The sequence below is a fragment of the Rosa chinensis genome, chromosome 7 (assembly GCF_002994745.2).
Source record: "Rosa chinensis cultivar Old Blush chromosome 7, RchiOBHm-V2, whole genome shotgun sequence".
NCBI classification, from domain to species: Eukaryota; Viridiplantae; Streptophyta; class Magnoliopsida; order Rosales; family Rosaceae; genus Rosa; species Rosa chinensis.
The window spans coordinates 33,571,466-33,706,621 of NC_037094.1; the positions used below are offsets into that span (position 1 = coordinate 33,571,466).

The following is a 135,156-nucleotide window of genomic DNA, read 5'->3' on the forward strand; positions in this document are numbered from 1 at the left end:
TACAGTAGTACACAATAGTTATAGTATGTTGTAGTACGATTGTAATATGTTTATATACACCACAGAATGGGTGTAATAAGATATCTGAAAATTCATTCTCTCAATCTCATTATATTTGACTTGGTATCAGAGCAAAGATCCGAGAGGACTTTGTCTCCTATTTTCTACTTTTAATTTTCTCTAGTTTGAGGAATTAATTCAAAAACCCCATTGTTAGGGTTATTGTTTTTCCTTAGCGATGTTACTCTCTTGTCGTTATCTCTCTTGCATCGACATCCATCCAAGAACGACCAGATCGTCTTCTTCTTGGACTTCGACGTCATCAGACCAGCCACCTCCTTTGCTCAGACCAGCTTCGTCTCCAGAACAGACCTCCTTCGTCTTCCCTGTTCAGACCCAAAGTTTTGCTTTGGGCGCCGGAGATCAACTTGTTCCTCGTTCTCCAGATCGGGTTCCTCAGCGTCTGGCCATTTGTTCCGTCCGGTGTCGTTAGCATCAGATTCGGTTCACATCAGACCCGTCGATCTAGACCCGCGACTTCTTGTTCGTCGGGTTCCTCAGCCCTGTCGCATGCACTTTGTCAGCCCAGATTCGTTCCTGTCACGCGCACTCCGCTAAACTAGACCCGTCGACCTCTGTTCACATCAGTCGGCCGTCGCTCAGCCTCATTTGGTCCTTCTTCAGGCCATCAGTTTCTCCCTGTTTGGGAGAACCCAGATCAGTTTCAGGCCTGCAGTTCTCAAGTCACCACTTTCGAATTTGTTTCTCTTCAGTGTGTCGTTGAATCACCTCCATCTCGTTCAACTGGGTCAGCCTAGTTAACTCGCCTCAACTCAGTCAGCCTTACTCGATCTACCCATTCAACCCAGTCAACTCCAACAGGTTCAAAAAAAAAATAAAAAAAATTGAGTCGCATGTTCTTCTTATTTCCGCTGCATACCTTGAGATTTGTGTGTTTTTTCTCTATTGTATTACTGCAATAGGTGGTGATGACAGTAAAGGTCAGAGTTCCAAGGTCAATGATGTCCATAAGGTTGAGGTGTCTATGCGAAGTTCAGATGGAGGTTCTTTTGGGGATTGTGGTAAGGTTGGTATGGCTTTAAAGGTTTTTAACTTTGTTGATTCTGATACATGGATTATTGATTCTGGTGCCTCCGATCATATGACTAATGATAAATCGTATTTTACTGACTTGTCTTCCCCATCAGTGTCCTATGTCACCAATGCCAATGGTGAGGCTTTTCTTGTGTTAGGGTCTGGGTCAATGCGTATTACTCCCACTTTAGAGCTTCATAATGTGTTATATGTACCTGACTTGTCTCATCACTTGATATTTGTTCCACAGTTGAATACTGAGTCTAAATGCTCCGTAACCTTTTATCATATGTATGTGATTTTTCTGGATCTTCTCACCAGGGAGATAGTCGGTCGGGGGTATCTGAGGGGCAGGTTGTTCCATCTGGATCAGACATACGCGGGAGAGAAACCAGGAGCACAGTCCTGAGTCACTTTGACTTCAAATTCTGATAAGATAAGTGAAATTTGGTTGTGGCATCGCCGTTTAGGGCATCCTTCTTTTAGTCTTATGAAAACAACCATGCCTACTCTGTTTATGGGTGTGAATGAGTTTGCTTTACGTTGTGAAACATGTGTTTTGGCCAAGAGTCATCGTGCTACTTATTCTCCTAGAGTGTCTAATAAAAGTGTTATTCCTTTTGAGTTGATTCATTCTGATGTTTGGGGACCTTCTAGAGAGCCTATTGTATCAGTTATGAGATATTTTGTGTTGTTTATTGATGATTGTACGAGATTGTCATGGGTTTCCCTTCTTAAAACCAAAGATGAAGTCTTTCCAGCTTTCCAAACTTTTCGTACTCTTGTTCAAACACAATACCATAGCACCACTAAAGTCCTTCGTTCTGACAATTGGGGGGGGGGGAATATGTTAATCATGTTTTCCAAGAGTTTTTTTAACACCTATGGGATTGTTCACCAAACCACATGTCCACAAACACCTGAACAAAATGGAGTGTCTGAAAGGAAAAACCGTCATTTACTTGATATGGCTCGTGCCCTTCTCTTTAGTGCCCATATGCCTAAGTATCTTTGGGGCAATGCTGTATATGCTTCCTCCCATCTTATCAATCATCTTCCCTCTAGTGTCCTTCAGGGAAAAATTCCATTTGAGGTTCTTGCATCTCATGTCTCCTTACCTTCATTTCATAATCTTCCAGCTCGTGTCTTTGGTTGTGTTGCTTTTGTCCATGTTCCTAAGAACTAGAGGTCTAAATTGGATGCCCGGGCACTTAAGTGTGTGTTTGTTGGCTATGGAGGGTATCAGAAAGGGTACAAGTGCTTTCATCCACCTACCAGGAAGTACTATGTCACTATGGATGTTACTTTCTTTGAGGACATGAGTTTTTTTACCTCTTCAGATACAGCTCTTCAGGGGGAGAATTCATTTTTTGAAGAGTTGTATCATGGAGAGGGGGAGGAATAAGAAGGAGGAGAAGAAGCATGTAGTATTTTGATGGATCCAGTTGAGACCATTAGTTCGCCGCCAGAAGCAGAAGTTCCAAACATCCAAGCACCAGTTTCTATGGCCGAAAATGATGTTGAAGATGCAACTCCAAACATCCAAGCACCAGTCTCTGTGGCCGAAAATGATGTTGAAGACACAACTGTCCCTCCTACCATTGCTTCTACCCCTGACCCACAGCTTCCTGGTACTGAAGATTACTCATTTAAGGTATGTCCACCCACTAGTACTAGTAGTAATGAGTCTAATGTTGGGCAATATGTGTTACCAAATAGGACAACTTGGGGTCAATCAGCCAAAAGATATGAACCTACCCTTACTGCAAAATCAAAATACCCAGTAGCCAATTATATGTCCACTAGAAGGTTGTCTAAGTCATATAATCTTTTGTGAATCAAATATCTGCTGTATCAGTACCTAACAAAGTGCAGGATGCATTGAGGGATTCAAAGTGGAGGAAGGCAATGGAGGAAGAGATGGAGGCGTTGGAGAAGAGCAATACTTGGTAACTTGTGCCTCCACCACAAGGCAAGAAGGCTGTAGGTTGTCGTTGGGTGTTTACCGTGAAGCATAATGCAGATGGATCAGTGAATCGGTACAAAGCACGCCTTGTAGCAAATGGGTTTACTCAGACGTATGGTATAGACTACGATGAAACTTTGCTCCTGTTGCCAAGATGAACACACTATTGGGGTTCTGCTCTCATTTGCTGCTAGTTTAAACTGGCCACTCCGACAGTTTGATGTCAAGAATGCATTTCTTCATGGAGAGTTAGCCGAGGAAGTGTACATGAGCCTTCCACCTGGGTATGTAGTTGCTTCTCCTGGTGATTTTGTATGCAGATTGAGAAATCTCTGTATGGTCTTAAACAGTCACCTCGTGCTTGGTTTGGAAGATTTTCACAGTTCATGCGGAAGGTTGGTTACAGACAGAGCAACTCAGACCATACCTTGTTCCTTAAGCATCAACAAGGGAAGGTAACAGCTCTAATTATTTATGTGGATGATATGGTAATCACTGGCAATGATATTGTTGAGATAGATAGACTGCAGAGACAGCTAGCCTCTGAGTTTGAGATGAAGGACTTGGGTGAACTTAAGTACTTCTTAGGAATTGAGGTAGCCAGAGGGAGAGAAGGAATCTATCTGTGCCAGAGGAAGTACGTTCTTGACTTGCTGACAGAGACAAGTTTGTTGGATTGCAGACCTGTTGATACTCCTATTGAGCAGAACCATTGTTTAGCTGAGTATCCAGATCAGGTACCTACTGATCAAGCTCGCTATCAGAGGTTGGTTGGAAGCTTGATTTATTTGGCTCTTACTAGACCAGATGTTGCATATGCAGTGAGTGTGGTGAGTCAGTTTATGCATAACCCGAGTGAGAGTCATATGGATGCTGTTATGCGAATTTTAAGGTACTTAAAGTCAGCTCCAGGAAGGGGAGTACTGTTTTCTAAACACAACAACATTCTTGAGGTTTGTGGCTTCACAAATGCAGATTGGGCTGGAAACATTACAGATAGGAGGTCAACATCGGGTTACTTTACCTTTATGGGAGGAAATTTGGTTACATGGAAGAGTAAGAAATAGAAAGTTGTGGCACGATCTAGTGCTGAGGCTGAGTATAGAGGTATGGCTCACGGAGTGTGTGAATTGTTGTGGCTGAGAAATTTGTTACGTGATTTGGGTTTCAAACTCAAGAGTACCATGCATTTGTATTGTGACAACAAGGCAGCCATTGACATATCACAGAATCCAGTACAGCATGATCATACTAAGCATGTGGAGGTTGATCGTCATTTTATAAAGGAGAAGCTAGATGCCAAAATTATTAGTTTTCCTTTTGTTCCAACTGAAGAGCAACTTGCAGATGTACTTATCAAACGAGTTTCCGGGAAGGCGTTTTTTGACTCACTAAGCAAGTTGGGAATGGTTGATGTATATGCGCCAACTTGAGGGGGAGTGTTAGTGTGAGTCATAGTTCCCTATTAGGAATAGACTAACAAGGGAATATATTGTTGTAACTACTTACCTTGTATATGTTGTGTAGTACAGTAGTACACAATAGTTGTAGTATGTTGTAGTACGATTGTAATCTGTTTATATATACCATAGAATGGGTGTAATAAGATATCTGAAAATTCATTCTCTCAATCTCATTATATTTGACTTACAAAATATATGTATTCAAACAAGCACCAATTAACAAAGAGTGCACTACTGGCTACTCCATTTTCTTTGACATAGCGGTGACATGCCGAAAAAATAACTCGATTACAACGAAACATGATTACCAAAAGAACAGCTTTGCCACTATGTTGCCGTTGGAGAAGAAATCATGCGGCACTCAGTTGCATCCTGCCACTAGGAGGATGCGACCATTGTTAGATCGCCGCATAGCTAGGCCAGGCAAGGCACTTAATTAGAGTGTGCACACAAGCATTCAGCCCTACAAAATACATGTAGGGACTATTACACGCCAAAGGCGAGACATAACTAACCAACTAAAATAGATAGATATAAAAACAGAAAATAAATAGACATTACCTGTTTATTTGAATTCACAACTTCTTGTGCCATTTTGATCATTAATTAACTAACCTGGAGTCTTTATGAAGCTTGATCGACTTGGTTTGATAAAAACACAAAATAATCAGTGTATGTGCTATGACCTGTTGGTAAGTTATAATTCCAAAATTGTAATGGTCATGGTTCGATTCTCACTAGGTATGTAAGGGTGGTGGGCTAATTTTTTAATTTTTTATTTTCAATAGTCAGTGTATAAGTTGTGTTGCAAGAGATGAAAAAAGTAGAGAAAATAGATCTTGTGCATGGAAAGTTATAATCAGTGTATGAGCTGTGACATGTTGGTAAGTTATAATTCTAACATTGTAATGGTCATGATTCGATTCTCACTAGCTAGGTAGGGTGGTGGGCTAATATTTTTTTTTAATTTTTTTTTAAATAGTCAGTGTATGAGCTGTGTTGCAAGAGATGAAAAAAGTAGAGAAAATAGATTTTGTGCATGGAAAACATAACGAGAAAATAGATTTTGTGCATGGAAAGTTATAATCAGTGTATGAGCTATGACATGTTGGTAAGTTATAATTTCAACATTGTAACGGTCATGGTTCGATTTTGACTAGGTATGTAAGGATGGTGGGCTAATTTTTTTTTTGTTTTAAATAGGGCTGTCAATGGGTCGTGTCGGGTCAAGGTATTTATCGTGTTACAAGATACAAACCCAAACCCAACCCATTTAATAATCGTGTCAAAAATTTAAACCCAAACCCAACCCATTTATTAAACGGGTTACCCGTTTCCAACCCGCTTAACCCATTTAATAAATAGGTTGTGTTGTGTTTGACAAAATGACTCATTTAAGGGTTAACAATGCGACCCATTTAACTAAAAAAATGCATAAATTGATTAAATTTGCTAAAAACTCCACAAGACGAAGAATATAAATAATTATATATAATTCATAAATAATTAAATCCAATAATTATAAAGAAAAATATTTCAAATTGTCTAATCTTATGATCAAATACTCCCAACGTCTAAAATTTCAGGATAAAATATAGCATAATCGGGTTATACGGGTTCACTTCGTGTTGGCGGGCCCGTGGCCGACCCAATTATTAAATGGGTCATGGCGGGTTGACCCGTGGCTGACCCGCTTTTTAATCGTGCGGGTTCAACCCGCTTTATTTCGTGCGGGTTTCTAGTCGTGTTATCGGGTCGTGTCGGAATTGACAGCCCTAGTTTTAAATAGTTAGTGTATGAGCTATGTTGCAAGAGATGAAAAAAGTAGAGAAAATAGATTTTGTGCATGGAAAACATAACCCCACGTCTCATTGAATATTATTTCCAATCAATACCACTTAACGAAAAATTATAAAATAAAATAAAATAAAATAGAGATTAACCTGCATGAGCTTAGGCTTATCGCATGGGTTATCACCTGGATTTCGAAGATATGTCTTTTAACAAAAATGAGCTCATATGTTTTGTTTACAAAAGTATGTATGTTTTGGTAATTTACTATTAAAAAGACTACTTTGTACTTGAAAGACACGTCAAAAACAAAATACATTAAGTCTAGTAATGATAAATTAAGAGCTCATAAATTAATAACAAAATAGAAGAAGAATGTGAAGAATATGCTAAACATAGATGATGTACTTTAAAAGTTAGAAATAGGCAAAATAGCCAAATTATCTATTCTTTTCCCATAGCTGCTGATCTACATTAACTTTTAGATTTTCCATCCAATTTCTCCTTTAACTTGACCTCAAGTGCTGAGCGTTTTCGTCTTTTCAATTGTCACCTAAGAAAAAAAAATTCATTCAAAAAAAAAAAATTGTGCATCAAAGGAAACCTCAAGCAACTAGGGAAGGTTTGTAAAGCAGAATTGGAGAAGGAAACTAGGATTGCGCGTCCCCTATATATAGAGCCTCTGCAACACGTTGAAAACCACCACACCCTGCACCTTCTCTTCTATCTCTCTTTTCTTTCTTCTTTTTCCTTTTTTTTCTTTCTTTATTATTCTAAATTTTACTTTGGTTTTTAAAACTATGTGTAGCTAAATCCTTTTTGTTAGGGACAAGGTTAGAAGCCCCAATTATGTGATAACAATTACTATGTTAATCTAGTTTCGAGAATATTTGTGTGAGATTGGTTGTTTATTTCATTTTGATTGAGAATTTTTGCATGTGTATGTTTTATGGTTGCAAACATAGGATTTATGCATGTAATTGGAGCTAGGTTTAAGAAAATAATTCACCTAATTTTTTTATTTTCTAAATCCACAAGTACACTAGACTTTGGATAAAAGCTAATGTCTTAAACAACTAGAAGAGCATGCTAGGGTAGGCGTTCCTCACTAGGATGCAACTCTATAACCAATTGCTTCCACAAAATCTTAATACTTCAAACATGTTGACACTAATTGTGTTGTAGATAGGATAACGTTCTATACCTTGATTGTATGTTGATAGGTTTAATTATTGTGCGTTCACATAAACTAAATGCTTAGGGACGTAATAATAAGGTACATGATCTCTGCTCCGACTTGTTTCTTGATTGGTTTCTATCTCACGCTTTAGTAATTGAAACTATGTTACATGACTTTGTTTGATCGTAATTGGTGGTGAAAAACTGAGTCTCTAACATCTTCTTTGTTATCTTTTCAAAAACTAAAATTGTTTCTCTTATTTATTTCTTTTAATTTTCGTTAACTTCAAAAACCCCCAAACTTTGTTTTCTTTTATTTTTGTTTTGTATTTAGTTAGTTTATTTTTCGTGATTAATTGTGCACCCTAAATCTCCGGCCTTGAATGATTTCTACTTATCATATACTACAATTTGACACTTTTGCAGGGTTAAATTGTGCGTTTGTTTTTAGTGCATCAATTTATGGCGTCGTTGCCAACTAGGTTTATAAATAATAGATAAGATGGAAGAATGTTGGAAAATAGATTTTTCAAATACCTACAATCTCGTCGTTCCACTCCAAAAACCTCTCGGCTCTGAAACCTAATGGCTTGTCGCAAAATCTTCCACATTAGAAAAATCCTGAGGATCCTCCAAAATCATCACTATCCCAAAGATAGTCACCGTAGAGAGGATTATCCCAGATTTTTCAAAGCCTTCTGGCACCGAAAACCAATTGTCTTATGCTACTACAATTTCTTCAATAGTCGTTGCCTATGCCAGTTTACTTTCCTTGGAAAACCAGAATAGCCTTGTGGCCTTAGAATCAGAGCAGTTAGTCTTCAAAGAAGAGGATTGTATTAGGGCTATCAGTCACGAGGAGGCCGAGGATGCAGATAGCTGCCGGTGGTTCGCTAAGTTGCAAAGGCCCTCCAAGCCCCCCAAGGTGGTTGTGTAAGCCAAGGCGGTAAATGAGTCAGATTTGGAGCTTTGTGATTGCTTTGGTGGAGCTGAAGATCAGGAGATTGAGCTGCAAAAGTGATTATACCTTTGGCAATGAGTCTGTTGTGACGCAAGTCTCTGACAATAAGGAATGAAGTCTGTTGCGGCTCCTGCAAAGTGGACTCTAATGGAACAAGCTTTTGGAAGGATTAAGGTTGCTGTTGGAACAAGCTTTTCCTGTTTCTTCAATCTTCAGAGGAGTCTAAATAGAGTAGTGTGATTTACTGTCCAGATGGCTGTGAAGTGTTGTGATAAGTGTGCTGAGAAGTGTGATTCTTCCACGGATCTGGCTAAACATGTGAGGGTAAAACATGGCAGCTTCAAATGCACCTTTAATGGTTGCCAGAAAGTCAGTTTTGAGACCTTCAATGCCTTGGTCGCAAATCAGGCAGTGCACAAGCCGAAGTTCCAGTGTGTGAAGAACAAATGCAAGATGATATTTGCGTCAGCTGGTCAACTAAAGTCATACAAGTGTAAATGACTGCTTATGTTCAGTACTTCAGTTGTATTGATTTAAAGCTTTAACTTGTTAGATTGACTGGTTTTTAATTTCAAACAAGATGTATTGATTTTTTTTTTTTAAAAAAAAAAAAAAGCTTTTCCTGTTTTCAATTTTTTTTTCCCGATTTCATTCAAGTATGAACTCCATTTAAATTTCTTGTTTGGAAACAATTTAACTTTGGTTTGTTATAACTTTAATATTGGGTTTGGAACTTTAAATTCCAGTTTGGTAAAAAAAAAATTAAATAAAAAAAATAAACAAATGAAGAATGTCAGATTTGATATGCTGAGATAAAACCACATTTTCAGAACGAGTTCCTTAGCAGCAAAATAAACGCTTCGATACATTTTTTTTTTGGGTACTTGCTGACTATTAAGTCTTGGTTGCTTAATTTTTATTTTTAGGTAGTAGTTAAAAAGATGAAAATGTTTGTCACATGCTAGACACGTGAGGTCAAGTTAACGGAGAAATTTGATGAAAAGTCTAAAAGTTAATGGTAGGGTGCAAATCGGCAACAATTAGAGAAGTGAGGGTGTAAATGTTCAAAATTGAAACGTTAGGGGGTAAATCGACAATTATGGGAAAAGACATGGGGTAATCTGGCTATTTTTCCTTAGAAATATTATAAATTCATAATAGTAACGTGTAATTGGCCTTCACGTAAGAAACTTTTAGATATTCGTTTTTAGTTTTCAAACAAACTTCATAGTTTTAGAAGCAAAATCTCAGTTTGTACAATCCTAATTAGAGGCTCTCAAAATTGCAAAGGCAAGATAGATCCCTTCATTTTCATGGCTTTAAGGAGTTGGGCATAGTAAAAATTATCCATGTATAATCAAAACAACGTGGACATGTTTTATTTTTTATTTTTGTGTTTTAGTATATACACTAAAAATAACATATAATCAACAACTAACATGCTAAAACCAGGTTTCATTCAATTTTTTGTAAGGATGATTTTTTTAAAGAAGATAGACTAAAAGATAAACGGTTCACATGCTAATGTAACATTGTGACACGATGGATCCAAAATGGTGGTTTGAAGCTTTTTCAAGTGCTAGTAAATCCTTAGTACGTATATGCGTATCTCCTACGAAGGAGATATACAGGACAAAGCAGATATTTAATCAAGCTATGTATGGAAGCAAGGTAGTAACCGCTAACCATAGTTAGAAAGCATGTTGTTGCTGAGCATCATATGATACAGAAGGACAAGCAGGTTGAAAGCCTGTTGGTTTCCTAGGTTTGTGTCAGACAAGTTATTGTAAAAGATATCGTTGTTGTTGTGAATCTCATTCAGGAATCAATCAAGGTCTGATGATGATGATGATGATGATGATGATATATATATATATATATATATATATATATAATATGATGTGTGAGTCATGTTCACCTACTCAACAAATTTCTTGCTTAGTTATGCATCATATGATACATAAGGACAAATAGTTTGAGAATGTGTTGGGTTCCTAGGTTTGTGCCGCACAGGTTACTGTGAGAGATATCATTGTTGCTGCAAATCTTATTCAGGAATCAATCAATGCCCTGATGATGATGATGATGATATATATATATATATATATATATATATATGGGAAAAATGCACAGACAGTATCTGGACACTCGGAGGACTGTCAAAATGATACCTGAACTTTCAAACGTATCAAATTGATATATGGACTTCTAATTTGTTGTCAACGTAGTACCTATGGGGACTTTCAGTCACGGCTCCGTCAGTTCGAGTCACGTGTGACGCTCGTGACCCCCAAAAAAAGGGCTAAATGGACTTTTTACTCGCATCAATCCCAAAACTCGATGAAAACTTCGATTTCCCCCAAACCAAGTACACTTACACAGAGAACTCGACCTAAATCATACCTGAACTCCCACTCCTCCCAAACCCAAAAGTCGACAAACGTGAATCAACCAGGCTGGAAAGGATTCGATTCCATTGGATTCCTGACAAGAAGTGATTGATGGCGAAGATGTGGAGGTTTTTCAGAGAATCTAGACCGAGATGCAAAGATAGTAAGTCTCACTTTCATCTCCTTCCTTGTGAGAACAGTGTCGGACATGGTAAAAAACGTGTTTTACAGAGAATCTGAGACCAGATTAGGGTAAACAAAGATTAGGGTTTTGATTTAGATGAAATGGTTGTTTAGGGTTTCGGGATTTGGGGGTGAATTTTTAAACTTCAAATTGGGAGTGGTCCATGTATTCTATTCCCTCTATTTGTCGTTTTGCATTGGAATCTTGAAGTTTGAATTTCCAGAATAGTTTTTTAATCTTCTAATTACATGAACTGCGAAATTATAGGCATTTATAGATGAGCTATTTCTGGGTTTTCTGCCAATATGCAAGGGTTAGGCTTTAAGTATGCATTTTCAATTCGATTAGAAGAGGATTTTTAAGCTTTCTGCTTTTTTATTTGGTTTTCAGTTCCAGAGGATTTATACACCATGGTGGTTATTTTGACAAGATGCCTGATGGTAGGAAGAAGTACAAAGTAGCTAGGTTCATAAAGGATGGTGGGAGAATTTGGCTAGATGGTCTAGACCCAGATAAGATTGCATGGACAAAGTTTGGGAACATAGCATGGGATCTAGGATACAGGGAGAAGCCTATAGCATACTACTTCAAGCTGCCTAGGACACTCTACAATGAGGGTTGGATGCCGATTAGGAATGATACTGATGCACTTGAAATGGTGAAGCTTATTCTGCTGAAGACAAGGCAGATTAGTGTCTTCAGAACTGGTGGTAGTAGGAGGAGAAAAAGGAGGTTGAAGAGGATGATTTGAGACCTGTTGATCCAGATTGGGAGAATCCTCTGAATAGGATGACAACAGCAGAGAAAGCAAAGGCAAAACAAGATGCCAACATTTTTGGAAGTAAGCTAAATAGGCCAAGTGTGAGGGGTTCTAGTTCTAGTAGAGTTAATGTGGTTGGTGAAGGAAGCAGGCCGATGGAAGGGGTAGATGGTGTCATCAATTTAGACTCAGATAGTGATGTGGATGGTAGGGTGGAGGAGCAGCAGGCAAGTCAAAGTACCTTTAATGGTCTTAGTGACTTGGTGCCCAATTTGTTTGCTAGTCAAGGAGATGGAAGTCACATGGGGCAGGGGCAGAATGGTAACAATGGGCAAGGAGGAGGGTCTGAAGGGGTATTCGGGGTATTTAGTGGATTTTACAACACATTCATTAGGAGCCCTAGAGAGAAACATGTAGTGAAGAGGCCGTGGGAGGGTAAGAAACTTAAGTTTTCTGAAGGGCCAGCTGAAGAAACAGATCTAGCAAAGGAGTGAAGTGTGGAAGCTGCTCAAGCATCTCAATTTGAACCAACTGAGGTTGAAGCTACAGAAGTGGTCCAAGATCAGGGAGAGCAAAGGATAATTGAAGTTGAAGCTTACCCAACTGAACAAGCAGCTGAAGCAAGGCCTGCAGTTGAAGAACCAGCTGAAGCAAGGCCTGAACCAGTTGAAGAACCAGCTGAACCAAGGCCTGAACCAATTCAAGAAGCAGTTGAACCAAGGCCTGAACCAGTTCAACAAGCAGCTGAACCAAGAAGAGAAGTAGGTGGCAAACAGGGGAGCAAGAATAGGAGGTTTAGTGAGGTTGAGAAGGGTAAGAAGGTTGCTGAACCAGCTGCATCCAAAAAGAAGGGCAAGAAGGTTGCTAAACCAGTTGCATCCGAAAAGAAAGGCAAGAAGGTTGCTGGAGGAGCTACATCCAAAAAGAAGGGGAGACAAATAAATGAGGCAAGGTATAAGACCAGAAGCAAAGGGGTGAAGGTCTATGAGTTTGAAGAGGACAATGACTCAAGTTCAGGAGGTTCTGATTTTTACATTGACTCAGACTACGATCCTGTTGATTCTGAAGATGATGTCCAGTTTGAAGAAAATGTGTCCAATCCGAGAGTTGTGGAAGAGTTTGAAGAAATGGGCTTCGGAGGAGAATGCAGTGATGATGGTGGAGGGACAGATGAGCTTGAGAGTTTGAATGGTTCTAGAAGTGAAGAAGATGAAGAAGGTAATCCACTTCCCTTCCCCACTTGGAGAGGAATTAAGTTGAAGTCTTGGAATAGAAGGGTAGATTTGAAGAACCCAAAGTTTGTGGTTGGCCATGTTTTTGCAAACTCTGAGGTACTTAAGGAAGCAGTTAGAGAGTGTGGGTTGGTGACCAGAAGAGGATTGTGGTTTCAAAAGAATAGCAGAAACAAGATTGAGGTTAAATGTCAGTTGGGCTGCCCATTTTGGTTGTATGCTAGCAACATTGCAGAACTTGGTCCAAGCACTCTTGTCATCAAGACATTGAAACCTGAGCATAAGTGTGCTCATCTTACATAGAGTCATCATCTAACATACCACAGAATAGAGGAGGAAGTACAAGAAGACTTGTTGGTGGATGAGGAGTGGTCCAGGAAGGGGATGCAGAACCATATCCAAAAGAAATTCAATCTTGATGTAAGCATGTAAAAAATTGCAAGAGAGAGAGCAAAGGCCAAAAGGATGAATGATGGGCATTACATACAACAGTACAATATGTTGGCAAGTTACAAGAAGGAGTTGCTGAGGAGCAACCTAGGGTCTACAGTTCAGATCAAGACAGAGATGGTAGGTGAGGTGAGGAGGTTTCATAGGCTCTATATCTGCTTGGCAGCTTGCAAGAAAGGGTGGATTGAGGGTTGTAGACCTTTGATTGGATTAGATGGCTGCCATATTAAAGATCAGCACCCTGGTCAACTACTTAGTGCTGTTGGTGTTGATGGGAACAATGGTATGTTCCCCATTGCTTGGGCAATTACTGAAGTTGAAAACAGAGTCACTTGGAGATGGTTTTTGGAGTACTTGGCTTGGGATCTGAAGATGGAAAGGCCTTCATCTTACACATTTATCACAGACAAGCAAAAAGGTTTGGGGATGGCCATAGCTGAATTATTTCCTGGGGCAGAACATAAACATTGTGTCCAACACCTATACAACAACTTTAAGGCCAAGCATCTGGGTGAAGGGCTGAAGCAACTAGTGTGGGATGCAGCTAGATTAAGCACCAAGGTTTGGCTCGTGCCGACCCATTTACTTAAACATTAAGCCCGGTCCGGCCCATGGCCCGAGTCCATATAGTGTCGGGCCGTGCTAGTGCCGGGCCAATAAACGGGCCTTGCTCGTGCCTACCCACTATAAAGCACGATTTTAAATTTTTAATTTGAATAAATAAAAATTAATTTTGTTTAACTATTTAGAAAATTAAAATAAATTAAGTTCTACAATATTTTTCTTAATCTTAGCTTTTTAAGATTAGTTTTCTAATATTTTTTATATTCCACTACAAGAAAGAAAGAAAGAAAGAAAAAAATAAGTCAAAATATATTGCTTGTAGTATATTATTGTGAGATTAATCTTTATTAATATAATGAAGATATAATATCATATTATTCTTTCCTTCATTCTATAGTTGTATTATTATGAGATTAAAAAAAATATTTTATGTCAAAACAAGGATATAATGTTTTATTTCACTATTTTGACAATATAAAGAAATAACATTGGTGGAAATGTTATGAGATTTTAAATAAAGAGGTCTAATATTCAAACCTTATCGTTGTGGTTTTTAAATATTTTTAAAAACAAAATGAAATTTTGTGTTTATAACGGGCCGGCCCATAATATGTCGTGCTCGGGCCGTGCCGGGCCCATTACGGGCTCGGGCCGGGCCGGGCCAATGGGCCAATATTCCTAGGCCCAACCCGGCCCATTATTCTAACGTGCTCGGGTCGTGCCGGGCCACTAACGGGCTTGGGCAGTGCCGGGCCCGTGCCGTGCTCGTGCTTAGCGGCCCGTTTGCCACCTCTAGTCCAAGGATTAGGAAGATATTAGAGAAGGTGGCAGAAAGGAGCAGCTGTTATAGAGCTTATCACTCTGGTGAATTTGAGTTCCAAATAACTGGAGGGGAAGAAAATGGCAACAAGCATGCAGTGGACCTAAGGCTTCACATTTGCACATGTAGGAGATGGCAGATAAGTGGAATACCTTGTGTCCATGCCATTTGTGCCATCAGAAGCAAAAAGGCAGACCCTGCTCTCTTTGGTGATGATTACTTGATGCCAAGTACTTATATAGAATCCTATAATCCCATTATTCATCCTATTGCTGGTCAGGATGATTGGGACCAAGTTGACTACCTTATAGCACTTCCCCCATATAAGAAGCAAGTCGGCAGACCTAAAATGAAGAGAACCAAGGAGCCCGATGAGAAGAAGCAGCCACCACCAACCCCAATTGATAAATCAAAGATGCCAAGAACCCACACAAAGATGACATGCCAAGTCTGCTTCAAAAAAGGCCATAACATGTTGGGTTGCCCAATCAAGCACAAAGGCCAAAAAAGCAGCAGCTGCACAACAAGGAGTAAGTCCCTACTGTACTTGTTTTGTTTTTGGTCTTAAGTGTGCAAAGAGTGTTTCAGAAAGTTAACATTAACTTATTTTTTTTCATTTCAGGGGGAAGGAAGTTGTATTGCACCCCAGCAAACTAAGAAGAGACAAAGGCAGCAGGTTGGTTGATTTTTCCATTGTAATATGCAAGCCTATGTTTGTTACATGATGTTTGTTTTGATTTGATCTGATCTGTGCATTTTTGGTTTTTGGTAAAAGTTAAGGGATGGTTAATGCTTTACGTTTGTGATATGTATGAGTTGGTTTGTTCGGTGGCTTGTTTTGGTTATGTTGTTTATGGTTGCATAAGTGTCTTAATTGGTTATGGTTATGGTTATGTATTGTTGGATATGTAGGCAGCAAAAGTTCAAGGTTCAAATGGCAATGGCACCTTGAAGGAACAAATCATCAAGTCTAGGAAGGCTTGGAAGAAGATGAAGACCATGGAGGGAAACCAAGCTGCCAATACAAGGGCTTCTAGTTCACAAACCATCCATGAACCTCCAACTCAAACCAGCCAAAACCCTGCAGCAAGAAAGGCGCAGCAGAAAAGCCAACCTGAATCGGAATTTGCAGCATTTTAAGGCAAGTTGTGAAGTTGCCCCCAAGTTTTTGTTACATGTTTGTAGGCATATGATGTATTGAACATTGGCATTGTTTTGGAATGATTGTAGGCCTTATAAGAAAGGGTTGTTAAATTGGTCTCTTTTCTGGAAATTTTGGATTGTTTGTTGAACAAAATATGTTGGTTTATGGAGCAATGTCTATTATGGTTATTGGCCCTTCTTGTTTTAATTTTCTTTTTTAATTGGATGGAGTTATAAACCCAGATTTGCAGGACTTCATATGGTATTGTTTTGGTTGGTTGAGCATATGTGAAACATGTGATGGTCAACTAGGTCGGCATATTTTGGAGGGAAGCAACGTAGATTAGTCAAAACTGGAGGGAATATATCAAGGGAAAAATGGTCAAGAAAGTGTTTTCGCGGGAAAAACATGTTGGTCTGGTCTTAAAAAGCAATTGGAGGGCACATAAGTCATTTAGCCCTCTTTTTGGGGGGTCACGAGCGTCACACGTGACTCGAACTGACGGAGTTGTGACGGAAAGTCCCCGTAGGTACTACGTTGACAACAAATTAGAAGTCCAGATATCACTTTGATACGTTTGAAAGTTCAGGTATCATTTTGATAGTCCTCTGAGTGTCCAGACACTGTCTGTGCATTATATATATATATATACACACACACACACACACACACACACACACACATACATATATATCAATAAATTCGCTGATCAATAAGTTTTTTGCTTAGTTATGCTCAACTGCCATTGGATCTAGATTCAACAATACAGCTAGATCTGGAAGATCGGATATTGATCCCATGAATGGTGTATCCATCATCCTAGGATAGTATTCGTTATTCAAAATATATTGGATTAAATACTGCTTACTGCCTATACTTATAGGGTTTTATCGTTTCAGTCCCTGACTTCCGAATTTCACCTAAAAAGTCCATGAACTCCCAATTTCCTCCAAATTGGTCCCTACCATCAAGCATCCATCAAAGACTCCATTATCTTGCTGACGTGGCGGTGGTTTCCCCCCTAAAAAGTCTATTATACCCTCACTCACACTTTTTTTAAAAAAAATTAATTAAATTTTTTTTCTTTCTGTTTTTTCTTTTTACCTCTTCTTCTTTCAGGTTTTCTCTCCTCTGTTCATCTCCATCATCTTCTTCCAAAAACAAATCCAGCTCTCTCTCTCTCTCTCTCTCTCTCTCTATCTTCTTCTTCCCGACGGTCTTAGATGGCGAGACGAGGGGGAATTGGGCGGTGAGAGTGGTGGCGACGTCATTCCAGTTGTTTCAATCCAGATACATAATCTACTTCAGCATTAAATTGAGAATCTCTAGCGATGAATAACAAGATTATCACAGCAAAACAGAATTAGGCAAACAAAAAAAGATGTTCAAACTCATGTTCCTATAATATTCATCAACACGTAGCCCATGAAAATTGAGGCACAATATATAGTGCAACATTCACATAACTAACCATTAAGGAATCCAATTCAACCAACAAATATAGCAATGAGAGAAAGCAAAAATACCTTTCATATTGGGGGCTGCTACTAGCTCCAAACCTAGTTAACAAATCATCGAAAGCCGCCGGCACACCCTTGCTAAAGCTTTTCAACGACGCCGGCTCAACCTTGCCAAACCTACCGAGATGGTCATCAAACCCACTACTATCACTTACCCGAGGCGGCGGCGACATCACTGTCAAGGAGAAAATATCGTTTGCAGTAGAGCTCTTCAGCCTAGCAAAGCCAGGCCAGAATCGGCGACCTTGGAGGAGGAATCAGTGGGCCCACCACCACCGTACATGAAATCCAAGTTCAAAGCTTCGAAATTGATGGAGAACCTGGCCGAGCTGCCGAAGATCTTTTCAAAGTCTTGGGCTTTTAGGGCTTTGAAGATCGGGTCACGATCGTCGGAAAAGGACCCGTCGAAGGAATTGGAGGTGCGAGTTGATCTGGAGGAGGGTCCAGTAGAGCAGGAAGACGACGACCTAGTCGCTGGCGAGTTCGTGGCCGAGTTCAGGCAAGTTGGAGGAGAGGGACGGATGGGTAAGTGGGGTGGTGGGAGCGGAGAGGATTCCACTGGGCGTCGAGGGCAATGATGGCAGAGCGAGTCAAGGAGGTGGTTAGGTGAGTGAACTCGGGAGAATCGGTGGAGGAGACGAAGTGGGTTTTCAGGGGCATTGGGTCTTGCGGATCCATGGAAGAAGAAGAGGTCAAAAGGAAAAAGAAAAAAAAAAGAAAAAGAGAGAAAGACAAAAATTAAAAATTAAAAGAAAAAAAGTAATTGTGTTAAAGGAAAAGCACATTATGTGCCTTCGTCAAAGAAACAGACGAAGATGGAATCAAGCAATTACAAATCACAGCTCAATCAGCATTTAGTATCATCAATGTAATTGATATTTCCGTTGTAATCATATCCCTATATAAAGGGGTTATGAACGAAATGAGTAGACCAATTCCAATTGTCATTTTACTTTAACACGTTATTAGCACGCTCAGAGCCAATAGCCAATAAACAATAAAAAATATTAAAAAAAAAGAAAAAAAAAAAAGAGGAAGCGGCTCAGTTTTTCTCAAACCCAAAAACATCGCTACGCACGCCTGCATCAACACGCGCGTGTGCTAGGATTGTTTTATTTTCTCCAAACCAAGTATGTTCTCTTTTATTTATTTAATTTCATACTATGATATATTTGATTATTTATAATTAGAACTTTTGAGCATGTTTAGTTAGATAATTTTGATTCTTTTAAGCATGACTTGTTATTTATGTTTTACATAATTATATTTAAGCATGTTATGCTATTGTTTATACTTTATTTTGAACATGCCATATATATTTTATTATATATTATTTATGCAATTGTGAGCATGTTTTGTGAATTTTATTTACGCTCATATAATTATTCCTAAGCATGCCTTCATATTATGCTATTGTTTTTATTTTATTTTATGTATGATACATTATTGCTAATTATTATGTATAGTATATAATTTATTGTATATGTGTGAAATTTGAGCATGCCATGTAGTTTATTTATGCTATGTTTAAATGTGTTATGCTTATTTTTAGAATGCTATACAACATATAAACTCCATTTTGCCATGATAATGAAAATTCATGCGCATTATACACACACTTACTGTGATAAAGTATTTTCACATAGCATCGAAAAAAAAAATGTGACCATTATGAATTTTGGTCTTGAAATATAATTCATATTTTTGGAAAATAATTCACGTGGATGTCTTTATGACTGCGTAATTTATATCTTCCCTCTTGTTTTGTGTAGATGGCTGATCCAACTCAACCTGAGTTTGACATTTTGGACTCAGAAGGACTTGAGTACCATCGTTGGGTTTCCGATATGGAAACTGCCTTTGTGGTAAAAGATTACACTGCCACCATTACTGACCCCAAAGATGATGAACTATCTAATAAGGTGAAAGCAGATGCCTTAATGTTGTTGAGGCGACATATTGATCCCAGCCTACGCTGGGAGTACCTTCAGTTGAAGACACCCAAAGAATTGTGGGATGCCCTTAAAGGACGTTTTGGGAACATTCATGACACTTTACTCCCAGAACTAACTATTCAGTGGAATGGAATCCGCTTGCTTGACTATAAAAAGGTCAATGACTTCAACAAGGACATGTTGCGCTTAAAAGCACGTCTCAATTTTTGTGGAAGGGAAATCACAAAAGATGATATGATCTACAAGACTCTTACCACCTTTCCTAATTCAGCTTTTATACTAGCGAACCAGTATCAGTTGGATTATGACAACAAAAGAATCACAACCTTCAATAAATTGATAAGCCTACTGCAAGTGGCTGAGAGACAAAATAAGATTCTCTTGAATAACAATGCCAGGCTCACTGGGACAAAGAAAATTCCGGAGGCTAATTATGGAAAAATGAAGGGTGGAAATAACTCTAATGCAAAGGGATTTAGAAGTGCTGATCCCTACCCACGTGGCAACCATGCACCACGTGGAAAGGGACATGGGGATCATGGAAACAAGATGCAAAAGGAAAGAGTTGACAATGAACCATGCTATAGGTGTGGATTCATTGGGCATTGGTACAAGAACTGCCAAGCAAACAACAGAGTAGCAGCCAATTACAAGAGGTATAGAGAGTCTAAAGAACAAGAGGCTCACTACATGGAAGAAGAAGGTCATGACCTAAACATCAACCTTACAATTGCAGACTTCAATGGCAAAGAGGAACTTGCTAAGTCAATGGATGCTCTCAATCTTGACTGATCTGCTTTATTCATTTTATTTTCCAAAGATAGTTATGAAGGCAGAATGCCTTATTTTTAATTAGACTATTATTTGGTCTTAAAGAATGGTTTGATGAATTAGATTTCTGAACAAAGACCTTGATTTGCTTATCGTTGGCTTATTAATAAATTTCGAATTTTATTCTGAAGCACTGAATTTATTCAAATTTATTTTCTATACACATATTTACATGGTTTGAAATTGCAATATAAAGATGTCAAGCAATACATCTAGAGGAAAAATTATTATTAGAATGAAAAGATTATCATTCTACTAAAATAAAATTACTCTAAAGAATCTGAGATATATTTAAAGTCAAAAACGCTCTGTATGCACCAAGAGCTAATCGAATCTTGTTAATGTTTCAATGCAATTTGTGTCAACGGTTATCATGTAAAAACACACCGTGAGAATGGAACTGAATACCTTGATATTACATCTAATGACTGTGGAAGGAAACACATCTTGGAGAAACTTATGAGTCAATTTAGTGGACTGTACCTCACTACGATTCGGATCATTGAATCCTATACTGTCACCAACAATGAAATGTGGGACACTAACTCATACAGGCTTTTGCATGACCGCCTATGGCACCGAGGTCATGACATGATGATCCGTATTTTTCAAGAACTCACACGGACATCCCTTCTTTCGAGTGAAAAATGGGAGAAAAATCCGCCACATTGCAAGGTGTCGGTTCTAGTATTGCTCAAATACAGTCATTGCCTTCTGAAGTACCAGAAGCACTACCTCCCTCCCATTATGCCTCATTGACTATTTCAAAGGCACATCACTCGTTTTGCAAAGCCTGCTCTTTAGCAAAAACATGATCGAGACCTTCCTATGCTAAAGATACAAAAAAAAAACATTCCATTCTTACAAAAGATACAAAGAGATGTCTGTGGACCTATCCATCCAGAATGCGGACCATTCAAGTACTTTATGGTTCTGGTGGATGCTTCGACAATCTGGTCACATGTCGTTTTATTGTCCACAAGAAATGCTGCAATACTCCTAGCACAGATCATACGTTTAAGGGCCCACCACCCTGATCACCCTATCAAGTCTATAAGGCTTGATAATGTTGGAGAGTTTACATCAAAAGCATTTGATGATTATTGCATATCTATTTGGATCGTTGTAGAGCATCCTGTATCCCATGTGCATACACAAAATGGTCTCGCAGAAGCCACCATCAAAAGGCTACATATGGTGGCTAGGGCATTGGTTATGCGCACCAACCTGCCTATATCTGCATGGGGTTATGCAATATTGCATGCAGCTTTACTTATTCGTTTCAGACCCACTGCTAGCAAACCATTTTCTGCGTACCAGTTGGTAACTGGATATGAGCCTGACATTTCACACTTACGCATATCTGGTTGCGTAGTATATGTGCCTATTGCGCCCCCACATCGCACTACACTGGGTCCTCAGAAACGATTAAGTATTTATGTTGGATACGAATCCCCAACAATTATCCACTATTTGGAAACCTTGACAGGCGATCTCTTTACCGCTAGATTTGCGGACTGTCACTTTGATGAGATAGTCTTCCCGTCGTTAGGGGGAGATAGGAAAAAGGATTTTCCAAGGGAACGACAGGAATTGTTGTGGTTTGTCCCCACTCTGTCTCATTTTGATCCCCGCACTTCACAAAGTGAAAGTGAAGTGAAAAGAATAATCGATCTTCAGAACGTAGCAGATTCGATGCCTGATGCGTTTACTGATATCGAAAAAGTGAAGAGATCACATATACCAGCTGCAAATGTGCCTGCAAGGTTAGAAGTCCCCAACAAGGGGCACGGTGCTGCAGATAGAGGCACTGCAACCGCACTTAGTGGAGGTGTGGTTGAGGCCGTGGCTCCCCAAGGAAGAGGGGGAGGTCACTTGGTTCGATTGACACTCACCCAAGGAAGAAGAGGGTGAGTAAGGCACAAACCAATCATTAATGTATAGAATCCCTCTCCTGAGATTATCTATGATTATAGTTATGTCCATGAATCAATACTGGAGGACGCTCCGATGTTTGAAATGATTCCAGAGAACAAAGAAATCTCAAAGGATTACGAGAGTGTGTATGAGTTGATAGAAAGATCTTCCATACACATTGATGATATATACTGTTGCTCAAGGAATCATAGAGCACGATGATATCGAACCACGCTCTGTTGCAAAATGTCAACAAAGAGCAGATTGGCCTAAATGGAATGAATCAATCCAGGTAGAATTAGATTCTCTGACAAAGAGACAGGTATTTGGTCAGGTAGTGCTAACCCCACCAAGTGTAAAGCCTGTAGGACATAAATGGACCTTTGTCAGAAAGTGTAATGAGAAGAATGAAGTCCTAAGGTACAAGGCTCGCCTTGTGGCGCAAGGTTTCTCACAACGCCCTGGAATTGACCACGAGGAGACATTCTCTCCCAAAATGGACGTTATAACGTTCCGATACTTAGTTAGCTTAGTAGTTTCCAAAGGACTGGAAATGCAGTCCATAGATGTGGTTACTGCATATCTCCATGGGGATCTAGATTCAGAGATATATAAGAAAGTGCCTGATGGCCTTACATTATCCAAGTCAAGTGACTCTAAACCACGGAGTGCGTTTGCAACTAGGTTGAAACGCTCACTTTATGGATTAAAACAATCCAGGCGGATGTGGTATACCCGTCTAAGTGACTACTTGATTGGGAAGGGATATAAGAATGATGAATTATGCCCCTGCGTATTCATAAAGAAAACAAGTTCTGGATTTGCAATTGTAGCAGTATATGTCGATGATATGAACATAATAGGTACTCTTGATGAAATAAGAGAAACCGCGAGCTACTTGAAATCTGAATTTGAGATGAAGGATCTTGGGAAAACTTGATTCTATCTAGGTCTTGAACTAGAACACCGAGTTTGTGGAATACTAATCCACCAGTCTGCATATGTCCAAAAGTCAGGCGATATAACATGGACAAAGCACATCCTGCTAGCACTCCCATGATCGGTCGAAGTTTGGATGCAAGGAAAGATCCATTTCGTCCAAAGGAAGATGACGAAAAGGTGTTGGGAGCTGAAATTCCTTATCTAAGTGCAATAGGCGCATTATTGTACTTAGCCCAATTTACTCGACCAGACATTGCATTCTCAGTGAACTTGTTAGCTAGATTTAGCTTAGCGCCAACGCAACGTCATTGGAATGGTATCAAGAACATTTTCCGATACCTAAAAGGAACCATTGACTTGGGACTGTTCTTTCCCTACAGAGAGACAAGAGGGACCGCATATGGAACTGCAATCCCTAAAGGAAATGTTGATGGCGAAAGCGCCAATCACTACTCTGAAACACCAAATGACGTTTTGGTTGGTTTTGCTGATACTGGGTACCTCTCTGACCCACATAAAGGTCGTTCCCAAAATGGTTATGTATTCACCATTTGGAACATGGCGATATCTTGGAGGTCAACCAAGCAAACCCTTGTGGCTACCTCCTCGAACCACTCAGAGATCATCGCTCTACATGAGGCGGTCCGTGAGTGTGTATGGTTAAGGGCTATCATCACACATATTCGAGGGACTAGTGGTTTGAGTTCTACCACTGAAGAGCCTACTTGCATTTATGAAGATAATGCAGCTTGCATCGAACAGATGAAGCTAGGATATATCAAGGGTGATAATACAAAACACATATCGCCAAAGTTTTTCTAAAATCAGCAACAACAGGCCCTCCTCAAGATTCAAGTGAATCAAGTAAGGTATGAGGAGAATGTGGCAGATTTGTTCACCAAATCATTGCCTAAGGCCATATTTGGGAAACATGTGAAAAGCATAGGAATGCGAAGACTTTCCAAGCTCCTCTGATTAATGTAAGTATCAAGGGGAGGTGTAGACGTCAGGGGGAGTCTAACATACACATGTCATACTCAAATGTAAAAGGTGCGTTGTGCTCTTTTCCTTCGACCAAGGTGTATTTTTGTCCTACAGGGTTTTTATTGTTACTTGGCAAGGTTTTTAGTGAGGCAACAACTCATGCACCATTTCGTCTTTGACTTGGCACAAGGGGGAGTGTTAAAGGAAAAGCACATTATGTGCCTTCGTCAAAGAAACAGACGAAGAGGGAATCAAGCAATTACAAATCACAGCTCAATCAGCATTTAGTATCATCAATGTAATTGATATTTCCGTTGTAATCATATCCCTATATAAAGGGGTTATGAATGAAATGAGTAGACCAATTCTAATTGTCATTTTACTTTAACAAATTGAGGGTAATAGACATTTCAGCGTAAAATGGATGCCATGTCAACAATTTAACAATCAATTTGGACGGAGCTTGACGGCATGGACCAATTGAGAGGAAATTGAGAGTTCAGGGACTTTTTAGGTGAAATTCGAGGGTTAGAGACTGAGACGATGAAACCCTATAAGTATAGAGAGTAAACAGTAATTAACTCAAATATATTTCACTAAAGAGAAGCACTGTGAATTTAGAGTTGGTTCTAATGGATGAATGTGAATTGATGATGACATTCTTAAGTAAAGTTAGACATTTCATCCGAAGCAATGACCGTCCAATACCCCAAAATCATCTTCACATATGATATATAATCTTTCAACTCATACAGAAGTAGACTCATTAATAACTACAACAACACTACAAGTACTAAGAACCTAATTCAGGAAGGAAAAAGGGAACAATCCAAATTTTGCCAGAATTATTCTTATCTGGGTCAATCCAAAGACAAAAAAACTAAAAATTACTACTACTATAACAAATCTGAATTTCAAATTTTAAAGAAAATGAATCTAGAATTTGGAGGAGCATACAATTGGGAAATCGAGGGAGTTGTGACGAGTGATGTCAATGAGATTTGAACCCATGACTTCCACGGTATTTGTTAGGCTAGATAACTAACAGGCCACAACTCACCGACAGTGTTAAATTCAATTGTTGTAGTTTGAAAAAGAGAAAACATTTCATCATGTGTTACATTTAATACTTGAAGTATTAGCACGTACTTCTCTTTTAACCAAATCGACTTATCTCTTAAAAATCTTTATGCACTTACTACTTCTATCATCTTACAAAAAGTATATAAATAACTCATAAGTCACTCATTTGAATCGATCACTTCTAGATGCCAATAACTTTTTTGTTTACTACATATCTAAAATCTTTGCAGTCTATCATCTTCTTATTTTCTACTTTTCTGAGATAGAACCAAGTATACAATGAGTAAGTTGTTAATACAAAGTAATTTCAAATTTATTTAAATTTCTTGTTTTGGTCTTAAATGTTGCATTCTTCACTTAAACCTCAATGAAGAAGTCGACATTTATTTTATATATAGTCTTCAAAAACTTAAATATTGAAGCATGCTATTTTGTTGGTACATCAATAGCATTTAAATGATCTCACTCAAAATACAATCAAAGCTTATCATCTAAATTTTGTTTGGTTTATGATAACTCACGAGGTAAGGTTCTTATTTTGTAAAATGATATATTGCTCTTATCCACATTCTTAACAGCATTAAAAGGCTTGTAAAAGATTGTCATTGTGGAATATTAAGATTACTTCGATCTAATGCCTCTTGGAGATCTATAACACACAACACATTTGCGGGTGTGTAACAAGTTAAAATTTATGTAAGAGGCAATCAAGACATAATATAAAGGGACAAACATTATCATAACATTTACCCAAATTTTATTGCAGTTACTTCATTAAAATTCTACTACACAGAAACGACCATGATTTTCCAAAGCTAATAGTAAAAAAAAACTAAATAAAAACTTTAATTGAGCAATGGAGGACTGAGAAGACAATAATAAACGTACACACTCAAAAATGGCATAACGTGTATCTGGGACCATTTTATACAATTCTGAAGAGGTAGACAAGACTTTTAAGAACAAAACATAGAAACGAAAGAAGAAAAATGTATTGAGAATATTTTTGCTACTAATAAATGTTATTCACCTTCTATCTCTTTGAAAAAAGAGGTACCACAACAACACATTGAAAGTGGATGACCAAAAACATCTCGTTAATTAGTAGGGGAAGAACACTTCTGGACTTCTGGTAAATGAAGTTGAAAAAAAAAAAAATTAATTAATTAGAATTTTTTTTTTTTTGAAAGGAAATTAGATTTTATAAAGAGGGGACTCAAGTTTAAAAGTATTTAAAGCAGAGCGAGCGAGTTTGAAGTTTTGTAGGAGGGAGGTGAGGGAAGGGGAGGAACTTCGCTAACCAAGCGGGTGAGGGTAGGCTGACCACAGCCACTCACAAATCGACATCTGTCCATTTATAAAAAAAAAAAAAAAAAAAAAACCCCGGACGGAGAAGATACAAATCCAAGCCCCTCTTCTCTTCCAAAAGAAAAAACTGGGTTTCCTTGTGCCATCCGTTTCAGGTCAAGGCCTTGGATTTTGTTCAACGGCTCCTCGCCAATTGGGCCGTCAGCTCCTCGACTCCGGCCACCGCGCAAAGTTTCTTCGCCGGAGCAAGAGTGTTCGATCTTGGCCTTCTTTCTTCCTTTCTGGTTCGGATTTGGGGGTCGGGTTGAAGGAGACGAGAGGGAGGGAGGGAGCCGAAAAATTGTAAAAAAAAAAACGTGTTGGGCTCTCAGAGCAGGGCTGGTTAGCGAAGTTTCTTCCGGAGGTGAGTTGAGGATGGAGGCGATGGTGAAGAAATACCAGCAGAGGTTCAGGAAGGTTAGGGAGGAGATGGAGACCTGGGCCCACCTTCAATCTCTCTTGATTTCCCAGTTCAGAATGGCCTCCTCCACCATCCTCAGGTTGCAGGTCGGTCCTCCTATATATATACGTAACAACCCCAACTCTCTTCTCTTCTCTTCTCTTCTCTTGTTTTTGTTTTTTTTATTCTCTCTCTTAAATTTGGGAGTTTATTGTTGGGGTTTGATCAGGTGCTTCAAGATTCCACCAACTACGGTGGTGGCTTGAATGGAGTTGCCCATATTCAAGAGGCCGTGCTGCTCAAGCAGATGGAGTCATTGCAAAAACGCTTGCTTTCCATCAACAACACCATGTAACTTGTCTCTTTCTCATGCATTTTTATTATTGAATTATTTGCATTGTAATTTTGTAACAGTAGTAATAGTCTTGTTTTATTGAATATCAGGGAACAGTTTCATGGTACTGTATTGTCTCTTGGGAGGATTCATCGTGATGGTAGGCAGATGGTAAAAGGTGGTTCTAGTCAGCTGACTGTCAAACAACTGCAGCAACGAGTTGGTGTGAAACCCAGTCTCGCCGACTGCGTAGATGGGCTCATGCTTCTTCAGGACATGCACTGCTCTGAGTATGTGACCTCTCTCTGTTTTGATTTCTGCATTGTTAAGTTTACCAAGGAATAAACTTTAGCATTAGTGAGGGTGGCGACTGGGGAGGTGATTGACTTGAACAAACAACCGGGCTGGGTTACCTCTCTATACCATAGATTACTTTTCCGAAAATCAGTGTGTTAATTCTATGTTGCAAGTGAGACCTTAGCTCTTGGAACTACTCAGAACAGGCGGGTCTTAAGAGATTATTATTGTTAGCAACTTGGAGGTCGAGGCCTCTCATGAGTTCCTTGCTGAGCTCTAACCAGGTTAGTAGAGGTGGGCAAATCTCCGACAGCAATGTCATTGCTCATAGAAGAGCAAAAGGTGGGTTGAGAGTATGCGTGGAAAGTTAGACTTATCAAAAGCCTACGGTAGACTAAGATGGGATTTCAGTGAGGAACCTGTTAAGGTAGTTGGCATTTTTGGTATCCCTTTACTGTTGCTCATGAACTGTGTGAGATCTGGTAAATATAAGATTATGGTAAATCAGAGCTTACTGAGGACTTAAGCCCTGGTAGAGGAGTGAAGCATGGGGCATCTCCTTATTTATATGTGTGGTGCATGGAGAAATTGAGCCTAAATCACTCAGTTATCAGAAAGAATGGAAGGAAGTGAGACAGCAAGGTTGGACCCTCTAATTTCTCACCTTCCTTTGCAGATAACCTAATTTGTTATGGTGTGGCTCTGTTGATCTTCTGCCATACCAATAGTATTTCATATGGAAACTTCGAGACCCTCCTAAGATAAAGAAATCTCTGCACCACTTATTTTTTAATGCGCAAAGTTCATATTGAGTTGTATATCTCTATCTATATTCAAATGCCCTTCTCTTCCAACTTGTGCCAGTGGCAAATTGAAATCTGGTTTTGAGTATTCTAATTCTTTTACTTGCAAATTATCTTTGTTGTTGCTTGTTGGGTTTTCTGGAAGTGGAGATGTAGCAGATGTTTTGGAAAACAGTTCCAAATTCCTTACTCCCCTAGATCAGTTACTGAGAGTTTCATTGAAAATGGGTTAAGGCCAATACGATTAATAATATTGGATCTCCTTGTGTTTATAATATTTATTTGCTTGGTCTCTCTGTACCTGAAGAATCTGTAAAGATCAGTGCCTATGGCCATGTGGTTTTAGAACCAATAAGACTGGAGGTATTGGAGCTGGTGGTGGCTTGATTTGAAGTAGTTGTGGCGACTGCAACCTCAACATTGATCATTAAATTGTGGAATATGATTCCCTCCATGTTGCAAGTTTGATCAAGGGTCAATGGGATGAACCCTACCCTTACATGTGCTGCTCAGGAGTGTAGAAGATTGTGACTAAGGCATTTGGAAATGCTCCAGTCTCCATCAATCTCTTTTGTTGCAAATGTAGTATCTTAGGTGATGGATCCGCTCACTTGAGGCACTCTCGTCTTGGGATGGCACCTGTGAGAGAGACCTGTGGAATGTATTTTAGGGCAAACTTCAGGATGATAAAGATGGGTATTTAGGGCCCAGAATGGTAGTGTTAGTTTGTCTTGGTTTGGCCTTAAGCACCCCTTCAAAACCTAGAAAACAATATATATCTGAAGCATTCATGCTTTGCTGTCAATAGAGTTATCGGCATACATACATATAAGCACACAAAACAAATCTTCTTCATGCTCTCTCACACCCACACACTGTATCTAATGTAACTGAACTTTGTTTTTCTTCTGGTCATGTATGATCAAGATGCCCCCAACTTAGTTGGTCACTATTTTACTCTTTTTTTCCTATTCTTATCAGGTACCTTTTAAAGTCATCATTGGTTTCAGCGCTATCAGAACTTACTTTGAAACCCAGGTATGTGAAGTCTTATCTTCTATAAGAATTGCTGGTTACCTTATGATTTTTCTGAGGACATTGATCCTCTCAAATATGAGGGCATTTTATGGTACATTAGATCAGTAATTGGAATATGTTCTCCATTTAGCTTACTGTCATTCTTTTTTAACATGTCAACACAACCAATACCAATAGCTCTCAACATAGGAATCTCACACCCCTCCGCCCCACCACAAAAAAAAAAAAAAAAAAAAAAAACACAGCCCACCATTTGCTTTATTCCCAATTCTCCTTTTTGGACTTCCAGCGGCATAGTCTGCAGATGTGTATGTCCTCTTGTTACATGGCTATATCGTCCTTTTCTCTCTTTTTTGTTCTTTTTTTTTTTTTTTTTCCGGTTGTTGTTGTTGATGATGTTTATGCAATTAGTGTGTCTTATATCATACTGTTTGTATGCTTATCCCGGATTATCACCTTTCCAGTGCCAGTGATCTGGGTTCCCTCCAGCAGATCTTGATTGATCAGCCCAACATCCCCAAGGAGGAAGGTAAGAAAAGCTGTTTAGCTTCAGTGTCATAAACTTTTTCTGCTATGTTATGTACTCAGTTGAGCCAATTCAATTTGTAAAATGTGTTGATATGCTTGTCTATGAAGAGTTCTTATTTTTGTTTGAAAATAAGAAACCTTTATCTTATTCATTTGATATTTGGTGCCAATTTATCTAAGTGAGACATCTAATTTGATTTGGTGAATCAACCAACAGTAATGTCTACGTGGTTAAATCTTCTATAGTAATTGCTTAGCTAGTATAACATAATAGAACTAATTCTCTGACTGATAAGCCTTTGTTTTTCTTCTTTTGCAGTTCAATTCATCTTTGATATCATATTTGCTGAAGAAATTTGTTGATCCTTTTCGTGACATGAGCTGCAAATTTTCCTAGCTCCGGAAAGGGGGACTATTTTGAAAGCAGGAACCTTTAGATTTTCAAAGAGCAATGAGGAAAGGAATGACGGTTGGGTTCCAAGGTGCTAGCAACATTCATTTCTGGAAGTGCATAAGACGAAGATGAGCAATCATGAAAAATCAAATTTACCTGTAATCTCTATGCAAGTGATTTGATCGAGCAGAATGTTAGAATCTTTTAGTTATTCTGTTGTTCGCTCCCCTTGAAGAAGATTTTGTTTCAATGCATTTTGCTGAAGAAAGGGGGTTTTGCACTATTCTTGTTTTCACTCACGTGAGAAGAGAATTTTGATGAGGTCAAGATACCTTACCATTCTTGATCCAGTCCAAGTCACTTTGACCAATAGAGCTTTCCATTCAATGACATTTGCCTTCTACTATTCTTTATACTCGAGGCCAAAAGCTTCTGAACTGGATCTGACCTTGTGGTCCTGCCGTCCGAAGTACACGGTTTTAGATTTTAGCTTTTACTTTACAAGATCTTATTCTTATTAGAGAATAAGATTCAACTATTAGACTTGGAGGAGATCTTGTTTCCTACCCAGTCGTAGCAACATATTTAGACTTGGAAATAGACAAGGGACATCTTGTTTCCTACCCAGTCGTAGCAACATATGAGTTCTATATGTACTTATTGTGCTTGTGAAAATGGAAATATGATCAAATTTCATGGTAATAATTTATAGATCTTCAAGAATTCACCATCATTTACTTGGATCATCCTAGTGTGGTAAAAAGTCTTGCACGAGTTATATAAGAAGATTATAAAGTTCTGAAAAAATCAATCGAATCTGAAATTTGTCGTCGCGTATACCTACTAGATGTTAATATAGCTTTTTGTTCATATGTAGTTGAAAAGTCAAATCACACAGAAAATAAATGGAAACCAAAAACAAAAAGTTTCAATTCAATTCAAAAGAGAAAAAAAAAAGTAAATACACAAATGTCTCTATTTAGTGTTCAAAGATAAATCTAAATGTACGCAATGTTCTCTCTCTTTTTGAACTTTCTCAGACTAAGTGTGAAGTCTATTGAATATATAAATGTATAACCTCAGAAGATTCGACCAACCACCCTATCAATGTGCGCAAATTTTTTATTTTGTCTTTTTAACCGTTTCGTTTTTCATTTGACACCTTTACCGGGTAGAGTGGAGAAAGGTGCGCCATTTGAGAGTCCTAGAGAAAATCACCAATGATTGGGAAGGAGAAAAGAAAAAGGAACGAAAAAAAAAAGGAAAAAGGAAAGCGAAGGAGGCGACGTCGTTTTTGAGGTCTTTTTTTAACCGGTAGTTAAAAAAAAACAGTTGGGTACGCGCGCGGGCGAAGTGGGGTCGGCGGCTGGTGAAACTGTGCTTGAGCTTCACTTGTGTTGTGTTTTAGAGAGAGAGAGAGAGAGAGAGAGAATAGTCTCTCATTCTTCAGTCAACAAACTTTCTCTCTCCACTCTCATTTTCATTTCATTTATACATACATACATACAAACAAAAACCATCAAATGATTTCTTCTTCTTCTTCTTCTTCTCTCTCCTTCCTTCCTTCTCATTCTCATTCTCATTCTTGTTGCCAACAAGGCCTCTCACCCACAATCCTCCCCTTTTTGGGTCTTTGCCTTTTGCTCTCTCTCTCTCTCTCTCCCCCCCCTCAATTATTAACCCAACTTCTCCACAACATTATCATCAACTCACAACACCAAGTGTTTCAAAATCAAACAAAACCCTAATTTTGTTTTCCTCTTCCCAAATCGAAATTCGGCTTTTCAATGGAACAACATGGGCTTTATGTGCTCTTCTGCTTTCATCTGTGCAGTTATTCTCAGACCTGAATTGGGGTCTCTCTTCCCTATACCAACTTTGACTACAAGTCTATAAACGGGGTATATATGCTTCTTGTTACATTTCCTCTTTGGTTTTTTTTATTTTCTTTTTTTTCTTTTTCCCTTCAAAATAAGAAATGCGTAGCTCTACTTGATGAGGCGTCTGTTATATTAGCAGCTTTTAAGGTGTAATTAGATTACCTGAATGGAAGATAAACTAACTTGAGATTACTCAAATCGAAACCCGCTTTGATGAATCTGTATCCACCCTCTGTTATAAGATTTAGTTTTGCAGTGTCCAATTATTCCATTCATCTTTCTTATACCACTTGTTATTCAGTGGGAATCAAATAAATGCTACGAGGTCATATCAAGCGGTTGGTTGATTACTCATTATATTTCATGGTCTGCTAGAAATAAGAATATGGAATATTTGGTTATGCCTTCAAACTCATGGGTCTCATAGGGTATTGGTTGAAACATGACATTTTCAAGTTGCATCCCTTCATAGTTTAATATCTGTAATGTCCATGTAAGGATCACACACTTCATTCCTCCTTGGATGAAAATGGAATCGCCCCAAACACCTTTCATTCATTTTGTTATGATTGTCTCTTAGTTTCAAATTGGTTTAGTTGTATCAATAGATTTACAATTACTGGAAATTTGGTTAATCTTTCTGCGAAATTGCTATGTTGCAGTTGGTGATTAGCTGAGATGGCTGAAAGCTGGCAGGGGAGTTATGACGCCGGCAGCCAGTCAGATGACAGCTATAGATTTGAGAGGCTGCACATTGAGCCTATTTATGATTCATTCTTTTGCCCCTTAACGAAGCAAGTTATGCGGGACCCCGTTACCTTAGAAAATGGGCAAACATTTGAACGCGAAGCAATTGAAAAGTGGTTCAGGGAGTGCAGGGAGAGTGGAAGGAATTTACAGTGCCCACTCACACTAAGAGAATTAAAAAGCGCTGAATTGAAGCCGAGCATAGCTTTGCGAAACACCATTGAAGAGTGGAGTGCTAGGAATGAAGCTGCTCAGCTTGATATGGCTCGTAAATCATTGAATTCGAGCAGTTCAGAAGATGATATTCTTTTGGCCTTGGAGTATGTCCAGCAAATCTGCAAGAAAAGCAGATCCAATAAGCACATTGCACGAAATGCAGGATTGTTGCCCATGATCATTGACATGTTGAAGAGCAGCAGTCGTAGAGTTAGGTGTAAATCTTTGGACACCCTAAGAATTGTTGTAGAGGACGATTCTGAAAATAAGGTAGTTCTATATGTTTCGCTTTCTTTTTTTCCAAATAAATTTTTCTGGTTTCCCCGTATATTTGCTATGATAGACCCTGTTATTAAATTTTCTTTGGTTGTAGGAAATATTGGCAGAGGGGGACACTGTACGCTCAATAGTAAAGTTCTTGTCTCATGAGCAATCTAAAGAGAGAGAGGAAGCTGTCTCTTTGCTATATGAACTATCCAAATCCGAAGCCTTATGTGAGAAGATTGGTTCAATTCCCGGAGCAATTCTTATGTTGGTTGGAATGACAAGCAGCAAATCAGATAACGTTTTGACTGTTGAGAACGCTGAGAGAACATTAGAGAATCTGGAGAAGTGTGAGAGCAATGTGCTTCAGATGGCTGAAAATGGTAGACTGCAGGCTCTTCTGACACAAATTCTTGAAGGTACTTGCACTTCTCTTAAACTTGATGCTTTTCTCTATGACAGCAAAATGCAGGACAGCAAAACAGGCAAAATACTCCTTGGCTAATTTCTCTCATATTAAACAGGCCATAGCTGTATAGAGGGTGAATAAGCATCTCCCATTGTATTTGTTTCTGAAGAAGTCTAAAAAGTCCTCTTGATTTGAATAACATCCTTCTTACGGGACAACTTTTTATTAGTTTTAACCATAATACTTTTGTTGCTGTCCATCCCCTAACTTCATGATGTAAACTCTTGTTGCTGTCCTCTTGATTTGAATAACATCCTTCTTACGGGACAACTTTTTATTAGTTTTAACCATAATACTTTTGTTGCTGTCCATCCCCTAACTTCATGATGTAAACTCTTGTGCAAATTATTACATCTCTGTCATGTCTGACCAAGTACTTTGGTGTTATATCTATTGAGGGGATAATTGGGAAATTCCTCATGGACTTCTGGTTTAAGTTTGAGCTGTACTTGTCTGTTCATTTTTCTAGGTAATTTAAACCGGGATATTTCTGTTTTATCTTTCTCATACTATGTTTCTCTGGTTAATATATGAAGCATCAACCTTTTTCCTTGATTGTGATTGCAGGCCCCCCAGAAACTAAACTATCGATGGCTAATTTCCTTGGCAACCTGGTTTTGGACAATGATGTAAAGGTCCTAGTGGCTAAAAGTCTGGGTTCATCTTTGATCAATATCATGAGAAGTGGTAATATGCAGTCAAGAGAAGCTGCTTTGAAAGCTCTAAACCAAATTTCATCTTGTGAGGCAAGTGCCAAGGTGCTGATAGAGGCAGGAATACTTCCATCTCTGGTCAAAGACCTCTTTACTGTTGGCCCTCATCAGCTTCCTATGCGACTCAAAGAGGTTGCTGCAACAATTCTTGCTAATATTGTTTACTCAGACTATGACTTTGATTCCATATTAGTTGGACCTGATCACCAGACTCTAGTCTCAGAAGACATAGTCCATAATCTACTACATTTAATTAGCAACACAGGCCCAGCAATCGAGTGCAAGCTTCTCCAGGTTCTTGTTGGACTCACTGGCTCTCCTTCTACTGTTTTGAGTGTTGTTGCCGCCATTAAAAGCTCTGGCGCCATTATTAGTTTGGTGCAGTTTATTGAAGCTCCACAAAAGGAGTTGCGTGTGGCTTGCATTAAACTTCTCCAAAACCTCTCCCCACACGTGGGTCAGGAACTAGCTGACGCTCTACGTGGCACAGTGGGCCAACTTGGCAGCCTAATCAAAGTAATATCAGAAAATATTTCAATCACTGACGAGCAAGCAGCAGCCATTGGCCTCTTAGCTGAACTTCCGGAGAGGGATCTGGGCCTCGCCCGACAAATGCTAGATGAAGGTGCCTTCCAACTGGTGTATTCCAGAGTAGTTAAGATACGACAAGGAGGGACTAAGGGGGGCCGCTTTGTCACACCATTTCTAGAAGGGCTTGTACGGGTTCTAGAAAGGGTTACTCTTGTGTTGGCTGATGAGCAAGATGCAATTACACTCTGCCGTGAGCTTAATGTTGCAGCCCTTTTCATTGAGCTTCTTCAATCCAATGGACTGGACAATGTACAGATGAGTTCTGCCGCAGCATTGGAGAACTTATCACAAGAATCCAAAAATTTGACAAGATTTCCCGAGTTGCCTACCCCTGGTGTTTGTGCCTCAATTTTCCCATGCTTTAGCAAGCAACCTACCATAAATGGACTGTGTCGGCTTCACCGTGGCACATGCTCACTTAGAGAAAGTTTTTGTCTCTTGGAAGGACAGGCTGTGGACAAATTGGTAGCTCTTCTTGACCACACAAATGAGAAGGTGGTTGAAGCAGCCCTTGCAGCATTGTCTACTTTGTTGGATGATGGGGTTGATATTGAACAAGGGGTTTTGGTATTGTGTGAAGCAGAGGGAGTCAGACCCATTCTAGATGTGTTACTAGAGAAACGGACAGAGAATCTGAGGAGGAGGGCAGTTTGGGTAGTTGAGAGACTATTGCGGAGCGATGAGATAGCCTATGAAGTGTCTGGAGATCCAAATGTGAGTACCGCACTTGTTGATGCATTCCAGCATGGTGACTATCGAACCCGACAGATTGCCGAACGTGCTTTGAAGCATGTCGACAGGTTACCAAACTTCTCTGGAGTGTTTCCAAGTGCAGGATAGCAAGCTTCTAGTGGTTTGTTGTGTGGTTTGCGAAGCTGCAAATGGGACGGTATATATTGCTGTATACAGATTTTTCATTTGTTTTCAAAGTGTTGATTTGTTCTTAAGAATGATATGACAATCAACTTTGGTTTCTGTTTATGAACTTCATCTTGTGTAGCACTGGGGGTACTCATCTCTCATTGATTTAATAGTTTTGTACTTTTTGAGAGAATTATTTTAGTAAAACTGAATAATATTGGTATACCATGTTTTGAACTCCCGTTCAAGTTCTCCCCATGTCAACAGTACATGTTTCCTGACATTAAAATTTGCATTGGATGCCAAAAAAATACAACCTAAAATTGCCAATTGAGATTAACAGTGTTTTAAACTGATGCTCTTTGAAATTGACCAACCTAGTACCAGATACCCAAGATCGGAAGATCCTACTGTGAAAAGGCAAGTGCCCGAAAATATTGATAATTTATTGCAAGAAAGCCACCAATAAAATTCAATACAATAACAAGAGCACACAAATTCAATTTGGTTTCAACATATGAGGTGGAAAAATTAACAAAGCGTCGGAACTTAAATTACAGAATCAATATTTGCATGTTGGTGAAGAAATTACATCCAAGAGCACATGAGGATGAGCATGGGCATACCAGATTGCTGTCTTCAGTGTTTTCTTAAGAAACTCATTGAAATCCATCACCAAGATACACATCAACTGTACCCAAAGAATAAAGGATACACAAAGGTACGCCCCAAAATGGTGTCCTCTTGGATTTGCCAGCAGCAGGTACGCCCCAAAATGGTCTTGTGAGAAAGAGGTCATGATCATGCGTGTAATTTCCTGTTTCTGTGAATTACAACATACAGAGGATACAGCCACCTGTAATTTACAGATGTAGCACAGCCATCGATTTTGTCATGCATGAAGAAGCATCCAGTTCACGAGTAACATGGTTCCTTGAGATATGACTCCATTTCATCTCCATGTCAGACACATCGCATACAGTGAAAAAATCCAATACTTGACCAAATATTTTGAACATCTCAATGCCAAATATCAGATTTCCATTTGCAACAAACCCAGCATTCCAGTCCATTGGAGCATCAGGATGCACAGAGACCTCGTACCAGTTGAGATACATGAGATCTAGCTCCCATAATTTTCTAACAGCCTTGTTTCTCCGGCCTATTTGACCATCCCCTTCACACCACAAGACAGAGAGCATGAAAACCCGGCCATTACAAGATACCAGTTTTGGGTAATATTCATGAACACGGGGTGGGAAGGGAGTGGTTTGGATCCCAACCCAGAAATCCCGTTCTATGTCATATCCTGCGAGCTTGTCAGTTTCAGAATAGACATAAAACATCCCATTACAAACTACCCCAGAAGAAATGACCCCAAAGTCCAAAGGCAGCCTTTGAATTTCTGTCCATTTATTTGATATAGAATCATATATTTCTCCAGAATCCAAAGGCTCATCCCATGGTCCAAGACCACCTACAGCAATAAGCACAAATCTTCTATAACCCTTCATGCCTGAGGTATCATTTTTATGTTTGATAAACTTGTATGACTTTCTACTGGTCAAGATTGAAGATTCATTTCCATCAACTGCATATCTACTTTGACGCCTCAGGGACAGCCTGTGAGGATCTTCATAAACATCTGACACCCCACCAACCCGGGACCTGGGGATACGTCTATCTTGTCGATTGTGGTGGCTTTGAATGATTGAAAAATCAAAACTGACCTCAGAAACTCCTAAAATAGGCATTGATCTTGCATGCTTCATAGATGCAACTTTACGCCAAGACTTAGTTAAGGGACTAAACATCATCACCCCTTTGTGCGTCTTAAATGAGCTCCTATCCAGCCTCCCAGAGTTGTTCAAGCTAGAACAGCCTCCAACAATATAAATATCATCCTGGATGCTAGCAACAGAAAACATGAATCTTCCCCTTAGAATATCAGCATCTATCCCATGCCATTGGTTTTGAGACACATCCAATGCATGTATCACACCAGAGCAATAACCATCTTTAACAGCACCAAACAGAAACAACCACGGATTCAGATGTGAACCTTCCCGTCTCATATGAAGGAATCGAGGAGTAGTGGTCAACCGTTTCCATTTCTTACACACAAGGCGTGCGGTCATGAGACTAGTTAGTGGGAGCCTCACCAAGCACAGTTCAAGGATATCATCTGGAAGAAATATGTGCATTCTGCTATGTCTTACTGATTCTTCAAGCTCAAATTCCTTTCTGTTATGCTTCTTCCAAAATCGCTCCCTCATCCCATACGAGAAGCAATCCACTCCAGATTCCTCAGTGCCACATATAGGTCGGTATCCCTTTCCTTCATCACTGGCACTCGACCTCCTCCTGGTACTTGGATCCCCAAACTCATCACCTGTGTCAGCGCCTACTTTGCAACCCCCACCTCTACCATACAAGGTAAGACATCTCAACGATATCCCCTTCAAATCATCCTCCTCTTCTCCTCCAGATTTCTGACCCTTCTTCCTCAACTTCTGGCTAACAGTTCTCATCAGACGCCTTGATACCCTCAAAGCTGCAAAATCTTGATGAAGAGATTCTTCATCAGATAGTCTCTCTGAATACATTCTGTTCTTTAGTCATTGAAAGGAAAAGCATACACGGTCTTGCAAATGTCATGAGCCCTGGTGGAAGATAAAGCATATGCATAAGATTCTCATCAAGAACGCTAGCCCAGACAAGGAAAGTAAAGACACATTTCTACATATACTCGTGGCTTTCCAAATCTTAGTCATAATATAAGCAATGAAGCCATGTACCACATACTCAACATCAGTCGAACAATATCATTGAAAAACGAGCAACAAGCATGATAAGTCAAGACATTTCTACTTTCAGTAAATTAAAACTCAACAAACACTGTGACTCTAATTTGAGACCAACATCCGATCCAATCACAAAGGCCAGAAATTTAAAACCTTAGCAATTTCAGCATTCAAAAATACTTTCACAGAAGGAAAAAAAGAAAAGAAAATTGAAACACAATCACAAGTGCATTACTCTCATCCATTCCGGTTTTCTCAGCAACCAAACAAAGAGCAAAAGATTACCAATTTCCAAATAAAACGAGACTACAATACAAACATAGAAAAGAAGAGCGAACAAGACGAAATCGATGACAAATCAATAATACCTACTGTACCTAATCCTCCACTAACACAAAAATCAAAATCAAAATTGAAACAAAAGAACGAAACTTTATGCATTGGGTTGCCTAATAAAGGTTGCAGCTTACTGAAATCAACACCCTAGTGAGATTCAGCCCCATTTTTGCAGATACATATGCAGAGAGCTCTGTAGTGGTTGCGGAGAAATTAAGGAGGTGAAGATGCAATTAGGAAAGAAGCAGGTTGGATTGAATTGAAAGGCAAAAGAAGGAAAAGCAGAACTTACATGAGCATTAGGGGCATTGGCCATGGAGAACAGCGATCTGGGCGATAATGGAAAAGAAGGTAAAGGAAGGAGGAGAAAGATAAAGAAGCTCAATCAATGTGAGAAAGCGAAAGATAGATTCTTTAGATGGGAATGAATTTTTGGAGTTTTTTAATGGAAAGAGGAGCCTTAAATAAAGAATGAAGTGACCCAAAAAGAAGGAAACAATTATATAATTGTCTATTTTAGAGAGGTTGGTCGGGGTTGTGGTCATTGGAGTCCTGGTCTCAACTCTCAATTACTCCATTTATGTTCAAAATTTGTATCAATTGTTCTTTATCTTTTTTTAAACTAAAGAGAATTTGAATTTGATTTCATATAGAAAAAAAAAAAAAAAAAACTTTGTATCAATAGTCAAACATTTAACAGGTTGAAAGTTTAATTTTTGTTAAAATTTTTTTTTTTGTTGATCGGATTTCTGGTGGAGATTATGTGCTCTGAGCAATCACTCTCAGTGTTTGGCTCGACCTAAAAATGACACGATTTTCACTATTACGCATTAGATTTGGTCAGGATTGTCAATTATGGTTCAAAACTTCAAATGTGGCAGCTGCCCCTAGTTGAGGCAATTGAAGATCATATGCTTTGGCTCTCATTGGCAGGTTGCTTGGTAGTTTTTTTTATCTTAACTTGGGAATTTACGATTACATAGATGTACTATAATTGAGACTTTTATAATTGGTGGCATTGTCTACGTAACGACACTTTATAATGTTTCTTATTAGGATTTAAGCTTGGTAATCTCATTTTAGTTCATTAACCCTACTAAAGAATCAAATTTGACTCCATCCTAAACCACATTGACCCTCTAAGACCTGACAACTTTTATGTTACATTATTGTAAATCAACTCCTGTTTAAAATATATGTATCTCTCCCTCAAGGTAAGGAAATGCTATGGACTAGTCTAAGTATTTTGTAAATATAGCAACTAGCAAACCATGTATCCGCACAAGCTCGCACCAAAGTAAATAACCCAAAAAATCATAACCCCTAGATGACATTCATAAATGATTATAGTTGTCGTAGTCACAAACAACAATGTCATCGCCGCCATGTGCAGGCAAAAATCTTTGCCTATAGCTATTGGCAAATGTACGGTACATCCCACCACAATAGGTTACCCACACCAAAATATATAACCCGAAGTACGCCATCATCCACCATAAATAGGCATTTGATAATCACACTTGCCATCATTAGTAATGGTGTCTAAGCCATCACACATCCTCTAATTGAAACAACCAGCATCTTGTTCCTCCATGTTAGAACCCTTGTCATATAGTCATCACCAAAGGCACAATCATTACTCTTAAATGTATTGAAATAACATCACACATCTCTATCAATAACACTACAATAAGTTGTCCAAGTCAAAACATCAGACCCTAAGTGCGCCCTCGTCCATCGTGATTGCATACTTAATAACCGGGCTTGCCATTATTAGTAATGGTGTCCAAGTCACCACTTCCACTAGTCAAAACAATCAACATATCATCTCCGAAGAGTTTAGGGCATCTATTGTTGACAATTATTAGTGTATAGAAATTTTTTGTTATAATTTGTTTCATATAAAAAAATAGGAGAAAATAAGAGCATAAATACTGAAATCGCTTCGAAAATAGGGTTGTTAATAGGGGAGGAGATCGCAAATTGAGAGGTTTGAATAGACTCACTCTTTCGACACAATTCGAAATCCACATGAAATAAAGCAGGTCACTTGCATGTCCACCCACCAACACAAACTGAATCCGTCTAATCTATTTTGTTAAAAGGGTCTCATCAGGTTGTAGATAACTCAAATACAGGCATGACACATTTAAAATAAGTAACTTTAAATGTATTTAAGGATTCGAAGTCTGGGATGGGTCAATGTGGAAGTTATCTACTATTTCTTTAAGATTTCACTCACTTTTTGTAGCAAAATGTTTAGGAAAAGAAATCACGTACCAATCAGTGGTCATTTAGTTAGAACACGTTTCAATATTTAACTCACTATGTTTTAAAAGATATCACTTAACTCACTCACTTTAAAATCCGTTATTCACATAACTTATTGTAGTCAAATCTCCCATTAAAAGTGGTTAAAGTTTAGGGTATATTTGTCTAAATACTAATAAAATACATTTCCAACTTGAAAAAAATTACAGATTTTCTGTTTTGTTTTCAAATTAAAGTTTTTTTTTTTATGAGATTCATATTTTATTAGAAATTTTCAAAAAACTATAAATGTTTCTTTTTTTGGGGAGTGATTAGACTAGGCCTGGCAAACGAGTTACTAACTCGTTAACAACGTTAAACTTTTAAACAGGCCACTCATCCGTTTATGTCTATTAAGATTTCAGGTTGAAAATATACCAACCCGTAAGGACATCCATCGTTGACAATATTGATGCAATATGTGTATAAGAATTTTTTGCTATAATTTCACATAAAAATATGTGAAAATAAGAGTATAAATATTGAAATCACTTCAAAAATAAGGTTGTCAATAAACAACAAACTTCTCTTCTATAAACAACAATTTGTTGTTTGCATTCCAATAAACAACAATCTTCTCTTCTTCTGTTTTTTTTTTTTTTTGTCAACTCTTCCTTGTTCAACAAATCATCTATCATTCCAGAAGCTCGGGAATTTGCAGAATGTCTTTGCCTTAAGGTGGAGGTCAAAATATTATCCTAAGTTCTCTAATTATCTATTCAATATTTTGGCATCCAACTTATCAAACAAATTGTCTTCAAAAGATTTTCCGAGCTGGAATTCTTTAATTACATCATGCACAAGGATTTCAACTTCAATCACATTCTCATATTCCACCGATGCTTTCCCAGTAAATTTAAACTCCGAACATGAGAACTCATGTATAATTATATTTTTTACCATTAGCGTGCAACATCCAACAGTAGGTGCAGTGATTTCATCATCCCTAACATGCCCAGGTTTTAAAGCCAATGTATAGATAAGATATGTAGCAATTGATCATTGCTTAATCATAAGATTTAGACTGGTAAAATCGATTGTGAATTGTTACTTGATAGTGCTTTACTCTCCTCGCGGTGTCAAATTATGAAATGTTATAACTGCTGCAATCTTTCAGGGTCATGTATTTTCTTTTTATGGTAATCGAATCTTTCTAATATGCGAGTTATTTAACATGAGAATTACGTTCTAACATCCAGGAATGGAGCAGTGTAGAGTCTGACTTGTATCTCCAATGTTGATGACAACGTCACTTGGGTAGATTCGATTTTTGAACATTCCATTCTTTGTGTTCTTGCCACGGCCTATAAATTATCCAGTGGTTCAATGCAATAGCGTGATAATCTCTACATTTTTACCATTCACATATGCGTATTTATTTTTTATTATCTCATCCGCTTCTCGCAACTTCTCTTTTGCCCTTCATGTTTTTTTTCCTCTTATACTCGTCATCGAGCCATGTATTTATATATCGAAAGTTGTAATTTTTTAAGTTCTTGATTGCATGCTCACTTCGAAACTCTTCTTGCCATTCTTTCCAAAAAAAATTGTAAGTGTTGTCTCACGATGAATGAAATGAAGATACACATGCTATGCGTACATTGTTGCAAACTCCTCTTGTTCGGGATTCAAATTTACTGCTATCTCATCATAAATTACTTTTACCCCATGAGGTTTGTATGGAGGTGGAAAAATGAGACGCTAATGAGATCAAGTAATTCATAGCACAGATTTATCAATAATGTTTGGCCTTTTAACTTTAGTTTTACATTCATCTTCATCTGGGAATGCATAAGCATCCCCAGTATCTGAAGTCAACCCTAAATCTTGAACTTTCACTGAAACTTATAAGGGAAAAATACATGTATAAGGCTATCAAAAAAAAAAGTGTGAATAGAAGGAAAAAAAAATTAAAAGAACCGAAAAGCAAAATTTCCTTGGATTCGATATATTTTATGTTGTAATTGTTGAGGGTTAGAATAAAGTAAAATGCCCAAAAAGATGACATCTGCCTTGAAAAAGAAAATATTACTTCCTTCATGTGTTCAGTTGATTACCTTGAAGAAATATCAAGATTCTCACATATCTTATACCATTTATTATGCTCTGCTAAATTTCTTTAGAATCACTGTGATTTCTCTTTCTTTAAACCTTAACCCTTGGCCCCATTATGACTTTGAAATTAAAGACCTTTTTGATTATAGGGGTATGTCAGTTGGTCTTTGGAGATTTGTGTATTAGGATGAGCCTATGGCTTAATTTTATGGGTCATATCCTAATATCGTTCGTGAAATCTAAATGAAAACAAAAATATATATTCAAAAAGAATTTTTTTGTCATACTTTCTACGTGAGTTGTTTGTTTTACATATATATCCATATGAGAAATTAAGTTGAAGCTTGTTTGAACCATGTGGATGTTGAGTTTTCTTTTGTTGCATTTGTTCTGATTGTCTTTGCATGATATTTTAAGCATGATGTTTATCAAAATAAATTATTTTTTAAGTGAGATTGTGGATTTTATAATATGAATGCTTAAATAGCTTGTTGACTATATGTGTGCGCGTTAATGAGATGTTTGGATGACATTAGGTCTCTCTGTCTTGCGTAGTTAGTTTTCTTCGTTTGCTAGGAACTAGCAAAGCTTAAGTATGGGGGTATTTAATAGGAGTATTTTATGCGACGTTCATAATGATAATGATAATCCCTATGTTAATTTTTGTTAGTTTATTCTATCTTCTTTTATTTATTTACTTTTATGCTTATTAGGCTTTTTGGACCAAGTATGAGAAAATAAGATAAAAAGGAGAAAATATGCGCGAATAAGGGAAAGCTAGAAGTCATAACCCAAGAAGGAATCCTTGATGGATCAAGGAGAGCACAAGGATGAAACTAACATAGCAAATATAAAAGAATATTCAGTAATTGAAGATGACATGATGCATTTTTATTGGACAAGTGATGTGAAAAATCTTAAATCAACTAGAGGATTAAGAATTTGGCTTCTCTTCTACGTCAAGGAATCTCAAGCCCAAACTCAAGGAGCAATAGAAAAGCCTAGAAAAACATCCAAATAAACTCTTGCGCACGAGAATCATGTAAGAAATCCGAACATAAGAAGCAATTCAGAGCCATTTCAACTAGTCAATCACACTTTTTCAACCAATCGATTTCCAACGATTTTCAATTCAGGTTTTAGGATTTTTTTTGTTTTTGTTTTATTTCTTTGCTATGAACGTCTTTGAGCTTTCGCTCCAAACTGTGAGTAACTAACTTCTTAAGAGTTGGGGCTGTTGAAGCCCTGATCATGATTGTATAACTAGTTTATGACTTTTGATTTGTTTTATTTATCAAATGGATGAGAAGCTAATTTATGTTTTTACATCGATAGATTCTTTATATATTTTCTTCAGTGACCAACTTAGAATGTATATATAGGGTTTAACTGCTATGAATGATTGATGTCTGCTCGTTAAATAAGGTCCCTTCAAGATTTCTAGAGACTAGAGTAGCAAATCTCCATAACATCTTATTAGATTTCTAGATTAATTGTGACACGTCGACTCTTGATGTCTTATGGTATCTAATTTTTTTAATTCTGAATGATTTCTTGTTGTTAAATCTAGAGATGCATCATCCTTGGTTGCATATTAGAAAATAGGTTAGGTGTAGAGCATGACTAGTGTACATGATTGATTGGTGGTGGATGCATTCCCTGACTTCTATTTCTTTATTGATCTCTCACAGCTTAAGTAATTGTTATTTCATCTATTTACTTTTATTTGTTTCACAATCAAACCAACCTTTAAAACCGAAAGTTCTGCAATCACTATGCCAATAATGCCTTCAGACGACAGAATTCTTGTTTTTTGTCGTCTGAATTTTTTAAACTTCTTCAGACAACATATAAATTAATTCTGTTGTCTGAATAGCATGAGAATTCATACTATTTCAGTTTTTTTCATCTTTTTTGTAAGTTGAAAAAGTAGGACGACAGATAACTGTCGTTTGAGAAAACTGATAAATTCTCATTAAAGGTTGAAAATTAGGACAACATTTATATGTTATCTGAGTAAATGGAGGAATAGTATGACCTAGTCTGACCAAAATAGTTTTTTACCACAATCAAACCTATTCACCCTTTTGCCCGCTAAGACCCCGTGTTTTTCCCACACTTGGTTAAAATTTTTGAAAACTAGCTATATCCTTTCTTTCCATGGCGCCTCTCTCGACCTGCTAGGTTGTTTTTTCTCCACACAAACTCATAAATTCTTTCCTGTTAGCTAAGAGAGGGTCTTCTCCCCTAGAAGAGACAGAAGCTACAAGCACTTCCCAACTTGGATTTTGGACAGAGAAGATATGTTAGCTAAGTGACAAGGATAGTTGAATCTGTTGACACTGTTCTTTGATTTGAAGAAGGAACGGGTCGAAGAATTCATTCACTGTTGTTCATTGGTAAGCCTCTTTCAATTGTTCTCTCCTGACCTAGTGTAGCAAGAGCTGGCTATCAGCTCGATCGATTCATCTCCCCCAGCTAGCTTAAGCTTTCATTAGTTTCCTCTTTGATTCAATTGGGAGAAATCTAATCAAAGAAGCCTCAAATCCCCAAATTGAGATTCCCATACCCTAAAATTTCAATTTTTATCTATCTAACAATTTTCTGTGTAGCAGCGGCTTCACTTCCTTCGTGAGCGAAGGAATGGGAAGTAATGGACAACCTCCAATTCAATTACATGGAAGAAGATGAACAGTCAAAAACCACCACCGTCCAATCAGCAAGCTCGTTGATCCCACGACGATGAAGGAGCCCGCAAAAGATGACGACCCAATATGGAGGCCATTAATCTAGCAGCCATCGACCTGCATAACGGTAACAAAATCGAGACCAAAGCCTCCGAAGATCTCTTCAAGTTCGTCAAATCCCTAGCGATGATTTTGGTATAGGTTTCTGTTGTTCACGGCTGTTAATAGCTTTGACGAACTGGTCATAGCTGATGATGATGATTGATAGGCTAATGTCAAAGTTCGTGGCTATGGTAGGAATAACACCAGACGGGCGCTGTTCTTATTGCATCATATCTTTCCTTTGGTACGTGTTCTTCATTTGGTTATGCTAATTCAATTGGGTTTTTGGTTTCTTTCTGTATTATGGTGATTATAATTCTTATTGTGCATTTGACGTTAAAAAGTTTACATCTTTGATTTTGTATTGCCTATGCCTAGTATGTAGTTATGTACATTGCGTAATTGGTGCTGTGATAGAGAGAAAGATTTTAAGTTCATGAAGATCAACTCCAACAGCCAAAACGATGACGAAAGCAGTTGTGTTGGGACAGCCCTTCATCAGGTGAGTATACCAGGGCATATAAACCCACTTATGTCTTACAATGAATTCTCTAAAATAGAAATAGATCTAGCTCAGCACTTATATATGATCAGAACATGTACATGGCTCGTATGCTCTAGTGTTGCCTTTGATAAAAAGAAGATAGCTTTTTGACAAGTTGTAGACCAAGTTATGTCTTTGGCCATTTTCCGAGTACCAATGACTATAAGTCTTTGGGGATTATATCATCAGTAAGCTCATGTTAAGTTGAGATTTGGTACTTAGTCATGTGCTCTTGGAAGAGTTTTAGTGTTGCTGTTATTCCTCTTTACTTCATAACGGACCATCTCCTATAGCTTAGTTGGATTGAATACAACATCATGAATGGATTTCAGAAGCCTCCTTTGTTTCTCCTCCATATTTTCGTGCTTTTTTTGCTTCCATTGAAGGCCACCTCATCACTAAGAATACAGGCTGAAGCTATCATAAACTGGAAGCATAGCTTTAAATCTTCATCACCTTCTCATAATTCATGGTCTTTCACAAACCTAAACGACCTCTGCAACTGGACTTCCATTGTCTGCAACCACAACAGCAAAACAGTCTCCTAAATTCACCTCTCAAACTTGAGCATCAGTGCAACACTAACCCAGTTCAACTTTAACAATTTTCTGGGTGTCACCCATTTTAACCTCAATGGAAACAATTTCACAGGGTCTATACCATCTGTCATTGGCAGTACCTCACCAAGCTTACAACCTTGGATGTGGGCAACAATGTCTTGCACAAGAAGTGCTTGCACATTAGTGATAAAAAGAACTTTGGTTTATTTATCATTGTTGTTTTATCTATGTATATATATGATGAGAGAATATTGGTTGATTTTATATTGTAATGTGCATGAAGAGTGTGATGTATACAACTTTGGGGTGGTGGCATTAGAAATCATGATGGAAAGGCATCCAGGGGAGCTATTGGAATCTCTATTAGAAAATAGAGGATTGTATTTGAAGGATTTGCTAGACCAATGACTTCGGTCTCCATCAAGTCAGTTGGCTAGGAGTGGTTTCCGTCGTAACAATGGCCTTGTCATGCATGAGCACTGATCCAGGTTGACAACCCACTATGCAGTTTATGGCAAAAGAACTGTCAGCAACCAGGATCCAGCAGACTTGCCTCTCTGAGCCGTTAGACATGATAACCATCAACAACTTGGCAAGTTTTCGAAACTAGAAGTGACTGAAATAAAAGTTTAACAACCTAATTCTACTTCAGAATTGAAAGAGTTTTGCATGTCCTATAATTTCTGCTTTCTAGTTTTCCAATGACTAATTATTATTACTTACTCTAGCTCGAACAGTGTAAGTTTTATTAAAGATATAGTTTTCTGCCTATAGAACTAAAACCTTTTGTGCAGTTGCAGTGTAGATTATTAGTTTCTTTGGACTTTTGGTGGCTCATCATGTCTTGCGGTATCAAAAATGTAGGGTATACAGTTGCACTGGTGTACTATAGACTATAAGTTAGTTTGGATGCTCATTATGCCTTCGGAATTTTTGAATTTCTTACATTACATTTATGTGCTGGTGCTATTACTTACATTTATACCGATGATGCACCTGATAACTCAAGGCACCTTCAAAAGTGATAGCACCTTTTTGTATATATTATGGTGATTACAATTCTCATTGTGCATTTGACATTAGAAAGTTTACATCTTTGATTTTGTATTGCCTATGCCTAGTATGTAGTTATGTACATTGCGTAATTGGTGCTGTGATAGAGAGAAAGAGATGGTGTTTTAAGTTTATGAAGATCAACTTAAACTAGATTTGATGTTGATGGAGCTAATCTTACGGAGTTGGAGACATCCCATGAGATAATTGTTGCATCTAGCTGTCTTTGGTATTTCCAAGTCTAAGAAATTGTGTGATATTTTTTTTAATTGCATTCTTTGGTTTGCCTCCTGCAGTTAAGTTAGATTGTGTTCATCTTTTTCCTTGCTTTCCTAAATCCGAATTCCATGAAAATTCAGTATGTTCCACCTTAACATGTTTACTATGAGTCTGCAAAAGTTCAGGTTCATGGTTGTACAAATGAACTTTAATAAATTCCCAAATCTAAGTTGTTCATGGCTTAACATTCCAATTCATTTATGTCTCCCTTTTGATGTGTGATGCAGATTGCTTTGACTCTTTCGTGTCGATTTTACTAGGAGAGGAGAGCTTGCAAATCGCCATGTCAATTCCATATATGTATATATATGGTAGATTGCTTTGGAATACTATTACTCTATAACTATTTGTTTTTGGGTTAGTAGTAGTCTAGTTTTGCTTGGTGTTTTCTTAAATTATGTTCTGAACTGGCTTCAAGCCTTTTGACTTTGATGATATAACAAGCCTTTTGTATTGTTCCAAAATGAATGATGTCTATATATGGTTAACAACCAACACAAGATTACAGCATATGTTGTCTCAACATGAAAATGAATAACTAAATCATACCAAAATCTGTTTTTTCTTGTTATATCAAACAACAGAAGTAACAAGTTATCTGTATTTCAAATGTGCTTCAAACAACAGAAGAGTGAGTTTCTAACCTCAATCAAACTACACAACTACATGATTACATATAGTTATATTGTCTATCAGACAACATAAATACTTAAAACTGTGGTTGGAATATAAGACAAACGACATAAAAATAAAGTCTTAAAACTATTTAGACGACAGATGAGCATAATTTACCCATTTATAAGTGATTTTCAAACAACAATTAAATGTCTTCAAAAATACATTCAGACAATAGATTGTTAAACAAGCCTTTATTTTGGTAACTTCAGACAACATATAGATGTGCTCTTATTTATTTTCAGACAACAGAAGTTTTATTAAAACTGTAGTTTGTAATTCATTTGAACAACATTAATGTGTCGTTGTATATGATTACTAACCATAGAAAGTCCCAAATCCTTCAATGTTGGGTTGTTCAGACGACAGAGGCTTGCGAAATTTCTGTTGTTTGAGTGAGAAATAGACGACAGAGGATATCTGTCGTCTGATGCCGTAATAGACAGCAGCTGGATACACAACAGATAATTTAAATATCAGACGACAGATATCATCTGTAGTCTGAAGGTGTTATTGGCATATTGAATTAGTTCATAAGTCATTTGCAGGAACCTACTTCCCTAATCTACAATTGACATCTTAAAATCAGTAGTAGCAAAATTATTAGCTAGTAAAATAATTTATCACTATCTAACTATAAAAAAAAACTTGAGAAAGCAAAAATCAAATAATTTCAGAAAAAAAAAAATTTCAGGTTAGAAATGTATTTTAATAATATTTAGACAAATATGTTCTCAACTTTAACGGCTTGTAAAGTGAGTTAGGTGTCGAACATATCAAAACTCAGCAAACTTTAGTCATTAGTTTCCATGTTTTAAATTGGTTAAGTGGTGAACCCTTTTGTATGGATTTAAATAGTCATTAAATGCCTAACACAACTTGTGTATTAAACCGGGTTAGGTGGATCAACGCTGGTCATTCATTAATAAACAGGTTGAGGTTAAGTTTGAGTCTGAGTTTGCAATTCTAACACCATTTTTGAATCAAAGAAATTACTTATCATTAATCGATGGCTCAAGTGAGTTGTTTACAATCATTCTCAAGTACATCTAAGATGTCTTCTGGTGCCTGACTAAACCAAACTACACCTTGATCAGCTTCAAAACCCAAGCCTGCTAGGCGATGAGCCACATTGTTGCACGCTCTAGGAGTGTAAATCAGCTTCACTCCTTGCAGTTTCTTCCAAGATTGATGAATGTCGTCCACAAGACTTCCATTTCCCAACAATTCATAGTTAGCTTCTTGAATTTCTTGAATGGCTGCCATATAGTCACTCTCAACAATCACATCTTTAGCTTGTAATGAGTACAGCATATCGAAGCCTTCTCTAATTGCAAGAAGTTCACATTGCTTGGGAGAGGCCGTGCATGGCACTGGACGAGCAAAAGCCGCAACAAACTAACCATTAAAGTCGTGGAGTACTCCTCCAATTCCTCCCTTGTTTTGGTCTGGTATGAAGGCCATATCCACATTCATCTTTAGGTAACCCTGAGCAGCTGGTTGCCATTGCACTCTTTTCTGTTGTACTATTTTGCTGGGACCAGGTCTAGCTTTGTGGAAATCTTCCAACCATGTGAAGCTACCTAGCATCACTTCCTGCGTCGTTTGCTGAGTACCCGACCACAAAGCATTGTTTCTATTTTTCCAAAGAGTCCATATAATCATCAAGAGCTTTTCAAAAATTGTCGGCTGAAGGCCTATAGCTCTTTCAAGCATCAGCTCCTTGAAAGTAATATTATGTAGTATGCTATTACCTAAATTAAAGGGTGGAGATGAAATGATCTGGTTGGAAATTGGACACTTACATAATAGGTGGGAAGTGTCCTCCATTCTATGAGTGCATAACAAGAGTTTGCCTCTCTGGTGTATCCTTTAGTGAGTAATCTGTCTCTTGTGGCCAAGAGATTGTTGCAGGCCCTCCAAACACATATTTGTACCTTTCCCGGGACTCTAGCTTTCCGCAGTTTCTTCCATAAATCCATAAATGGATCTCTATGAGAGGTTGAGGTGAGAACCTGTTGAAGAGCTTGTTGTCTTGCAATCCAATACGCAGACTTAATAGAGTAGAAGCCTCTTTTCTTGGGACCCCATATAATTCTATCCTTGCTAGGTTTTCGACTTAAGGGTATACACAATATTCTAGTAGCAATATCCTCAGGAAAAAGAGTTTGCACGGTAGATGGGATCCATTCCCTAGTACTAGCATTAATTAAGTCTGATACCTTCTCAAAGGTTGTATCTGCAGGCCTCTGAATCCGGAATTGGTTTGCAATTGGAATCCATCTATCTGACCATATGTTTACTAGGTTCCCCTCTCCAATCTTCCATTGCACTCCAGCCTTTAGTCTAGGTCTTCCATTGATAATGCTCCTCCAATAGAAGGAAGGTGCATCACCCAATTCAACTTCTCAAAAGGCGTAAGATGGGAAATATCGAGCCTTGTACAATTTTGCTATTAGTGAGTCCGGATTGGTGATAAGTCTCCAACCCTGTTTAGCAAGCATAGCTAAATAATAAGCATAAATATTTTTGAAACACATACCTCCCTCCTGTTTTGTGAGGCACCTTATTTCCCAGCTTCTCTAATGGATTTTCTTTTGATCATCAGTGTCACCCCAGAAGCAAGAAGCACAAAGTTGATGGATGTCATCACATAGACTCTTTGGAAGCAAGTACTAGTTCATGACATTTAAAGGCATCGTTTGAGCAACAACTTTTATTAGGATTTCTTTCCCTGCACAACTGAGGATTTTAACTTTCCAGCTGATCAGCTTCTTTTTTTTTTTTTTTTTTAAGGGGTTTGGAACCTAGCTGAGTTGGGAGGCTCAGCCCCACGCCCTGATCTAATTATTAAGGAAAGGATAAGCAACGGGGGGACATAACAACCAGAACCCCGAGGTTTGTACGCAGAAAAGCAAGCCGCTGAAAAGGAAAAGTACAAGTTGGAACTCCAAAATGGAGCCCATGTAAACACTGTCTAAAAAACCAAAAAAGATCACAGGAAAATAAAAACTGACCACAAACTGTCATGAACAAGAGAACCAAAACCAACGACCCATACCAACTAGAGAAACCGGTAATCCGTCCGAGCTGAATAGTCATGACCAAAAGCACTAAGCAAGAATTGCAGAATAGAATCCCACCAAGTTGGACTATCATTCATGGCACCAAAATTAGCCAGCTTGTCAGCGACCCGATTCCCTTCTCTATAAATATGAGAGATGTTCACCTGCAGCTGGCTAACAGAAGCTACACAATTTTTCCACCTTGTGCGAAGGCGCCAAGGCACCATGGATGGGTGTGTAAAATAATGCATAACCAACATTGAATCTATCTCTAACCATAGAGGAAACCAGTTGCGTTCATGGGCCACTTTAACAACCTCCCTTACTGCCAACAACTCAGTGTCAATGGCCCATGGCACTACCGCTTTACAAGAGAAGGCACCTAAGAATTCTGCATCACTGGTTCTAAAAATACCACCATAGCCAGCATGATTAGAATCACGAAAAGAGCCATCTGAATTTGCTTTAAACCAATTCACCGGCGGGGGAGCCCATGTGACTGGTATAAAACGAGGTGCCATGGGCCGTAATGGGGAGATTCCCAAGAGGCCAAATATGGGAGCCACTGTAGATGCAAGGGATGATGGGGCAAAAATCAAGCCCGCAGATTCCCTTAGAGATAATGTGAAGAATTGTTTAAATCTTGATAGACAAAAAGATCCCCCATCAAACTTTCTTTTGTTCCTTTCTTGCCAGATACACCAAAGTAGGTTGCAGACAGTAATGTACCACAACAACTTGGAGGAATAATCAAGGTAAGAAAGCAAATTATCAAGGAAAAAGTCATGGAGCAACGCACCTGGGGGAAAATGCAATCTGAAGAGCTGCTGCATCCAAATCCATAGTGAACCGGCAACCTCACAAGTTAGAAAAAGATGCATATTGGATTATGAGTTCATCCCACAAAGAAAGCATCTTGAACATAGGCATGTACCACGTTTCTGAAGAAGATCATCTGTTTGAATTTTTCCATGCAAGACTTTCTAAGTAGTGACACTCTTTCTAGGTTGTATTGCACCATGCCAAATGCGTTTGCACCATAAAGGGCCAGGGGCAGGAGGGTCTAGGGCATGGTAAGCTTCACTGGACGTTAATGATCCTGACACCATCTCAGACCAGACAACCTGATCAGGGGTAGGCTCTACCGGTAGCTCAATTGAGCGGATGGACTGAGCTGTAGCAGGCAACGTGCGACAGAAGCTAGACGATAAGTTCCACTGGCCATTCGTAATGAAGCAAGACACTTTGTCATTCAATAATTCATGGACCTCCTGATCATAATTGAGTGAAGTAACAAGGGTCTCCCCCAACCAATTGTCACGCCAAAATCTAATACTTTTACCATCACCAACTAGCCATTGAACCCCCTCCAGCAACGTTGGCCATAGTTTCTTAAGACCTAGCCAAACTGAAGATTTTTTATAATAAGAGTATGGTTGTAGACCCATATTTATAAACAGATTATGCAAAAATTTGGCAGAGGTTGACACACAAGAGGCTACATCCCAACATCTTTTGAGGAGCAAGGCCCTATTCAACGTAAAAATGCTCTTTAGTCCTAACCCCCCTGCTCCTTTGGGGTACATACCGTGTTCCAAGCAATAAGGGCAGAGCCATCCTTGAGAGGGTCCCCATTCCAAAAGAAGTTCCTGATCCATCTTTGAACTTTCTTGAGCAGTGACTTAGGCCATTCGTAAACATGAAAACTGTAGGTCAAAATGCTATGAATCACTGAGGAGATAAGCTGCAGTCTACCTGCTTGAGATAATTGCCTACCCTTCCATGAGCTTAGCTTACATCTCACTTTATCCGCTATAGAAGCAAGGTGCTTAGGTTTCGGATGGCCAGTAAAAATTGGAACTCCAAGATAAATGAACGGAAGTTTACCCACGTTAATCCCCAATAGCCGACTAATCCTGTTTTGTCTCAACAAAGCATGCTTCCCAAGGAACAAATGAGACTTTGCTTTATTTATAACTTGGCCAGAATTCAGAGCATACTCATCCATAAAAGATAGCAGGTTCCGCAGATGAGAAGGTTTACCTTGCAAGAACACCATAATGTCATCCGCAAAGAGCACATGAGAAGGCGGTGAGATGCCTAACAGCGCTGCCATACTTTTAATTTTCTTTCTGGTGAGCAGAGAGGAAAGCCCCCGGCTTAGCACCTCCTCAGCGAGGCAGAAAAGCAAAGGTGATAAAGGATTACCCTGCCTAACTCCTCTGGAGCATGTAAAATAACCACAGGCCTGCCCATTAATATTAACAGAGAGATATGCAGATTTCAAGATGGCATGAATAGAACTTACAAAGGTCTCGTTGAATCCAAAAGCTTTTAAGACACGAAGCAAAAAGTTCCAATCCAGTGTGTCAAACGCTTTGCTAATATCAAACTTAATAGCCACATTGCCATATTTACATTTATGATCCAGCAAATTAACACAATCAGAGATGAGAACAATGGGGTCAACGATGGAACGCCCCCTGATAAATGCACTCTGGTTGGGGGAGATAATCCTCGAAGCTATGGGACCGAGTCTATCGGCAACAATCCTTGTGATAATTTTGAAAACAAAATTTGCAAGGGCAATAGGGCGGAAGTCAGAGATGCTCTCTGAGTCATGAACCTTTGGACATTTGAATTAAAGTGAGGCATAACGACCCCGTTGTGGAAGAAGCTTTGAATCACCATAACAACATCATTTGCAACTACTGGGCAACAAAATGTGAAAAAATCCCCACCAAAACCATCTGGACCAGAAGCACTTTTCCCGTCCATGTTTTTGACTGCAGCAAAGACCTCCTCTGGTGATGGAATAGCTAGTAGGGATGCGTTTTCCTCATCAGTGACTAAGGATGGGATGGTTCTCTCAACTAAGCTAGTATTCATAATGCGAGGATCACAGGTACAGGCCGCTTGGAAATGTTGTACTACATGAGCAGCAATGACAGGTTGATCTGTGAGTAGGACATCCTCAACCAACAAGGATGATATAGAGCTATGAAGACGCCGAAGCTTGATCATGTTATGTAGAAAAGAAGTGTTCCTTTGATGTACTCAAAAATGGCCGTTTTTGATTTTCCAACTCTCAGAGGCAATCCAAGATACTTGTCATGCTCTGCTACTCTTTGTACAGCTAGAATAGAGGCCAATTGCATTTGTACAGCTTCTTGGTTAACTTCTCTTTGATGTACTCAAAAATGGCCGTTTTTGATTTTCCAACTCTCAGAGGCAATCCAAGATACTTGTCATGCTCCGCTACTCTTTGTACAGCTAGAATAGAGGCCAATTGCATTTGTGTCTCCATATTGACATTGTTGCTAAAAATCACACTACTTTTTTGAAAATTCACCTTCTGTCCAGAAGCTCTCTCATAAGTATCTAGAATAGTTCTATATTCATAGCATTCTGCTTCAGTAGAAGTACCAAGCAGAAAACTTTCATCAGCAAAAAATAAATGATGCAAAGTGGGGCATTAGGGCACATGGTAAGTCCTTGGATCAGATTCCTTTGGACAGCCTGTGTAATTAAGGCTGACAATCCCTCAGCACACAAAATGAATAGATACGGAGACAGAGGGTCTCCTTATCTGATTCCTCATGTATGGATGATATGCTCTGAAGGCTCTCCCTGTATCAAAATGGAATAGCTGACTGACTTAACACAATTCATAATCATGGCAACCCATGCATAATGGAACCCCAGCTTCGTTAGCATAGACTGTAAAAATTGCCATTCAAGCCGATCATAAGCTTTACTTATATCAAGTTTGAGAGAGAGAAAACCTGTGTCTTGATGCCTAAGCTTGTGCATGAAGTGAGCTGCTTCAGTAGCTACTAGGGTATTATCAGAAATCAAACGGCTAGGCACATAAGCACTTTGTAATGGTGAAATAATGTCAGGGAGCAACTGCTTTAATCTGTTTGCCACTACTTTGGAACAAATTCTACAAATAACATTGCACAGTGCTATAGGGCGAAAATGTACAGCTTCCTTTGGGTCTTTGACCTTGGATATGAGGCAAAGGTGAGTAAAATTTTCCTCAGGCCAAAGAATTCAAGTTTCTAAGAAATCTCATACAGCCAAGCATACATCCATACCCACAACATGCCAATATTTTTGAAAGAAAAAGGGTGACATACCGTCCAGCCCCTAACTTTTGGAGGGGTGCATTTGGAATAGGGTAGCCTTAATCTCCTCATCAGTATAAGACCTCATAAGATCATCGTTCATGTCATCTGTGACCTTCGTTGGTGTGGCTTCCAGAATCTTATTGAGGGCTGCAAGGTCACAGCCTTCAGTAGTAAATACTTGCTGAAAATATGTCATAAGCAAACAATGGATTTCCTGGGGTTCAGACTTTCATTCATTTTGCTCATCCACCAAACCTCGAATCAGATTCCAACTTCTTCTATTGCTAGCTCTTCGATGAAAAAAAGTCGAGTTTCTGTCCCCATCTTTGAGCCAAATTGCACCAGACCTTTGTCGCCAATATTTCTCTTGTTGAGAGAGCAAATGACTATGCTTTACATGTAGCAATCTCTGTTCTTCATACTGCGTTGGAGTATAGGGCATTCACATAATATCATTTAGTTTTTCTTGGACTACACACAACTCAACTTCTTTTTTTATCAAACTCCTTGTTATGCCATTGAAGATGTTGCTGCCCTGTTTTTTTATATTTTAAAACCCAACTGACAGAGAGCATTCCCAGTGGACGGTACTGCCCATTCTTGTTGTATAATGTTGCTGCAATCATTGTTTCCATGCCACATTTCTTCAAAGCAGAATGACTTTTTAACCTTTCGGTATTTGAGCCTCTCCTTGCTAACATCAATAAGAAGGGGACAATGGTCCGATTCAAAAGGGTTAAGTGTTAGAACCCTACTATATGGAAAGTTGTTTTGCCGTTGCACAGATTGAAACCCTCTGTCTAAGCGTTCCTTCATAAATTTGTTACTCCAAGTGAAGGGACTTCCAATGAATCCCATGTCCAAGAGGCCACAATCTGCCATAGTTCTTCGAAAGGTTGCCATAGGTGCCGCAACCCTTCTTGGTCCGCCTAACTTGTCAGAGTTTGACATGATCTCATTGAAATCTCCTACCATTAACCATGGGAGATCACATTGTTCAGCAGCCAAGGTACGAATAAGGGACCATGTTCTATCCCTGCCACCCCTTGCAGCAACGCCATATTTTCCTATACAGCGCCATTTTTCTGTATCATCTGGTTTTCCAATTACCACATCAATATGGTGTGCAGAGTGAAAGCGCAAGCTAGCATGAGTGTCGTCATTCCAAAGGAGAGCTACACCCTGTGATTCTCTCTGTTGGGGAAAGCATATGTTGTCTTTGAATCCTAGACGCCTGGTTATGGAGTCAATTAGATTCTTCTGTGCTAGGGTTTCCGAGAGGAAAATGAGACTAGGTTTTCTAGCCTGTACCAGATCCACCAAAGCCCGCTGGGTTTTGAGGTTCACTATACCCCTACAACTCCAGACCAGGATACTCCCTTGCCTCATACCGGAGGCCGGAATTTAGAACAGCCGGAGCTTTTCGTGGCGCGTAGGTAGCAGCGCTTAGGGTTTTGCAATTCTAACACCATTATTAAATGAATAAGGTTGAATTTTATTATTGTGACATCTCTGCTACTATAAAGTCAAGCCCTCTTTTGGTGTCAAAGGTTTCGTCAATTTCTTAAAGTCCCCGTATTACCCATGATATAGAGAACAATTCAATTTAAGTGAAAAATATCAAGGAGTGGTAACAACGTAAAATACACAAAAAAGAATAAGAAAATATAATACGAAATCATGTGCTTGAAAAAGAGAGAGAGAGAGAGAGAGAGAGAGAGAAAAGTGACCCATGGTTAGCACGATCGGAGAGCACGATCGGAGAGCACGCAATCTCTAGAGGAAAAAATAACCGTCATGGCGCATGATCGAAGACTGGAGACAACGTGGGAGATGATTGGAGTATATATGGCTTTATCACTATTCAACTGTTTCTAGATTTATAGTACATCTAAAAGTAAAAAACTCACACAGAAAGTGGAGCAGAGCAAACTTAAACCCAGAGACAGGAAAAGATTCGTATCAAAATTGGTGATTAAATATTCACCTTTTTGAACAAATCTCCCACTACCAATAGTTCCAGGAACTTTTTCTGTTTCCTATGTTCTTTTTTGTTCATTAATTGGTATGCATTTTGGGGGGAGGCGGGTGTTCAATTTCATAGTTTGATCAATAGTTTGCGTTTGTTTGTTTGTGTCCTTTTTTTTTCTTTTTCTTACAGGAGCATATTGGAGAACTAGAAAGAACAACTGCGATAAACATCTAAATATGCGTTGTTTTTGTTTTTATTGTTTAGTAAAAAATTAGAGTGATCAAAACAAAATAACTATTTATATATGTTGGCAATGATGGTGACACAGGAAGTGGTTATTGTTCTACAGGTTTATTTCCTCTTGAGCTTCTTGGTTTCACATGTGCCCTTGCTCACACACAATATCTCGATTCCTTTGTTTTTGACATATTTTAATGTACGTGTTTAGCTTCTTCATACTACGACTATAATAAATACCTATTTTATGTGCTAATTCATGGTATGTTATTATTGTTAAGTTCTAATTTTCAGAAAGTGATGGTGATTAAAAGGTTGATGGTGATGGCTATTATTGATGGTGATTAAAAGGTTGAATTGCATATGCATGTGAATAAATTTATAGGAGCACAACAATGCAGCTGCTATACTTGCTTGGTAGTTTTTTCTCACCCATCAACTTTAATCATTCAAGATCAGTCCTATCTTTTTCTACTTCATTGGCCTTTTTTTTTTTTTTGTGGCTAACCATTGATCTTTTTGTTGACATCTGCTATCCCTTATATTTCCATACCGATTATGTTTTGTTCTTTCGTTTGTCAAATTTCCAGTAATTACAATTGGATTATAGTATAGTATAGATCAATTTTAGGTTCCTATTTTCTATTATTTTCCTCTACAATATGTTCTACACTTCTACGTGATATATATGATTTTTGATTATTTTCAATTCTTTGTAGTGTTCAATGCATCTTAGTTATATTTGGGAATAGAAAAGCATGTGATATCATACTGAAATCTGTAGGTACTCTTTGAGATTGAAATTGAAACACTAAAATCACAGACTGCACCTGAGAAGTAAGGCGCAAGTAGTGATAATTCCTTTATTTTTTAGCATCTGTTCTATAAATGGCTTTTGTTTAGGAATACCTTTTCACCATATTAACTGCAATTTCATACTTTTGGTTAATTGTTTTATTTTTTATTCTTTTTTATTTTAGTTTATGAAATTTTGCTTAAGTTGTAGTTCTGATCTGTACATCTTTCATATTGAGGGCCATAATGAGTATGAGTATATTAAGATGGCCAAGTATAAACTGTATATGGAAGTGAGGGCCTCTGAGAAAGATGAACTAATATTAGCAGACACCAATAAGAAATGATTGAAACAATAGTCAAAGATATCTATATCACGAAGACAAGCTTGCAGGTTCAATATTAAGATATAAGCAGAATTCTTTTCCACTTGCTTCAAATCATGCTTTCATATATGACTATCATATATGTGTGGGTGGTTTTTATACTTCATGCTTTAGTTTTTTTTTTTTTGACTTTGTCAAGGGGAACCTAAAGGCTTCCTAGGCCCAAAATAAACCCCTTCGGCGCATGTGAAATGCTCCAACTGTGCATTGCAGCACAGTGCCTGGCCACTTTGACAGCTTCGGGATTCGAACCTAGGTTGGGGAGCACACCCAACTAGGCAAGAACCACTAGGCCACTTGCAGTGGTTTGCTTTAGTTAAACTTAAGTGGGATAGTGTCTAACATATAAATTGATTTTATATCATTCATCTTGAACTCTTGCCAATTATTATTATTTTATTTTATTTATTATTTTTTGTTTTTGCAGTGAGAACCAGGTTTATTCTGGTAAGCAGTGTTTGAAAAAGAACAGAAAAGAAGATAAGTGAAGGCGAAGGAGACTGTTGGAGTTTAGGCCCCGTTTGTTAGCCAGGAAATCAAATCTGGAATGTGAAATAGTTTCCCATTCCATTAAATTGTCGTGTTTGGTTAAGTCATAAGTCTGGAAAGAAAAGTAAAATAAATGAGTTGACCGGAGTTCAATTCCATAAAAGGGGCGGAATAGAAATACCATCTAGGGTGTGGTATTTCAATTCCTTCACTCAATGGAATTGAAAATTTACTTGTTTTTCTGGTCAATTAATAATTCTTATCTCCACTCATTCATTTTTAATATTTCATATTTAATTTGATTGGGCATTATTGAAAAATCATTAACAAATCAATTCTCTCAAACCATTTTCTAATCTCAAGTCTTGAATCCTTCCAAACACCACAAATGGAAATGCTAAATCAATTCCATTCCATCCTTGAATGAAAAATTAGTACACAATTCATTTTCCCACTGTAACATTCTGGTCAACCAAACGCGGCCTTAGAGATAGAGTTTTGATGGGAATGGAATTCAGATTCCTATGCTCTTGGGAAAATTAGTCCAATCATAGGAGAAGAAGAGCCCTATGATTACTCAGCCAACGCTTCAAGTATTTATGCAAGTAATTGTCCCCATTCGTTTTTGTTTATTATCTGAAAGTGAAATATGATTACTATATTAAGATTGCTCTATTGAGGCAAAGGTACTATATTTGGACACTGTTATGTGAATGTGACACCAAGCAAATGAATCCAAAAGTACTATCTCTGCCTTTTACAATTATCTTTTTGTGTTTGCAAACTTAGATAGACACAAGTTTGAATCTTTAGTGTTTCAATCTAAGATCTTACAATTTACTTCATCTAAAAAAAAAAAAAAGAATCTCTACTGTTTCTTCTCATGGATAAAAAAGGAAAACTTAGTGATACTAATTTACTTGGATTAAAAGTAATGCATTAGGTACAGTGAAATATATGTCTCTGTTAGTCAAATAGCTAACCAATTCCAATGATAAGTAGACTTAGATGTGTGATGTGTTTGAACCCATATTAACATTTTTCCCTGACAAGGAGTGTCTCGGAGGAAACGGGCCAATATCCATGGCTCAAGCTATGTATTATTGACAAGTTTGAAATATATTATTTAGAGGCTAAATAAAGCCTACTTAAAGATCAAGAAATCTTGATATCTATTGATTTACTAATAATTATCAAATATTTGATAATTAATGGCGATTTGCTTGATTACCAAGGTTGTGCAAAATGGGAAGATATTAAGAAGCAAGCTGCATATGTGGCTCACATTACGTCCGCTATGCAAGGAATCAAGGTTGCATTCATATATATGGCAATTAATGTATAATGAATGTGGAACGGTTTGAGAAGGATGCAATCATCCTTAATTATATTCAACAAGGGATATATATGAATATATACATGCAGGTGCATATCAGAGTTATCATCCAAAAGGCAATTAACCTTGCCTAGAAAATAGCTAAGTCAAGAGGCAAACAATTATTATCTATTGCATATGATATGTTATCAAGATACTAAGTGTTTTGATTGGATTCAAGGCCAATAACTGTGACCTAAAATTTAGTATATCCTTTGAAGGTATTTCACTCCTATTAGAAAGGTGAATTTGTAGTAAGTAGCCTTTATATGTAAAGGCTAAGATGAAAACAAGTCTACACAATATCTCAATCAACTAATCACATAGATTATCAAGCCTCCCCAAAGCAACCTCAACGAAAGTTGAACCCAAAGATAGTCAAGGACCGCCTTAACGCCGAGATAGTCGAAGACCGCTTCCACACAGAGAAACTAAGGTGACAGCTCAGCAACATTTGTGCTTTCTCCTCATTCCCAGTGATTGCTCTGCTGAGTCTACAAAACTAAGTATCGATATTGTGATGCAAGAGATCACATCAGAAGTCCTTATCTGTAAGGCATAGAGAAGAACTTTGTGACGAGTTTGGTGCTCTCCTCGTCCATAAGTTTGAAGAGAAGTCAGATCCGGGACAGCCAGCCCCAGACGATCACACCCCACGGTACTGGCACGTTGCGCAATCACAAGTAAAAGAGATTGTTTTCTAGCCAAACTAGGTCATAGCCAAACATGATGACCTAGGTTCCCATTGGGTTCCAGTCGTTAAAATTGTAAATATTTGTATATATCAGTGCATAATTTTGTATAAAATTTTATGTTTTTTTACTAATGAATTGCTAAATACACATACACTGTAGTTGGGCGTGCGATGCTGCGGATTTTAATTTTTCCTGAATTTTAAACGTAATAGACAATCCACATATATTTGAACAAATTCATAAATCATAACTATATGCATAGAATCAGACAGAGACCATTGAACATATGGTTACTGGAGTAACTATTATAGATCAACGGTTTCTCTTAACGTACAAAAAAGAAAAAGAAAAAACTACGGATCAAGCAAGAGTTTCTTGGCCATCTCAACTTCAAATTCAACAAATCCGGCATCACATTTCATAAATATCATAGGCCAAAATTAGGACACAACACAATTGAGGGCAGTGCTATATACAACCTATGTTTTAAACAATCATCTGTCATTCTAGCCAAGAGCCAAACATAGAGAACAACCCTTTTATAAAACTTAAAACTCATCACTTCTTTAGTAGTTCCTTAGTGGGGCTGGTGGCAGAAAATTTTGTGGCTTAAACCACTTCAACCGAGGTAGCATGAAAATGGCCCTTGAGGGCTAAGGATGGCATATATTGGTTGCTGAATCTATGAAACTGAAAAAGCAGATTGAATATTATAATTAGCATAAATTGAAGGGCAAAATTCATATGTTGGTATCTTGTATTGCTAGTGTCGTGTCCTGATAAAGATCGATCAATGCCAATTGAAACTCTAAACCTTGGGTGGAAAACATGTTCTCTCGCCAGTGCCAGTAGTTTTGGCATCATAGTCAAAACAAACAATGGGAATCATACTTTAGGTTTGGGACGAGCTAATTGGGGCATTCAAATTGTGTAAACAACAAAGTGTTTTAGATCTCGGGTCGGCAAGAACTGGCCTAATATGCAAAACTCCTACTTTTGTGTTATACATGGCAATAGGGTAAATCTCCAAAAAATAAAATAACAAAAGACTCACGATACTATTCATTCATTAATAACCTTATTCCTTTTACTTTAGTATAGATATTAATTAATTTGCATTTGAAAGAGTTAGGTATTGTGCAACACGGAAATTATATTGCACTCCCGAGCTAAATTTGACACACGCATAGTAAAAGAGGAATGACAATGCATTTATGCGAAATGAATTTTTCAAATTTTTTTTTCTAAAAACAAAGACTTGTGAGTTTCGGGGCAACCCAAAAAATGGATATGGGCCGGGTGGTCAAGACCCGGCGGTCCACCCAGGATTTTTTTTTGGTCTGAAATCTAACACTGCACGCTCTCAAAGTCATTGCGACTCAAAGAGAGAGAGAGAGGAAGAAGATGGAAGGGTCAATGCTCGCGACCGTGATTCTGATATTCACCATCTTCACCGTCGCTTCATCCATCGACGACAAATGCGCCGCCTGCAATGCCGTCGCGGTAAAAAAAAATCTGGCCTCTTTTCTTCTTCTTCTTCTTGAATTTGAAATTCCGGTGGATCTCGTGAATTGACAACTCCTCTTTGATTCCTTCCCTTGGTCAAATGATTTGCAGGAGGAGCTAGAGTGGGGACTTTCCAAAGTGAGAATTCAAGATTTTTCAATTCTAATTAGCTCAGCTTCCTGACATTGGAATTAGTATGAGGATTTTGATTCACAATGCATTTTTTTTTTTGCAGGAAAAGCCCAGAAACCACTTGGATATGAGACACCGGTTGGACTCCCAAGGTCAACGGCGAGGAAAGGTAATCGACTACAGGTATTACCTGAATTGCCTCCCCCTCTTCTTCATTTTAGTTGGCAAGTTTAGCATCTATATCAGATTTTGATATCCTGATGTCCCACATTGTCAAAGAAAGCTGCCCTAGAGTGGGAGGGTTACTATCGATTGTTTTGCAAGCATAATGGAAGAGTATGATCTGGATAGCTCATGTCGAAAAATTAAATATCCTAGGCTTATAACTAGATGAATCGATGACTTTTTGCATTCAGAATACAATTTTTAGAGTCAATACTCAATACTCTGTTTATGAAAATCGATTTGTTTTAGTCTACTTTATTTTACAAGTGGCTGGTGACTGTTTTCTTTTGCTATTGTTTCCAATAGAGTCAGTGAGCTCAGAGTTGTTGAACTCCTCGATGGACTTTGTGATAAGATGCAGGATTACACTCTTCGCAAGGTAATGCACTTGGGATTTTAAAATTTGTTTCTTTTATCACATATTGTTGTTGTTTGCTGGATTCACCAATTCTGGTTTTCATTCGCAGATAGATTCAAACAGACAAGAGTGGATCAAAGTGGATAATTGGGATAACCTCACAACAGGTACGTATAGATTCTACGGTTGATGTTGTTCTTTGAATTGACATTGATATTTGCATTTTAATAGAAACATTTTTTTTTTATTTGTCTGTTTATAGTGATTAAGCAACAGACTGATGTGCTGTTTTATTTTCAGTCAAATAAATGCTGTTGGTCTGAGAGTTTGTTTGGGAAGTTCCTAGAATATGAGAACACTTGGATAAAAATCAAGTTCTTCTTGGCAGTTTCTTATCTATCGCATAAAAGGATTTGATTCATATATCTGAGATGTTATGAAAGCTGTAAAATTTTGCAGATTGATGTGCCTTATATTTCTCTGTGTGTTTTCAGATAAACAAGAAGCTAGAGCATATTCAAAGGATATATCAACTTACTGTGGAAGGTCAGAACTTTCTTCTTCCTGACAAGAGTTTAGTTGCCAACTTTAAACAGATTGTCTTTGTCATTTGAAAAATGTGGCTTTTCTAAACCAGTTAAGCTTCATATGATTCATAAGGCTAACCTGTATATCTATTTGTGACAGGTTGCTTGAGGAAACAGAAGATGAGGTGACTTAATATTCTTGATATATATGAAATAAATAAATGGGTTGTTTGCATTGCACACTAATTATTTTATCGGCCGACTCTTCAATTGCTCTTGCAGATTGCAGAATTGATAAAGAAAGGATCTCTTGGAGTAGGAGATGTAAGCAAGGTTCTATGTCAAGATTTGAGCAAACACTGCAGCAAAACAAGGTAACTTACTAAGTTTTATTGCCATTCATCATACCTCAACAAATACAAAGAAAAATGAGTCCTTAGTTTCTACTTTCTACTGCTCCTCTCCTAGGGCACGAACCCTACATTGAAAAGACCAAGCATACACTGATAATCAATAATCTTCTTTGACATTGGGTTGTGTAGATTACAGTTTTTATTATAGCAACCTTACCTAGTTTTTAAACCCAGTTGTCTGTGGGTTAGAACTTCTTGGGTCTTGCTGTACATCCAAGGGTCTCCTTTTTATATTACCCTGAAATTATTTTTGGTCTGTCTGTGCAGTGCTTCACATGAGGAAAATGGTTCTAATGGTGGATCAGATGGAGAACTCTGAGTTGCCTAAATTCACTACTATTATACAAATTCGCACGAGGTTAACTTTATTGAAATTTGGTTGGCTTAGTTGGCATTGCCTAAGAAGTGTAATGCTTGAGTGACGATTATTCTTATACCAGCAAATTTTGCTTCTAAACTTCTGGAATTATGTACCAATATGTTAAACTAACACCAGTCGAAGACCCCCCCAAGACATGACTACATGAGTCTTTTTCAAAGAACTCAGGAGTGTTTCTATTTTTCTGTTCTTTAGTCAAGGGACTCGAGGCAAATGAGAACCAACAGAAGATTGTAAGCAGCGTCCTTGCTGTAACTTTCTTCTGTGATTTCACATTTGCATTGTCCAAAAATTGAATGTTTCCACTTCCAATCACTTAACTGTAGAATTCCTCCAAACTCCCCTCCCCAATAGGAAGGGTAAAGCCCTCAAAGAACATTCATTTTGGATAAAATACTTAAAAGAACATTCATTCTGGATAAAATACTTCATGCTGGACAAGTGGAGAATGGATCGCAAAATTAAGTGGAAATCAAATAATGAATATGAATACTTCCAATGGTACACAACACTCTACAGAGCTTGTTAGATGTACAGGATATACAACATTACAAATAACCCCCCTGCATAAATAATATTCCCTTGAATGAGGCTGATTGAGGCTGGACTCAAATAACTGCTACGCGAACAGCAACAGCAGCAACTTGGGATACAATGTTACCCCCTCACCAATTTAAAACCTTTGCAATTCTGTACATAAAACAGATGGTCCGTTCCTTTTATCTCATGAGTTGCAGTCCAGTACACCCTTCAACAAATTAAGCCCTTCTGCAGAAATGCTCCTCCGGACTTGGCTTTGAGGTATTTCTCTCATGTGTTGCAGTCCAGTACACCCTTCAACAAATTAAGCCCTTCTGCAGAAATGCTCCTCCGGACTCGGCTTTGAGGTATTTCTATCCGAGGGGGTGCATCTGGGGAAAAACAAACCACGATAACAGTTAGATTATCACATGTGTGCCGCTTGAGTGCCTCTCTGACCAGTTCTCTTGAGCATCTTTCAGGATCATTATGGATCATCAGTTCTTTCCTCGCCATCGTTACAGCACATTGGCTACTCATTACATCCCACAAACCATCACACCCCATTATTAAAAACTCATCTTCCTCAGTCAGGCATGTCTCCTTTAACTCAGGCTCTGCACTTAGAGGGCAGGCAGAGCCTTTCGGTCCCTTCATGTGCCAGTCTCCTAGAGCACGAGCCACAGATAATTGTCCATTGAGGTACCCGTCATATATCACACCACCAAGTTTCTCAATTCTTAGCCTTTCTGATGCACAATTTGGTTTGTGGTCGTTTGACATCTCTATTGCTTTACCCCGTTTCCCCATTACAGCTCGACAGTCTCCAGCATTAGCAATGATCAGGGTCCTGTAAAGAGGAAAAGAATATAACATCTGTAACAAATTTCTGACTCTCCTGAATCCTAGGTCTGAAAGAAAAAAAAAAACAATACTAAGGAAACTTTATGCTCATCCTTATATTTCTTCCTTCTTTTATTGTTTCCCTAGAGCACCATCACACGTTTAAAAGATTATCATGTTCTGATGCAGTATCCTAGAAAAAGTAGTATTTTCAAGAGATATCCCGTAGCACGGGAAACAAACTTGTGCTAATATACCATCTATCAGAAGAACTTTAGCAAATAGTTCAAGTCACCAGTAGCAAATAGTTCAAGTCACCAGTATCATCTGATGCCAAAATAAGGGTAGTGAAGGAGTAATTACCTTCCCGAAACAAGGGCAGTCAGAGCAGTGGTGCCAGAGGAGATATCCAGAGAACTTGCATCTGCAAATGCATGATCAGCTTTCACATAGGCACTCTTAATAGCCCTCTCCAAACAAGTTGGAAAATGAGAATCCTCAACTATGAATCTAAGAATGTTGCTTCTGATAAACGATGCTGCATCTGTGCCTCCGTGGCCATCAAATACCTGTTCAAATGCATCTATATTAACAAATCTGGGTAAATTACAATGAGCCCCACTTCCTAAGATCACTGTAAAACTTTACAAGATTGAGTAGAGGGTTGATCAAATAAGTACGAAACAAATAATGAAACAGTTATTATCAGATAAAAGTTAATTGGTGTTGTGGTTTAAATTTGAATACCTACATGCCTCTCCAACATGTCTCTCTTCCGATAGTTAATTAAATTACGTGAACACATTTGAAACATTCGTAGAAGGAAGATAAAAATCAATTCTGTCTTGGTGTAAGTCAGTGATATTACAGGAGCTCAAAGTAAAACTGGATCATACAAAATCGGGAAATCCTTCCAAATGATGTTGGATCTGATATTGTATGACCACAACAGTTTAGTGCAACTTTGCTGGAAAGAGTAATCAACTAACAAAGTAACAAGTAACCACCATGCCACGTACAACTACAGGAGCCACAAACAGACAAATTACTAATGCTTTATCATTCAATTAGTTCAGCTTTAAGAGCGCCATTTATTTCTCCTGATTAACAAACAGGTAATAGAAGGTAAAAGGCATGAAGGTGACCTACTCACCCCATAGAAAGCACCAGGTGAAGGGAAGGCAGAGGTTCCACCCAGATGTTCAACAAGATTATCTACGCAAACATGTTCATCCTCCATGTACTGTTTAGGTCCTCTTTCAGCACAGCTTCCTGATCGGAACACTGGGAGAAAGTTTGAATTCTCATTCGAAGGTGACTTACTGGCTAAAACCCCAACTTCCAACTGGAAAAAAAAGTCAAACAAAGGAGTAAGTACGAAGTGCAACGACTGCAGTCCCGAATTGTGATGCAAGAGAACACCAGAGAAAATGGGATATCGATCCAGGTACAATGCAGAGAGATGCAAGGTGTACATTTGCAGTTTTAGCTGCCCAAAAAACCGGACAAGCAAAAAAAAAAATGGAATTCAATTTCGCCTTCCTAGTTAAAAGCAGACAACAAACCAATACAATATAAGAACCACATATGCATTCTCCAACATTCTAGTCTACTGAATCGATTTTCATTGAAAATTTAAGTTTGAGATCAAGATGTAAAACATACAGCATGCTAATTACAATGCATCTCATCATACATAAGCAATGTGTTTACCAAATCCTCAGGGGCGAGCATCCTCATGGAGCTCAAACTGTGCCGCATTACCGAGAGATGCCGGGGAGGTTTCCCATTCGCAATATGATTCAAACCGTTGATATTCTCATCATCATCTTCCAAGGCTGACATGTTGTCATTGTAGCAAACACCTTCAAATATGGTCGTCGGAGGCGAAAAATCCATACCGGCAGCCATGTTCAGTCGCATATCATCGATCAATTACTCCAACTCAAACCCCCCCAAAACGACCTCGTTTCCAGAATTCGTAAAAATCAAAGCTTCAGATCTAGAGCAACAATAATTCACCAAAATGGCTTCAGGACATGCCCAATCTACCGTATCTTATCTTATCAGAATCCGGTTCCTTTTTTTAGGAATCTCAAATAGGGGGTAGGACACAGTACAAATCAACCGCCTTGAATCGAATCGAATCGAAACAATCAGGAAATTGATGCGAAACAAAAATGTCCAATACCAAAGAAGAGCGAAAGAATATTGGAGAATTCTCACAGCAAAATGAGGATGATTGGGTTTTTGTATCCTCTTTTTTTTCTTGTGAAAATAATGGTGATCACTGAAAACCCTAGAAAGGTGAAATCCTCAAGAGAGAAAGAAAGGAAGAGAATCATTAGCTTTTTTAGAATTGAGAGAGAGAGAGAGAGAGAGAGAGAGAGCAAGAGAGTTGGTTACTGGGTATATGGTTGGCCACCGGCGATTCCAGGTAATCCGGTGGATCGCGTTAGCTGGAAGTAAGAGTGCGGGAGAGGAGGATACCGACACGTGGTGAGTTGTGAGTGGGTGATCCTGTTGGTGACGTGGGTGGCGTTGTGTTCTGAGAGGCGGGGGTTCGTTGCCGGCCGTTAAAGACAGGATGAGCGCGCGCCTTGGATTCTTGAAGTACACGTGGCGGGTTGCGATTGGAGGGAAGAGGGTGCATTTATGAGCCGTGATTGGGGAAGTATTGAGAGTACCAAATGAAATGATTGAGATTGGCAGGAGGTGATCTAATTTCTTTCTTCCTATTGGTTCCCTGATCTTGACCTTGCTCAGTTTCACCCACCCGCAAATTCTCTCTCTACACCCGCCATTTCTTCTCTGTTTTTTTTTTTTCCCTCTATTTTTTTTTGTCCTTCTGCTTCTAGCCTATTATTTCCATTAAGTTTGAACTGTTTTATCTTACAAAGTGTGGTAGAAACAACCTAATATTGCTTAACATATATACATAACATTAGCTAAAACAAATATACATGACATTAGCTAAGGAAGGAAAACATTTCAGGAACAATTATTTCGCAAATGTGCTCTTTACACAATATTTGGAGTAGGAAGATTATCATAACTGGTCACTGAACTTTGATATGTTCGACACTTTGGTCACTGACTTTTCAAATATATCACGATAGTTACTCATTTTTTATATCGTCTTACACATTAATCACTACTGTTAAATATTATGTTACAATCTTGTAAATGATGCATATTGTGAGGATATTTTCGTCAAAGTTGAGATTTTTCCTATAAATTCATATTAAATTATTAAATAGACGAGGATAATCTCAGTTGCATCTCCATTCATCACAAAATTCACAAATATCTATGGACGAGGAGAAGAACATGATTTTTATGTTTATTAAGACTGGGTTGTGCTTGTATTATTCACTTCTTTGATTGGTAGTGATTTCAAGGGTTGTGCATGTTCAATTAAATTCATGATTGAGTGGTTATTGATGAAACCAATAAATGTGAAGCCTTGAATAAGATCTGACAATCCGGACAAAATATTTTATGGCCTCTGGCCTCTAAAAATAGACCCCCCCTCCCCCTCTCCCTCTCCCCTTCTCTTTTTTGATTGGAGGTTAATTATAGAGGATCAGAAGAGGACGTCCACAAAGATGCAAAAGTGCGGACGTCCATCCTCAGGCCTCGATCAGGCGCAGACAGTGGCGCTGCTCTTGCCAGATGGAGACCAGGCCTTGATCTGGAGTTTTTTCTTGCCCGTGGACTCATCGGCTATGAGTTCGCAGTCGACCTTGATAGTGTTTGAAGTTTCGGGTGAGCTCGCCGCCCATACCTTCAACCTCGATTACCTTGGCCTTCATCTTGATGGCGCCACCGTCCGGGATGCCCATAATTTTTGTCCGGCATAAGCAGCGCTGACGTCGGAGCATGATTTAGGCCTGAGGATGGACGTCCACATTTTTGCATCTTTGCGGATGTCCTCTTCTAATCCGGCCTGTATGTATGTGTGTGTGTGTGTGTAGTCTTTCTGTGCTAAGAACCTCCTTAAATTTTAAAATCTAAAGATTTCTTTGAATAGACTCACTTTTCGATCGCAAATCCACATCTTAACCATTCAGTTTTTAGATAGATATATATATATATATATATATATATATATATAAGTAGATCATCTCTGCGGATTTTCAGCCAAATTGATGATCATTAAGGCATTCAAAACTGCGATTTACAATTATGAACACGAACGGTTCAAGTTGGACAGATTCAGTTCGTTCATTGATTTAATCTAGTTCGATACCTTAACAATCATCAATTTGGCTGAAAATTTGCATAAATTTATACATTAGGACCTAAAAATTGAACGGTTGAGATGTGGATATGCGATCGAAAAGTGTGTCTATTCAATAAAATCCTTAGATTTTAATATCTAAGGAGGCCCTTAGCACATAAATACACACACACTAGGGCCCTTCTAGTGAGGGATCCCTTCTTTTGGCCATTTTAAGGGATAACTTATTAGACTAATTTTTCAATCACATATGCACATCTCCACCGTTCAATGTTTAGGTCTATATGAGTAGATCACTACTGCAAATTTTCAGCAAGATTGATAATCATTAAAGCATTCAAAACTTTGATTTACAATTATAAACATGAACGGTAAATTTGCAGATTTGATCTATACATTATGAGCAAAAAACTGAACGACTAAGATGCTGAAATGCAATCAAGAAGTGGGTCCCACAAGGAATCTCTTAAAATGGCCAAAAAAAAGGATCCCTTAGTGGAAGGGCTATATATATATATATATATATATATAGGACAGTTCTGAAGAGGACGTCTGCAACCCAGAAAAAGTGCTGACGTCCCTTTTCTGGCATCGAGAAGGCGGCGATGGCTGCTCTGCGGTTGCCGGACGAACCCTCTGAACATCCCGGACCACTTTCCAGTCGGGTGGACTCGCCGGTAACCACATTCCAGTGGACCTTGATCGAACTACCACTTTGCAGTCGACCACGCTGCCCAAACCTCCGACCTCGATCTCTTTGGCCTTCGTCTTCACTACAAACTGGTCTGGGATGCATGTAGCCTCCGTCCGGCAAGAGGAGAGCAGCCGTCGGAGCTTGATCGCGGAGAAAGGAGGGACGTCCTCACTTTTTCTGGGTTGCGGACGTCCTCTTCAAAACATTTTATATATACATATATATATATATATATATATATATATATATAGAGAGAGAGAGAGAGAGAGAGAGAGAGAGAGAGAGAGAGAGCATGGACTTCCACACTTTTACTGCACTGTGGACGTCCTCTTTTGATCAGGCCTGTATAAAAGACAGAACCTATCACTTTTGTTTTATTTTCCGAAGAAAGTAAATAAATATGAAGAATCTCTTTTATTTACACATCTCTATTTATTACATACACACACCACTTTTTTGTAAAATTTTAAAATTCTATTTTACCCCTTCTTCTTTCCTTTAAGAAAAAAGAAGAACAAAAACCTTCATCTCTGTCAAAAATGGTGACCGAAGGTGGGTTGTTGTAGGATGGAAAAAATCCAATGAGTAACCTTGCTCATTGGATCTGATAAACCCAAATAAACAAAAAGAGAAGGGCTCCCAACCTCCTCCGTTGTTGCAGATAATGATTCTTCAATTTTCATGTTTATATATTGTTGGAGAAATTTTTAAAATATAATTATTTATTTAAGAAATGAAAAGGTGTCATTTATGTTTGCACCTTTTGGATTTGTCTGAGTGAAATAATATGACTAAAAATCAAATGGTACAATTGAAAAGGTACCTTACCATTTGAAAGGGTACATGTACTTCTATATAAAGGATTCATTCTCTACAGAATGAGATAATCTAAGACAATCCAAGCATATCCTAAGAAGATCTAAACCTCCGATATTCACCATTTTCTTGTTTTCTCACATATAAACTCCTAGAAACTAATAGTGCACAATTAGTTTCTAGTAACCTTAAGCCATCTTGTAAACCTTCTTTTGAGTGTTTAGGTTGATCTTCGTAAGTGCAAGACGCCGATCAACAATAGCATTGTGCTGGGCTTCATTATATCCTAGAGGCATATTTCATTATCCCCTTTGCACACTTGATAGTGGGGCAAATAATGTCTTAAGGAAAGCGTTGTTACAACGTACCTTAGAAGCATAAACTCTCTCATGCACATCCACAAATTAGTTCTAACATACATCACATTAAGGATTGCAATTGCTGGAAAATAAACAAATTGAATAATTTGAGCTTCGTATTCAAATGACTATGATTAAATTTCTATATAATTATGCATTTGGTTCGATTCTAGAACTGCCCTCTTGGTTTTGACAATCGTTTGGTGTTTCTGGTGGCTTTCCGATGGGTACCTCACACAGAATGCTATAGCACCTAGGGTACCGATCCAACTCCTATATCCTGTACCAAGAACACAACGTTAGAGGGGTAAACCGTACCGGGGGATGATGATTAATCCCGTAGAGGAACTCCCTAGCCCTTAAGCCCCTCTTGAAAGCCAGTTCAGCTAGTTCCTTATTAAGTTCCCGGTACTTAACGGTAGTCGCTTGTCACCCGTTGACGAAGGATTTCAACGTTTCATTCTCCCCCTGCTGAACCTTCAACAGCCCTTTCCGGGTGTGTATCCCAATGGTACGTAGGATGAATCGAGTTACGAATTTGTCCGCGACCTCCTTGAAATTCCCTACAAAACCGGCCAACAGTTCGTAGAACCAACTCAAAGCTTCCCCTGATAATGTCTCCTGGAACATGTTACAACACACCTCATCCGTGTATCCCTTGGTGCTCGTTTGTGACCGGAAAGCTTGTAGGTGTTGGTACGGGTCCCCAATTCCCATATAGTCAATCTTTAGCGGCTTTGATATGTTTGATAGAATTGCACCTCTAACCTGCTGGGTGAAAGGACCCGGACGGTCTTCGTAAGTGGTCAGGGGCAGCTAGGTGTCCCTATTCTCTGCTGCATCTACCCTTGCCTGAAGGGCATGCAAGCAGTTGCTCATTTGTAGGAGTAACGCTGTATTTGGATCAGTCACCAGTGGGTCATTTTGAGTAGGCTGGGGCAAAGGCGGTGGTATCATATGCCTCAGACTTTCCGGGTACAGATCTATCAGTATCTGAATGACCCAGTGACCGCTTCCAGTTGGTGGAGCTGGCATGGTGTCGGTTATCCCCATAACTGGGGCAGCACTCAACTCTGTAGTTACTTGAGATGCCCTAGCGAGGGCCTGGGTGAGTGCCTCGTTATGCTGGTGCCTACGGTCCAGCGCCCAGGCAAGCGCGGTGTTTTCATCCTCCAGTTCCTGCAATCTCTGTTGGGAAAAGAGGTTGGTCTCTCTATCATCTTTGTTGTTCCCGATCGATCCTGGCTTGTTCCCGGAAGGCTGCAATCTCTGCTCGCATGGACTCCAACTCTGAGACCGGGGCCACTTGATTCGGGTTGACTGGTGGGTTACCTGTGTTCTGCTGGTCCAAGAATCCAAGACCAGGTGTTTCTCTTCCGACACTGGGCGTCCCTCAAGATGACGTGCCAGGAGAGAATATTAATGCCCGAGCAACACTTCTGCCCTCACCTGCCGTTTCTTCTGGCTCAGTCATGATTCGAGTCCCTTAGCTGGCGCACCAATGTTTCTGGTGGCTTTCCGACGGGTACCTCACACAGAATGCTATAACACCTGGGGTACCGATCCAACTCCTATATCATGTACCAAGAACACTGCGTTAGAGGGGTAAACCGTACCAGACGGTTTACGCCTCTTCAATGCCTGAGTAAGATACTAATATATAAATGAATCGAGTAAATAGTTGATCAAGGAGTAATTACCCTCCAAAGGTTGTTGTGCTGATCCTTTTATACCCAAGCCTGGGGAAGGAGTTCCCCATCCTCTCGATGTGGGACGCAGGTTGTCCCTCTGTAGATATATCAGCCTTCTGTTGTGTAATTAGATGGGTTGTGCTGGCCAGGTCCCGGGCTTAGGGTGTCCGGGTGACATCTCTCATGGGCCTTGTCATGGTGGGTTGTGGACCCGGCCCATGGCATGGTACCTGGGTATCTCTACGGGCCCTAGTTGATAGTACCAAACCTAGTAATGTATGTCTAGTATGTACATTTGGTGAGAGAGTATAGTTAGTAGACACACTATAGTTATTCAATTCCATTAAATATGCTTCAAAATCTATATATAATTATATATTCCATTGAATTGATGTACTACACCGGATTCATATAAACATAATAAGCAATGACAGAGAGATAAAGGAGAGAAGGGCTACAATGGACACATGGAGAGTGATGAAGAAAGGAAAAAGGGGTAATATTGAACTAATGAGGGAAAAAAAATGGTAGAGATTTTTTTTAGGGTCCTTAATCCAAAGCACCAAAATAAGCAAAAATTATCCCACTTACCCAACAATAGATTATTGTTTCCATATACAAAATTTAACATCAAATTACCATTTTGCCCTCAACCCAATTAAGTAATTATAACCACTGCCACTTAACATCAATCCCTCTCTCATCCCGATCTCTCTCTCTCTCTCTCTCATCTATCTTACTGGAGCCACAACTCTCACCGGATCCTTCCTTGGCGGATCTAACAAGCCCAGCCCCGATTACGAACCTGATTCCGATTACAGCCCGCTCCACGTCCAAGGCTGCCAAACAGATTCCAATGAATCAGAGGCTCCCTGAATCAGAGTCCAACGCCTCCGATTCTGGCCTACAGACGGATGCCAAGATTGGGTCGGAGCTACCTCGCAGGAGGCGAACTAGGACCTTGATGTAAAGCCTCGCCTGAAAACGATGAAGAAGTTAGGCCTCGTTTGGGTCACGGAAAGGAAATCAATTCCCTTATCTTTCCTATAGGGGTGGGAAATCTAAATTCTTGTCAGTTTTCATTTCCTGTGTTTGGTTGGTGAATGAAAGGAAAGTAAAAATATATCTAAGTTTCAATAATACCCTTGTATTTTGAAATAAAAACAACATCATAAAAATTTAAAAGCACACCAATTTTTATGCATAATCAATCATCCATGAAACTTCAGCAGAATGAGAAGTTCTATCACTAATCTCAAATTCAAACCTCACAAATACATACTCATCTGGTGTACCTGCTCTTTGATCATAGAGTGAAGCCTTCATACACACACAAGCACTGGCAAGGCATTAGCATACATTCTCATCTGGTGTACCTGTTTTTTACCATCATGTCTATAATAATCCTCTTTTCAGAAACATTAGCGAGTCATAAAACCTTGATTCAAAACTTCATCCATATCTAGTCAGTACCGTGGTATAAAGTTTAAAATAGATAATAGCTTACATTGATAAGAAGTTCAAAATAGACCAGTCTTTTATAAAAGTTCAAAATATCTAGATCATTACTTGAGTCATCATACTGTCCTAGGATCAAACCAAAAGAAAACTCAAGCCATCATTAATCTTTAACATTCATCTCTCTAACGGCCAAAAAGTTTATGAATCCATTGACTTTTGAGGTTGTCTGGCAAACTGAACAAAAGGTCAATTTTGGAGTCATCACCAATAATTGCAGCAGCAGCTTCTATAACATCATAGTCATTTATGCCTTCGATTTTCATAAGCTTGTCAACAAGCTTACCTCTTTTTTTCAGATGTTGCATGCTCATTCATGAGTACTCCTTGCATTGTCTCCAAGTGCATGTGCCTTGGTCACATCCACAAAGGAGCGTAGTGTGCTAGCCATGTCTCCCAAACATTGAGAATAAGCATCTCGTACTCGCTTCCTAGTTTGAGCCGAAGGTGGGTGTGCACTGTGCAGGAGTGCGGGTAATAGGTGAAGGAACTGTGATTTCATCCACACCATTTTCTTCAATGTCAGCATAATTATTCTCATTGTTTAGATCTTCATCTGCTTCAGCTGGTCCTTCAGCTCCTAATCCATTTGCACGATCTCTGCCAAAGGCTTCAATCAAGCTGTCATAATGAATGAATGGTTTCATTCTCAGTCCTTTTGCATCCTTATGAACCTGTCACATGCAATTGGACGTTAATGCAATTTGGCTTTGATAGCTACTACAGTCTAGTTGTTAGTAGTTTCTGTCCAAAATAGAGTTAATGTATTGTACTCAAGTACTTGAGTAAAAACAATAGGCATGAACATGACAAATAATTCATATGCATAATTAGATTCACGTATACACTGAATTTTACTGAAGTAAACTTCATTTAAATCAATCAAGAATGAAAAAAAAACTCAAAGTACTTCTTAACTAAACCAGCGACCGAGACCTTCACATCATTTGCCATAGTTTGACTAAGGCCAACCCTACTTAAGTCCCTAACCTGTTTTGTGAAGTACCTAATTCACTAATTCAAAGATATGAAAACTCAAGCTCTTGGATATTGATAACTAGGTGATGCAGGAGCTTGCGCATTGATTAGTTAGGCACACAATCTTGCACATCAGTAGACTTCCTGATGGCTCATTTGGATGTGATTTGGTGCAAATATGTAAGGAAATGCTATGTATAAAAGAAAACAGAGCTGAATGTCTTTTACACCATTCATGGTAGCATAAATGTTTGGAAAGAGCAAGAATTATATATTAAGAAAACAATCAACACTAGGCAATTTGATATAAATATCACAAAGCAAACAAGATAGACTGAATCAACTCACATGCCTTTCATACAGCAATTAACACAGTAGATGAACAAAAATATAACTTTTGTTAAGAACCCAAATAACATTGATTGATCAGTACAACTAATAACATTTTAGTACTTCTCATAAACATAATGTTGCTTGTTAAAAGTACCAGTAATCTACAAGACTCCTTCATATCACAAATCAAACATGTTTCTATAAACAAGGATCATATATATAATGCAGTACTAAGAAGAAATTAATATTAGTTCAGCTTTTTATCAGTATTCATAAAGAAACAAGAAGTTAGTATACAAACTTAGATTTATAAGGCTTAACCAAAAGAGAGATCAGATTCATAATATTGCTTATAGTTTGGAAGTTTATTATTTTTAATTCCACTATCATAGGAGAATATTATGCAGAAAATAGTACAATATTAAGTTCAAAAAGTGGGATTATATTCACTTACATCAAGTAAGGCACTTAAAAACTCAACTCTTTTACATTGAGGCCCATGCATGCTTCACAGAGTAAAATCTAGCCACAAGTTGTACAGAACTAGAGAGATCAAAAAGCCCCAAACTTTTTCCTATCAATTAATTCCAAACTTTCAATTGAACAACATCATCGACAATTAGGGCACAACCCAAATGCAAGAAGCTAAATTTCACTCAATTTCAAACATACCCACACGATTCCAATCAATTCTCAATTCACACATAGATAGAAACACACCAAATTAAGAGAGTCCAATTGTATTATGAACAAGATTAGAGAGCTGAGGCCTGACCTTTGATCACTTGGGAGAGATAAGACTGATTGCGGAAGAAGAGTGAATTGAATGAAAGCTGAAGAATAAGTAACAAATCATATACCAATCAGAAAAAGACACAGGTAATGAATTTATATATCATACATACCTGAATTAATGAAAGTTGTTGTGTGAGACAGATGAGAACAGATGAATTCTTTGTGAGTGAAGATGATCCAATTCGTCTCCCTTGATATAGAGCTTTTGGAATGTGTTAGTGTGACTTTGTATGTGATGAAAAAGGCGCGAAACAGAGGTGCAAAATAGACGCGCGAATGCATGAGGCATGACTTTGGAACTGATGAAAGAGGCATAGATTGCGAGGAGATTCAATGGGTAAATTTGGCAATTGTATATTTGAGCAGGGTTATTATTATCTAAAATTGCAGTCATACATGCTGGGAAAGAAGAGGGGAAAATCAATCCCATGGGTCTTGAGTGGAATGACCTTCCCCCCTATTTTCCCCTCTGTCAGGAAAGTGCTTCCAGATTTTGTGGTTACCAAACAAAGGAAATGAAAGACTTTCCTTTCCTGATGCCTCAAATCCATGAACCAAACATGGCCTTAGAGTTTCGGACTTTCGGTCCCAGGTCTGCAGCCGTGGAAGAAGGGAGAAGAAGAAGACTGGGTGCCCATATCATTTTTTTTTTTTTTTGTAAATTGTGGGCAGAAACCAAAGAAGGAAAGAAAAAAAGGTTGTATCGGGGGGCAATAGAGGTCTGTTAAAGGTTTATTTGGGGGGCAATAGACGTCTATTAGGGGTAATAAATGTTTTGAATTGATGTAATCTCCTCTTTTTTTTTCCTTAATCAAAGTTTTATTAGCCTAATTTTAAGGAGATTAGTTCCCAATTGGGAACCGAAAGGTCTATTGGGGGGCAATGGGCAATACAGATTTATTGTTAGGGGGGCAATAAACCTCTTCGGCCCCATATGAGATCTTCGACAACCTTTTTGGGGACTTTTGGCGAGATTTCACAAACCTCCATTGCCCCCTAATAATGGTTTATTGGGGGACAATAGAGGTTCATTGGGGGGCAATAAACTTTTCCGACGACCTATGAGATCTCCGATGACTTTTTTGGGGACCTCCGGCGAGATTTTCAGAGAAGTCCGGTGGGCGGCAATCAGTGACCAAATTTCGACATCCGATAACCAGAATCTGGCTATAGCTGGCAGGAATCCGGCGGCTGGTGACGGGACTCTTGCCAAGTTTCCTTTGGATTCTCTCTCTCTCTCTATGTAACAAATAGGTGATGGTAAAATAGTCTAAAAAAAAACCTAATTGGATATTAGGGAAGACCTTATTAGAGTCTTTATGGGTATGAGAGAATTAAAAAAACTTAATGGAGTGGGGGTAATTAAAAAAATTTAATGAGTAAGAGCATCTCCAATGGGTTTGTTATTTGGCTTTGATCAAATTTGAATTTGACATATGACATGGCAAATTTGATGTAGCAACATTTTGACAATTTTTAGCTCCAATGGAGATGTCAAATTTGAATATTCTTTAATATATAAATTCTATTTATATATTAAAGTAAACTGGAAACTGGAAACAGAAACTGCTTGAAAACAGAAACAGAAACAGAAACTGGAAACTGCTTGAAAACTAGCAGTTAAATAGCAGCAAACAGAATCAGCTTGATTTTGATAGCACTCAAATACAACATCACATGAAACCAACATCATGATACAAACTGAAATGGATTGAAAACAGAAACACAAACTAGAAAACGTGCAGTCAAATAGCAGGAAACAATGACAACTTGAAAGAGTTTGCAAGCGGTCAAATACATGATCACTGGAAGTTGCTCAAACTGATACAAACTAAAATGGAAACCAACAACCTCACACTTCATATATCACCTTGGAGAATTTTCATCTGAAGTTTGGAATAATATGCCCTCTGCTCAGGATTCATAGTTGATGTATCCATAGACATAATTTTCATCTCAGCCTCAAATTTCCTATTCTCAGCCTCAAGTTTCCTAACTCGCAGTTTCTCCTTGTCAACTTCAACTTTCTCCTTCATAATCTCCAGTTTTTTTTCATCTCTTTCTTTTTTCTCTTGATGTAATTTTTGTATTTGCACCAATTGATCAATGGTTTCTTTCAGCTTTCTTTTCTCAGCCTTCTTACCCGGTGGTCTAGACATTGGAAAGCAAGTGTTCGTGCCTTCTTCTATATCTATGTGAGTGCTTGTAGTTGAAGATGATGAGATATTAGTTATAGAAGATTTAGATCATGGCTTACTTTTCTTGATGTCCAGCTCTTGCATTAGTTGTATCCACTTTGGTTGGTGCCTTAACAAAATCCAAGCATGATCAAGATTGAAACTGATTAACAACCAAACAAAATTATACCATGGTGCTTAGAGGCATTACTTTGAAGACGTTATAGTAGATAATCAAACAGAGTTTACCTTGTCTTATTCAGTCTTCCCACTTTCATGTCTTTCATTTATAGCTGCAAAACATCCTGAAAATTTGTTCACCACCTTTTGTATTTTTCCCCACCGTTGTGTCAACATCGGTTGTGAACAATCATTGTTACAGGACTTGTATTGATGATAGTACTCTGTAATTTCCCCCCCAAAAGTATGCAGCTTTTGATCATTGCCTTGTATTGAATCCATACTAGTATTCAACCAAGCACTTATAAGAAGTTTATCCTCCTCCACGTTGAAGCCGGGACCTCTTGGTGGCCTTTTGTTAGCCACTTGACAGACCTTATCAGCATTTTCATGCTCTGAGTCTTGTGTGAAAAAACTAGAAACCTGTGAAAACTGAGAATCCATAGAATAAGTCTTCAATACGTACTAAGAAAGCTGCCAGCAATTATATTGTGCTTCATGGCTGTTATATAATGCTTCTGTGTATCAGTTTAGCTATTAAAACTAATTAATGAAGTTGGATATAAGAAGTTATGAACGGAGTTAATGAAGTTGAGTTATTGTAGGAGTTTCAGGAGTTATTTAATGCACAACTATCCTATTTAATGCACAGCAACACAAATCAATCAATGTATGATAAGAACTTGTGGTAGGTGAGGTGCAGCCATTGTAGATAAATCAATGCTGATGAGAGAGTTATGAAACTGGGCAAAATGCACAAACCAGTTACAGATATTGCAGATAATAAACTGATTGTCTACTTAACACGACCACTGCTGAGCAAACGTGCAAACTGAGCAAAATGTAAATACAGAGCTTGCACAACAGAGCACTGAAAAGAATCTATCTGCACCTTTTGTACCTCATCAATTTAAGGCATCAGTCTGCACATTAACTCATCATTATTTCCAGTCACATGTTAGGTAATAGAAACAATTAAAGACCATGTAGTTGACAGTCTAATCTGCCAACCAAGCTCACCAAAGCTGAATGTCTCATAAAATGCAACATGTACTAAAAGTAACTAATTTAAATGAGGCATTTAACTCAAGAACATAGAAATCAATGTTGTAGTCCTAAAAGCTTGAGCTGTGCGAATGGACAGCAAGCAAAGGCTAGTTATGATAATGAGAAAAACCATTTACAGATATAATTGGAACCGGTACAGATATAATTGCAAATCCCTAGCCAACATTTGTTACAAAACCTTTACCAATACAGATATAATTGCAACCGGTTTATAAAAACCATTTTTTAGCAATATTATACCAGCAGTAAGATTTACAGAGATCAGAGTATAGTAAGATGTACAAAGTGTGTTATATAAAACAACCATGTGTACTATGTAATACGACTAGAATTTGTCTAGAGGAACTGCTAGTCAGATTTATGTATAAAATAGCTAAACTTATTTTGACTTGGACAAAATAACATGCCAATTATGATGATAAATTTGGAGAGCAAAGCATGTGAATGTTGGTGAAAGTGAGAGAGTAGCTTACCAACAGCATCAACAACAGTTTTCCCATTGGAAAATCTTCCAGTTGGTCCGCCGAAGTCGATCCCATAAGGCAAGTAATAAGCTCTTGCCAAGGACTGAAGCTGGTTTATTTTACCAATATCAACCAAAGGATCCCCAAAGTTCAAGACCAAAACCACCACACACACCACCCACATTTTCTTCACCATTCCGACCATAATGCCCAAATTATAAGACCTAAAGAAGGTACTTAAACCTAGCAAAGAAAAAGAAATCTGATCAAGATGCCAGCTGCTAGAAGAAACAACTAAAGATTAGGGAAAGGTATAAATGGTGGAAGCTGAAGGACAATGGTACTGGTTTTGGGTCTGTGAGTGTGTGTGAGGATTAAAGGTGACATTGATGAGTATATATACATCAAAGCAATGGCATTTGATGGCCTAGCTTTTACAGTTGAGGAAAATGAAGTTCACTAGCTGCCACTGGAAAGTGATACATGCACTAAAGATTCTTGAAAAAAAAAAAAAACATGGCTGTTAAGCAATGAAAATAACCAATCAAATAAAAATAAGCAATGGCTGTTATAAAATGCATTCACAAAATGGCTTCGTAGTAACATAAAGTCGATCATTCTACCAATAATTTACAAAAGCAAGATTTAAATCGAAAATATGGCACTGCTGATCGACAACCTAAATAAACCATAGTAACCTCCTACATGTTCTCTTATAATGTCAACTACAGGATGTATGCATTTGCATATACTATCGACGCCAAGATCTATGCATTATTCATACTATCAACTATGGTCTAAAGTTTTTACCTCCCTTGAGACCACCACAAGCCTGTTTCTATCTAACCAACCTCCAGCGGCAGCGTCCAATACTAACAAAGCAAGAAAACAGAAAAACTATCAAAATAAGATTTTTATGTTGAAATTGCAATACAATGCATAGTATCAAAATCAAAGATTTACCTGCAATAGCTCCTTCACCTCTCATTGCTGTACACCCTCAATTATCTGTGCCAAGATAAAAGTAAATGTCAAACCGAGAACCAAGACTTTATATACATCCAATAGTAAACATAAACAGTAACCACAATACACAAAGTGCCCCAAAGCTACCAGAAACAATATCTACTTACTGATATTAGCCAAGTGACGTTGCCACAAGTGCTCAACTAGATCTGCTTGGAGCATAGTATGAGTTCCCTTGTCACGAATTCGCAAATGATTGCTGATAAAATCCTCAAACTCTATTGTGTGATTACGGGAAACCATGACATCATCAATATCCATATCTGGTTCAGCATATTGCCTTGCAAGAGTTTCAAGATCATCTTGTGCAACACGCTCAACTCTTTCATCTTCAATAATCATGTTGTGCATTATCACACATGCTGTCATGATCTTTTGAAGAATTTCACGATCCCAACAACGAGCCGGTCCACGAACAATTGCAAAACGTGCTTGAAGCACTCCAAATGCTTGTTCTACATCTTTCCGACATCCCTCTTGAGCTTTAGCAAAATTCTTTGCTTTCTCTCCTTGTGGACATGGAATGGTTTTGACAAAAGTGGCCCATGAAGGATATATGCCATCGGCTAGATAGTATCCCATTGTATATTCATGCTCATTGATCTTATAAGAGACTGGAGGGGCTCGACCTTCACGGAGGTCAGCAAATAAGGGTGAATGCTCTAAGACATTAATATCATTGTGAGAGCCTGGTAATCCAAAAAAAGAATGCCATATCCAAAGATCATGTGACGCAATAGCTTCAAGAATCAATGAAGGTTCACGATGATCTCCACGAGAAAACATACATTTCCATGCAACCGGACAATTCTTCCACTTCCAGTGCATACAATCAATACTACCAAGCATTCCAGGAAATCCACGACTCTCACCAATCAATAGCAATTTGGATATATCATCAGAAGTTGGCCTTCTTAAGTATTCAGCGCGAAATACATCAATAACAGCTTGGCAAACCTTCTCATAGCTTCAATTGTAGTGCTTTCACCGATTCTAAGATAGTCATCCACAACATCTGCCCCAATTCCATAGGCAAGCATCCTCATTGCAGCGGTAACTTTTTGAAGAGACGATAGCCCAAGACATCCTGCTGAATCCCTTTTTTGAACAAAATAGGAGTCACGAGCTTCTACTGCAGCTAGAATTCAAAGAAAAAGATGTCGATGCATCCGAAACCTTCTCCGAAATACAACTTCTTCATGAACAGGATTTGCAGCAAAATAATCATTGTAGAGTGTTTCGTGGCCTTGCAATCGTTGTCTATCTTTATATATGCGACCAGGAATTGAGCCCCGGCGTTTTCTTCTTCCCATCTCTTGTAGAGCAGTAATCTGCAGATTCATCAATTCTTCGTCTGATGATGAATTGGCAAGATCCCAAAATTCCTCATTTGCAGCAGCTGAAGATGAATCTGAAACATTTTGATCCATGTTCCTAATATTGAAGAAGAAAAAAGAAACTTGAAGAGAGGAAGCTTGAAGTTTTGGGTTTTGGGTGAGACCAGAGGAAGAAAGAGGCGAAAGGTAAAGAGATCGAGAGAGAGCGAGAGGGAGAGAAAGAAACAATAAAAAAATAAAAGACCGAGAGGGGAGAAGCTGTCAAATTTGACAGAGCATGGTCTTATGTCAAATACACGTGTAATAGACTGATGGGTTGGAACATAATTTGGTTGGTCAAAAGTATACGTTAGCTGTACAGATGGCCAAAGATCCATCTGTTGGAGATTGTCTAAGTAGGATAAATGACCCTAGATTTAAGGTAAATGGACAAAATTTTTTTTTTTTTTTTTTTCTAGGTGTGTATTAAAAAAATATACGTGTTCGGTGTTCCCAAATAAAAAAGAGCAAAAAAGCTTAAGAACAGTCGACCCTTAACAACAAAAAGGAAAAGAAAAAAAAAGAGAAAAACCACACGCTACAGTAGCTGAAGCTTGTTGCCTTGTTCTCTGAAAACTGAAAAGGCCGAGACTTCGAGTGTTTCCCCGCTCAATTTTCCACCGTAGTCGCCCCCAAGGAAAAACCCTAAATCGAAACAGAAGAACCAAAGGAGAAACAAACAACAGTCTTGTTTTGGAGAGCAGAGCAGAGCATTTGGACGACGACGACGACGAAAAAAATACAAGGTAAGCACTCATTCAAGACTTAGCGCTTTTGGGTTTAGGCATACATGATCAGCCAACTGCTTTATAAGAGGAGATCAAGTTTGTTGGGTTGCTTCATTTGCTGTCTTTGTGGGTTTGAACAAATTTACGCTTCTGGGTTCAGTTGCTATGTTTTTATTTCCATAACAAAATTGGTGTCTTGAGTAGTTACCTTAAAGTTATCACATGACATGACAAGTATTATATGTGGGTTGTAAATGGAATTGGGGGCTATGCGGCATCTGCAGAAATAGGTAGCGATTCCGGATTTGGCTTCCTGAAACTGCATAAAGCAGAACGAAGAAAAATACTAATTACTATCATTTAGAGTAGGTAATCTGAGTATTGAGATTTTGGATGTGGTTTTATCATGTACAAAAATTTCTTTAGCATAATGTTTCTATTGATCAAATTTTCTCAAGTTCTAGAAACACAGATTTGGGTCTTGTTCAAGATGGGCAGCGAATATTCATCTAGATTGACATTTGGGTCCTTTTAAGATACTTAGTGGTCACCCATATTGCGCCCTTGAGATTAACAATGGGGAAAAACACGGAGTTGCTATTCTTTGGATGTCAAGGATGCTATACGTAGACAAGTCAACAAAATGAATTGCCCTGCAGGGATGCCCTTTTGATTGAGAATCCATCCCTAGTTGTGTATAGTTGCACCAATTAGTTGTAAGAAAGATTTTAGTTGTTTTATGAAGCTAATAAAGCTTATTGTATACACTTTTTCTTTTCTGGTCTTTGTTATTGCAAAAAGGTTCTGAAGTTTATTTAAAGGTTCTGGTCTTTTATTCCCTTAGTTGCAGCATTTGGTTCCGTTTGTTTCATAATTCTTAAACTTATTTGCTGTCCCTCATTTTAGTTTTCAATACTCCAGGTGCCTTTAATGCCCATTGGGTTACAAAGAATATGATTATCAAGATACAGAGCTGTGGAGAAAAATTGGGTTCTCGATGGATGATGCTCTCCCGAAATTACTGTTCAAGTGAAGCAACAAGGCACATTACTGATCCAACCAAAAGAATATGCAAAATCATGATGTCTTGCTCCGCACTCACACTTGATACTGCCCTTGATCAAAGTGGGGTCAGAATTTCACCTGAAATAGTAGAGGATGTTCTCGTGAGATTCAAGAATGCCGGAATGGTTGCATACCGCTTCTTTGAATGGGCAGCGAAGCAGCAAAACTACACGCATAGTGTTAAGGCATACCATGCTATGATCGATTCTTTGGCAAAGATAAGGCAGTACCAGATAATGTGGGAGCTTGTGAACTCAATGAGGACCCAAAGGATGCAGAATATGGAGACATTTGGTATCATTATGAGGAAGTATGCCAGGGCTCAGAAGGTTGAGGAAGCGATTTATACTTTTAATGTTATGGAAAAGTATGATTGTGCTCCGAATTTAGCAGCATTCAATGGCCTACTGAGTGCTTTGTGCAAATCCAAGAATGTGAGGAAGGCTCAGGAGATTTTTGATAAAATGAAGGACCGCTTTGAGCCAGACTCAAAGACATACAGTATATTAATTGATGGATGGGGAAAGGATCCAAATTTGCCCAAGGCAAGGGAGGTCTTTAGAGAAATGGTTGATGCTGGCTGTAATCCTGATATAGTGACTTATGGTATCATGGTTGATGTTCTGTGCAAAGCAGGGAGGGTGGACGAAGCCATTGAGATTGTTCGGGGCATGGATGCTAGTGGTTGTATGCCTACATCTTTTATTTACAGTGTTCTGGTGCATACATATGGGGTGGAAAATAGGATTGAAGATGCTGTTGAAGCATTCTTGGAGATGGAAAGGAATGGAATCAAGGCTGATGTAGCCGTCTATAATGCCTTGATTGGTGCTTTTTGTAAAGTTAACAAGTTCAAGAACGTGTGGAGGGTCTTAAATGATATGACTTCCAAAGGTGTTACAGCCAATTCGAGGACCTGCAATATCATCTTAAACAGCTTGATTGACCGTGGAGAAACTGGTGAGGCATTTAGTGTCTTTCGTAAAATGATCAAAGTATGTGATCCAGATGCAGATACATATACAATGATGATAAAAATGTTTTGCGAGAGAAATGAATTAGAGATGGCTCTTAAAGTGTGGAAGTACATGAAGTTGAAACAGTTTGTTCCCAGTATGCATACATACTCGGTCCTTATTAATGGATTGTGTGAAAATGGTAATGCTTCAAAGGCTTGTGTCTTACTGGAAGAGATGATAGAGAAGGGGATTCGGCCATCAGGTGTGACATTTGGGAGATTAAGACAGTTGCTTATAAAAGAAGGAAGAGACGATGTACTGAAATTTCTTCAAGAAAAAATCAATCTCCTTGTCAAAGAGCCTTTATCTGATTGAGGAGTCAGACTAGCAACTGAGAAAGTTTGGTTTCTTAATGCATTACTTACAAGTTCTGGAGTATATTGCTGATGATGTGCTTGCTCATGAGAGAAAGACTCAGCTTTTGCAGGTCAGATTCTTTCCCATTTTATGTTTATGTCAAATACTGGTCAGCTTGCATTTTGGTGAATGTTTGCTGTTTGGTGAGAAACTAGATAGTTCTAGGGTTTTGTATCATTGGATGGTGCTGAGATGATAGAATCGTCCTTATTGACAACACAAATTTTTCTGGCAAATCTTTGTTGACAACATTTCAGTTAGTTTGCAAACAGTGGTCCATAAAAGCAGATCATTCCCGAGCATGATTCCCTTTTCTATGTCATTCAAGTTATTACTAACCATATGTTCTACGGTTCTACCAGACTTATGTCTAACACATGCTTCTCAAGAGAGGCATCATAATTATTCTCATATTACTTTATCTCATCATCCGAGATTATGGGCAATTAAAGAAAACAACGAATAAACTCTAGGCTAATCTGGGTAGACTTGCCACGAACCGTGACCACAACCTCATTATCACTAGGTTTCTCCCCAGGAGAACCCTTATAAAAATCTCTCACACATCTCTCATCATACCCACTATTGGCGGAAACCAGTTACGCTAATTCTTTTTCATTAATATACTCCATGAGACTAGTAAGATGAAGGTATATGGTGGAACTAACCAAGTTCATTTTATTCTCGGAGTGAATCTTCCTCAAGGTGCCCGAGGAAGTTAGAAATTTCACTTGTTTCTTGTTTATTTTGCTATTTTTGTGATTTCCCCTGAAAATTATCTATCTCACCCAATTGATGATCTCATATCTTCTTTTTCCTCATCGCTTGACATTCTTTTGACATTCTCATATTTTCTGTTAAATGAAGTGTTTTGAATTATGACCATATTCAGAGAAGCATCGACGATTTCCATTTTTGTTCCTCTTGTGATTACAGGTAAAATTTGTTTGAAATCACTGCCGAATAAAAAAAGGTTTCCCGACAAATGGGTGTTATTCTCCGAATCATTATGGTGTGGTAAAATATCACGTAGAGTTTTATCAAGTGATTAAAAGCAATGTTTGTGGTTCATCTGAGCTTCATCTCAAACAATTAAGTCAGATTTTTCAATAACTTTTGCTAAATTTGTACACTGCCGTCTACAGGTCTCTGGCAGGGAGATCTGCTGTCCCCCCTTTTGTTCTTGATCTGTGCTGAAGTCTACAATTATCAACTCGATACTTTCCTGACACCTTTTTCTTGGCTTCGTTAGTCAATGTCCCCTCCCAAGTTTGGAGGTCCTTATGGGGAAGAGAGCTTGTCAAGCATAGTGTTTTGTGGAGGATAGCTGATGGAACATCTGTTCAGATCTATAATGACAGATGGATTCCGAGACTGATTACTGTTATGGTTTGCAGTCCTTTAAATTTTTCTTGTGAGTGATCTTTTACTTCCTTCTGGGGAATGGGATAAAGCAAAAGTTGAAGCCAATTTCTTTGTGGAGGATGCTGATTACATTCTTAGTCTCCCATATAGCAAGGCAGACAGAAGGGACAAGTTGATATGGTTTTTTGAGAAGCATGGAAAATTCTCAGTGAGTTCAGGGTACAGTTGGCTTTGTCTTTCATGGACAATGCCTCTGAGAGATAAAAGTCCACAAATGAATCTCAGTCAAGATGTTTTTGGAACTTTGGAGTCTAGGGTGGCAAACAGAGTCGAACTGTTTTTGAGGAGGGCTTCTCGAAACATCCTGTCATGTACAAATTCTATAAAAGCCTGGAAAATTACTCCTAGTGATTTGTATTCGAGATGTGGTAAGAAATCTGACTCTTGGAGAGTTGGAGGTGCAATTTTGGTTTAATGGGAAAGTGGAATTTTCAGCAACTTCTTCAATCTTCTTGAGTATGCAGCTGGCACCCTTTCCCTGTGTGACTTGAACAGTTTGCTTACTGTCCCTAGTTACTTTGGAAAGAAAGAAATGATGTTTTTCATGTGTTGTCTGAAAGACTTGAACTTATCGCTGAGAAAGCCATTTGTATGCTGGAGGAGTTAAAAAATGAAAATTTATTGGAAAGCAGTGCCTTAACAGAGAATGCAAGATGGACCCCTTCCAATGAGGATTCTTTCAAACTTAATTCTGATGTTGCCCTTGACGACATTAATGGTAGGAAGAGTTGGAGTGTGGTTCAAAATTTGAGAGGAGAGCTGAAGGGGGCCCGTTCCAGATCTTGGAAAGGGAGAGGTAGTCCTTTAGAGGCGGAGTTGCAGGGGATTCTTGATGGCATCAAGTTTGCTATTTATGGAAGCTTCATGCCTGTTATGGAGTGTGGTTCAAAATTTGAGAGGAGAGCTGAAGGGGGCCCGTTCCAGATCTTGGAAAGGGAGAGGTAGTCCTTTACAGGCGGAGTTGCAGGGGATTCTTGATGGCATCAAGTTTGCTTTTTATGGAAGCTTCGTGCCTGTTATTGTTGAATCTGACTCTTCTGAGGCACTAACCCTTGTTGGGCAGCTGTTAGTCTTATTGTGGAGGACATCAAAATGTTATTGAGTATCGCACAGGCAAGACAGTTAAGCTTCATCCCCACAAGGGCAATCTGGTAGCTCATTGAAGATAAGCAGTAGAGAAATTTATCCATGGGAAAGAGATTGACTTGGAGGAGTTGAGAGGGAGAGTGGACCAAGCCCAGATACAAAAGGTATGTGTTACAAGCAACTAGTATTCTTGTGAAGGTGATGTTTATAGTTAATGATTGATCATCAACAAACTGTGTTTTCAGCACTATAAGATCTTTTAAGCCTTTGGATATGGATATCCACGCTTGCTGATGCTATTATATGCTGGATTGCTGCTCGAGATGCTATGTGAGAAGAAGAAGTTATAACATAGTTTTTCCAGTGCCCAAATGCATTGCTACATTACATATCTTTCTAAAATGAGACTGATGTTTGGGGGCTTGAGGGTAGAATTGAAGAGCTTATTTTAAAGTGGCCAAGGGAACATAAAAGTTTGCAAAGTTTTCTCATGTTGAGCCTAGATATGTAGTATGGTTATAGGAAGGGCCTGAATGGCTAATGAATTGAATATAGATTGATATCAACGATATTACCCTCTTTATCTATTGAATGGAATTTCAGTTGATAGAAACTTGTAATACTGATCACAACACTCTACAAAAACTGATATAGGCTCTGCAACTGGAGGGACATCATCTGGTGTTTTCTCAGTATAGTCTGAATATGATCAGCTTTGTAATGAACAAGATCTTCAGGAATCTAGATGGAAAAGCATTTAGTCTCTTGCTATCCATCCAAAGCTGAGGTCTTTTCTTTGCATCCAGCAGGGTAAACTTTTAACAAATGATCAAAGGCTCAGGAGGCATATTGCAAGTACTCGTAACTGTGGTTTCTGTTCTGACAGTCCTGATTCCTGAAACCATGGTCCATTTATTGAGAGATTGTATCAATGCCAAGCGTTTTGTTAGCTGTCAATATTCCCACTACTATGAAAGCAACTTATACTTCGGGATGGGGTGAATGGGTTAACTGCCAATCTAAAAGCAGAGTTTTTTTTTTTTTCCTGGTAACTTGCAGTGGAACATCTTCTTTTAGATGGGTAACTGGAGAATGGATGAGTGCCTTCTTGGTTGATATTGGTACAGGAGAAGTGATTCAAGCTGAATCCACAGTAAATTTGCAGATTCTTGTTGCCTTGAATGTTAGAAATTTGGAAATTGAGTCAGACTCTTCTACTAATCTGGTGAACCTTTCACATGCTGAGAACATTGCCTTGCACCCTCTTGGTAATATTCTGCTGTTTGCAAGAGGTTGATGAGTCAATTTGATTCTTTGCAACTTCAGCATATTCAAAGGCAATATGGTGGCAGATCTTCTTCCTAAAGAGTGTTCATCATTCTGAAGGGGTGTGTACATTTCGTTGCCCTCCTAATCTTGTGATTGAAGCTGTACTTGATGACATTCTAGGTGTTGTTTGGCCTAGGAAGGTTTGTAACACCAACTATTAATGCATTGCAGAAGGAAACAATAAGTCACAAGACAAATAATTCAATCTAGAATACTTTGGCCTCTTCCACACTTGGATAGGGTCGCCCTACTACGTAGATTGTAGGATCGGCCTATGGTCATTGTTGTAGTGAGGTAAAATATTCAAAAAGATCTCACTCACCCTTGTAAATGGTCTTCATTACCCTCGACGTGATAGGGCGGCCGTATCGAAGACCTCCCAAATTACACCGGATTGCTGATAACATAACAGTTTAATTTAGGTTCGGAATTTGAACAGTATGAAGGTCTCTCACTTCACATTGCCTTTCTTGTCAGATTGTGAGACTGAAATATATGAAAGGTGTCAAGACAAACTTTGGCTTGGAGTGAATACCAATCACTTGATAGGCACATTAGGGCGTTTTGGAGGAAATGAGTTTTACTGTATTATAGAACCTGAAAACCTATATACATGATATGTATATTCTCATACTATATTATATATACCCTGAACACATCTGAATATAACCACAAGGGTTTGCCTTTTTAGGAATGCAGTAGTGAAGTTCAATTCCTTTCCGAGACCAATGAAGGTGACATTTGCTATGATAGATTTTCAAAACCAGGAGTAAGAAAGTTGAAGGGGGGTGCTTATGTTGAACTTCCCAGTACAAAAACACAGTATTGACTTATTTAAAGCTTCTTGGAAATAAGTTGAATAACAGCAAGATGATCAAGATTGGAAGAGATTAATTCAAATATTCTGGAATGGAACAGTAGTAGCAGCTAGTTAATTTGAAATTAATAGAGAAAGCTAGGTGTAAATTACAGCAATTGAGAAGCTAAAGGCTTCTATGGCCAAAAATGTAGATTTGGATATGCATGGAATCAAATGGCCTTACTCGCCCATATTACATATAATCCATTTATTACACAAACTTCTAAAGAGAAACAAGCTGATATTTATTTATTTCTTAGCAACGGCATCTCAAAACCTTCCACATTAAGCCTTGAATTTCCAATTTCGGGGTAAGTCGGCTCATTCCCTTGAATGCCAGTGAGAAGCTCCTGCGAACATGTCAAAACAAATTACACTTAAAACACAGTTTTTCCAAACAATTGTGAGAGAGTTTGTAGATGTAAGTCTAGTCAAACAAATTAGTATAATATAGCTTACCTTACCATTTATCTTTGAAGTCTCCTCTGCATTTTTGCCTTGTACACAGCAGTTTTGACATAAACCCAATCTCTTGTATCATCCAGTAACCTGAAATAGGCGTGTCTCCAAGAGCGCTTCAGCAGTAAACTGCCACAGATTATCCAAAATCCAGTGACGAATCCGAGCACTGCACTGATAAAGAATCCCAGGCTTATGAGACCATCATTATCATTTTCAGTACCAGTAGTGACTCCAGGATTTTGTGTTGTTCCATCTCCAGGGCATTGTTGTGTAAGTGGTGGTCCGCAAAGTCCACTATTTCCTATATAGGCAGAAGCATTAAAACTCTGAAGTTGAGTGCTTAGTGGAATTCTTCCAGACAAGTGGTTGTATGATAAGTCCAAGACACTAAGAAAGTTTAAGCTCGAAAAACTTGAAGGAATTCTACCAGATATCTGGTTTCTTGACAAATCAAGAGATTCTAACATGGTCAGGTTACCAAACTTTTCAGGAACCTTCCCTGTCAAATTGTTTCTTGAGAGGTTTAGAGAATTCAACTTTAGCATGCTTGTTATATTTTCAGGAATATCCCCAACCAAGTGATTGCTTGAAATGTCAATGCTTCTCAAATGTACAAGATTTTTCCCAAACTCAATCTCTACTCCTTTCCACACCATCTCTACTTCTTTCCACTCTTCTCCTTCCCACGCTATTTGTATAAATCCATTATCATCATATCCATAATTTCTTGACTCATCAGATGAAGCTGTTATGTTACTGATGCAATGCGGCAAGGCTCCTGATAAATTGTTCTGAGAGAGGTCCAAAAGATGAATGGAGCTTAAACTGCACAGGGATGAGGGTATGATTCCGTTAAACTCATTAGACCGTAAGCGTAAAACCGACAACCATGTTTGGTTTTGGCCTATCCATGTTGGGATTTTTCCGGATAATTTATTTGCTCCAAGGTCAACAGCTACTAGTTCTGTACAGTTCTCGAAAGAAGGCAGTTCTCCAGAAAAGTTGTTACCATGTAAACGCAATATACGCAATTTTTGTAAATTGCCTAACGAGCTTGGTAGTTTCCCAGAAAATTTATTCTTTCCTAAATTCAGTACGATTAATTTTGGAAATTGCATCCAGCAATTAGGAAGTTCCCTTGATATCAGGTTTACAGAAAGGTCGAGACACCGGAAATTTGGAGCCTCTCTTGCACACAAGGAACTCAGGGGTCCAGAAAGCAAGTTCTCCGAGAGGATCAAATATTTGATTGTTGGAGGGAATGATGGCAATGCACCAGAAAACTGATTAGAAGACAAGTTAACATACATCAATAAACTTGTGGAAAAATTCGGTAATTTGCCATGGATTTTGTTCAGGGAAAGATCTAGGTCCTCTAAGCCAGAAAATTGATCCAAGAATTTCTCAGGCAATGAGTCCAATATTCCTGCATTGTTGATACGAAGCTTAGTAAGATTTCTCTGCGTTTGAATCCATCTGGGGAAAGCTGGGCCCACTTTGCAAAAGGACATGTTCAAATACTCAAGTTGAAATGGTGGATTCCAATATGAGCTCAGATTGATAGACAAAGTTGGATTATGAGAAACATCCAAGGACTGTAAACGAGGGAGGTTCAAAAAGTGGGCTTCTGTTATGACACCATTCAACGAATTCCAAGAAAGGTCCAAAGCTTCAAGGCTAGAAATTTGCCCCATACTCTCTGGTAGAGAACCATTTAGCAGATTTTGGGAAAGAGAAAAAAATTTTACCTTTGTAAAACTTTTTAAATCTAGCCATAGTGACCCCCAAAACCGGTTTCGGCTCAAGTCCAAGTTCTTGAGTGTACTACCAGCACAGGACAAGATCTTTACAGAGTCCTTAATGTTTTGAGAGAATTGGTTTCTCTCTAAATACAAGGACTCTAAGCTGCATAAGCTTTGAAAGAATTTTGGTATTCCACCTTTTTGTTGGTTTCGAGACAGGTCAAGAAATTTTAGAGAAGCCATGTTTGTGAAAACATCTGGGATGGGACCTTGTAAATCATTATAACTCAATCCAATATGGACAAGGTTGCTGCTGCTAACATTGGATATCCAATAAAATATTGAAGAATTAAGAGAATTAGAAGAGAGGTCAAGGACTTGGAAAGAGGCTGAAGAATTGATAGAGGAAAGTGATCTTAGATTGATACCGAGATCACAATAAGATAACTGAAGCTCTATCACTGAAGTGAGCTTGCTGAAAGATTGTGGCCAATTTCTATTCCCAGACAAATCTATATCAGAAATGTTAAGGTATCTCAAGGAAGAAAGATGAGATAACCACTCGAGACTTTCAAAGCTCACATCATTGCCTTCAAGGTCAAGAGTGTGCAAATTAGAGAGGTTTCCAAGTTGGGGAGGAACAGGTCCACTAAAATTAGCTTCCACAAGTTTGAGTTCTTTCAATCGAGTCAAAGAACCAATGAACTTGGGAATCATAATTCCCCCAAAATCATTAAAACTGAGGTCCAAGTAATTTAGATATCGCAATTCAAGTAGTGAAGGATCAATTTCACCTCTTAAAGAAGCTTCAGCATCAATGTAATCATCAGAAGAATTATAAGAGAGATTTAGAGTGATGACATGACCTGTTTGGTTGTTGCATGCTATTCCTCTCCACTCGCAACAATCTTTCTTGCTTCCCCAAGAGGCAAGAACATTAGACTCGTCCATAAGGCCTTGCTTAAGCTGAAGAAGAGCACGCCTTTCACTTTCCTGGCACATAATGTTGGAGCTTCCTACACCACTTGAACAACAAGTAGCAGAGATAATGGCCAGGCATAGATGCCAAGCCAAAACAGAATTATGACCTAACACTCATGATTATGATCATGCAGAGCGATGATGGGCAAAGGGAAGAAAAAGATGCTATACATAAGACCCAAAAAGATACTATATATAAGACCATCTTTAATCCCGTATTCAAAAAATAAAATAAATACAAAATAAAACAAAATAAAACAAAAAAATAAAAAATAAGACCATCAATTAATTTGTTAGCTTTTCTTGGACAAAATGTAGGGTCGATCATAATTGTACTTGGTATTATAATTTTCCTTCTTTTGTTATCATCCTCAGGTTAGTTCACACCAAGGTCGTTGTGCATTAATGAGTTGAAGTTTTTTTTTTTTTTTAATTATATATATATATATATTATTTTGATTAAGTTAATGAATTGAAGTTGGTTCAATAATTTTGTGATCTGATTTTAATTGTCGAAACTAACAAAATAAATTAATAAAACATGACTAATGAAAAATGCCAGTAAACTAAAGAAAGGTGTAAACAATACAAATAAAGGAGGCTCATTCACCCAAATCTTGTATTTTAAAAACTAATCTAATGTATATGAATTTTGTCAAATTAGTCAATAATTGTGTCCACACCAACTTAATCAACGAGAGGTAGAGCCGTTTTCAGGGTTACTAACTCTCTTTAACTAAAATAAAGATTGGATCCTTAAAAAAAAAAATAATAATAAAGATCGAAAATCAGACTACTGAGCAATCCACCGTTTACACACGTGAAAACCGTTATTGACTTGATACTGTCGATTTAAACTCACTTCTTTCGTTGATAAAAGATGTAGACCCAACAAGACGGAGGTGAGAAACCATGTGCCCATCTGGTGAAGAAAGCATGAGAAACCTGCATGTTGGTGACCCATTAATTACTAAACCCTGAATTTTCTTATGGTAAAGTATTTTGTTCTAGGTTTGAACTTTTCCCTTTTGTATATTGTCATATTAATTTGATTATTATTCATTTTCAATTGTTACCTAATCGATAGATATATGCATATAGGGAGAAGTTAGAGACTTTCAACCTAAGAAATATGGTCAACTCTCAATGATAAAATACCTAAGAAAGAGGTTGATATGAAGATTCCTAGAAGTGAGGTTAGCTAAACATACGCGTTTAATCTTTAGGTTGTAATTAACATAAAAACCTATTAGATAGGTTAAAAACTTAAACCTCTACTTTTAAGTTAGGTTGCCAGTAAATGGATGAAAAACACAAAATCTACCTTTAAAATAGAAAGTTTAAATGACCAAAAAGTAAATTTCATATTTCATTTAAATCTATAAAGCCTTTGAATTCAAAAAGAAAAATGTAAAGAAAGGCTCCATAATTCGAGCAATAATGATGAGTATAAGGAGAATTGCTATAGTAATGGGACCAACAAAAAATCTTCAATTAGGGTATTTAAAGAGTACTTTAATTTTGCTAGTTGATTAATGTATATCAGCTTTAAATAGTGGCAATATGTATAATTTAGAAGAAAAAAAAAAGACAGTATTTTATCCTAGTTGGCAATAATTAGGTGTAGATTGAAAAAAATAATAGGTAAATTTTTTCTATTAGGTTTTATAGGTATTGGATCTATAATGAATTTTGCCTTCATTTTTAATCATGGAGAAGGAGGTGCACCAACCTTTAGCGTTGGCAGTAATTGCAGCTCCGGACCTGGAGGTCTCATCTTCTGAACTTATCACTCCAAATGAAGGCATGGAAGTTGATAAGAAGGTAGGGTCTGCAAGAAATAGCCCGAAGGCCTCTAAGGATGCAGAACCAGCTGTACCGATTGAAGCAGAGAACAAGGAGAGTAGGGGTGACAAGCGTCACCTCCCCCCCTCTCCTTCAAAGTCTCCCCAAAAACTAAAGATTCTGCTACCAGAATTATTCAAACCGTTGCTGCCAGATATCCAGGCCAAGAAGCAAAAACTGCCTATGTTTACAAGTAAGTTCTCTGCCAGATCCTTGGGTATGGTTGAAGCTCCTAGGAATATTTTAGTGCCTAAAGATGTGATGCCAACAAGCTCTGGCACAAAGAAGAAAAGAGGAAGGCCTCTGGGAGCAAAGAATAAAAATCCTCCAAAGTCAAAGAAGGTTGCGGATGCGCAAGAGACTTGTTTTGCTTATCTCTCCAAATCTCCTAGCCCAACTGTTAAGGGCAAGGAGAAAATTTAATTTTTGTTTTATTTCTAAACTTTGCCTAATTGTTATGTATTGCTTTTCATAGTTATTAGGCTCGCTTTTGAATAAGTGAGCATTGGTTGTCTAATGGGTGGTGCTAACATACCACGTCCTTAACTTGTCCAGAGATGGCAAGGGAAGGTATGTATCCGTGCCATTCTGGCTTGTGTTGAATGAAATGATTGATTTGTTGAGGTATACCAGCGGCATGTGGCATTGCCTTAGGCTTCAAGGCAAAGAGACAATGACACTAGACTTATTGGATTGATTTTGGATGGAATATTGGACCCTCTTAATTTGTTCTCGATTGGCTATGTAGAAAGGTTTAAATGCTTGGAAAGGTTTTAGGTTTTTCCATGACGTTATTTTTCAATTTGGTTTTGTACAATGTAAAGGGTATTGGAGTCTAATGAGAAAATTCTTGCTTTTTTTTTTCTTTGTCGAAAAAAAAAAAGAGTGGTTCTAGTTAGACCTCCTCATTTACCATTTAGACCTCTTATAATTTTTGTAAAAAAAATAAGAAGCGAAATAATTTCCTATTCATTACAAACTCAGCTATTTGATCTTCCTCTCAATGATACCTTAAAAAACAACAAGAATTAGTCTTTGGGCATGGATCTGGGAAGCCAAACCTCCATTTTGAGTAGCAAAATGAGCAAAGAATTCATGAAATCATGCTTTCATATTCCTTGCGCGTAACAAATTCTCTATTTCATTCCAATTTAGAAAAGATCATCACATCATCATCAAAACTGCACCTCCCTCCAAAAAGGTTCAATCTTTGCCTCATTAAACATTATTGATGCATCAAAAAACTAAAATAAAGACCAATTCTTTGTGCGAAGCAATCTAATTTTGGTACTTCTCGCTTTCTTAGACCTAGGAAGTACAGAGCTCACTAAACCCAATTCAATCTCATGTTTTTCTTCGATTATCATTTCAACTTATATAAAATTATAAATATGGATTTGGCAAGCCTTCAATTTGAACCTCAACCCAACCACATACTTAGCTGATAAGTCCCAATTCAATCTCAAAATCAAGAACAAGTAGTCAATGATTATGGAAGCCATTATTGTTTACATAGAGATTGGGTGGAAAAAGAATGAAAAATAAAACTTGTTGATCAATCTGCATGGCCTTATATTAAAAGAACAGAGAACCTTAGGTGGGTTGAACAAATGAAAGAAAGAGGATTTGACTCTGTTGAGAAGAACACATGATTAAAAGAGGCAGTTTTTATTAATTTTTTTTTTAAATTTATAGAAGGGGCAAAATAGAAAAAAAGAATTTACAAAAATTAGAAGAGGTCCAAATAGCAAACTGAGAGGTCTAAATAGAAACCCCCAAAAAAAAAAAACTATTACTACTGTACAAGTTTTTTTTTCCAACACGACTGTTTTTGGTGTGCAGTTGCAATTATTGGGTCCAAGGCCAGTAAGCAGCACCAATTAATGTTGATTTTGTTCCAACTTCTAAGCATGTCTCTGGTCGTCACCAATTAGGAAGTTCCCCTGACATCAGGTTTACAGAAAGGTCGAGAATCCAGAAATCTGGAGCCTATGTTGCACATAAGGAATTCAGTGGTCCAGAAAGCATGTTTTCCGAGAGGATCAAAGATTGGATTGTTGGAGGAAATGATGGCAATGCACCAGAAAACAGATTAGAAGACAAGTTAGCATGTATCAATATGCTTGTCGAAAAATTCGGCAATTTGCCATGGATTTGGTTCAGGGAAAGATCTGGGACCTCTAAGCCAGAAAATTGATCCGAAAACTTCTCAAGCAATGAGTCCAATATTCCAGCATTGTTGATACAATTAGGGACGTATCCATGTGAAGGGCTAGTTGGGCTACAGCGCAACCCAAAATTGTTACATTCATTTAGATTGCATAAGTGTGCCTTCAAACCAACATTGTGAATTTGGTTCAGTTGGTAAAATGACAAGTTTTTTTAGCTCTTCCTCAAATCTGACCTAGTTTCGAGTCCTCTAATCCTCCTTTCTTTGTTGTCAACTCATATCCTTCTCCCTTTTTTGCATCATTTTCTTTTCTTCTGTTACTGTTTATTTATTTATTTTTTGCCTCTTTCCCATTTTCTCCTCCCTTTTTCTCTTTTTTCCCCTTCTTTTGTTACAACTTTTCTATTAATTTTTCCTATTAGTATTTCCTAAAAATTTCTTCTCTTAAAGGCAAATTTTGTCTATTTTCCTTTGCTCTTTCCACATTTTGTTCTCCCTTTTTTTTCTTTAGTTACAACATTCTCCATTAGTCTTTCTTCTAAAATGTAGTCTCAAAATCTATTGAATTATTATCGACAAAGAAAAAAAAAATCTTGTAAGCAAGCCTTAAATTAGCCCACTCCAAATCTATATCCTGGCTAGTGGCTACTCCCTGGATACGAAGCTTAGTAAGATTTCTCTGCGTTTGAATCCATTTGGGGAAAGCTGGGCCCACTTTGCAAGCGGACATGTATAAATCATTAAGTTAAAATGGTGGATTCCAATATGAGCTCAGATTGATTGACCAAGTTGGATTATGAGAAACATCCAAGGACTGTAAACGAGAGAGGTTCAAAAAGTGGCCTTCTATTACGACACCATTCAACTGAATTCCCTGTCATCAAAAAAAAAAAAAAAACTGAATTCCCAGAAAGGTCCAAAACTTCAAGGCTAGAAAGTTGCCCCATACTCTCTGGTGGAGAACCATTTAGCAGATTTTGGGGAAGAGATAAAAAAAATTCACATTTATTTACACATCTCTATTTATTATTACACACATTTTTTTGTAAAATTTTAAAATCCTATTTGACCTCTTCTTCCTTTAAAAAAAAAAGAAGAACAAAAAACCTTCATCTCTGATCAAACTCAACAACAAGAATGGTGACTGAAAGCGGGTTGTTGTATGATGGAAAAAAATCCAGTGAGTAACCTTGCTCACTGGATCTGACAAACCCAAATAAACAAAAAGAGAAGGGCTCCCAACCTCCTCCGTTGTTGCAGATAATGATTCTTCAATTTTCATGTTTATATATTGTTGGAGAAATTTTCAAAATATAATTATTTATTTAGGAAATGAAAATGTGTCATTTATGTTTGCACCTTTTGGATTTGTCTAAGTGAAATTAGCAAGACTCATCCACTATGTGTGTGGAAAGAAGTTAAAAGCAGTAGGAAAGTTTTTCATATAACTACCATGTTTTCTACTATTATTTTATTTTCTATTCTACAATTTACTTTATTATCCCTATTGATTAATTATATATCAGAGTTTTTTTAATATATAAAGGTTAAATTGGTAAAAAAATTTCAGTTTTGGAGAGCAAGCTCTCTTCTCTTAATAATAATATAGATAATATGACCAAAAATCAGGGGGGGGGGGGGTGAAATTTGCAAACCACACACCCTTTCATTTTTTTAATATTATTTCAACTCACATCTTTTTACACTTCCTAAAATACCCCCAAAGTCAGATTTTCCTTTTTTGCTTTTTGGTCCTCTCTCTCTCTCTCTCTCTCTCTCTCTCTCTCTCCCCTAAACCACGACAAAACTCTTACTCTCTTTCTTCTCCAGATCTTCTCCATTGAAGCTTTACCAACCTCAACCCTTCGTCTTTCCAAACCAGGTCACAATCCCAACCTTTCTCTTTACTATCTCACTATATCTACTCTAATTTCATGTTTAACTTTGCTTTTCTCTTCTGCAATTCAATTGTTACTGTTCCTTATGCTACATCCGACTGCTCAAAACCTCAACTTCTCCAAATCTCATCCAAATTCGAATTCAAGCATATAAGATAGGTGGACCTCGACGAGGAGATCAATTTTGATACCTTACTCACCATCATTCCCCGTTGAAGTCGGCCAGAAAGCAGGGAAACCAGCTGAGAACCTCATGAGCTTCAATTTATCGATTTTCTCTCATGCTTGGTTGTTGGGACTATCTGACATCACAGATACATCGGCGACATTGAGACTTAAGAGGAAGCCGACGCTACTGTTCCATCGTCGAGAAGTGGCCAGAATTGGAAAATCCGGTGGCGAACCCAAAAATATATCGGGCTTCGATTCTCTGTCTCCGGAGCTCATATGAAGAAAACTAAACCACAGGGACGTCGACAGCGTCGAGACTGTTCCAACGCCGGCGCTGGGGTGGAAGAGGACGCAGTCCAACGTGCACTTGTTTGGGGTTCGATCTGTAGGTGAAGGGTAAGCGTTGATCAGGAAAGGGGTGAGGGAGAGCCTCCGCAGACCAGAGAGGAGAGTAGGGAACGATTGGGTGCGGTTGGATCAGGGCCGAGATGGGCGCGAACCCAGTCGACGAGTGCTCGAACCCATTTCAACAAGAAGAAGACGAAAGCTATAGAAGGGTCAGAGAGAGAAGGGAGAGAGACAGAGAAGACCCAAAAAGAAAAAAGAAAAATATGACTTTGAGGGTATTTTAGAAAGTGTGAAAAGATGTGAGTTGAAATAATATTAAAAAAATTAAAGGGTATGTGGTTTGTAAATTTGGGTGTGCAAATTTCACTCCCCAAAATCAAATGGTACAATTGAAAAGGTACCTTACAATTTTAAAGGGTACATATACTTCTATATAAAAGATTCATTCTCTACAGAATGAGAGAATTTAAGACAATCCTAGAAGATCCTAAGAAGATTTAAACCTCCAATATTCACCATTTTCTTGTTTTCTCACATGTAAAACTCTAGAAACTAATAGCACACAATTAGTTTCTAGTAACCTTGAGCCATTTGTAAACTTGCTTTTGAGTGTTTAGGTTGATTTTCGTAAGTACAATACACCGATCAACAATAGCATTGTGCTGAGCTTCATTGTTTCCTAGAGGCATATTTGATTATCCCCTTTACACACTTGATAGTGGGGCAAATAATGTCTTAAAGAAAGCGTTGCTCCAACGTGCCTTAGACGCATAAATTCTCCCATAATCCACATCCACAAATTTGTTCTAACATATATCACATTAAAGATTGTTGGACAATAAACAAATTGGATAATTGGAGCTTTGTATTCAAATGACTATGATTAAATTTCTATATAATTATGCATTTGGTTCGATTCTAGAATTGCCCTCTTGGTTCTGACAATCGTTTGGTGAGAGAGTATTGTTAGCACTTAGTAGACACACTATAGTTATTCAATTCCATTAAATATGCTTCAAAATCTATAATTCTACATTCCATTGACAAAAAAAAAAAAAAAAGGCGCACAAAAGAAAGAGAAAAACCACACTTGTACCAAGCAAAGAGAGAGAAACAACAACACTCTACAGTAGCTGCTTGGACAGATTCTGTTCATCCATTGATTTAAACTAATTCGATACCTTAATGATCATCAATTTGACTGAAAATTTACTGATTTGATCTATAAAATAGGAGCAAAAAACTAAATAGTTAAGATGCCGAAATGCGATAAAAAAGTGGGTCCCACAAGGAATTCCTTAAAATGGCCAGTAAAATGGATCCCTTAGTGGAACAACTATATATATATGGAGCCGTTCGAGAGCGGACGTCCGCAACCCAGAAAAAGTGCTGACGTCGCTTCTCCGGCCTCGATTAAGCTTCGACGGTACGACGCGGCTTATCGGACGGAGGCCAGGGGTCTGCGAAGCCAGTCTGCAGTCTGGTGGAGTCGTCAGTGACCAGTTTACAGCGCTGCCCAGAACCTGCAACCCCGATCTCCTCTGACCTCGATCGCTGCCCAGAAGCCGTTTGGGATGCCTCCGGCCTCCGTCTGGCAAGCCCCGTGCCGCCGTCGTGGCCTGAAAGCGGCTGCTGCGTTGACGTCCGCACTTTAGCGATAGTGCGGATGTCCGTCTGTGATCGGGCCTCTATATATATATATATATATATATATATAGAGAGAGAGAGAGAGAGAGAGAGAGAGAGAGAGAGAGAGAGAGAGAGAGAGAGAGAGAGAGAGAGAGAGAGAGAGAGAGAGAGAGAGAGAGAGAGAGAGAGAGAGAGAGAGAGAGAGAGAGAGAGAGAGAGTGGACGTCCGCACTTTTGCTGCACTGCGGACGTCCACTTTTGATCGAGCCTGTATAAAAGACAGAGAACCTATCACTTTTGTTTTATTTTCCGAAGAAAGTAAATAAATAGGAAGAATCTCTTTTATTTACACATCACTATTCATTACATACGCACACATTTTTTTGTAAAATTTTAAAATCTTATTTTACCTCTTTTACTTTTAAGAAAAAAGAAGAACAAAAAACCTTCATCTCTGATCAAACTCAACAACAAGAATAGTGACCGAAGGCTGGTTGTTGTATGATGGAAAAAATTGAGTGAGTAACCTTGCTCACTGGATCCGATAAACCCAAATAAACAAAAAGAGAAGGGCTCCCAACCTCCTCCGTTGTTGCAGATAATGATTCTTCAATTTTCATGTTTATATATTGTTGGAGAAATTTTCAAAATATAATTATTTATTTAAGAAATGAAAATGTGTCATTTATGTTTGCACCTTTTGGATTTGTCTAAGTGAAATAATATGACCAAAAATCAAATGGTACAATTGAAAAGGTACCTTACCATTTTAAAGGGTGTACATGTACTTCTACATAAAGGATTTATTCTCTACAGAATGAGAGAATCTAAGACAATCCTAGAAGATCCTAAGGAGATCTAAAACTCCAATATTCACAAATTTATCACATATAAAACTCCTAGAAACTAATAGTGCACAATTAGTTTCTAATAACCTTGAGCCATCTTGTAAACCTTCTTTTGAGTGTTTAGGTTGATTTTCATAAGTGCAATACGCCGATTAACAACAGCATTATGCTGGGTTTCATTGTATTCTAGAGGCATATTTGATTATCCCCTTTACACACTTGATAACATCTTAAAGAAAGCGTTGCTATAACGTGCCTTAGAAACATAAACTCTCTTATGATCCACATCCACAAATTTGTTCTAACCTATATCACATAAAAGATTGCTAAACAAATTGGATAATTGGAGCTTTGTATACAGATGACTATGATTAAATTTCTATATAATTATGCATTTGGTTCGATTCTAGAATTGCCCTCTTGGTTCTGACGATCGTTTGGTGAGAGAGTATAGTTAGCACTTGGTAGACACACTATAGTTAAATATGCTTCAAACACACTATAGTTATTCAATTCCATTAAATATGCTTCAAAATCTATAATTCTATATTCCATTGAATTGATGTACCACACCAGAATCATATAAACATAATAAGCAACGGCAGAGAGAGCTAAAGCAGAGAAACAACAACAGTCTACAGTTGCCTTCTTCTCTGAAAACTGAGAAGGCCGAGACTTTGAGTGAGGCATTTGGACGACAACAGTCTTGTTTTGGAGAGCAGAGCAGAGCATTTGGACGACGACGACGAAATACAAGGTAAGCACTCATTTGAATCATTCAAGACTTAGCGCTTTTGGGTTTAATCCAGTGAGGCATACATGATCAGCCAACTGCTTTATAAGAGGAGATCAAGTTTTTTGGGTTGCTTCATTTGCTGTCTTTGTGGGTTTGAACAAATTTACGCTTCTGGGTTCAATTGCTATGTTTTTATTTCCATAACAAAATTGGTGTCTTGAGTACTTACCTTAAGTTATCACATGACATGACTAAGTATTATTATGTCAATGGAATTGGGGGCTATGCGGCATCTGCAGAAATAGGTCTAACGTAGCGATTCCGGATTTGGCTTCCTGAAACTGCGTAAAGCAGAACGAAGAAAAATACTAATTACTATCATTGAGAGTAGGTAATCTGAGTATTGAGATTTTGGTCCAGGCAAGTTATTATTATGTGGTTTTATCATGTATAGAAATTTCTTTAGCATAATGTTTCTATTGATCAAATTTTCTCAAGTTCTTGAAACACAGATTTGGGTCCTGTTCAAGATGGGCAGCGAATGCTCATCTAGATTGACATTTGGGTCCTTTTAAGATACTTAGGGATCGACCATATTGCGGCCTTGAGATTAACAATGGGGAAAAACAGTATTGTTACGGAGTTGCTATTCTTTGGATGTCAAGGATGAGTCAACAAAATGAATTGCCCTGCAGGGATGCCCTTTTGATTAAGAATCCATCTGTAGTTGTGTGTAGTTGCACCAATTAGTTGTATGAAAGATTTTAGTTGTTTTATGAAGCTAATAAAGCTTATTGCATACACCTTTTCTTTTCTGGTCTTTTTTTTATTGCAAAAAGGTTCTGTAGTTGCAGCATTTGCGAGGTGAAGTTTATTTAAAGGTTCTGATCTTTTATTCCCTTAGTTGCAGCATTTCGTTCCATTTGTTTCATAATTCTTAAACTTATTTGCTGTCCCTCATTTTAGTTTTCAATACTCCAGGTGCCTTTAATGCCCATTGGGTTACAAAGAATATGATCATCAAGATACAGAGCTGTGGAGAAAAATTGGGTTTTCAATGGATGATGCTCTCCCGAAATTACTGTTCAAGTGAAGCAACAAGGCACATTACTGATCCAACCAAAACAATATGCAAAATCATGATGTCTTGCCCCACACTCACACTTGATACTGCCCTTGATCAAAGTGGGGTCAGAATTTCACCTGAAATAGTAGAGGATGTTCTCGTGAGATTCAAGAATGCCGGAATGGTTGCATACCGCTTCTTTGAATGGGCAGCGAAGCAGCAAAACTACACGCATAGTGTTAAGGCATACCATGCTATGATCGATTCTTTGGCCAAGTTAAGGCAGTACCAGATCATGTGGGAGCTTCTGAACTCAATGAGGACCCAAAGGATGCAGAATATGGAGACATTTGGTATCATTATGAGGAAGTATGCCAGGGCTCAGAAGGTTGAGGAAGCGATTTATACTTTTAATGTTATGGAGAAGTATGATTGTGCTCCGAATTTAGCAGCATTCAATGGCCTGCTGAGTGCTTTGTGCAAGTCCAAGAATGTGAGGAAGGCTCAGGAGATTTTTGATAAAATGAAGGATCGCTTTGAGCCAGACTCAATACGTATAGTATATTAATTGATGGATGGGGAAAGGATCCGAATTTGCCCAAGGCAAGGGAGGTCTTTAGAGAAATGGTTGATGCTGGCTGTAATCCTGATATAGTGACTTATGGTATCATGGTTGATGTTCTGTGCAAAGCAGGGAGGGTGGACGAAGCCATTGAGATTGTTCGGGGCATGGATGCTAGTGGTTGTATGCCTACATCTTTTATTTACAGTGTTTTGGTGCATACATATGGGGTGGAAAATAGGATTGAAGATGCTGTTGAAGCATTCTTGGAGATGGAAAGGAATGGAATCAAGGCTGATGTAGCCTTCTATAATGCCTTGATTGGTGCTTTTTGTAAAGTTAACAAGTTCAAGAATGTGTGGAGGGTCTTAAATGATATGACTTCCAAAGGTGTTACAGCCAATTCAAGGACCTGCAATATCATCTTAAACAGCTTGATTGACCATGGAGAAACTGATGAGGCATTTAGTGTCTTTCGTAAAATGATCAAAGTATGTGATCCAGATGCAGATACGTATACAATGGTGATAAAAATGTTTTGCGAGAGAAATGAGTTAGAGATGGCTTTTGAAGTGTGGAAGTACATGAAGTTGAAACAGTTTTTCCCGATGCATACATATTCAGTCCTTATAAATGGATTGTGTGAAAACGGTAATGCTTCAAAGGCTTGTGTATTACTGGAAGAGATGAGAAGGGGATTCGGCCATCAGGTGTGACATTTGGGAGATTAAGACAGTTGCTTATAAAAGAAGGAGGAGAAGATGTACTGAAATTTCTTCAAGAAAAAATTAATCTCCTGGTCAAAGAGCCTTTATTTGGTTGAGGAGTCAGACTAGCAACTGAGAAAGTTTGGTTTCTTAATGCATTACTTACAAGTTCTGGAGTATATTGCTGTTGGTGCTGCTTGCTCTTGAGAGAAAGACTCAGCTTTTGCAGGTCAGATTCTTTCCCGTTCTATTTTTAAGTCAATACTGGGCAGCTTGCATTTTCGTGAATGTTTTGCTGTTTGGTGAGAAACTAGATAGTTCTAGGGTTTTGTATCATTGGATGTTGCTGAGATGATAGAATCATCCTTATTGACAACACAAATTTTTCTGGCAAATCTTTGTTAACACTTAACACCATTTCAGTTAGTTTGCAAACATTCGTCCATAAAAGCAGATCATTCCCGAGCATGATTCCCTTTTCTATGTCATTCAAGTTATTACTAACCATATGTTCTTCGGTTCTACCAGACTTATGTCTAGTTCAGTTTTTTCATGCCTGGATATAGTAAACCAAGTTGTTTCAACATATATGAACCGTAGAAATACGATTTGCTGAACTACCGATAGCTATCTTTTGGTTTAGATAACGAAATCAAGGGAAAATGCTGCTATGACATCCAATAAAGCAAGTGATCTTATCATCTGCAACATCGAAAGGAACCGGATTAGCAGCCCTGAGCTTCAGGTCATTTGGATGTGTGCTTTTTGCTGAAACTGAACCAAAAGCAAAGGGTATGACAATTATTCTACCTTGTACAGATGAATCAAAAGTGAAGGAGGCTTACTTATATGTATGTGAAGATCTTGTAATGAACAAGATCTTCAGGAATTTAGTCTCTTACTATCCATCCAAAGGCATTCTGGAACAATTTTCTGTTTTTGTCATGTTAGTTATTTGCATGGCATGGTATATTGTTTCTGTTTTCATTTTCAACTTCAAGGTACTACATTAGAGTTTTGATAGTAGTAACTATTTAGCATTCAGCCATATAGTTTTTCGTCAATCATGCTCCCCATTTAGAAGTGTACTGTGTCATAAGATATTATGTATTTATGTTCAGAAACTTATATAGAGTTATTATTTTCATGATTGTTATTTATATGTCAAGATGGAGAGATGGTAATGCTTTATTCTTTTTTTGGCGGTTTATTTTACAGTATTGAATTCTAATAGTAAGTACACTAGTGTGCTATGTTAGTCGAAGAGGTTACTAGCAAAAATGTATATAAATGATCTAAACAGTGATAGTTTAAAACTGGCTATTTTAGACTGATGCTGTGTCTTCTTTCAGTCATGAAAAAAATGAGATGGGCCATGATATGGACTGATCTTGAATGTAGATAAAGAAGTTATTTCCCTGTTATTGCTAGAGTTGTGATTTTGAGGTCTGAAGGCTTTGATTGCAGATCAAGTTATTAGGATTGAATGGAATGAATTATGGTGTGATAAAGAATGGCTTTAAAAAGAATTTTTTTTTTTGGGGGGGGGATAGGTTGGGGATTCCAGGTTGTTGACTTGTTGGAGTCAGTGTACTGGCTGTTAGGTTTAGGAGAATTGAAAACGATTTCCTTACTTTGGTCAGCGTGGGCTGACCACACCCAATAAAAAAAAGACAGCTGTCCATTAAAAAAAAAAATTCTGGTTGAAACCCCCGAAACATCTCTTTTTTTTTTTTTGGGGGGGGGGGGCGCAGTTAGATTTGGTTCCGACACGGTAAATGAAGGAGAAAAGAGATGTTTTGGGGGTTTCAACTAGAATTTTTTTAATTTTTTTTAATGGACAGCTGTCTTTTTTTTATTGGGTGTGGTCAGCCCACGCTGACCAGCCCTAGTCAGCGAAGTTCTTTCCTTAATTAAATTGTCTGACAATTTTTGTGTTATCCCGTATAATTAAGTAAACTAAAGCAAATCTTATTAACATTATCATTTGCCGTGTCTTTATTTCTTATTTTCCAGATGCTGGAATCAGCTGTCTTGTTTGCTTGAAGGACGGTATGTATCGTCAGAAACAGATTCAGACTCTTTGAAGAGTGGTGACTCTGAGGTACATGCCAAATTTTGGCATCAGTTGCAGATGGTTCTGAAGATGTTGGCGCTGATACTTCCCAGTGTAGGAATGATCAAACCAATCTTGCAGTCAAAGTCAACAATCAAGTCAAGGCTTCTCCAGAGTCCACGTGTAGGACTGAAATTGTTCAGCAAGAAACCGAGACAGCCAAGCCTAACTAATTAGCTGAGCTTAACTAATTAGGGTTAATTAGTAACCAATTAGTTACGATTTGTAACAGGTTTTTTGCTATATAAAGTCAAGCATTGTTACAGTGTAACACTTGAAGTCTAATCAAGCAATTACATCACTATTCTCAATTCTCTCTCTCTCTGTTACCCCATCTTCTTCTTCATCTTCTTCTTTCGAAACTCTACTTCCAGCACCCAGCAGGTGGCAACAAATTGCCTTTCTCAACCTCAGCATCTGCAAACTATATCCCGGCCCACAGATCTGGGGATGCTGAAAAGCTCAAGGATCTTTACAAAATATCTCTCAAGTGCACGGAGCTGTGTCAGTTGGGTGCTATGCACACCTTGTGGACCTCATAAGTTTGGAACTAATACAGTATATGGTTTCTAATGATTGTAGTATTGTAACAGTTGAAAAGACTTTCTAGTATATCCACCTCTTTTTGCCCGTTCTTTTTTGTTTCTTGGAGAACCAGAGTTGCTGTAGTACTCTGGGAGAACGCTATATGGTGGATGAACCCTATGCCTACTTCCCTCTGGCTTCACCATCTTCATTCATTTATTCCGTTCTTCTATGGTAGATTTGATATGATTCATTTTATCTTACCTAACCCCGTTATCTGTTTTTGGATTGCTGGCGCGGCTCTCAGGTTCTCTTTTGCCATTTGGCGGCCATATAACATGACATGCATGAACCACGCCTATCACCTCTACATTTATGAGACACCATTTTTGATTTTCAAAACCTTGTCCTGGCCTCGGTCTGTTCAGTTTCCCTATATTCAGAAAACCCATGTTTCTTTTCTTTTTCTTTAACCCCCTCAAGACGCGTCGTCCTCCCCTTTTTAATAATTGGCTTCTTAGGTCCTAGTTTCCTATCTGGTTTCTTTTCACAACTCTTTCCACTCCGTTTTCTCAACGTCCTCCATTCTAAACTTTCATTTCCTCATCATGTCAAAGGTTCCAATCTCTGATGCCTCCTGAGCCTTTGATCATTTGTTAGGTCAAAAAGACCTCACTCATCCTTGTAAATGGTCTTCATTACCCTCGACGTGATAGGGCGGCCCTATCGAAGACCTCCCAAATTGCACCGGATTGCTGATAACATAACAGTTTAGTTTAGGTTCGGAATTTGAACAGTATGAAGGTCTCTCACTTCACATTGTACGTCCTTCTAGTCAGATTTTGAGACTTAAATGAAAGGTGTCAAGACAAACTTTGGCTTGGAGTGCTTACAATACCAATCACTTGATAGGCACATTAGGGCGTTTTGGTGGAAATGTGTATTACTATATTATAGACTTTGAAAACCTATATATATATATATATATATATGATAATGTATATTCTCATACTATATTATATATACCCTGAAAACATCTGAATATAAGCACAAGGGTTTGCCTCTTTAGGAATGCAATAGTGAAGTTCAATTCTATTCCGAGACCAATGAAGGTGACATTTACTATGATAAATTTTCAAAACCAGGAGTAAGAAAGTTGAAGGGGATGCTTATATTGAACTTCCCAACAGAAACACAGTATTGACTTATTTAAAGCTTCTTGGAAATAAGTTGAATGACAGCAAGTTGATCAAGATTGGAAGAGATTAATTCAAATCTTCTGGAATGGAACAGTAGTAGCAGCTACTTATATTTGAATTTATTCGAGAAAGCTAGGTGTAAATTACAGCAATTGAGAAGCTAAACGCTTCTGTGGCCAAAAATGTAGATTTGGATATGCATGGAATCAAATGGTCTTACTAGCCCATATTGCATATAATCCATTAATTACACACACATATTTCTAAAGAGGAACAAGCTGATATTTATTTATTTCTTAGCAAAGGCATCTCAAAACCTTCCACATTAAGCCTTGAAATTCCAATTTCGGGGTAAGTCGGCTCATTCCCCCGAATGCCAGTGAGAAGCTCCTAAGAACATGTCAAAACAAATCACAGTTAAAACACAGTTTTTCTGTTTTTCCAAACAATTGTGAAAGAGTTTGTAGATGTAAGTCTAGTCAAACAAATCAGTATAATATAGCTCATCTTACCATTTATCTGTGAAGTCTCCTCTGCATTTTTGCCTTGTACACAGCAGTTTTGACATAAACCAAATCTCTTGTATCATCCAGGAACCTGAAATAGGCGTGTCTCCAAGAGCTCTTAAGCAGTAAACTGCCACAGACTATCCAAAATCCAGTGGCGAATCCAAGCACTGTACTGACAAAGAATCCCATGCTTATGATACCATCATCATCATTTTCAGTACCAGTAATTGTTCCATCTCTAGGGCATTGTTGTGTAAGTGGTGGTCCGCAAAGTCCACTATTTCCCATATAGGCAGAAGCATTAAAAGACTGAAGTTGAGTGCCTAGAGGAATTCTTCCAGACAAGTCGTTGTATGATAAGTCCAAGACACTAAGAAAGTTTAAGCTCGAAAAACTTGAAGGAATTCTACCAGATATCTGGTTTCTTGACAAATCAAGAGATTCTAAGCTGTTCAGGTTACCAAACTTTTCAGGAACCTTCCCTGTCAAATTGTTTCCTGAGAGGTTTAGAGAATTCAACATTAGCATGCTTGTTATATTTTCAGGAATATCCCCAACCAAGTGATTGCTTGAAATGTCAATGCTTCTCACATGTGCAAGATTTCCCCCAAACTCAATCTCTACTCCTTTCCACACTATTTCTACAAATCCAAAAACACTTGTGTCATCAGATGAAGCTGTTATGTTACTGAAGCAATGCGGCAAGGCTCCTGATAAATTGTTCTGAGAGAGGTCCAAAACATGAATGGAGCTTAAACTGCACAGGGATGAGGGTATGATTCCGTGGAACTCATTAGACCGTAGGCGTAGAACAAACAACTGTGTTAGGCTTTGGCCTATCCATGGTGGGATTTTTCCGGATAATTTATTTGCTCCAAGGTCAAGAACTCCTAGTTTTGTACAGTTCTCCAAAGAAGGCAGTTCTCCAGAAAAGTTGTTACCATGTAAATGCAATATCCACAATAATTGTAAATTGCCTAACGAGCTTGGTAGTTTCCCAGAAAATTTATTCTTTCCTAAATTCAGTAACTGTAATGCCGGAAATTGCATCCAGCATTTAGGAAGTTCCCCTGACAATAGGTTCACAGAAAGGTCGAGAAGGAAGAAATTTGGAGCCTGTGTTGCACACAAGGAACTCAGGGGTCCAGAAAGCTTGTTTCCCGAGAGGATCAAATATTGGATTGTTGGAGGGAATGATGGCAATGCACCAGAAAACAGATTAGAAGACAAGTTGACATATGTCAATAAGCTTGAGGAAAAATTCGGCAATTTGCCATGGATTTGGTTCAGGGAAAGATCTAGGTCCTCTAAGCCAGAAAATTGATCCAAGAATTTCTCAGGCAATGAGTCCAATATTCCAGCATTGTTGATACAAAGATTAGTAAGATTTCTCTGCGTTTGAATCCATTTGGGGAAAGCTGGGCCCACTTTGCAAGAGGACATGTACAACTCATTAAGTTGAAATGGTGGATTCCAATTTGAGCTCAGATTGATAGACAAAGCCGGATTATCAGAAACATCCAGGGCCTGTAAACGAGAGAGGTTCAAAAAGTGGGCTTCTGTTATGACACCATTCAACGAATTCCCAGAAAGGTCCAAAGCTTCAAGGCTAGAAAGTTGCCCTATACTCTCTGGTAGAGAACCATTTAGCAGATTTTGGGAAAGGGATAAAAATTTTAGCTCTGTAAAACTTGTAAAATCTAGCCCTAATGAACCCCAAAATCGGTTTTGGCTCAAGTCCAAGTCCATGAGTGTATTATCAGCACAAGACAAGATCTTTACAGACTCCTCAATGTTTTGAGAGAATTGGTTCCACTCTAAATGCAAGGACTCTAAGCTGCGTAAGCTTTGAAAGAATTTTGGTATTCCACCTTCAAATTGGTTTTCAGACAGGTCAAGAAATTTTAGAGAAGCCATGTTTGTGAAAACATCTGGGATGGGACCTTGTAAGTAATTACCACTCAATCCAATATGGACAAGGTTGCTGCTGCTAACATTGGCTATCCAATAAAATATTGAAGAATTAAGAGAATTAAAAGAGAGGTCAATGGCTTGGAAAGAGGCTGAAGAATTGATAGAGGAAAGTGATCTTAGATTGACACTGAGATCACACTCAAATAACTGAAGCTCTATCACTGAAGTCAGCTTGCTTAAAGATTGTGGCCAATTTCTATTCCGAGACAAATCTATTTCAGAAATGTTAAGGTATCTCAAGGAAGAAAGATGAGATAACCACTCGAGACTTTCAAAGCTCACATCAGAGTTGCCTTCAAGATCGAGAGTGTGCAAATTAGAGAGGTTTCCAAGTTGGGAAGGAACAGGTCCACTAAAATTAGCTCTTGCAAGTTTGAGTTCTTTCAATCGAGTCAAAGAGCCAATGAACTTGGGAATCATAATTCCTCCAAAATCATTAAAACTGAGGTCCAAGTAATTTAGATATCGCAATTCAAGTAGTGAAGGATCAATTTCACCTCTTAAAGAAGCTTCAGCATCAATGTAATCATCAGAAGAATTATTAGAGAGATTTAGGGTGATGACATGACCTGTTTGGTTGTTGCATGCTATTCCTCTCCACTCGCAACAATCTTTCTTGCTTCCCCAAGAGGCAAGAACATTAAACTCGTCCACAAGGCCTTGCTTAAGCTGAAGCAGAGCACGCCTTTCACTTTCCTGGCACATAATGTTGGAGCTTCCTACACTACTTGAACAACAAGTAACCAGGCATAGATGCCAAACCAAAACAGAATATCGTATAGACCTAACACTCATGATTATGATCATGCAGAGCGATGATGGGCAAAGTGAAGAAAAAGATGCTATGCATAAGACCCCAAAAAATGCTATATATGAGACCATCTTTAATCCCCTATTCAAAAAAAAAAAATGAAAAAAAGAAAGACCATCAGTAATCTGTTAGCTTTTCTAGGAAAAAATATCGATCATAATTGTCGTGGTATTATATTTTTCCTTATTTTGCTATCATACTCAGGTTAGTTCACACCAAGGTGGTTGTGCATCATGAGTTGAAGTTGGTTCAATAATTTTGTGATTTGATTTTAATTGACAAAACTAACAAAATAAATTGATAAAACATGACTAACGAATCTAAGGAAAGGTGTAAACAATACAAATAAAGGGTGCAGTATTCTCAATCCAGCGTCTAAACACGTGAAAACTGTTACTGACATGATACTGTCGATTTAAACTCACTTCTTTCGTTGGTAAAAGGGGTTTGACCCAACAAGACGGAGGTGAGAAACCATGTGCCCATCTTTTGAAGAAAGCATGAAAAAGCTGCATATGTTGCCATGTTGGTGACCCATTAATTCCGACACGGAGCAGCAATTGTTTTTTTTGTTTTTTGATCTGGTGGAGCAGCAATTGCTGAAAGATGAAAAACAGATCAAGTGCAAGAAGACTGCGTGTGTGAAACTTGGGTTACGGGTTTCACGATCCTGCCTATTGATTTCTCCTTGTCCGCGCTCATGGTTGTTGCGTAAAATCTTCGTATGAATTGAAATATATTTTTGGATACCTACAACGTTTTAGGAAGTCTAGTGGTACCTGTACTATCCATCCGTTAGCCCCTTTAATACTTCCATCTATTAATCCGTTTAAAATGTCTATGTGGTGGCCATGAGATATACATGTGACGAAAATATTAACAGTAAACTAGTCTTTTCATTTATATTTAGAATTATAATATTTAATATACTGTACATCTATAATTAAAAAATATTTTGACACATAAAAAAAAATTAATACCCAATTCCGTTCTTCACTGTTCTCAGAATTCTTGGGATAATTAATTTAAGTACTTTTATTTATATATATTAATTTGAGCCAACTAATAAAATAATTTTTTTTTTTCTAGAACAATTGATAGGATTCCTCAATGGGGGCAGTGGGTAAATCTAGATATTTACTAAAGTTCAATTCTAGCACTTTCTTTTTTCAACCTAGGTTAATTTATTTTAATCTAGATATCCCTTAAAAACTTTGTGAAAAAAAATATAAAATAGGTTTTTTTACAATTTTATCCCAACTTTAACTAAATACAAGTATCACGTACTTATAGGTACCAAAAATTGCATTTGGTGATAATTCAGCTACCATATAAAGATTTAATTGCTTTTTTTTTTTTAATTGGAAAAGAAAAATTACAAAGAGAAATCTCTTACACAACTTATTTTTAAATTATCAAACAACAAGGCATTACAAGCTAAAAGAGGAAGACAAACTATTAAGTGTTGAGATAGATATACTTAGTTTAAGGAGGCCATATTTTTTATTTATTTTTTGAGTAAAAATGTCAATAAACAACTGATAATATCACATATGTATAACAACTAGTTCATGAGTCGAACTCAAGACCTTTCTCTTACAAAACAGTCTTGTGAGTTTCTCTCATATATACAAGCCCTTCTAGTGAGAGATCCTTTTTTTTTTTCCCTATTTTAAGGGATCAGTTATTAAACCAACTTTTCGATCACATATGGGCATCTCAACTGTTAAGTTTTTAAGTCTATATGAATAGATAGCCAAATTGATTATTCTTAGTTGATTGACTCTTAAAGACGTGAAGTAGTGTGCAGGGGTGCTAGCAGTGCAGATGCAAGCAGGCGTGCAGGCGCTGCTGCTGCGGTGAGACTAACGCGAGGGTGCAGGCTTGCAGTGAGGGTCACGCAAGGATAATGGCAGAAAAGGTTTTTAGGATTTTGAAGCTAAGGTTAGCGCTCGTGCTACTAACGTATTGTAGAGAAAAAAGAAGTTGAGAGAATGAAGAGATACTTTTCATTGATAATAGGGTCTATATAGAGGATTACAAATATAATATCTTATATTACAAGGAATCCTATTCATAAATAGAAGATCTATCAAATTATAACTAAGGTAGATAACCATGTTTGGACTTGGCACATTAAAACAGATTTCTTGCAACAATAATAGATATGTGAATTTATAGATATATAGACAGTAGTGGTTCCAAATAGGGGGTGGACTTGGTTCCATCGATTCGGTTTTCCGCTAATAACCGAAACAGCACTGCAAAATTTAGTTAATCGACTATATGGGTTAACCAATATATCAGTTCAGTTCGATTCAATTTGGTTTGATTTTGATTAATTTTAACTCCATTAACATTGTTGATTTAATCCTTATTTCTCATGAAAATTTTCATTTCTTCAATTGTTTTCATAGATATAGTAATTATCCAAACAACATCAATATCCACAAATTTAATGTAAACCTAAAAATATACATCAAAATACCAACAAAACAATAGATATGAACATACGCTTATTCTATAGTGTAAAGCTATAAGATATAGATATATATATATATATATATATATATATATATATATAATAAGCAAATGAAATAACTACAATCAAATTAAGTTAACAACACAAATAAATTACAAATAGTAACAGAAAATTAGAGACCCCTTGCTTACCTAAGAGACAATTTTTAAGAGACTGTGAGGGACAAATGAATCTGACGGCTGAAAATTAAAATACAGTTTTAAATTATTATAGTTTTAGCTTTTTAAATTAATACATATGGTTGCGATGCAACTGTCTCTCACATTCTTTTAAAACTGTTATTTAAAGGAGTTTTTCTATTGGAACCTCCAAATTTACTCACTTGACCTCCATGCTTTTTACACCTCCTATCAAATTTTCTAATACTAAATTTACTCACTAAATCTCACTAAATTTCCTCAAATAACCTCACTCATATAATTTGCAAACAAACTATTATCTTTAAAATAAAAACTTAGTTAATTCAATGAATTAATTACTCTATAAATCTTAATTACATATCCATTCCTTAATCAGTCAGCATAAAAACTTTTTTCAATAAAAAAAGTTAAACACAAGGTATTGAGATTTAAAAATTAATTTCCAATCAACAAGAAAATAACATGAACTGTTTTGTGGTTTTTTTTTTAACTTTTTTTTTTTCTGTTTTAGCTCTGCAAAAAAATATGAAGATTAATCATTTTTTCTTAATGCTTATTTTATGTACCTCATGATTAATTATTTAAATATTTGTTTTAAAAAATTGCTAGCTCATTTTTTGTTTTTTTGTAAATATAATGGATAGACTTAGATTTTGGTCATAATATGATTTGTTTTGTTTTCCCTCACCAATACGCATTCAACATGTATAATAAAAATATATGAGTTACATAATCATAGTTTTAACTCTTATTAATTATATATGAATGCTTTAATGAATATGTAGTGAAATTGGAAAATTAAAATAGATAAGGAAAATAATAAAGAATGCAATCTAATATTATTGAATTGGAAAGTCTATAGAAAATCAATGTAATATTTTTTTAGTATAATTATTGTCCTTAAGAGTCATTTTATAGTAGGTTATATATGTCATTTAATAATTCATAATAGAGTGAGGTCAAGTGAGCAGATTTGGAGGTCCCAATAGCAACACTCTATTTAAAGTTAACAAGCCTCTAAAAATTAATCACATATAGATATTAAAGTATAGATAGAGTAACAAATATAATTTCCTATTATAATATAAATTTTACCTAATAATTTTATATAACTTCGGTTCGATTATTTTTTGATTTATTCTAAATACTAACCAAAAACCGTACCGCAAGCATCGATTAGGTTTATTTTTATCACTTCAGTGCGATTCAGTACAATTTATTAGCATTCGGTTCCAAAAGAAATTGAGATGGAATCACTTCGATGACTGATTTCTATTGATCACAAAAATCCTCAACTCGGACCTATTGAGGACAGTATTTCAATCAGAAGGCCTGTTATTGTTATAGTTATTCAATTCTAATCAGTTGGTAGTAAAACCATTCAAGTCCAGTCAATTTTCTAGACAAAATTCCACTGGGACAAGAATAGGCTGGAAATGCAGCACCAGTTCGTCAAGAAGCACTAGGCCAAATATTATTAGTAGAGAAAAAGGAAAAGAATATAATATCATGCTGATATAGTACAAAGAAGTCGGTGCCGATACACCATGAAATACTGTAGATTGTATAAGCATCCTCGGAACAATTACGTTCAAGTTTATAAAACCTCGGCATCCTTCATCTCAAATTGTGTATAAGAAAGACATACTAACAAATAAATTGCCGTTTTAAAATCCAATCCACATCCAAAAAGTTGCAGAAACTGACAATCTAGTTGCAACAGCCACTGAAGACCAGTTACACCACCTGGTAGTTCTCTGTGAGCAACTGTGTTCTCTGAGCGAACTTGGGAGGGGCTCCACCTTTCAGAGGTAAGATATTCACAACCTACAAAAGGGGTTCGCAATGAAGAACTTATTCACAATATGATTCGCAGGAAAAACACATAAAACATTTTAAATGGCACAATCTTGTATCTCTGCTAACGTAAATGCTACTAAAAAGTTGGATGCAGGTGGTGGATTAAGATCAGGTTCATAGGGCCATTGAAGAAAAGATCAAAGAAAATTGTGAGCTACATAAATTATGAAGTACTGGCAAACCTCGGCCACCAGACCGACCTTTACATGCATTAATGACACCTAGAAAAGGCTAGAAGCATGGCAAGTGTTATCCAAGCTCAACACTAGCAAGTTAAGATATCGCAAGGATCTCTAAGAAGCAGCAATCATAGTCAAGCAGTAAAAAATACCTTCAGGTCACTGAATGTACTAGTGGCAGAGAAGCGCACAGAAATGGGAAAGAATACATTCGAGTCTGCTGGAGGAACAACAAACTCCATTGATCCACTGCCAAGAGTTTGATAAAAAATAAAAAATAAAAAATTATATAAGATAACCATCAAGATTAACACTAGTATATAAGGAACATGTCACAATCCAAAGGAAAGTCCAGCCAGTATTTGCAGACCTGCGGTTTGAGTTATCAATAAGAAGTATAGACCATTCCAATACTGAATTCCTTGCATCATATCTGCGATGCAATTGTTGATATCAAATTTAAGCAATGTAAGTTCCAGGAAACATAGATATATCAAACAGTTGGTTCTGGCCAAAGCAGAAAAAAAGTTCCAAAGAATCACTTGATAAAAGTAAAGATATCAGAAATTTAATACTTTGTGCACCCAAAATGATACATACTCAAACTTGCTCTCATAGGACTTGTTATCAATGTGAAAAACACAACTTGTAAAAGATGATTATAACGTTGTACTATCTATCTGAAGATAGTGCTGACTTATGCCTTCTTCACCATGAATCTCTCAAAACAAAACAAAAACAATAAAAAAAATTGTCTAATTCTCTCACCTCCATTCACCATGAATCTCCTTCACAACTGGAGCCTCTCTGAGAGCTGGAAGAGGTACTGAAATGACAACATTTCGCAGATCAAACATTGATGAAGCATCATACTCAATGTTGACATAGGTTTCATTTCCAGAAACAGAGGGCCAACAGTTGACTGCAACAAAGATAGAGTAATATTTAATTATCAGAGAATACAAGATAAATTGTACACAAGATAATGAAAAGACTTGAACCGACTTTGTAGAGGCACCAATGATTCATCTTGACTCTGCATTCTCCATTTCAAAAGACCAACACCTGCTGCATCACCAGCTTGACCAGTGGGGAAAGGCCTATTAGGATCTTTCAAGCCTAGAATATTTTCATTAGAAAATAGTTCTTTGTTCATGTTAGGGTGAGTTTTAAAAAGGATGCCAGGATTTCCACCGGTTTCAATCTGAAAAGAAGACAAAAACAGATTACAATAAGACAATGGGACCTACTACTGAAGCATGACCCAAACAGATCACCAACGATGAACCACAATGACAATCAAAGCAAGCTTAAAAAGACAACATTCAACATAAACAAAGCTCCAGAAATTCCCATAGCAAGGACAACTAGTATTATTCTATTTAATTGAAACAAACCTAATACTCAACCAAGTCTGTTGCAAGATGTGTTGCACCACATGACCATGACCATTGAAATATTTCAATAGAAGTACCCATTATGCCCATTAAAATGTTTGATATACATGCATACACTCGAAGTACCTGGACTTGGATATGCCCGTCTTCTTGGTTAAGAATTTGCAGGGATAATGTTCCTTGAACATCAAAGTTACTGACTCCACCATCACGTTTAAGTGTTACATTAAGTTTCTCTTCGACATTCAAAGTGACGGGATCAGTTAAAGGTGGGGCAACCGATTTTGACTGGCCTGCTTTTGGCTGTACATCTTCAAGAATCACCTCTCCCTCCGCTTTTAAGGACTCTAAAAATTGGTTGGTCCTCTGTGATTTTCCAAGCTGCATGCCTAAACCCTTTGGGGGAGCTGTGGCAGATGAAGGTGGACGGCCTGTGGATGGAAGTGTACATAGTCAAACCAAGTGGTCTTTTTATGGCAAATCATGTCATACAATAAGAAGATGGATGCCAAGGGGATGAAGGTAACAATTAACCTTGTAAATTATGTTCTTACAAATTTTTCTTAACAAGGCCATATAAGACCAGCTTGACAAATGTAGTGTGCAATACAGGGTATTATATTACTAATAAGTTAATAGCTGAGCATGAATTTAAAAAGCATGTAGCCTACACCACCGTCACTGAGATATGAGAAGGAACCACAAAATTCATGCAGACAGAAAAACACATACCTTTAGCCTTTGAAGAAAATGTTTCAAAATCAGTGGTCGCTCCCAAACCAGAACCACTTCCAAAACCACTTCCAGTACTGGATAAGCTCATCTCACTAAAGGCACTCTCAATTCTTCCAGAACCCATCGACTGCAAAGGCCCAAATCCTCCCTTTTCACCTCTGCTCCTATCAATCTGCAGAAAAAAAAATGATATGAAATTATACAGAGGAAGACCCAAAACACAGGGAAAGTTAGCAGAACACATAACTAGTAAATGAGGCATCACAGGGCCTAAACAAGTACCTTGCTTTTGTCAATTTCACTGGCTTTACGCTTCATAACATCCTTGGTCTCATTTATCTTGCTTTGCATTACGAGCTTGTGAAGCTTCTCTTCATGACTCTCCATCTCACAGTACTGCTTCACCTGTGCAACAGTCACATTCTCCTTGTGCCCAAGGGAGATTACTTCATCAAAAGCAAAAATCAACTCGAAAGCTGTCCTGCATATACCCTCTTCATCTAGGGACAATGCATATTCAGGTACCTAAGAACAGCTGAGGAATCAACACAATGGTTCTGTCTCACAATTTCGATACATATATCTAGAAAAGAGAAGAATGGGTTGAAAACAACTAAGGGGCCAGAGCATAACACTAGTTCACTTCTATCATCTTACATTTGGGATAACCATTTTAGAGAAAAGAAAGCCAAATATTATGGTTTAGAATATGGACCATACATGAGAACAAAACAAAATAAAATTGAAAAAAGGGATCCAGATCCATGCAAACCAGCCATCACAATTCTATTAGCAATTGTGATGATTCTGCAAAACGGCAATGATTGGTGGATCGATGGATCAAAGAAGTCTATCATCAAAGAAACATGAAAGCAATCAAAGGACAGAGTAAAAGGATACAAGCTTAGAGAGCAGCCTCAAAGTCTCCAAATCTTCTAAGATATTGCTCTGCTTGTTTGTAACTAGAAGCAAATACAAAGCTTCTATTGGCTGGTAAACATAGCGCACATTTTCCGTCTCAACATATGTATGTTGTTTGCCAGTGCCTACCAACTTAGGGAAAGCCGCAAGAAGACCCTCAATCCTTATACGAGACATATCCATAAACTGCCTCGAAACAAGCACTGACAAACAGAAAGCAAACATAAACATCAATTTAAGCAACTACAATGTTATGCAGTCTTCAAAATTTAGAGACATGAAAATGAAACAAAAAAGTGATGGAATCAATGACAGATCTTGTAACAGACAGAATCCACATAAATGCTAAATACATCTTCTAAACACCAAGTACGTTTTACTGACAGCCAATGTTTGATGAGTCTCCTATTATTTGATAAGCTTTTCCTTTTTATGGGTTTTATATATCTCTTAACTACCAAAGTTTCACTCATCTAATGTTAAACTAAACGTTTCTGTGTCCATTTCCTTCAACTAATTCAAGCGACTCAGCCAGTAGAAAAGTTAAATTCACTAATCCTTGGATTATATACAAAACCCTGTGAGCCAGGTTAGGAAGGAGTGACTGCTGGGATGGCATCAGACATACTCAAAGCACTCCACAACAAATAAGAGTCTCCAGGTTGGATAGGTAGTAGAGATCAGAACTTCTATCTGTAGGGTGCCCAGGATGGGAATGGGGATAGTTCAATTTTTACTTTCCCAACAATTGACTATCAAGTATGAGATTCAATTTTACAAAAAACGGGGCAAGTGATGTATCATACATGTATACTATAAAGGGTCAATGTATTGCCTGGTATCATTTTCTAAACCAACTGTATGAGATATACATTTGGACTACGTTGAAAGCGTGAACAATCTATAAGGGAACCTTTGTTCAAATTAGAGGTACAAGAGCCAAAAGTGTAATTTAAACTAATTTTAGATTATTATACACAAGAAGTTGTATATAGCCTAATATTTTGAGTAATGCATTTACCAGAAAGTCTTATTTGTTGTGTTATTGTTGTCAAACTCTCAATCACAACCATTCATCAAGTCAAATCATAAGTGAATTTGCGGTGCGGATTTACAGAGCCTTGCCTTGGTGCCCAACAATAATATGTTTTTGCACATGCAAGGAATATCTAAAATCTAAATAAGTATGTATATCATCTCCTAATACAAAATGACTAAAACATGTCACTAATTCTAGATCATGAGATCTTTCTCTACAGCAAGAGAAATAACATGGTAGGAGTTGAATCCTATTCTGGGAGTGTTCTAATCCTGGAGTACCTCTTAATTGAACTCCTTAGTAGATTATGTCCATCAATGCATGTCCACACCAGGTGAAATACATATGAATGCATCTCGGGATTCATATGAGATGAAACAACCAAGAAACATGTCTTCATCCAATTATTGATTATCACGTCTTCCTATTTCAAAATAAATCTTAGAGCAATATTGTCCACCACATTGTAGTTATTGTGCAAATTACTTTTCAAAGTGATGCATCAATTTCCTATTTCAATGTCATTCTCATTTTATATTCATCAACCCACTATTCCAAACTTACCCAAGGAATATTGGATAGAAAAAGGAAAATGCAAGTAGTTGTTCTTTTAAACTGGCAGCTAATCGCAGAAGCAAAAGAAAAGATGCACGGAACTCACCTTTCCCAGACTTGTTTATAACGGAAGCCGCAAGAACAACCTAAATTACAAATAAAAGATAAAGTGAGGGGTCATATTCCAAGATCTGCATTAACATTCTTAAGCTGTTCATACATTCTAACCACTGAATAGCAACAAGGACAAATTTTCTGAATGCAGTTCAACTAAATGAGCAACAGAATAATAGTGAAGTCATCTATTACCAGTTCTGAAATCAATTCAAACTGAGGCACAGAAACTAAACTAAGTATTTTGTTGCTGTATAATGGAACTTGAACTCAGACTACTTTTCCATGTTTTGTTAAAATGTACAAATACACGTATAGCACTAAGATCAACTACAGTAGTTGTTCCCACTCAGGTCAACATTGAATAGAAATCGAGAATGTAAACAACGAAAACATACCATCTTGATTCACTCAGAGTTTATCGACAACCCCCAACAGAAAAGCGGTAAGAAAGATTGCACAGAGCACCTGAAAAACAAAAATCTCGTCAATATCAAAAAAATGAAGATCAATATCAACAAACAACAGTAATCAAAATTAAGAGAACATCTCAACATTCCAAAGAAGAACAATCTCCGGCCATAATTTAATTTCTCTAACAAACCTAGACATCTTAACTGTGTCGCATCAAAATGCTCAAATCCAATTAGGTTGCATGCGATTCAGTGATTTCAACATCTAATTCTTCATCTCCAAACAAATCTGGAAGAGAATCTCGTTCCAAAAACTATATTTCTAAACTAAACTGAAAATTAAGATCAGATCCAACAAATTCAACCTCCACGTATTTGGACCACGATGAACTCTGACGAAATGTAACGGCATTACTCTCAGATCACACTCTAAAACTGATAAATTGTCAAAAAAAATTACGATTGAGGCGCGTTTCATCAAAACAAGAGAATCATTTGTTACAGACGAGAGGAAATCAAACTGAAAGATCTGCCTAGAATCTACTTACTAAAACAGCAAGAGAGAGAGAGCAGAGAACCAGAATCGATCTCCGTGAGAGAGAGAGAGAGAGAGAGAGAGAGAGAGAGAGAGATGGCATACCTCACCCTGGTTGAGGAGATTCTGCTTCAGATCTTGGATTTCTCTCTTTGCGTTGTGATGGTGCGTTCTATAGCTCTCTGCCTGTAGTCTAATTCCCGTAGTGTTTAAGCCTCGTTTATATATTTTTTATCTTCGTCCGCTTAGGTGACGTCGTTTCAGGGAAATTTTACTTTCGTAATTTTATCTTTTCTTTTCTTTTTTACTTTAGTTTATTTTTCTCCGGAGACAGGAGACTTTATATACACCATTTTTTTTTTTAATCTTTTCACAGTTTTATCCTTTAAAAAAATCTTTAGATTTGGGCAACAATAGCCATGGTTTGGAGAAATTATTGTATAGCTCCGGATACAAGTTAATGTGATTGATCCACATAGCAACAACTTGTTATTAATTTTTTTTTTTATCTTATGCATTGGATTTGCTAAAATGTATTGATTTCATTGGTTTGGACCACTACATTGTAATTTCACGTGGTACTCTGAGACTATTAAATAATTACTCCAACGTCAATGATGAAACCATAACCATCCATAAACATCCCATACTACGAGCAGACCAAAACAATCACCATATCTTGGAGAATTGTTGGTGATGACTATGCTAGAATCAATTAACACATAGAAGGCTTTAACTTTGCACCAAAATTTGTTTCAATTTTCATGTGCTTAGGAGCATAATAAGATTTAAGATTTTATTGCTAAAAAAAGGGGAGTAAATACAAATGCGTATAAATATTTATGGGTAATACTTTATATAACATGTATCATGTATGAGAACTATCATGAATTTACAATTATGTTGCTCGAAAAAATATAAATTCTAGTAATTTGGAAATCAGTACTTTTGTGATGATAAAGATATAATTAATTGAGAAATGATTATTCAGAGAACTGAGATGTTCAAAGACTCTTTCCAAGTACTCAGCTCCACAGTGATGATGTTTTGTCATCTTTTTTCTGAATAAAAAATAGTTGAACACAAGGGTTTTGGTTTGTAATACTTCAATACAATATTCTCCAAAACGGAGGTTTATAAAGAAAAATACAAGAGTAATCCTAATAGGAAAATATTTTCTATAACTATACAGAAAACGTAATCTGTACCTACAAGGAAAGTAAATATTTACGGAATATTCTACACTCCCCCTCAAGTTGGTGCATAGATGTCGATCATGCCCAACTTGTCAATTGAGTTGTCAAACACTTTCCTTGACACTCCTTTCGTAAAAACATCAGCTAATTGATCTTCTGTATACACAAAAGGGAAACGGATAATCTTCCTGTCCAGGTTTTCCTTAATGAAATGTCGATCTACTTCCACGTGCTTAGTTCGGTCATGCTGAACAGGATTACAAGCAATTTCAATAACAGACGTGCTATCACAATGCAAGTCCATAGGTTTCTGGAGTTTAAAACCCAAATCTTTCAACACATTACGAATCCACAACATCTCACAAACTCCATGTGCCATACCTCGAAACTCAGCTTCAGCACTTGATCTAGCGACAACCTTCTGTTTCTTGCTACGCCAAGTCACAAGGTTTCCTCCAACAAATGTAAAATACCCAGATGTGGATCTTCTGTCTGTCTTATCACCAGCCCAGTCTGCATCTGTGTACCCCACAACTTCCAACTCATTCTTCTTTTGAAACAACAAACCTCTTCCAGGTGCCATCTTAAGATATCTCAAAATACGATACACTGCATCCATATGCTCTTCACTAGGGCAATGCATAAATTGACTAACCACACTCACAGCATAAGCAATATCAGGCCGAGTATGAGAAAGATAGATAAGCCTTCCTACTAGACGTTGGTACCTTCCTTTATCCGTTGGAACCTGATCCGGATAGATGGCAAGGTTGTGGTTCATCTCGATCGGTGTCTCAATGGGGTTGCAGTCAAGCATCCCGGTCTCAGCTAACAAGTCAAGTACATACTTACGTTGGGACAAGGAAATCCCCTTCTTAGACCTTGCGACTTCAATTCCAAGAAAGTACTTCAATTGCCCAAGGTCCTTCATCTCAAATTCCTTAGAAAGATACTTCTGTAGGGCCTCCATCTCTTTTAGATCATCCCCTGTGACAATCATATCATCAACATATACTATCAGAGCTGTAATCTTACCCTAACTACGCTTGATGAACAAGGTATGATCCGAGTTGCTTTGTCTATATCCGAACATCCTCATAGATTTGGAGAATCTTCCAAACCAAGCTCTAGGAGATTGTTTCAAACCATACAGAGATTTCTTCAACTTACAAACCTTGCCAGTATCGCAAGGCATATATTTGACTCCTGGCGGCATGTCCATATACACTTCTTCCTCCAAGATTCCATTGAGAAAAGCATTCTTCACATCGAATTGATGTAGAGGCCAATCTTTAGTTGCTGGGAGTGAAATCAAGATTCGAACCGTATTGATCTTTGCTACAGGGGCAAATGTCTCTTCGTAATCAATTCCATAACGCTGAGTGTATCCTTTGGCAACTAATCTGGCTTTATACCTGTCAATGCTCCCATCAGCTTTCAGTTTTACTGTAAATACCCATCGACATCCAACAGTCTTCTTTCCAGCAGGTATAGTCACAATATCCCAAGTCAAGTTTTTCTGCAAGGCCTCTAGTTCTTCATTCATTGCTTGAGTCCATTTAGGATCCGCCAAAGCCTCCTGTACACTACTAGGAATAGATACAGTGGATAATTGATCAACAACAAGTGCATGTGACCCAGACAACCTATGGTTAGACATGTAATTAGCTATAGGATATTTAGCTTTGGTTTTGATGTCTGGTTCATATTGTTTCTTAGGAATACCCTTAGTAACTCTCTGTGATTTCCTAGACTCAATATTACCTACCCCATATGATTCGTTCGAAAATAAAGGTACCTGAGGAGGAGCATTAACAGCTGATTCTTCAGTTGATGATGTAGAGAGGGGGAAAAACTCTGACAGATGAGAACTCTGAGTAATAATTTCTTCATTAGGTGTATCACGGAGTTCAACGGGTAACTTGTCAGTTTGTGATGTTCCATATATTCCAGGACGCATTGAGGCACCGTTGTTAACCTCAAGAGGAGCGTCAATTTCCTAGCGCATAGCACCAGCTTGGTTTGACATATTGAGGTCACTTTGGGAATGCGCATTAAAGTCTTGGTGTGCTGCATCAGTTATTTTTGACAAATCATGACATTGGCTAGTCACATCAACACTAGTCAACTAGTCATGTTGTCGGCTGGAGACCGGCCTGCTGCTACCGCGTCTATCCTTGCAGAATGGGGACCCCACTGTTCTGCTGCAGCTTCTGTCCTCACCACATGGGCCGACACCACCAATTGGGCTGTCTTGGCATGTTACGGACCCCACTGGTCCACCACCATCTCGGTCTTGGCAGGTTGCGGACTCCACTGGTTCAATTACTTCTCCACCGACCGGTCCTATTAATTCACCTTCGTCAGATTTCTGTTCTTTTCGTACGGCCCCATTGTCTTTTCCTACGGCCCCACTGTTTGTGTCGTCTTCAACTGGTAGTTGAGAATTCCCAATGCCAAATCTCAATTCTAAAGCTTCTAAATCTTCAAATTCTTCATATGCAAATAAATCTCGATGATTCCCTTCACGATCTCTCTCCCCCTGAAGGGAAGACTCTAAAACTCCCCCTGAATAATAAGGCTCGGATTCACGAAACGCCACATCAAGAGAGACATGCATAGTGCCAGTAAGAGGATCATAACATCGATAACCCTTTTGGAATTCAGCATAACCAACAAATATACACTTACGGGCACGGGGATCAAGCTTGCTGCGTTGAGGCTTGGGAATATGCACAAAAGCTATGCATCCAAACACGCGAGGTTCAAGGTTTGGGAGCGACGGAAGTGAAAGAAGTTTCTGAAGCTGTTGCTGAGGATTTTGAAATTCAATCACTCGAGAAGGAGTACGATTAATAAGGTAGGCAGCGGACTTCACAGCTTCTCCCCAATATTCACGAGGTACATGCATGCCGAACAAAGACGCTCGGACCACTTCAAGTAACTGTCGATTCTTCCTTTCTGCCAATCCATTTTGTTGAGGGGTATAGGAGTTCGAGGTTTGATGTCGAATTCCATGAAATTGCATAAACTCCTGCATAGGACCATTAACATATTCTCCGCCATTATCCGATTGAAAAACTCGAATAGCCTGTTTGTACTGTGTAGACACCATCTTGTGAAAATCCTTGAACATGGAACACACATCACTCTTGTTCTTCAATAGAGACACCCAAGTCATACGAGTGCAATCATCAATAAAAGTCACATAATATCGAGCTCCAGAAAGAGAAGGGATCTTGGCAGGACCCCAGACATCAGAATGAATTTTCATAAATGGAAAGGGACTTTTATTAAAACTAGGTGAATATGAAATTCGATGACTCTTGGCCAGTTCACATACATCACAACGAAAATCTGAATCACTAACAACTGAAAACAAATGAGGTTGTAGTTTCTTAAGATAACTAAAAGATAGATGACCCAAACGACGATGCCACAGCCACACTGTTGCCTTAGCATTCTCTACTCCATTAACCTGATTTACTTGTCCCAACAACTGTTGCTCTCCACTTTCTGTCAGATCCAAGTAGTAGAGTTTCCCCCTTCTAACACCATAACCAAGAATCCGCCGAGTCAGAATGTCCTGAAACACACAGAAAGAGGGATATAAGGTCACAATACATGCTAGTGCTAGAATAATTTGGCCAACAGAGAGGAGATTATATGCCAATGAAGGAACTACTAACACAGAATCAAGAGTTAACGTGTCAGAAAGGACAACAGAGCCTTCTCCGGTAACCGGAGTTGGAGTACCATCAGCAGTAGAAACAATATTTTGAGAGGAGGGTTTCAACATTTTTAAGAGGCTAGGATCGTTAGTCATATGGTCAGATGCACCTGTATCAATTATCCAAGAACTATTCATAGAAATCTTACCCTTCATACCTGACCGTGCTACATTAGCAGAGGCATTAGTTGGTTGCTCTTCCTCTGTAGTAGCTATGGCGGCTTTTCCAATGTTCTTTCGTGGTTTCTTAGTGAAATCCCACCAATCAGGGTAGCCAATCACTTCATAACACCGTTGCTTGCTATGCCCCAACTCTCCACACATTGGACACTTTGTATTGGCATATGAATTTGTTTTACCTGGAGGGCGACGTTGTGAAGGAGTTGAGAAACCTGAGGAGGACCCTTGTTTGCGTTGGACAGCCATGGCAGAGGATTCAGAGACGTGTCCCATTGCTTGCCTCTCAGAATGCACTTTTCGAACATATGCATAGCTTTGCTCTAAGTCAAATTTCGGGTCTTTGCGCAAAATCTCACCACGGACTTGATCATACTCTGAATCGAGTCCACTAAGAAACATGTGAACTCGCATTCGTGCCATGGCAGTGGTTTCTTGAACAATTGCAGCCACTGTATTATTCTGAGAGGCCATACGCTGATCAATTTCCTGAAACATTCCCACCAATTCATTGTAGTAGGTAGGAAGAGTCCGGCCATTCTGTTTTGCTCCAAAGCACTTCTTGTTTAATTCAAAAATCCTAGTTTCATCAGAATCATCATAAAAGGTCTTCTCAACAGCTTCCCACACATCTTTGGCGGTTGGGAGTCGGATATACCGATTCATGAGTGTTGGCTCCATAGAATCAATTAGCCAACTCTTCACTTTTTCATTCTCTGTGGTCCAAACTTCAAACTCAGCAGAATCTACATGTGGTGCTGCTCTAGCTCCAGTGAGATAGCCAACCTTTCCTTGTGCTCCAATCCTCATCTTCATAAGAGGTGCCCACATGGTGTAGTTGGATTCATTCAATGCAACACCAGTTGGAAACGCTGAGTTATCTTGAGTTGTGGTATGATAATGGTTGATAATTGGAGGCGTATTGTGGAGTGCAAGAGTGGCAGCGTCGTCCTCCATTTAGCAGAAGCAGGGGCCTGTACGGAATCAAGACAAAAACAGTGCAGCAGGGCGGCTTGTCAGGGAGCCAAAATAATTATGCAAATATGTGGTAGTATGCCTTGTCCCCACGTGATGCAATTATGCAATTATGCTTGATGTGACGTTGCTTATGTATATTAGACAAAGTTGGCTGTGGCAATTTTGAAATAGTCTCGTGATGGGGTGGAAAAAATAAATTTGATTGGGTGGTTGTTCTCTGAGATTCGGGTTTCTGGTTTCGAATACGGTGCAGGAATTCAGCCTGCTCTGATACCAAGTTGAACACAAGGGTTTTGGTTTGTAATACTTCAATACAATATTCTCCAAAACGGAGGTTTATAAAGAAAAATACAAGAGTAATCCTAATAGGAAAATATTTCCTATAACTATACAGAAAACGTAATCTGTACCTACAAGGAAAGTAAATATTTACTGAATATTCTACAAAAATGAAGCTTATTTAGACATTCTTACTTAATAAACATCCAACTTACTTTTACAAATAACTAGCATACTATCTACATTTCCAATTTTCCCACAATGCCTATTGTCTAATAAAATCAATAAAAGCTTTTTTTTTTTTAGGTTCTATTCATAACTCCAAAATCAGTAATTGGGTCTCCTTCAATTTTTAAATATTTCACAATCCTATTTTACCTTTGATACAATTAAGCTGAACAAAAAAAAAGCCTCTAGTTGGTAGAGGTCTCTCTCCATGCTCCCTCTCTCCCTCCCTCCCTCTATATTTTACTTTGCTCCTACTTAATTTTTATATGATCTCTTTATCACTACATGAGAACCTGAAAATTCTAATATGATGAAAGACTGCATAGGGAAAACGCCTGATGCCTCTTCCAAAAGATGTTTGTTAAGGTCATATTGATTAGAAGATAACCATGACATTAGATTCTAATGATTCAATGGTAGATGAGGAGTACAATAAAGAACTAGCAACCGTACCTGCGCTTTGCTGCGGGATTTGTTGTTGCCAACAATTTACAATAATGAAAGATATAACTTAAAAGAACTTGATTCTTGATTAAAGTGAGAAAACACCATATATCACACATTAATCAGAATATAAAAGAAAAAGATTCATGTCTCCAAAATTGTTTTACAAAGCTCCAGCTCTCTATATTGTTCTGCAACTCTACCATACTACCTAATTCTTCTTTAAAAGACTTTCTAATATTACCAGTATCTTCCAGTTCAGCAACTCTGGAGTCCTTCACCTCAAGCGTAGCCCTAATCTCATCCAGCTTGCCTTCCATAAGTTTCACATGTTGTTTCAAACTCAATATCGATCTGTGCTTCCAAGGTATTCGAAAAAGTTTGTCCAATGTTTTCAGAACCCAACTGCTCAGATAAGTTGGATTCAATAATTTTCGGATCACTTGAAGATGGATCAATAGGCTTCACTGAATTATCACCTTGTGATATAGGTTCTTTCCCAACTGCCCAAATTTTTGAACATCTGCATGAGTACACATGATTCAATTAACAAAAGCCATAGCAGAAACTTCCCAGGAAATTGAAGCATATTTTGAATCAAAGAATCTGGCCCCTCCGAAAGTGGTAAAAAAATAAGTCACAAATAGCTTTTGCAGGAAACAAACATTCTACAAAGAGATGAGCATATATATACACAACAAATCAGAGAGGATTGTTTTTCTGTAGCCAAATCAAAAATTAATGCAGAAAAAAAAAAACCGAGTAGCATTACATAATGATCATATTTGAAATTACATTAATTGATAGTTTTAGTTGGTTTTTATTTAGAATGCATTGGGAAATGTTTCTAACAAACATGAGCATACCTATCAGGAAAATTGCAGCTCCAATGAAAACTGCTTGAAATATGTGACCAAATTCAGTTGCAATGTACTCAATAACAGTTGCAATAGCTGTTTTTGCTTCCTCCGCTTGATACAAAGCTGCCTCCATGCATTTCAATCTACCCGTCAGAATGCTTACTTTATCATTTAGTGCTGCATTGGATTTTGATATTATTATACACTTTTCCTCTACACTGTCGGCCCGACTTTCAGCGTTTGAAACCTTCTGCTTTAGATCCTTTATCACATTTTCCATATGCATGATAATCGAATTCAATTTGTTTCTCCTGGCTAGCTCCAACAGTTGCCACTGCATGTTGCAACCGCATGTCAAATTCTGTTAACTGCGTCTTAAGAAGTCTGAGCTCTTCATTAATTTCAGACTATGCTCTTCATTAAGTTCAGCGCTGGTCTCTGTTAATAAATTGCATTTGGCTTCTGCATTCCAAGCCCTACCTTCAGCTTTTGATTCTTTCTCTTTAAGATCTGTAATAATATTTCCCATTTCACTTATTTCATCTTCAAGCGAACTTACCTTTTCGCTCAGAGTAAAGGCCTCAGAATTGGCAATAATTAACTTATCTTCAACTTTCTTCAAGCTGTCTTTGAAGCTATCTGTACTGAAGAGGAGCAACTGGCAGCAAATTATCACTTGAATCCTCTGATGCTCTGACATCAAGCCTTTGGCTCGGCACTTTTACAGATCATTTCCAAGCTTTGGGAGACAGATCTAGAAAAGGAAGAAAATATAGCAAAATTTGTTAAGTGCATCAAATGAAGGGTAGTCGAAACAAAAATCTCAAGCATCCAAAAAACCAGGTCTCAAGCATAACATTCAGGCATATGGAAGCATGGTGACTTGACTTTGCAATTACTTTATCATTTCTCTAAATATAGAATTGCCTGACTACTAGTACTATAATATGAAAATTTTAAGGAGTAGGCAAGAGACTTAAAAGATATCACCAAATTAAATAGTATTGCGTTTTTTCCTTACAGTCATAACTCATAACCAAGAGCTTATAAGAATTAATTCAATTGCATTTTTCCCCTCTGCATTCGCAGCAAGTAGACACCTAAACATCTCTTTTGACACAAATCAAAAAAGATTTTCCATGTGTCTTGTAAACATTAAACAGTCTGTCCCACAAATCAAAATGTGCTAACAGGGACATTCCTATCAGACTTCCCTTGCTTGCGAACTGTTGGCATGAGCATGGTAATGCAAGTCATTATGAAATAGTTAAATAGATATTATAAAGGCCAAAAGAAAAGCTAGGCACTGGATAAGTCTAATTCGAGCAGGATGAATAATATCTAACATCCAGATAATGCAATCCCAATTGCAGCCCCAAACT

At 38.0% G+C, this 135,156-nt stretch overlaps 9 protein-coding genes, 1 long non-coding RNA gene and 2 pseudogenes across 21 annotated transcripts; 5 read left to right on the forward strand and 7 right to left on the reverse strand.

The window, feature by feature from the left end:
* Positions 1-26,520: 26,520 nt before the first annotated feature.
* Positions 26,521-30,787, forward strand: LOC112179811 (uncharacterized protein At5g43822). Of its 2 annotated transcripts, XM_024318292.2 has the most exons (6): positions 26,526-27,085; positions 27,208-27,329; positions 27,423-27,602; positions 29,394-29,450; positions 29,915-29,979; positions 30,298-30,787. In XM_024318292.2, exons 1-6 carry the CDS (start codon positions 26,954-26,956, stop codon positions 30,339-30,341), a joined length of 600 nt encoding a protein of 199 aa, XP_024174060.1. In that variant the 5' UTR covers positions 26,526-26,953; the 3' UTR covers positions 30,342-30,787. The 2 variants fall into 2 exon arrangements, with proteins under 2 accessions (XP_024174061.1, XP_024174060.1); XM_024318293.2 differs by lacking the exon at positions 29,915-29,979 and having other exon boundaries at positions 26,521-27,085.
* Positions 30,788-31,882: 1,095 nt separating this feature from the next.
* Positions 31,883-36,354, forward strand: LOC112178566 (U-box domain-containing protein 44). Its single transcript, XM_024316717.2, has 4 exons — positions 31,883-32,271; positions 32,915-33,485; positions 33,589-33,898; positions 34,516-36,354. The coding sequence occupies exons 2-4, from the start codon at positions 32,931-32,933 to the stop codon at positions 36,090-36,092; spliced, it is 2,442 nt and encodes an 813-aa protein (XP_024172485.1). The 5' UTR covers positions 31,883-32,271; positions 32,915-32,930; the 3' UTR covers positions 36,093-36,354.
* A 172-nt stretch (positions 36,355-36,526) lies between these two features.
* On the reverse strand, positions 36,527-39,702 carry LOC112178567 (F-box/kelch-repeat protein At5g42350). Of its 2 annotated transcripts, XM_024316719.2 has the most exons (3): positions 39,546-39,700; positions 39,388-39,446; positions 36,527-38,776 (listed from the first exon to the last, which is right to left on the reverse strand). In XM_024316719.2, the coding sequence occupies exon 3, from the start codon at positions 38,717-38,719 to the stop codon at positions 36,977-36,979; it is 1,743 nt and encodes a 580-aa protein (XP_024172487.1). In that variant the 5' UTR covers positions 38,720-38,776; positions 39,388-39,446; positions 39,546-39,700; the 3' UTR covers positions 36,527-36,976. The 2 variants fall into 2 exon arrangements, with proteins under 2 accessions (XP_024172487.1, XP_024172486.1); XM_024316718.2 differs by lacking the exon at positions 39,388-39,446 and having other exon boundaries at positions 39,546-39,702.
* Positions 39,703-64,019: 24,317 nt separating this feature from the next.
* LOC112177139 (protein seele) lies at positions 64,020-66,478 on the forward strand. Its single transcript, XM_024315352.2, has 9 exons — positions 64,020-64,168; positions 64,283-64,309; positions 64,407-64,486; positions 64,835-64,907; positions 64,996-65,053; positions 65,381-65,432; positions 65,574-65,598; positions 65,696-65,787; positions 66,094-66,478. Exons 1-9 carry the CDS (start codon positions 64,070-64,072, stop codon positions 66,143-66,145), a joined length of 558 nt encoding a protein of 185 aa, XP_024171120.1. The 5' UTR covers positions 64,020-64,069; the 3' UTR covers positions 66,146-66,478.
* Positions 66,479-66,654: 176 nt separating this feature from the next.
* Positions 66,655-69,940, reverse strand: LOC112177137 (probable protein phosphatase 2C 27). The gene is made up of 4 exons (XM_024315351.2): positions 69,281-69,940; positions 68,721-68,912; positions 67,931-68,136; positions 66,655-67,574 (listed from the first exon to the last, which is right to left on the reverse strand). Exons 1-4 carry the CDS (start codon positions 69,488-69,490, stop codon positions 67,016-67,018), a joined length of 1,167 nt encoding a protein of 388 aa, XP_024171119.1. The 5' UTR covers positions 69,491-69,940; the 3' UTR covers positions 66,655-67,015.
* A 13,069-nt stretch (positions 69,941-83,009) lies between these two features.
* LOC112175293 lies at positions 83,010-84,147 on the reverse strand. Its single transcript, XR_002926387.2, has 4 exons — positions 84,017-84,147; positions 83,847-83,891; positions 83,694-83,755; positions 83,010-83,126 (listed from the first exon to the last, which is right to left on the reverse strand). It is a non-coding gene; the product is annotated as an uncharacterized LOC112175293 (long non-coding RNA).
* A 30-nt stretch (positions 84,148-84,177) lies between these two features.
* LOC112177800 lies at positions 84,178-85,339 on the reverse strand (annotated as a pseudogene).
* Positions 85,340-85,785: 446 nt separating this feature from the next.
* On the forward strand, positions 85,786-92,907 carry LOC112178800 (pentatricopeptide repeat-containing protein At1g77360, mitochondrial). 8 transcript variants are annotated; one of them, XM_040511137.1, is made up of 4 exons: positions 85,786-86,031; positions 86,935-88,524; positions 89,391-91,129; positions 91,211-92,907. In XM_040511137.1, the coding sequence occupies exon 2, from the start codon at positions 86,967-86,969 to the stop codon at positions 88,410-88,412; it is 1,446 nt and encodes a 481-aa protein (XP_040367071.1). In that variant the 5' UTR covers positions 85,786-86,031; positions 86,935-86,966; the 3' UTR covers positions 88,413-88,524; positions 89,391-91,129; positions 91,211-92,907. The 8 variants fall into 8 exon arrangements, with proteins under 8 accessions (XP_040367071.1, XP_040367072.1, XP_024172791.1 ...); XM_040511138.1 differs by having other exon boundaries at positions 91,775-92,907; XM_024317023.2 differs by having other exon boundaries at positions 89,391-89,513; positions 89,600-92,903.
* A 292-nt stretch (positions 92,908-93,199) lies between these two features.
* Positions 93,200-96,485, reverse strand: LOC112179920 (receptor-like protein EIX2). Of its 2 annotated transcripts, none has more exons than XM_024318406.2 (2): positions 93,618-96,485; positions 93,200-93,503 (listed from the first exon to the last, which is right to left on the reverse strand). In XM_024318406.2, the coding sequence occupies exon 1, from the start codon at positions 96,357-96,359 to the stop codon at positions 93,621-93,623; it is 2,739 nt and encodes a 912-aa protein (XP_024174174.1). In that variant the 5' UTR covers positions 96,360-96,485; the 3' UTR covers positions 93,200-93,503; positions 93,618-93,620. The 2 variants fall into 2 exon arrangements, with proteins under 2 accessions (XP_024174174.1, XP_024174175.1); XM_024318407.2 differs by having other exon boundaries at positions 93,613-96,485.
* Positions 96,486-105,706: 9,221 nt separating this feature from the next.
* Positions 105,707-110,919, forward strand: LOC112175954 (annotated as a pseudogene).
* A 1,754-nt stretch (positions 110,920-112,673) lies between these two features.
* Positions 112,674-115,346, reverse strand: LOC112177801 (receptor-like protein EIX2). Its single transcript, XM_040511424.1, has one exon. It carries the CDS (start codon positions 115,344-115,346, stop codon positions 112,674-112,676), a length of 2,673 nt encoding a protein of 890 aa, XP_040367358.1.
* A 4,240-nt stretch (positions 115,347-119,586) lies between these two features.
* Positions 119,587-126,082, reverse strand: LOC112178827 (coatomer subunit delta). 2 transcript variants are annotated; one of them, XM_024317062.2, is made up of 12 exons: positions 125,988-126,082; positions 125,333-125,402; positions 124,927-124,966; positions 123,206-123,429; positions 122,588-122,830; positions 122,303-122,477; positions 121,697-122,001; positions 121,179-121,377; positions 120,942-121,095; positions 120,544-120,606; positions 120,326-120,422; positions 119,587-119,961 (listed from the first exon to the last, which is right to left on the reverse strand). In XM_024317062.2, exons 2-12 carry the CDS (start codon positions 125,333-125,335, stop codon positions 119,872-119,874), a joined length of 1,593 nt encoding a protein of 530 aa, XP_024172830.1. In that variant the 5' UTR covers positions 125,336-125,402; positions 125,988-126,082; the 3' UTR covers positions 119,587-119,871. The 2 variants fall into 2 exon arrangements, with proteins under 2 accessions (XP_024172830.1, XP_024172831.1); XM_024317063.2 differs by having other exon boundaries at positions 125,333-125,405; positions 125,992-126,060.
* Positions 126,083-135,156: the final 9,074 nt, after the last annotated feature.

Coding starts and splice junctions, on each gene's coding strand:
- LOC112178566 (XM_024316717.2), top strand. CDS start 32,931: ATGGCTGAAAGCTGGCAGGGGAGTTATGACGCCGGCAGCCAGTCAGAT. Junction 33,486..33,588: donor AGGACGATTCTGAAAATAAG/GTAGTTCTATAT, acceptor CTTTGGTTGTAG/GAAATATTGGCAGAGGGGGA. Junction 33,899..34,515: donor TCTGACACAAATTCTTGAAG/GTACTTGCACTT, acceptor TTGTGATTGCAG/GCCCCCCAGAAACTAAACTA.
- LOC112178800 (XM_040511137.1), top strand. CDS start 86,967: ATGATTATCAAGATACAGAGCTGTGGAGAAAAATTGGGTTCTCGATGG.
- LOC112178827 (XM_024317062.2), bottom strand. Junction 122,002..122,302: donor ATTTTCTTCAAAGGCTAAAG/GTATGTGTTTTT, acceptor TTCCATCCACAG/GCCGTCCACCTTCATCTGCC. Junction 121,378..121,696: donor ACGGGCATATCCAAGTCCAG/GTACTTCGAGTG, acceptor TCTTCTTTTCAG/ATTGAAACCGGTGGAAATCC.
- LOC112177137 (XM_024315351.2), bottom strand. CDS start 69,490: ATGCGACTGAACATGGCTGCCGGTATGGATTTTTCGCCTCCGACGACC. Junction 68,913..69,280: donor TGCTCGCCCCTGAGGATTTG/GTAAACACATTG, acceptor TTTTTTTTCCAG/TTGGAAGTTGGGGTTTTAGC. Junction 68,137..68,720: donor CACCTGGTGCTTTCTATGGG/GTGAGTAGGTCA, acceptor GCATTTGAACAG/GTATTTGATGGCCACGGAGG.
- LOC112179811 (XM_024318292.2), top strand. CDS start 26,954: ATGGAGGCGATGGTGAAGAAATACCAGCAGAGGTTCAGGAAGGTTAGG. Junction 27,330..27,422: donor CTTTCCATCAACAACACCAT/GTAACTTGTCTC, acceptor ATTGAATATCAG/GGAACAGTTTCATGGTACTG. Junction 29,980..30,297: donor CAACATCCCCAAGGAGGAAG/GTAAGAAAAGCT, acceptor CTTCTTTTGCAG/TTCAATTCATCTTTGATATC.
- LOC112177801 (XM_040511424.1), bottom strand. CDS start 115,346: ATGTGCCAGGAAAGTGAAAGGCGTGCTCTGCTTCAGCTTAAGCAAGGC.
- LOC112179920 (XM_024318406.2), bottom strand. CDS start 96,359: ATGTGCCAGGAAAGTGAAAGGCGTGCTCTTCTTCAGCTTAAGCAAGGC.
- LOC112177139 (XM_024315352.2), top strand. CDS start 64,070: ATGGAAGGGTCAATGCTCGCGACCGTGATTCTGATATTCACCATCTTC. Junction 65,433..65,573: donor ATATCAACTTACTGTGGAAG/GTCAGAACTTTC, acceptor TATTTGTGACAG/GTTGCTTGAGGAAACAGAAG. Junction 65,788..66,093: donor AAACACTGCAGCAAAACAAG/GTAACTTACTAA, acceptor CTGTCTGTGCAG/TGCTTCACATGAGGAAAATG.
- LOC112178567 (XM_024316718.2), bottom strand. CDS start 38,719: ATGTATTCAGAGAGACTATCTGATGAAGAATCTCTTCATCAAGATTTT.